The 144,179-nt window shown below is 34.6% G+C and overlaps 2 long non-coding RNA genes across 3 annotated transcripts; one reads left to right on the top strand and one right to left on the bottom strand.

Annotated features, from left to right (window-relative positions):
* Positions 1 to 27,126: 27,126 nt before the first annotated feature.
* LOC144290050 (uncharacterized) lies at positions 27,127 to 125,935 on the bottom strand. Of its 2 annotated transcripts, XR_013357918.1 has the most exons (8): positions 125,739 to 125,935; positions 119,449 to 119,550; positions 100,597 to 100,641; positions 99,625 to 99,730; positions 91,722 to 91,845; positions 89,131 to 89,259; positions 33,466 to 33,513; positions 27,127 to 27,679 (listed from the first exon to the last, which is right to left on the bottom strand). It is a non-coding gene; the product is annotated as an uncharacterized LOC144290050 (long non-coding RNA). The 2 variants fall into 2 exon arrangements; XR_013357920.1 differs by lacking the exon at positions 100,597 to 100,641.
* Positions 105,765 to 128,077, top strand: LOC144290054 (uncharacterized). The gene is made up of 3 exons (XR_013357921.1): positions 105,765 to 105,982; positions 121,557 to 121,872; positions 127,613 to 128,077. It is a non-coding gene; the product is annotated as an uncharacterized LOC144290054 (long non-coding RNA).
* The last annotated feature ends 16,102 nt before the right edge of the window (positions 128,078 to 144,179 follow it).

The following is a 144,179-nucleotide window of genomic DNA, read 5'->3' as shown; positions in this document are numbered from 1 at the left end:
AACTGTGACCTATTGTGTTTACCTGGAAACTAAGAGCAAGTATATTCTTTAAGGGTTACTGAGATTAGAAAGCTAACAGAACGAATATGAGCACAGTTTGGGGAGAGTAGAACAATGTTGATTTATTCAACATTCAACCTATATTTATTAAGCACCTTGTATGAGTCTAACACTATCCTTGGCATTTGTAATACATTAAGGATCTAACAGTTCTTACTTTCTACCCAGGAAAAGCTAGATTCCAGTGACAGGAGGCAGACAGCAAGTAATAAATAAACATAATAACTAAGCAAATTACATATTTTAGAGGATGCTAGGTACTACACAAACGTATAGTAGATTAGTGGTGAGTACAATTAAGGATGTGTGTAACAGGGGGTACCTGGGAGGCTCAGTCAGTTGAGCATTGGACTCTTGGTTTGGCTCACGTCATGATCTCAGGGTCATGAGATCAAGCCCAACATCGGGCTCCAAGTTTCGATGAGGAATCTGCTTGAAATTCTCTCTCTCTCTCTCTCTCTCTCTCTCTCTCCCCTCCCTTGCCAAACCATGTGCAGTCTTTCTCTCTCTCTGAAATAAATAAATCTTAAAAAGGATGCATAGAACATTGTAAATAGTTTGATCAAGGCAACTCATTAGAAGATGAGATTTGACCACAGATCCCCAGATAGAGAATTAGTCATACCTGAAGCAAAGGAACACAAGGTAATACGTTACAAAGAGGCCAGCACTGCTGGGACAGGGGAAAAAGTAGCAGGTGACATGATCACAGAGGTTCCTGGGCACAGACACACAATGCACGGCTATACAGGCCAAGGTACACACGCTGGTATTTCTAGGTGAGGCTGAGAGTCCTCAGAAAGGGACACAGAGCAGTGACAATGTCTTAATTTCACATTGTCCAGCCATCGCCACCATCCATCGCCAGAACATTTTTCACTTCCCAAACCGAAACTCTATTTCCAATAAACAATAACTCCCCATTCTCTTCTTCCCTCCAGCTCCCACTAATCACCATCCTACTTTCTGTCTCTATGAATTTGACTCTTCTATGCACTTCTTGTAAGAGGAATCACAAGAGATTTGTGTTCTGTAACTGGTTCATTGCACTCAGCGGAATGTCTTCAAGGTTCATCCATGCTGTAGCATGCGTTGGAATTTTTTTTTTTTTTAATATGCTGACTGAGAGTGTTGCTGAACATTTTAAAAGAACTGCTCAGTCTGCTGTGTTGGAAATAAAACGCTGAGGTGTAAGTAAGAAGTGAGGAGACTTGTTTGTTAGGAATTTATTGCAATAATTCAAGACAAAGATAGTATTGGCTTGGATATTAGCAGCACAGATCAAGAGAAGTGGCCAGATGTTGGCATGTTTTGTGGATAAGAAAAACAGGACTTGCTGACAGATTGGATGTGGGTTTGGGAGAGGGGTGGTGGAGGGTGTGGATGGGCTGGTTAGTGGGCTGTGGCATGGGTCATTTCTTCAAATAAGCATTTTTTTTTTTTTTCAAATCGTGCTTGCATCAGTCTTGGTTCCCAGGTGAGGGCCTAGCAGGAAGGAGACTCCAGGCAACCTGGAGGTGACTGGCATTGTTGACACACGGGGCAGGTTTTAGAAGACTCTTCGGAATGGATATATACACGTAGTGGTAGGAGGAACTGGCAAGAAAGAAATAGGAAATATTGGTATTAACTTCTTCTGTGAAGAAGTATGTTGCAAAGGAGAGCAGAGAAACAGGGAGGAACCGGCCATGGAAGTAGGATCATCGTAAGGTTTTGTTTTCAGAGAAAAAAAAAAATGGCATGATATGCTGGGTGAGAATGATTCAAGAAAGAGGAAAAAATGAATGATACAGGAAGGAAAGCACAGAATCGTATCGGGAGGGTTTTGAGTTGTCAAAACAGAAGTGAAAGTGCTGTCTCTGGACACCTACGAGGCTAGAGCTAGGTGGCTGCAAGGGCTGGTGGGTGGTGGGTATGGGAGGACTTCCCTCTGGTTTTAACTTTCTTAGTCCAGAAAAAAGCCAGGTCATCAGCTTGGTGGAATCAGGGGAGCCAGTAAGACATCATGAGTCCCAGAGTCCAGGCTCGCACAGATCCCAAACCTCGATTTTCCAGCAAGATTGCTTAAGAGCTAAAGGCGTGACTGAAGACTACCTTGAAATAAATGGAACAAGCTTCATTTCAATTTTTGATCAAGGCTTAAACCGCCATTTGATCATATGTGCTAACCCCTGAGAAAAAATATTCAGAGTATGCTGTAAAGAGGCACAGAAGCTGTAGTCACGAGGAGTCTCCACCTCTGGCAGGCCTGTGGCGATTGTCCAATCAATGGGCCCTTTGCTCTTCATTTCTGAAAATTCAGAGGTTTCAACCAGGTTGGTGGTTCTTCTTTATAGAATTTCTGGAAACAAAGGGCTTGGAAATAGAGGATACTAAAGATCAATTCCATTGTTAGTATTAATAACTATAAAAACGTGTGGGTAATAAATCTCTCGGTAAAAGGAAATGCTGTTTAGGGGTCTGGGTTGCTCAGTTGGTTAAGCGTCTGACTGGAGTCAGCTCAGCTCGTGACCTCAGGGTCCTCAATTGAGCCCAGCAAGTGACTCTTCGCTCAGTGGGGAGTCTATTCGAGGATCCCCTCCTCCCACTTCCTCTCTCCCCTTGCTTGCTCACCGGCTCTCTCAAATAAATAAGTAGATCTTTAAAAATAAATAAATAGATAGATAAATACATACATACATACAATGAAATGCTTACATCAATTTTAAAGTTATAAAGATCATATGCATGCAATGATTACTTTTTAAATAAAAAATTTCCAAGGCTTTATTTTCTATTTCTCTAATTCATAGTCATTTTCAGATTATATCTATGCTCTGGATTTTTCTAAATAAATGAGATGGTATTACCAAGTTGTCAGAACTCCTTTAAACCTCACCCGATAACTTCTCAGAAGTTGCAAGTGAGCATTTCAGTTTGCAGCCAAAGTCGATAGAAGCATAAGAGACCTCAGGACACTTTCCTGATGGAACTCAGGAAGAACTACATGACAGCTCAGGGTAGTAATTTATTTTAGAATTTAAGAACATCTCCTATCTTTTGTTGGATCATTCTGTTCTCTACAGAGTAAACCACCCCTATTCTATCTGACACTCAGAAGTTCACTGGAGAATCCACTCGTCCCTATTTTCCTCTGAGGAAATAAGTGTAGCAAAATACATCATTGCCCGGTTGGTTTTCTAAAAAAGCCCTAAATTAAAGATGCTCTTTTATTTGGGGTTAAAGCACTATTTTAGTTGCATTTAAAAGGAAATCTCAAGAAACCAAGAAAGCTGAGTCTATGATAGGGTTCACACTCATGTTAAATTCAAACTAGAATCAATATTAGTAACGGGCCCAGCCAGCCTCCGCCGAAAGGTTAGAAATATGGAGCATCCAGGTGGTTCTGGCCACTGCGGGCACCACTGCTCCTGCTGGTGACCCATGAGAAGATTAGTGTCTGCAATTTCCAGGCAAACTGTTCATGTCACCCAGGAAGGGGGGTTTCCTGATTCAGATGAGGATCATCTCTGAGGTGAGAGGCTTGGGCTGTGAAACGATGAGAAAAATCTAATCAGGGTTGCCCACCCCTGCCCACCCCCCTCACCTCAGTCCCATTCAGCTAGGTAGCTTGCTTGCTTGCTTCCTTCCTTCCTTCCTTCCTTTCCTTCCTTCCTTTTTCTTTCCTTCCTTCCTTCCCCGCCTTCCTCTCTCCCTCCCTTTCCTTCCTTCCTTCTTTCCTTCCTTCCTTTCTTCTCTTCTGTTCATTTAATATTAAAAATGCAAATTATTTGTTATTTTAAAACTTATTTAAAAAACTGTCTAAAGACCTGAATAGTCCTACCAGGCCAACCTAAAATATCCAAAAGATGAAAGAAATCTCACTGAAGCAGATGTTCTACAAATATTTACTCCCGTTTTCCTTGATGCCATGCCCCCAGATCAAAGTATTTTGGTGCTTTCTCCATATAAATAGGTAAAAATAAAATTCATCATTTCACCTATCTTCTATCCCAAAGTGATTAAAAAAGAGAGAGAAAGAAACATCACTCTTTAACATTCAAGTCCCTTTTTTTTTTCTCCAATTTCTTACATAGGTCCTTTTCCACCTCTGGTTTTGCTCAGTTTCCCATTCTTCCTATCTAGGCTGTGTGTCTCAACCATTTTTTCCTCCTCCTTTTTCCTTTTTTTCTTTTCTCACTCTCTGCCTCTATCATGTATCTGGTCTACGTGTAGAACAGACCTCTTAACCATTTTTTTAATGAATGAAGTTATTATCTATTAATTTTGATTACAGAAATTAACAGGAGGGCACTGGTTGAGGGCGCCCCTAGAGACCAGAGTCTCCTAGGTAACCATGAAGCCTTGGAAGAGCGTTCCTGGGGACAGACACAGCGGGAGGAGGCAGTGCCTTCCTTTGTGCTGACGACCACTGGTTGCTCCCTACCTTATACCCAATGACAGGGATTTGGCGACTGCCCTTGAGATGCCTGTACCAGTCTTGTTCCAGCCCCAGGCCATATGAGTGCCCACCCAAGGGTGCCCACCACTCCCCCTCACTCCTGCAACCTTGGCTTGCCACTGGTGTGAATAGATGGCATGCTTGCCAACCTGGGAGGGTCCCTTCTTCCTTCATGCCAAGCTTCCTGCTCAGGAGGAGTCTCCAGCTGAGTCTGGAGTTTTCCCAGACACAGTGTCTGGCCCGTGGGGAATAGGATCTGGGTGACTCATGGGTGGACATTTTTTTGGACATTTTTTAAAATTTCAATAATCTTGTATTTATTTCTACATTTTAAAAATAGATCAGCTCATCAAAAAAAAAAGGAAATTGAGTATTTGCATTCTCTCTTAATTTATATTAACTTGGCTTGGTTTATATATGCTCACACCCCTCTCTCATTCCTTAGCTGTGTTGCTAAAAAGGTAAACGCTCAGGTAAGAAGATGGGCAATGTTTTTGCTTCATCTGAGTGAAGTCCTAAACCAAGCAATCATTTCAGTTCTTAAGAAGAGACAGCCCATCTCTAAAGAGGTTAAGGAGATAATCATTTGTGTGCAACCATAGCAACCTCCTATTAGCCTGTAAACACTGAGATTTATATTATATTATGAATACACAGAGATATATCTGGAATTTGAATGATTATATAACTATTAACTTATAATATCCCATTTACAAATATCTGTTTCCTCCATTTTTCTCTGGCTTTCACCATCTTTCCACAAAGTGACTTGTCGTGTTCTCTAAAAATAAACACTAACTTTCAACTACTTAATATTTTCTAGTGTGAAGCCATGCTCTGTTTTTCTTATATGATGTTTCATGATAGATCTGTTGAAGTATAACTGATGTTTAATAAACTACATAGGTGTAAAGCATGCAAATTTTTAACCTGTAACTTATGTGTTGAACAATGAAATTATCAATTATCAAGATAATAGACACAAACATCACCCTCAAAACGTTTTCTTGACTCCCTTTAAAATGTCTTTTTCCCACTAATCCACACCTAGTCCCAGCCCCAGATAACCAATGATCTGTTTTCTGTCATGTTGTCATTTTCTAGAAATAGAAATATGTGGAATCATATAAATGTATGTACATTTTATTTTTTTCTGCACGGCATCATTATTTTGATATTTTTTCATGTTGTGTATATTAATATTTCATTGTATAGTATTCTTTTGTGTGGATATACCATGATTTGTTTATTCATTCACCTGTTTCTGAACAATTGATGTTTCTCGGTTTTGCTAAATTCAAATAGAACTTCTATAAATATATGTATAAGATTTTGTATTAACATCTGCTTCTATTTCTCTTCACTAAGTTCCTAAGAGCAGAATGGTTAATTTATATAATAAAGATTTTTTTATTTATGGGGGGGGGCAGAGGGAGAGGGTGAGAAGCAGACTCCTCGCTGAGTGGGGAACCCAAGGCAGGGCTCCATCCATGACTCTGAGATCATGACCTGAGCAGAAGTCAAGAACTGGCCACTTAACTGACTGAGCCATGCCGGCACCCCATATATAATATATGTATATTTGACATCATCAAAAATAGCTAAACTGAAATCCAAAATGAATGCATACATTTTTACATTTGCAGTGTCTTAAGAGTTTGTTTTTCTAGAGTCACACTAACCCTTCAGCTAATTTAATATAAAGTAGGCCCATAATCACTTTCTCTAGTAGTTGCAATTTACCAGTTTGGAAAAACTGGGGTATGAGGCAGCATGTTAGTCCATTAAAAGACAGAAGTATACTGTTTCTAACATCACAGGTTACAAGATGCAGCAAGATCAGTGAGATCTGAAAGACAAAGTCAAAGAAGTTGGGGTGAGAGGTGGACCAAACTTGTAGAATGGACATAAACGTGAGATTGTTCCATCAATAACTACATTAAAATGGCAAATGATGAGATAAGCTTAGATAGAATAAGGAATTTCATCCAAATGAGGAAAGGGAGAAAATGTTGGCTAAATATTTTACAAAAACTTTTTTGAAAAGACAGAACTGGAGGTTACCAGAAAATTTAGGTCTGGAGAGTAGCTCTGAGTCGTGGAGGACCTTGGTTAGCCAAGGAGACAGTCTACAAGCCCTGGATGACTGCATAACAAGAGTACCAAAAAACAAAAACAAAAACAAAAAAACAACAACAACAACAAAAAAAAAACAAAACAAAAAAACCCCACAAAGACAATCTTGTCTCTGGAGGAATACAGAGCTAAATCCATTGGTTTCTTAGCAGAAGAAAAATGCTCTCTAAAAAGGCAGGTTGTTTTTGAAAGTTACAGTAATGAGCCTAGCAGTTCAAATTCAACAAATTTAGAATTTTGGGGTTTACATGCAACTGTGTCACTAAGACTGAGTCAGGATTAGTTGGAAGCTCACTAATTCCATACCCAGAGAAATTCTATTCCTGAGAAAACACTAGAAGAAAGTCTCTCTCTTCTGTTTTTGTATCAACTTAAAAAAACCAAATCACCCGAGCAAAAAACAAAACAAAGCAACAACAACAAAAAACAGTTTTGAATACTTAAGTGGCAAAAAGAACACCTAGAAAGTGATCAACAGTGAGCAAAGCATGGGCTCAGTGGGATTGAGGTTGCTGTTTATGCTTTTATTCGTTCATTATTCCAGGTACCTGATAGAAGGTGGGAACTCTGACACTGCAACAAGAGGTCATTTTTCTGCTCAGAGCACCTCCTCATTAAGTTTCAATTACTTTGCCAGTTTGTAAAAACTGCACAGTTTTTTCCATGTTTCTTACATTCCTAACACATATAGGTGGTTAATGTCTCTTCACATATGTTTCACAGCAGGATCTGAACTATTAGAACACTTTCAGCTAAAGTTCTTTTTCAACAGAGCATGTAAACGCGACCCCTGATGGGTGGTGTCTCTTCAGACATGATAAGAATCACTGACTCAACCACCATCCCAAGCAAGGACCGTAGTGGGGACTTGCTGATTAAGGTTCCATTGGCAGTGGCTGATAAGAAAGAGACCACACATACTGCTCCATGATGTGTGCTAGGATTCCATGAATAACCCAGACAGAGGAAGGGAGGAAAGAGGGAGGGAGGGATCAAAACGCCTTCTAGACGTGTAGTCGCATGAAACAGTGAGCAGCCCTAAACAGTATCTGAGTGACTTCTATAATAGCTACTGATGGGAATCACCTGGATTTGGCAAAATATGACATTGCAGAACTTAGATGCATTTAGTGAAATTATAAAGTTAAGAAACTGTATATTGTATTGGATTTTCCCTCAAGTGAAGTCCACGAATTTACCTGGAAATTCATCCTCATTTTTAATAGTAAAAAAACAAAACAAAACAAAAAACCAACAACAACAAAAAAACCAACTCTATATATTTAAAAGGGGACTCCAACAAGTACAAGTTTGTAAGCTTTATACATTTAGTTAAATGGAGCTGAAAGTCACATAAAAATAGAATATTCCCGAATATTTAACAAAAACTGGTTTTTATAATTTTATAGTTCTCTGTGTATCTTTACTTGCTATTTCATTTGATCCCCTCAAGAATCCTGAAGATAAACAGAACAAGTAGTCATATGGTTTATTTTGAAATGAGGACGCTGAGGCTTAGGTCCCCAACAAGATTACGTAGTCCGAAGACAGCTCAGCCTTGCATTTCCTCCATTATGAGCTTGACACCACAAGGTTTGTTTTCTCTACTGTGGGTCACAAGCATCAGACCATCCGACCAATAGCCAGGCAGTTCTAATCTACCCATGCCCTCAGACACACATTTATAGTTCCCATAAAAAGTTGGTTGTTTAATAAAAAGGAAAATTGTGTGGACTGTAATTAAAGAGTTCACCAGCCATTGGTGAAACAGAGGGTAAATTCAACACAAGATAATTATAATTCTAGGAGGCAATTTATTCACAATAATTTACAAAGGTAAGGATGAAAGAGAAACAAGGGATGGTGCAGCAACCAGGAGTTCACCCCGATGTCCTAAGGGATGTAGGTGAGGGTGTGTGACCAGAGCCCAGGATCAGAGAAAAGTAGAATCAAGTCTTCTGTCTTGTGAAAAGAGTGACCTTTGGCACCCCAAGGAAATCTTGCAGGGAGCGTGTGGTGGATAAGTACCCTTATTTCAGGTTTCCCACCTGGGCTCCCCTATCCGCTAACACCTCAAGGCACTGGATGTATAAACGTAGTTAGGACAGGTTGGCCTCTGGTTGTAGAGAGAAACATGGGGACACGAAGAGTGGATTTAGAAGAGGGAAAGAAGGAATAGAAAAGACTTCAATGAGAGTTTCTTTAGGATGAAGAGACCACTTGGAATGCCTCTACCTAATGGTAGGAAATTCTATCCCTTGTCTACCTCCTGCCTCTTGGTGAGGCTTAGTTCATACTAATTTGTAAAATTGAGCATAACTCGAGCCTGCACAGATATACACAGCATCTGACGCCAAGGCTATAAGAAGGAGAAAGCTCTAGGCAATTATCCTACTACTTCACCTGCTGTGCACACATAAGCGATTTCATATGTAAATGCACACGCGGTGGGCACTCCATGCTAGTTCCCAGGTACACAATAAAAACATCCAGATGTCTTTACAATCGAGGCAATTATCACGAGTGAGTGAATTATGCCAGGCTTAAAAAAATATGCATTTCATTCCGTGTTTAAAATGATGAGTTCTGTATTTTCTTGCCTACTCCCTCAAATTTGGTAGGGATGGGACTATAATTCTACTCCCTGATTTCATTTGTTTTGGAAAAGTAGAAAAGGAAGACAACAGCAGGAAACACAGTGAAAGCAAACAAGCAAACAAAACTCCAGCAATCCAGTGGTGATTAATTCATGCTCAGGGGGCCCTGTAGTGTCTCTTGGCTACCCGCTAACTTCGGGTGGACCCCTGAAAGCACTGGGCGGGCAAGAGAAACAGGTCTCCGGGGTACAGCAGTTGAGGCCCGACAGAAAAATCCAGTGTTTGCTTAACCAAGCTACCTGGAGGAAGTCACTGAAGAGTGTTACCTTTTGTGGATGTAAAAAGCTTCTATCTTTGGCCATAAAGTGAGTTACCAGTTTATCTGTGATTATTCATCTATTGACAGGGTAATATTGCCTGACACCCCACCCATAACTCAGAGGCATGTGACAACAGACATTTAAGCCTGGCGTCCCTTAAGGCTTCTGGTGATCTAGTCATGGCTTGGCTGGTATTGCTCATGCCTCTGTGCAGTAGTTTGCTCTTGACAGTGCCTGCCAGTTGACTCTGCTAATCTTGACAGGGCTCACTCACATACCTGGGGTCTGACTGGCTATCTGCTCATCTGAGGGGGTCTCTGCTGGATTGACTGGGGCAAGTCAGCTCGGCTTCACATCTCTTATCTTTCAACAGATGACAATGGGCAGATCCTCCCGGTAAAGGGAAAAGCAATTGGTAAGAACCAGCCTTTCTGCAAGTCTCTTCATGTTTCTGCTCCTGTTGACATTTACGATCGCCTTATGAGCCAAAGCAACCTAGATTTTTCCTTTTTTAAAAAAACAAAAACAAACTCTTTTTTGCACTTGGTAACAATCTTATGTTTTACAAAGGGATCTGGTAAAAGAGATATTTTCTAGGTTACTTTGGGAAGTCGGGGGAAGCAATGAAATAAGTATTCATAAAATACCTGGGAAAACTCATCTAGCCAGCTGTGGAAGGAAGAATAGATTTAAGAGAAGAGGAAGGGATTTTTTCCCCTTTTTTGATCAAGACAAGACTTTTACATGATACAACTTCCCATCCATTTTAGAGGGATGATAAAATACTGTTCCACAAAGCCTTATAACCAGCCTGAAGCAGCAGTTCTGCATTCTCAACATTTACCTTAGAAAGAGGCATTGGGTCTGTCAAGCTTGATAGTTCAGGATTTATTTGACTAACTTCATGATCTGACTCTGGGGCATGACTGTTCTTCTGAATTCCCTCTGTTTTCTTAAATCCTACTCATTCTTTAATGCTCACTTCATTCCCTCCCCTCACTCACTCATTTGTTTCTTCCAGACAGCTCCAGCTCTTTTTGATTTCCCCATTTCCGAAATCTCCATGTATATTTTAAAATCTAAACCATAAAATTTATTTCTCAAATACCAGTGTTTCTAGTACCTAGACAGGCATCTAATATGTGGCAGGCACTGGAATCATACCCGCTTTAAAAAAGAGGAATATTATACAGGGTTTGTTGTATGTGTCATATGTCTTATTTCCAAAGATTATTTGAAAGATGAAGATACCATCAAACTGAAGCTATTTTTTTTATAGCTCTAAAGAAAGAGAGAAGCTGTGCCACTGTTGAAATTTCTTAACGATGGCAAGAACTGAATCCAGAGAATGTAAGTACACTGGACACTAGAATTGACTTGAACTTGGGGATTCTGGGAATGTTTTCTTGTCAGAGAGAGACCATATATCAATTTTGGCAACAACGAACAGAAAACTTTTACAACTTCTTTGGAACTCTGATTTGCCTCCTTCCAAATATAATTTTATAAGAATTAAGTAGCCTTAAGAGCATATAAATCATTTTTTAAATTTTAACTTTTACTAAGAAAATCCACCCTTGATTTGGGGCAGAAGAAATGGAACAGGAGTTGCAGGACATGAAGTGGGATAAAATTTGGGAAAATCAATAATTTCTTCCCACATGGTTATTTCTGAAGCTCATTATTTTAGTCTAAGGATATGGAGAGGAGTGAGGCTGTCAAAAGAGGCCTCAGCCTGATGCTTTATGGAGGACAGATGGGACCCATAACGGGTTTTTCTTCCCAAGGTTCTCATAGGCAGTGAAGTATCATAATAAAGAATAGGTGAAAATCATGAATGTTTCACAAAGGAATAAAGAAATTCTGAAAGAGGTATGAGAGGAAAAGTATTCTCATTTGGGAAGTTATTGAAAACAAACAGAAGCAGTTGTGTAAATTTGCAGCTGTTCAATACAGTGGATAACAGTTGAAGCAGAGACTAGGCTCACTGAAAAATCTTCCAATGAAAACTTGGGGAATGAGATGTCCATAGAGGTTTTGAAAAGTTCTGATATTGATGGGATGAGCACTGGGTGTTATTCTATATGTTGGCAAATTGAACACCAATAAAAAAATAAATTAAAAAAAAAGAAAAGTTCTGATGTATCCTTGGGACCCCCTAAGACCACACACATGCATATGGCTGTGTACACACCCAGGGTTATGTGCATGCTCAAGAAAGAGAATGGGACTTGAGAAGGCCCTATGCCCTTATGCCAGGCTACTCTTAAAGCTCTCAGATGATGGAAACAAAGGCAAAGTCAAAGATGTCAACTGACGAGGGGAAGTCAAAGATGTGCCTCCAACATGAACAAAGAACTGCAGATACAGAGAGATGTATGTTCCAACGATGTTAGGGAATCGTTGCACAGTCCTAAACTGGATTAACAGAGACTCTGGAGCTACAAGTGACAAAGAACACAAATTTAGAGAATACAGAATTAGTTCATAAAACCCATTAAACAAACAACAAAAACCACAAGCATCTGCAACCAGCCTAAGTAGAGGTGTAGGGAGGCGTTTTGGTGAGAATGTGGGGAAACTGGCACCCTCTTACTTTGCTGCTGAGACTGTAGAATGGTAGAGCCATCGTGGGAACAGTGTGATAGTCCCTCAAAAGTTAAACATAACTACCATGAGCACCAGGAATTCCATTCCTAGGGGCTACACGCAAGAACTGACAACATATGTTCACAAAAACCCCAACATTAACACACAAAGGTTCGTAACAGCTGTAGTAATAGCCGAAGAGTGGAAACAACTCAAATGTCCATCAGCTGATGAGTAGATAAACAAAACTGTGATATATCCACATAATAGAATATTATTTCACTATGAAGGGAATAAAATCCTTACCTATGCTAAAACATAGATGAATATCGAAAATACTATGCTACGTGAAAGCAGCCAGATGCAAAAGCCAGCACGATTCCATGCAAATGGAATATCCAGAACAGGCAAATCTTGAGACAGAAAGTTAATTATTTGATGCCAGGGGTTAGAGTGAGGGGAGCAGGAAACTGACTGCTAATAGGCTGTGATTTCATTTTAAGGTGGTGAAAATATTTGTGAATTAGAAAATTATGATGGCTTCACAACATTGCTTACTATTCTAAAACCCACCAATTCGCACCTGAAAAGGGTAATGTTTAAAGTATATGAATTATATCTCAACAAAAAATATCTATCATTTAAAAAAAATATCTATCATTTTGAGGTATAATTACTTATATTTACTCAGATGTCAACCTTTGCAGAATATGTGAATACAGTATATCTCTCCATTATTTAGCTCTGCAATCTCTCAGCAATATTTTGTGATTTTTTACTGTGTAGATCTTGCACACCTATTATTCAATTTATCCCTAATTATTTCATATTTTGATGGCAATATTGTACTTAGCACTTTACTTTCAAGTTGTTCAATACTAATACGCAAAAATAGAAGTTTTTTGTACATTTAAATAGTGTTCAGTGGCTTTGCTAGCTCAATTACTAGTTTTTGTTTTTTTCCTGTTGTTATAGTAGATTCCCTCTGATTTTATATATATATATATATATATATATATATATATATATATGGAGAGAGAGAGAGAGATAAAATAGAATCTTTAAGTAAAGAGAGTTTCATTTCCTTTCCAATCCATATGCATTTTTTCCTTTACTTTCTTTTTTCTTTTCTTTTCTTTCTTTCTTTTTTTTTTTTTTTTTTTTAAGAAAGAGAGTGTGTGTGTGTGGGTGGTGTGGGCAAAGGGAGAGAGCGAGAGAGAATCTGAAGGAGACTCCACGTCCAGCCCTGAGCCCTGACCTGAGGTTTGATTCCAGGACCCTGAGATCATGACCTGAACCAAAATCAAAAGTCAGATGCTTAACCAACCAAGTCACTCAGGCATTTTATTTCTTTTAAATCTATGGAGACATGCTTTTTCCTTTGTCTTGTTTTGTTTGTGTTCCAGAATAATGTATATCTTGGTATATAATCCATGTATGCTCAAAAAGAACTACTGTTGGGTGAAGTTTTCTATAAATGTCAGTTAAGTCTGGGTGCTTTGTAGTGTTTTTGTTTTTGGTTTTCCAAGTTGCTTTCTGTTAGTTGTCCTATCACTTCTTGAGAGGGGAGGTACTGAAATCTTTAATTGTGAATTTATCTATTTCTCCTTTTAGCTTTATTTACTGCTTGCTTCATGTATTTTGAAGTTCTCTCTTTAAGATTATTAGGATTATAGTAGCTCTCTTCACAAAATTATTACGGACTCTTGGCCAATTAACTTCTTTATCATTATGAAATAACTAGCTTCATTTCTGATATTTCTTGCCTTAAATTCAACTTTGTCTGTAATTAATACAGCTGCTCGAGCTGTTTTTATTAGTGCTAGCATGGTATCTATTTTACTTCTTCTCTTTATATTTAGTGTCTTGTAGATAGCGTATAGCTAGATGTAGTGGCTTTAAGTTTTTTTTTTTGTTGTTGTTGTTGTTTTTTTTTTTTTTTTATTTACGATAGTCAGAGAGAGAGAGAGAGAGGGGCAGAGACATAGGCAGAGGGAGAAGCAGGCTCCATGCACTGGGAGCCCGATGTGGGACTCAATCCCGGGTCTCCAGGATCGCGCCCTGGGCCAAAGGCAGGCACCAAACCGCTGCACCACCCAGGGATCCCTGTAGTGGCTTTAAAATACGGCCATAAATTAGTTGATATTCCTTCCTCCGACAGTTGAAGTCTAATTCTCTTCCCCTTTAGTGCAGGTTAGACTCAGGGATTCACTTTTAACAAATTGAATAAAGCAGACACAGTAGTGTACGACTTGAAAAACAAGGTCATAAAAGGTACTGCAGTTTCCTCCTTGCTCTCTCTTCTAAATAACTCATTCTGGGAAAGCTATTTGTTTCATCACAAGGACTCTCAGTCAGCATTGTGAAAAGGTCCACATCATGAGGAACTGAGTTATCCTGCCAACAAGTAGATCTTCCAGCCCACAGGAAGCCTTTCAGGTGCTGGACAACAATCTGACGGCCACCCCACAAAACACCATGAGCCAGAATGTCTCAGTAAAGCTGACACTAGGGTCTTAATATTTATCCAATCAAATAATCTTTGCCTTGACTTGGTCTGTTTGGGCCATTGACATGTAGTGTGATTATCAACATGATAAGGCTTAAATCTTTCATATTGCTCTTTGTATTGCTCCTCCCTTTTGTTCCAATCCATAAACATGATATACTTCTCCATTTATTTATTTATTTATTTATTTTTTAAGTAAGCTCTATGCCCAACGTGGGGCTTGAACTCATAACCATGAGATCAAAAATCACATCCTCTTCCAACTGAGCCAGCCAGGCCCCCCTACAACGCTATATCTTAATTTGATGAATCATGGCAATGAAGGTTACAGGAAATTTTTATATTAATTTTTTTTATTTTCTAAATTTGTACAAAAAGCTGTGAGATTCAGAACCACTATTGTATGACATAAAATTAACTCAGAAAGCCAGAAAACCTGTAATATTGTTCAATATTAGTAACAAGAAAAATACTTAATCCTTTATTGTGAGATTTAAGAGTTTCTTAAAAGTTTAGTGATCATTAAAATTCAACTCCTTGGAGCTATAAAATAAAATTATTGCTTTTGCTCTATGTGAATTGGTGCATATATTATTTAAACTACTGTTAATTTGTGTGCCACATTGAAATAATTGCTCTGGAGTCCATAATATCATTTGTTGAAGAATCAACGTACCATTGCTTGATTAGATTTAAATTTAATCTTAAAAATTAACCTGAAAATTTCTTCATTTGATTAGACACATGTCTAAATTATAACTAGGAAATGCAAATAATATTTCCATATATTTACTGATAGACTAGAATTCTAAATTATTACAACATTGAGAAAGGTTTCCTTAGAGTATGTATTTTCACTTCTAATCAATATATCTGTTGTAAACATAAAATAGAACAAGTACAGTTAAAACATTAGAGGATGGAAACAGTAAATTAAAAAAATCTCTCAAATAAATGCTATCCACTTATTCATTACAAATTATACAAGCTGACAATGTTATTTTGAGGTAACATAATATGTACTTTATTGAAAAAATACCTGGTTATTTAAAATACACTTTAAGGGCAGCCCGGGTGGCTCAGGGGTTTAGCGCCTGCCTTCAGCCCAGGATACGATCCTGGAGAACTGGGATCGAGTCCCACGTCGAGCTCCCTGCATGGAGCTTCTCCCTCTGCCTGTGTCTCTGCCTCTCTCTCTCTCTCTCTCTCTCTCTCTCTCTCTGTGTCTCTCATGAATAAATAAATAAAATCTTTAAAAATAAGATAAAATACACTTTAAGAGATAATGCATTCGAAAGTATAATGAACTTGGTGGTAATGAATTAATGCCACAAACATATCAAATAACCAACTGTGTTATATGGAAATAATTGTAATTGCTTTACAAAGTAAAACTTTTTTTTTTTTTTTTTTTAAGTAGGCTCCATGCTCAGTGTGCAGCCCTACACCAGGCTTGAACTTAGGACCCTGAGATCAAGACCTTAGCTAAGATTGAGAGACACTTAACCGACTGAGCTGCCCAGGTGCCTCTAAAAATATTTTATGATAAAAAATTAACATGCAATTTGACAAAACTTGCTTGTATATCTGTGATATTCTCTAGTATGCAAAATTTATATTATTTTGGAATAGTCTATAATAAATGATCTTATAAGATCACCAGTGATACACAGGCATTTTTCTCTCTTTTTAAAAAAATTTATTATTTATTTGAGACAAGAGCATGAGCAAGGGAGACGGAGGGAGGAGTCCAAGCAGACCTCCCACTGAGCAGGGAGCCCCATACAGGACTTGATCCCAGGACCCTGGGATCATGACCTGGGCTAAAAGCAGACACTTAACCAAAAGAGCCACTCAGGCACCTCCAGGCATTTTTCTTTTAATATACATACTCTAATAATTTGATAAATACAGAGCTTTGGTTGTGTTAAAACTGTTTGGGAGCAAACATGTTCCTGTCTCCCTTGGTGCTTGCTATATTGTTAAGGACAGAGAATGATTCAGGATTTACCTGGAACGTATATGAATATAAATTAGCTCAAGAGATAGATCTGATGGCCCAATTACAAAATATTAATGATAACAAGATGTTAATCTTACTGTATCCCAATTACTTGTTCTAAACACTTTACTATGTTGGCTCATTTAATATTCACAGCAACCTAGAGGGCACATACTATTATACCCATTTTACAGTTGGAAAAACCAAATCCCAGATATAAGGGAAGACTTTTTTGACCACATGCTCCAATCATATATCTTAGTTACCCTTGTCTCAGAAGCAACCACTAGTATGAGTTTGGTGTATATTCATCTAGTCCATTTTTATCTTTTACATTCCTAGACCTAGCCCTAAGCACAATTTAATATGGTGTTCTGTGTTTAGATGCATATACATAGCATCAGACTGTATGGGTGTTCTGAATTTTTTTTTTTCAAGATTGAGACATGTTGTCATATGTTGTTTATTCCTTTTAACTGTTAAATTTTAGTCCAACCATCTTAATTTTATAACTATGAAGTGAAAGGTGAGCTAAGTTATTTTATTTGATAAGGTTCATTTCATAAATTAACATTCAGTTCTCTTTAGGGTCAAGCCAGGACCTCTTCCACAACATAGCAGACACTACCATCCGCGTCTTGCGTGATCATGCCTAACACCCCTAGATTTCAGCATTTCCATTAGTAAACATGGTAAAGATGATAGAGCTGAATAAGATGATCTCTACTTTCAAAAGGCCACAACTCCGAAGACCTGTTTCATAGGGACTATGTCATAGATTTCCTCATGAATCGGTTGACTTCTTGGGGATACATTTTGTGTGTTCTCCTGAAATCTCTCACAGTTCTGGACACATCGTTAGAGAGGCATCAAGATTTGTGAAGCTTATCTGGACTACTTCTGTACACTAATCTATCCACAATATTCTCTGAATGGCCTCCCAGCTAGAGCACCTCTACTGTGTACTCTGCTCATTCTCATTATTTTGCCCGCAGGACTAACTTAGTGATAGCAAAATAAGTAATACGACTAAAATCTTTTAAACCATCTTGCCTTTTTCCAAAGCTATTAAAACTGTCCTTTACACCTAATCTTGTGTGTGCGTGTGCAGTTTTTTTGAGCTTTAAAAAACATTTAAAGAGAAATCTACTAAATGATAGCTTTCGGTAATCTGTTTACTATAAATGACGAAGCCTCACATTTCCATTTTAATTCCAAATATATACTTTCCAAATGATTTTGTGTAATACGAAAATCCTTGAGTTCAAGAAGTACTACGACTTTCTTTATTCTCTGAGTATAATATTTCTGGGCTCCAACGTCCTTACAGTCTCTAGTCTCTGATAAATAGCCAGAGGATTAATGTTTTAGTGAAAGCTAGCTTGTCACCTTCAAAAGGAAACCTCTTCAAATCAAAGTCTCTTATGTGCCTTGACTACAAAGTGAATTTTAAATAAATACTGTAAAAAAAGAAAGAGGAATTATCTTTCCAACCATTTTTCTGCTTGTACCAATTTGTACCTATGTTATCCACACACACAAATAGATATGTAAGTGTATATACTCGCTTGCAGTATAGACGTTCTTATAAAGAAATTCTCTCTTAAGTAAAAGAATAATGCCATTGAAAGTAAACGACTGCACACTGCTTTATTTAAGTAATTTAATGATTATAGTTCCTATGATCTTTAGGTAAGAGTGTAAAAATACACTGTGAGCAGATCAAGAAAAAAAAAAAATCAACTCCCACTCTTTTAAGGTCGATGGATCCCAATGTTAAAAATTTGATTTCTCTAGCACAGTAAGTTGGTACAACCAAAAATAATATTAGATCCCCCACATGCTGGAAACATAGGGCAATCTAAACAGCAAAGAAATATGACAAAATTGTTTCATGTCAATAAAACACTGGAATAATTTGGAAAGATGTGATCTGAACTAGTAATTATCCTTTTCTTCTTTTCTCCCAGTTACTGGCTCATTACTTTCCTACCAAGGTCCAATGTAAAAGTAAAAGGATACAGTAAGCAGATGATGAAAGGAGGAATTTCGAAAAGAATAAATAAATCAAACTATTTAAAATTATCTATCCTGATTCTTCTCACCTGACCTTACTAGGGAAAAATGTGGCGATTTCATAGCTTTACAGTTTTATTTGTTTGCCCTTTATGGTATTATTCTGAGACCCTCTTTGTTTCCTCTTTTTCTAAGCTGTAGGGTGGTTAATGGTGATTCAGTTTGCTTCAGGTAAGAAATCGTATTGATCTAGAAATCATCAGTTCGCCCTACAGCTTCAGTAGCTTAGAGACATTTAGATGCTTAGAGCATTTGTCATCACAAAATCATGTTACAGAATTTAAGTGTTATTTAATAACATATCTGACAAAGTAATTGTTTTTTTTTTTTTTTTTTAATACTAGTTCATTTTAATTTGACTACTTCAATAATAGCATCCAGGGAGGCAACTTGAATATTTTTAAATCCATTTTAGGCAAGCTTCTTCTGGGAAGTTTTCATGCTGTTAGCTAATCTCATTCCTAGTGATTTAATTATTATTTAACCAAAGAAAGTATTATTTTTCTGAGATTTTCTGTTTCACCTTCTTTTCTAATTCTTAGTGCCAATCCTTACAATGAACCTACTGGAGATATAAAGTCTCTGTAGAATGAACTCTCGTAAAACATGGAATACTTTTACATATTTGACTTTTAAAAAAGCCATGACCAAATAATTTATGGAACAGATAGCGTTTGACACCATTTTAACTTCTTTTATATATCTGACCTAAATTCTTCACACTGCAGAGTACTGGATTAAACCTTTCCTAAAATATAATGAAAATATTATTTCAATATATATTTATAGCCTCATATTTTCAAAAACCATTCTCATAACCAATGACATGTTATAATTTTAGCTTCATGGCTTAGTAAAAGCATTATGTGTAATGAGTAAGGGTACACTAAAAGGTATGTTTGATCAAAAACACAAAGTGGGAAGCTCATAAAAACTGTCTCAATAATGAATTCCACTAAAATGTATAAGAAAAGAATAGTACACATAGGATAATATGTGAATTATTAACAGATGCCAATTCTGTTAATTTCCGTCCCAACTTCCATATTAACTTTATGCTATTTCCTTATTTTGGTTTATGAGATATGAGTCCGGCATTGCCTCAGGGAGGGGAGTGGTCCTAGAGTAACTTTTGGACCAAAATGTATAACTCACAACTACATATTTAAAAAAATAAACTTCCCCCTGAAAGATATAATCAAGTAAAATAAAATAAAATGAAACATGCCGAAGACAAGACCAGGCATAAGCAACCACCCTGTGACCCTCTAAGTATCACCACTGCTCTGTGAAGAAGACATGTGAAAGGAACACAGAAAGAGTGGTAGATGCCAATGGCATGGACTTGCTTCTTTCTCTGTCCTGTGTTCCAGATTTGAGACTATAGGATCTCCAAATAAATTTAATACTCTAGCAGGAAAGACCTGCACCCTCTGTGTGGAATTCTGAGAGTTGGCGATTCGAAAATAATCCCTCTAGTTACCAATAGTGTGAGGACAATAGAGGTAAAATGGCTGTGTGGGGCGTTAGGAACAGATTGGGCTTGGTGATAGATTCAAGGGAGCAAAGAGAGTATATGAACATTTCCAGAGTCAAGAACATTGTGAAATTGAGGTAAAGCTATAGAACAGCAGGTGACCTAGAGGGTTTTTGCTGGAGTAATGAGAGACTGAGGCCATGGTTGCAGAAGGCTGAGTGAAATATAGGGCATTTCCATACATGTATTTGGCAGTGAACATATTATCTGACATCAGATGAAATGCTACTTTTACAGCGTGGCTGAAATGTTCCTTATAGTGAGGAGAAAATCAATCTATAATTAAAGCCAAACTGTCAATACTAAATCTCACAAACAGAAATGATTTCTCTTGATAAAGGCATTTTAAAATATATAATTTAGAAGTACATTAAATATATGAAGTTACCATATGTTTGAATGAAACAACTATTGGAAATAGTTCATATTGCAGAGTCAAAAAACCTATTACTTAATCATCTTTAAATAATAACTGCTTTGGCAAAATATCATGGTCAATAACAGACTGTTTACAATAATGAATATTCTGATAATTGATTACAGTTGTCATTACATGAACCAAATCTCTATAATTTTTTTTTATATTAAAAGACCTAAAATACTTGTTTTTCATTAATCTTTCAATGTAGATCAGCAATGATCTTTCTCCAGACATATTGGATTAAAATTCAGCTTCAGCTCAGTTCTATTCAAATATTTCAGATTGCTTAATAGTTTTTGTCCCCTAGATACCTTGAATTCTAAACATTAAGAGTGCTTAACTCTGAAGATTATTGTTTGAATACAAAAGTAGTGTCGGGTTCATTGGTTACGTGTAGTAAATTCAGCTCAAATATGCAGGGACAATAGTCTACTTGATTTGGAAGCTGTAGATACAAAAGAATTGCAGAGGAGCATGGAACAGACAGTTGGCACCTGAAGAGCCCGAAGGTCCATACGAGGTCTGGGAGGTTCTGCTGCCCACCTCTGTCCCCCTAAGCTTGTCAGGCACAGGTGTATTCAACAAGTTTACCAACTTCATCAAACACTTTCAATTTAAGAGTTGACTGTCCAGTATACACATGCAATCCAATTTCTAACAGATTTGGGAGTTAGATGTCCAAAATTATTGCTTATGTGTCTCCATAGTGAATACTTTTAAGGAGTAGTGGGAAAGGGATTATTTTCAAGGGTGTGGTGGGGAATGCCTGGGTGGCTCAGCAGTTCAGCATCTGCCTTTAACTCAGGGCATGATCCTGGAGTCCCGGAATCGAGTCCCACATTGGGCTCCCTGCACTGATCCTGCTTCTCCCTCTGCCTATGTCTCTGCCTCTCTCTGTCTCTCATGAATAAATAAAATCTAAAAAAGAAAAGGGATATAGGGAAATATTTTATTTTTGATTTCTATCATTTTGTTTACTTAATTTTTAGCAAATATGTCAGTGTGAATAAGATCAGGAAAATGCATTTCTTTGAGCTGTCTATGCTTGAATTTAGGAAGATAAAACTGTTTTCTACCTCTGTACAGAAAAATTTATTCCGATTTAAGCAAATGTCACATTTATGTTCAAGACAAAAATTTTAAAAATCCCTTAATCAAGCTAATTATATAAGAAGCAGATTGCTGGGTGCCCAGGTGGCTCAGTCAGTTAAATGCCTGCCTTCTGCTCAGGTCATGATCCCAGAGTCCTGGGATCAAGTCCCGCATCAGGCTCCCTGCTCAGTAGGTAGCCTGCTTCTCCCTCTGCTGTTCTCCTGATTGTTCTCTATTAAACAAATAAATATTAAAAAAAAAAAAAGAGGAAGCAGATTGCTGGGACAAAGCATTCAACCTCTGCTATAGACTCTGTCCCTAATACTTGCAAACTTTCCTTAGGATTATCCCGTGATACATATGACTTCTCCATCTCCAAAGAGACCCTATTTATTATTTCTAAGGCTCACTAAAGTATAATTTATTTTTCTAAAGATTTGTTTGTTTGAGAGAGGGAGGGGCAGGAGAGAATCCTCAAGCAGACTCCGCTAAGCGTGGAGCCCGAGGTGGGACTTTACCCCAGAACCCTGAGACCATGACCTGAGCCAACACCAAGAATCAGACCCGTAACTTACTGAGCCACCCAGGCAGCCCTGAGGTTTAATATATATACAACAAATTGCTGTGTGCTACAATTTGTTTTGATTAATTTATACAGTTGTGTAAACACCACCCTAATTGAGATATGCAACATTTTCATCACCCCAAATATTCCTTACGTCAGTTTGTAATCAACTCCCCCTCTCATTGCCAAAGCCAGGCAATCACTGCCCTGATTTCTGTCCTTGTAATTTCCCGTCTCCAAAAATCACGTAACTATGCAGTGTGTAGACTTTTTTGTTCAGCTTATTTCACTTAGCATGTTTTTGATATCTCACCCTGTTGCTCATGCTAGTGATTCAATATTATTATTTATTTCTAAGATGTAATAAGCGATATTTTTTAGACAATACCACATTGATAACTACTTGGCCTGTTTTCAGTCTTAGGATTATTGTGAATAAAACTGTTACAGACATTCACTTGCAAGCTTTTATGTAAACATATGTTTTCCTTTTTCTTGAGTAATGATTAGAAGGGGGTTTCAGGATCTTCTGGTATGTACAACTTGATGAGACAATGCCATGCTCTTTCGCAGAATGGTGGCACATTTTGATTCCTACCAGCCATGTACAGTATTTCTGGTTGACCTGATTCCTTGTCAGCTTTTTAAACTTTGTTTTTTGCATATTAGCCACCCTAGTGTGTCCCAATATCTCATATTGGTTTTTACCTCGTATTAGTTTGCATTTCTCAAATAACTGGTGATGTGAACAGACTCATGTTCTTACTCGCCAATCATCTCTTCTTTGATGAGATATGTGTTCAAATCTATTACTTCATTTTAATTGAATTCTTAATTAAGTTGTAAATTTTCTGCATATATTCTGGATCCAAGTTCTTTACCAAAAAATGTATTTGGAGATTATTTGCTCCCAGTCTGTGACTAGCCTTTTCATTTTCTTAATGATATTTTTATAAGAGCATAAGTATTAAATTTTGACAGAGTCCAATGGTTAGGTTTCTTTTTTTTTTCTCATACTTTTTGTCCAATATGGAGGAAAACACTTTGTAATCCAAAGTCACAAAATTTTCTCCCACTCTTTTTTTTTTTTTTTTTTTTTATGATAGTCATACAGAGAGAGAGAGAGGCAGAGACACAGGCAGAGGGAGAAGCAGGCTCCATGCACCGGGAGCCCGATGTGGGATTCGATTCCGGGTCTCCAGGATCGCGCCCTGGGCCAAAGGCAGGCGCCAAACCGCTGCGCCACCCAGGGATCCCTGAATGTATTTTATTAATGCTATGATCAGTGATATTTTTTTCTACTGCTTTTAAATTATTCCTGCTAATGTCTAGATAGGTATTTAAGTTTGTATTGATCTTTTCTCTTGAAACCTACAAAAATTCACTTATTAGTATTCAGTTGGGTTTTTTTTCCCCAGACTATTTAGGGTTTTCTATTTAATTGTTTATGTTACCCCTATCCCCAACCCCCACACACACACTCTCAGTGTTATTTATTGTTTTTAGGACTTTATGACTTTTGTTTTTCTTACATTATTTCACTGGCTAGGGCTTTCAGTACAATGTTAAATAGAAGTTGTAAAAGTGAACATCATCGCCTTGATATTTTAAAGGAGAACTATTCAGTCTCTTACCATTAAATACAAGGGAAGTATATTTCCCATAGAATACTTTTATTTTTCTTAAAGATTTATTCATGAGAGAGAGAGAGAGAGAGGGGGGCAGAGAGACACAGGCAGAGGGAGAAGAAGGCTCCATACCAAGAGCCTGATGTGGGACTCGATCCTGACACTCCAGGATCACACCCAGGCCTGAAGGTGACACTAAACCACTGAGCCACCCAGGCTGCCCTAGAATATTTTCATTAAGTTGAAAAAGTTTCCTTCTCTTCCTAGATGCTGACAGTTTATATGTATGTTGAAGTTTGTCAAACATTTGACTGAATCTATCAAGATAATAATTTATATTTTAACCTGTTGATAGGGTGATTTACATTGATTGGTTTTTAAGTGCCCCCCTGTTCTTCATTCCTGACATTTGTAATTTGGGTCTTCTAATATTTACGTAATTTATGTTTTCTCATATTACCATGTATGTATGTATGTATGTATGTATGTATGTATGTATATAATATCTAAACCATTAATTTATAGGCTAGAGGTGTGGCTTAGATATTTATTAATTTCACTGATTTTTTTTCCAAAGCAAACATTGTTTCATTGATTTTCTCTATTTCTTGTTTTCAATTTATTTGATTTCTTCTTTTACATTTCTACCTTGTGTTTGTTTAAATTTAATGTGTTCTTTTTATAGTTTCTTAAGAGGGGGGATTAGATTATTGCTTTCAGATAACTCCTCCTTTTTAAAATATCAACATTAATGCTATAAACTGTCCTGTTTACATTGCTTTTTGTTGAGCTTTAGAAATGGTCGTATATTGTGTTTTCATTTTCACTTAATTTCCAATATTACCAAATTTCCCATGTAATTTATTTTTTGAACCAAGGGTTAGTAAGAAACATATTGTTTGGCTGTCAAATTGTATTAGTTTCTTATTCCTATTAATAAATTGGGCAGCTCGGGTGGCTCAGTGGTTTAGCGCCACCTTTGGCCCAGGGTGTGATCCTGGAGACCTGGGATCTAGTCCCACATTGGGCTCCCTGCATGGAGCCTGCTTCTCCCTCTGCCTGTGTCTCTGTCTTTCTGTGTCTCTCATGAATAAATAAATCTTAAAATATATTACCACCAATTTAGTGATTTAAAATATGAAATTATCATAGTTATGGAGTTCAGAAGCTTATTATGAACCTCATAGGGCTAAAATTAAAGTGTCTGTAGCTTCACATCCATTCTGGAGGCTCCAAGCGAGAATTTGTTTCCTTGCTTCAGCTGGCTCCTATAGGCCATTATTCCTTGGCCCCTTCCTCCATTTTCAGAGTGCATCACTTCAGCCACTGCTTTCATACTCCTATCTCTTTTCTTTAAACCTCCCACTTCTCTAAGGATCCCTGTCATTACATTAGGCCAACTCCCATAATCTAAGACTAATCTTGCTATCTCAAGATCTTTAATTTGGTCCTTAATTTAATTATATCTCCAAGTCTTTTTACCATGTAAAGGAACATATTTCTAGTTTTAGGAGATTTTGGGAGGCCATTTGTATGTCTACCAAAAATATTTGAGAATTTTTCTAGATCTATTTATTTCATTGAATTTCAGTTAATACTCTGGTCAGAGAAGGCGTTTGGTCTACTGTAAATTATTTTAGTTTTTTGGCATATCTTATGATCCATGATACGGTCCATGTTAGTGAACTGTCTACATGTTAGCATACAATGTACATTCCAGTTTTATTGGGCAGAGTGTTTTTTTTTTTTTTTTAATTTATTTAAGAAAGAGAGTGAACACATGAGTGGGGAGAGGGGCTGAGAGGGAGAATCTCAAGCAGATACCCTGCTAAGCATGGAGACCAGTGTGGGGTTAGATCCCATGACCCTTGAAATCATGATCTGAGCCAAAACCAAGAGTTGCACACTCAACGGGCTGAGACACCCAGGCATCCCTGGGTGAAGCGTTTTATAACTTTACTGGTTAATCTGGTTGATGGTGTTATTCAGGTATTGTATTGTAGATCTTTACTGACCGTATATTAGTCCTATCAGTTACTGAGAGGGGAGTGTAGAAGTCTCCAATTATTTCTCCTTTCAGTTATGTCAGTATTTCACTCATATAATTGAAGCCATATTGTTATTTGCATATACTTTGATCAGGCTGCTATAATAAAAACACCATAGAATGGGCAACCTACACAACAACTTATTTCTCATATTTCTGGAGGCTGAGAAGTCCAAGATCAAGGTGCTGCCAGGGTAAGTATCTGATAAGGGCCTGTCTTCTTACTGTGTCCTTACACAACAGAAGAAACAAGGGAGCTCAGTGCGGTCTCTTTTATGAGGACATTAATCTACTCGTAAGGGCTCCGCTCTCATGGCCTTATCACCCCCCAAAGCCTGTACCTCCAAATAGCATCACACTAGGAATTCAACATGTGAATCTGGGAACATAAATATTCAACCCATAGCACCTACTTATTTAGAATCGTATTGTATGATTTACTGAATGCCTTGGCATTATGAAATACCTCATCCTCATTGGCAAATTTCTTAATTACTTTGTATTTTAATTTGTAAAATAATCTATTTTATAGAGTAGTAAAATGATATTTACTTTTATTTTTTATTATTTTACTTTTAACCTAAAAATGTCTTCACATTTAAAAAAGAAATGGTGTAGATGGCATAGTGTTGTCTTATTTATTTAGTGTGACAATGTCTGCATTTTAATGCAGATATTTTTATATATATATATATATATATATATATATATATATATATATATATATATATATATTTTAGGTTTTGTTTATTTATCAGAGAGAGAGAGAGAGAGAGAGGCAGAGACGCAGGCAGAGGGAAAAGCAGGCTCCATGCAGGGAGCCCCATGTGGGACCCCATCCCGGGTCTCCAGGATCACATCCTGGGCTGAATGAAGGTGGCGCTAAACTGCTGAGCCACCGGGGCTGCCCTAGACTTTATATTTAAAGCATTTTTTACTCTATTTTTTTTCTTCATTCTGGTCTTAATCAATTATAACCCTTTTACAAATATTTTAGTGCTTCTTTGAGCTTTGAACTTACACGTTATCAGTTTACTTTCAAATAACAGTACTTCAAAAATTCTTTAAGAACCTGAGGACAATAAACTCTCATTTATTTAGCCCCATCCCTTGTGCTATTGTATATATTTCCTTCCATGTTATAAATTCCACATGTAGGCCTCAGGGTTGATGCCATTTCAACATTTCTCCCCCTAAACCCATCACATGGCATCTAAACTCTACATTCTCTCTCTGGCAGATCTTAGGCAATAAAGGATTTCTTGCCCTGCACGTAGCCATAGAAGTTCTCAGTTTTGCTTTCGTGTAGCATGCTTAGTACACGTTTTCCTACCCTACTACTAGAGACACAAGACCCTTGTCTTCTACACTGGATCTTTGCTTGTGTCCTGAAGGCAGGATAAAAGCATTTCCTAAGTCTTTTTGTTTCTCTTTCACCCATGGTTGTTCTGGTGGGGGAAAAGGGTTTGTTGTTCATCCCACAGTGGCTTAAAGCTTTTCCTTCATCTGAGAGGTAAGCCAGGCAACAATGGACAGCGTTTCTTGTTTGTCATCAATGCCAGTTGATTACTTCCCACAGGCTTTGATACGACTGAGGGTGGCTCTTTCTGATTTCTTGTTCTGCCCTCCAATCTTTTTCATGAACACCCAGTGAAGATCCTTGGAGAAAAAAAAAATTATAAGCATGTACCTGCTTGAAGATAGTTTGCATAGTCCCCTCATGTCTTGGGTTTTCAGTTATTCTAAATCAATGATTCTCAACATAGGACATTTTTTCCCTTATTCCAGGTGCATTTAGGCAACATCTGGAGACATTTTTGATTGTCAAAAGGTGAGGGTTGGCATCTAACAGGTAGAGGCCAAGGAAAATTATAAACGTACTACAATGTGCAGGACAGTCCATAACATAGCATTATCCAGTGTAAAATGTCAATAGTACTTAGTTGAGAAATACTGTTCTAAACTCATATGCTTTTCAAAATCTGGCCTATGGTCATTCATTGCAATTTTAGTTGATTTTTTGTGATTAGCATTTAGAACAGCGAGCTCTTCCTCCCATGCTGTGCTAACGGTGAAACAATCCATATAAACAATCTCTCTTCAGAGAAGCTTGTCACTCTTTGGGTATCGGTTTCCTTGTTTGCTTTGCAATTTCAGCTCTTTGACAGGAAAATTTATGATTTTGTAGGTTATTTCATTTTTCTCATTATTAAGATAAGAGAAACATTCTCCTTCAGGTTTCTACATGCTAAATGGAGATAGAATTCTATTCACCTTTTTTTTTTTTTTTCTTTTTTTCTATGGTACTTTGGAGTTCTTCTGGGAGTAAAATACCTCTAAGTAAAGACAATGAAAATCTCTCCAATCTATACACTTCTGCCTTCTAAATAGAAATAATCTCTTTTATACGAAAGCATGCTTCACACAGGCATGAAATGCAGATTCAGATTTCTCTTAGTTTATGTATAATCATCAATTAACCCTTGAAATACTTGAAAAGTTATAAAATCATGACATGCTCCTCTGCATCAAATATTCCAATGTGCTTATCCACCAGCTTCTCCCAGGAATTCGTTGAAAGGAACATGCTGTGTGCAGCAGAGACAGAGAATCCAAACTAGAAATGTAAGAAAGATAGAATTCCTGCTGCTAGTGCAGGGCTGCAATGCCTTGGCTATTACTACGGGAGGCATGGGTCTGCCCATGTGTGTATGGGGGTGCTAGTGCATTTCCGGAGCAGAGAAAAAGATAAAATGATGTGCAGATTTTAACGGCTTACTAGCTTAGTCGTTAACTAATTTATGGGCCTGCCAAGCTAAACTACTTGATGTTCAATGAGTAGATCTGTGGCTCTACCCTCAAATAGTCTCATTCACTAACTCTGTGGTTAGCCCAAAGAACCTTAATTTTTACTGAATTCCTCTTTGATAAGACTGACACTTCAGGTGCCTGAAGGTTACACTGTATGAAATTTGGATTCCTCACTAGACTGTAGGCTCTGGAGACTAGGAATTGACTCAAATTAATTTTGGTCCCTGGCAGCTGGAAGGATATATGTAATGTGCAGTAGATGTACAGTAAATCCACAATATATAAGTTATTGAGTTGATCTAAAACTGTATACAATGTCTGCTGGACCAAAGGCTCTACAAGTCAGGTATTTACATTTCAAATAACAGAATGGAATTTCAGAGCTCTCTGAATTAATATTCAAACTTGTTTTCTGATAACTGTCACACCTGTTTTATAACATGCCAATGATCTACTGCATAGAACAAAAGTAGACGGCAAGGGGAAAGCAGGAGAGATACATTTTACACTATGGACTTTATATAGAAAAGTATGTATTTTTGTTTGTGGATTAAACACTATATTTGTTCTATTAGTTAAAATATTTTTCTTTGCTTTTTCAGAGTTCCTTTAGGACAAAACCGATACATTTTTTTTGTTATTTTACTATTATAAAAGACGGATAATAAAGATTTCATAATTTAACTACATGAAATAGCTGTAGAAATGTAGACACCACCAGCTTTGTAAGAGTTAGAGTGTTGTAATTTTTTTGAAAAAATTCCACTGAAAATAAATATTTTCATTCATAAATATCAAGATCATATTTTAGTTATAATGCTGTCCTAATGGGAGTAAGAAGAAATATGATTTAAACATGGAACAAGTACATCATCTGGAATACATATGGCTAGAAAAAGCTTTATCCAAAAAGCACAACATAGTTCAGTTTCTTTGAACGGCAAATGGCCAATCTCAATGATCACCCACTGTGCCAGGGGAAAATTAAATTGAATTTAGTTTTGCTTCAATTTATTTGCAACTGAGGGGAGAAACCCTGTGCACACCCATAACATTTTATCTTTGAACCAATAACTAAAAAAGTCTAAAGTTGTTAAGACATCTTGTAAAAGTTGAGAGGTCACTGACGGGTTTGAACCTGAATAACACAGCACTCTTTCAATCTTTTAGTTCAAAACAAACACAGAAGACACAGTAAGCTCACTGATAGAAAAGCTGTTTTATTTCTCTGGTGTAGATAATTCACATGACCTGTTTGGTTCACCTCTCTCTTTTTATATAAATAGCGTACTCCTTTCACCTTCAGATCCTTCTGTGCAGATCCTCTGTGCCTATAAGATTGTCTTGTCTGTTATTGCCCTACCACAGTGTTTCTGGTTCCATGAGCAGTTTTTCCTACTGCAACAGCCAACAATCTCTCTAACACTGCCATTCTACACATATGCACGCAGAGGAGATAGGACTGCATTTGTCAAAACTATGCCACGAAATCCCCATAAACATAAGTCAGTGATTAAACAAATGTGCATTGACAACCTATCATGTGTCAGTCAATATTCTAGACACTAGGTATACAGTGGGTCTCACACACAGCTCCCCCCTCAACATACACACGTGATCCATGGGTATCTAACACTAGACGCCAAGACCCTGGTGGCTTACAATAAAATTTGTTACAAAGTGAGTTTCATATTCAGATTTAGCCTGTGTGTGTGTGTGTGTGTGTACGTGCCCATGTGTATGTGCTTGTGTGTGTGTGTGTTTATAGTCACTTACCTTTTGGAAAGTTAATAACTTTATAAGCACTACATTTCTAGACTCCTTGACATTAGAAACTGTGGCATATATTCAATTTTCCTACTCCAAATGCTATTCAAATTGAGCTAGAAGAAAGGTGCCGTACTCTACTACACTACATTTCATTTGCCCCATACAATTATTTCAAAACATAGTTACCTCCTTAACTTCATAATTAATTTTCTGTTCCCTTAGGGTCCAAAGAGGATAGGGTTTCTGACTATGCTAAAAGCTGATGAATGTGAAAGTCTTTAGGATAAAATGCAGTTATAAAAGCAAGTGTCTGGTAATGGCTCAATCCAGTATTATCTCAATAAAAGGTAAGACAAGTCATTAGAAAAGAAAAAAAAAAGACAAGTCATTAGATAAGCTTTAAAGAATACTTCTTTTAATCTTAATGAAATGAAATGATATTTTCTAAGGAATTAATGTAAACACTAATTAAAATCAAAGGACTAAAATATTTCTGTTAAGCTCCCCATTCTACGTCACTGGATGAAAAAAACTCTTAGAACTATGAAACTATGAAATGGTAAAACAGGCAAAAAAATAAATTTATTGTTCTCTACGGGCCATATTTGGCCAGATTTATTTTGTTTGCTCACATAGTTAAAATCACTTGCTCACATTTTAAAATTAGATATTTTATATAAAATTTAGATTTATGGATTCTGTAAGGAACTGCACACCAGCAGCATAAGACCCACCCCTTCTCACATAGCAATAATCAATTAAATCTGTACAGTGTCTGCCCATTTTTGAAGAAACATGCGCTCGGTATGGAGCTCAACAAAGTCCATCATACCCTTACTGTTTCATAGTCTTCCTGCCCAACTCATTTACAGTATGCTTCTGCTCACGGTAGGTTTTCTAACTTGCTAGAGGACCTATTGTCCTCATTTGCTAAAATATAACTAATACTATATAATCATTTATTTTACTTCTGTACTTAAGTTGCTTGTATTTTTAGGTTAGAAGATAACCTAAGATTTCTAAGAGACAATTTTAAAACTTAAGAATGTAAAATAATTTATTGTTTAGAATCTCACAGTTTGAACTTGGTGCAAACCTGTAGCTCAGAGAACTTAATGACTCACCAACTGTTTCATAACCACTTACTGGCATTGTTGGAACTAAAATAAAGGTTTCTCACAATGAACACAGCTTAGGAAATATTTCTAAAATATCTGTGATGTTCAAGCAAAAATTTGCACCTCACATGTAAATATTTCTGTGAACATTATATTCTCTACAGAACAAAGTAATCCACATACACTGTACAAATTCTTTAATAATCTGAGACATTTTTATGATGCAATATTATTTCATATTTTAAAATCTTGCTTAAAACATATTCCACCATTTATATTGTTATTAAAATTGTTAATCAAAACTAAAATATACCTACCTTTCAAAAATATATTAAATATGTTTATATTGTACAGTAATGCTGACTATAGCACACTGACATGTTATTATACTATATTAATAACCCTAAAATAATATGTGGTTAATTTAAATGCCTAGAATATGTGGTTCTCATTTGTTCTCACTAGTTTAAAAAAAATCACTCCCAATACTAAATATTTCCAAAGAGTAAATAAAAATTTAAAAGATCATAAGTATGAGAATACATAAAACTACTTTCCCCAAATGTCTAACATGTTTTGTCAACTTTATATATTTAGAAGTACAGTCTTAACTAGCCTCTAAATATGTCACTTAAATTATTTTTCACAAAAAAAATAAAAAAATAAAAAAAAAAATTATTTTTCACTTCTTTCAAAAATCTTCTAATGGAATGCAGGATGGGATTTAATTCAATATAGCAGACAATCCACAGGTTCTCACTTATGTCAGTTTTCTCCTAATAACCATGATATTCTGTGAACTACTTAACTGAAAATATTACCGAAGACTATCAATGGTTATATATTTTATAATTTTTGTTTTAGTGAAATTTGGTAACAGATTAGAGACCATCTTACCGATGACTTTAAGTCAGAACCAGTAATTGTATAATTACTATTTTAATAAAGAATTTATAATCCAATCCAAATTATTAATATATAAATATGATTTAGGAATTAAAAGAATATAAAGAGAAAGTATTTTACCATTTCCTGGGGTATGCTTATCAACAGATATCTCGAAGTAGCTTTCCTTCTTTTTGGTGGCTAATTTTATATCTCTAAATAATATACTATGCTTTTCTTTCTTAAAGTATATAGTTTATATATCACCTATTATATGCATATCATAGCAGAATTTGTCTTAACTGTACACTTGAACTATCCTTTTCATTTATACATTTTTATTTTATTTTATTACATAAATAAAATTTCTTACTTAGAATAATAATCTAAACTTTCATTTCCTTCTCTGTCAGAATAGGCAGCACATCTTTGTAAAAGCAGAATATCTATACATTTTCTGTTCCCTAAACATTTTCTCCTTACCATCTCCTAATCTCTATCAAATAAGCTTTACATTGTCATGGCTGATACACTTTACATTCTGTTCTTTAATCATAATTAAATTTGTTGCAAAAATTTAATCTATTAATGAACAAAAAAATATTGATGGATTAATTCTAAATGTGAAAATACATTTAATGTTTGTATTATGATTCTAAAGTCTTTCTTCATAGCACAGTCTCATAATTCACAACGATTAAGGTTATTTTCTTTAAGATCCTAATAATGCAAACTTCTGCTCTTAAAAACATTTTTTATGTTAATTAATGAAACTGTACACATAGCTAAATTTGGTTTTCAAATGTATAGTTTCAATTTGATGTTATTGTTAAGTTAAACAATCCGGGTTTGGATTTTTACCTTTTATCGTTGATGGAATGTCTTCTACTTTATTCTCTTGTCGCCTCCCTAAAAAAATAAAAATAAAAATAAAAAAATAAAAATAATTGTCGAATAAAAAGAATTTGATTTAATGTATAGTGATCACAGTGAGTTTCTTTTCACTACTTGGATTTATTTTCTACTTTCTTGATGTTTTTGTAAACTGCCTTCACATGAAGAATTTTGAATCAACCTCCATTTCATTCAGCTGCAAACACAATGGGGCATATTTCTAAGTTATATTATTAAATTTATCTACTTAAAATACTTAGAGGTTGTTTTGATTTTCTATGTTTGTATTTCATCAAAGTTGATTCATGCAGCTTACAGTTTTGAAATTAACTCCTCAAAGTTCCTTGCTGTGTAAACAAGGATAAGGTAAACATCTTTCCTAAAAGGCACCTTTTAAGCTGTGTCATATTTGACTTGTCGAATCAATGTACCCTTGTGATCAAGTGATTAAGCTATTTACTGCTTTTCACAGAAAGCTATTAAATAGATCATAAGCACAATATTATGAAGTGAGTGTCAGGATCTCTAAATTCTACTTACCAGTTAGTTGTGTGACCTTGAACAAGTCACTTAATCTTTTTGACCTCAACTTCTTTACATACATAACAAGGATAGCAATTATCTCTACAGGCCTTTTTGCTTGTAAAGCTCTCTGATTTTATTCCACAATTATCTTTGGAATGGATTTAGTGTGAGGGAGGAAAGCTTCATTGCAGTGGTTATGCAAATAATCTCATATGAATTATGGAGTTAATTTAATAAGCCTCTTAGCTTTTTTGGGTAATTTTCAGAAAAAGCAAATATTCATTTAAGAAGACGTGTACTAAAGATTACTTTTAGCAGAAAAGTTGTAAAATATTTCCTCTTATAACTGAGTCTTTCTGGCAGCTGCTTATCAATCAGGAGTTTCAAACAGTTGGCAACCATGACTCAGAAATTTCCACCTTACTGGTACCAAGAGCTAAAAAATTTAGCAATATAACTTAGAGCATTATCAACTTGCTTTACTTCCTTAAATGTTCTTTAAATAATTTCTTAACAATAATTTATCAATATAAATTCTGAGGAAAAAGTACATTTTTGATATATAAATATTTTTGTACAAGATAGGTAAAAAGAGAGTCAAAATGCCTGAGGTCTTGCACTTATTTGACTGCTCTTGACTTGCTGGGTGGCCCTAAGTCAAGCTGATCAAGTTACTATTTTCTAAAGCTTGCCAAATATTGTCAGGGCTTTGGAGAAGGTAATGAAACCATAAGTGTAAAATACTCTACAAATAGAAAGGTCAAAGACCAGCATATGTGAAACACATTTTCATTCTTAATGAGCAGTTGGACACTTAGTAGGGAACGCTAAAACATCTAATTTTAAAGAGCCACTTCATTTTGGAGCAATTCATCAAGAAGCGGCATTATTTATTGAGGTCATTGCATCGTTATTTGAAACATCTGTATTTACAAGCGTACCATAGCGATAATAATGTCCAGAGTAATATTAATCTAATAGCTAACAATAAATGTTATTAATGGTACATCGGAAAAAGCAGAGACTGAGTTGTTCAATAGAGCTAGGTTCAAATTACAAAGTTACTACTTATTGGTTCTGTGGGTCAAGCTCGCCTGCCCTTACTATCCATTTGACAGTGTGGTGAAGTTGTTTTAAAATAATTTTCTAAGAGGAAACATGGCCTTGCCAGCACTTCAGTTCAGGGCAGACTGAGAAGGAGTTCTCTTCAAGCACAAGTCATCATTAGCCTCTGAACCTCCTCAAAAGGACCTTCACTCTTCTCCCACTGTGACTGTAGCACATCTATATCTGCGAGTCTCTTCTCAACTGGCAATGTGCAATATTGGCAAATGAGGCATTTGACAGAGTAAAATCTCATACTTAGTATAGTTTAAGAGTTACCTAGAATCCAGTTGAATGAATTTCACTTATTCTAAAATATTCTCCTGGATGATAACATTGCATTCTACTATGTCTTCTTTTACACTCAATCTTCCCCTCAGAATTTCTGTATTTGTATATGAATTACACTTGTATGTAAATTGTCCAGTCTTATATTGATAGTTTTGTTATAAACAAGGCAAAACACCTACCTAAAACAAACCAAAACTATAACCAAAATCATATTAAGTCTGTAATTATATTAAATGATTTGTTAAATGGTTTCCTGACATTACAAAGATTTTTAATGATCTTGGAGAGAATATATCTATTGGTATCTCATCCTATGAGCACTTGAATTTCTTTAAGCAGTATTCTTTCCATTTAGACACAATCAACTGCAAATGGGTAAAAATTTTCTTAATTTTTTGGACAAATTCATGACTCCTCAAAATTGTACAGGTAGAGGTCATCATTATATGCACTTTAGCTTAGCCCCATCATCCATCACTTTTCCCTCACTCTAACACAATCTTTTCTTTCATTACTACTTTTCTATTTCAGGTCATTTTGTGATTTTTCGATGTTTCTTAAGTAAACAATCTGATAATTCTGAGGAGGGGAGTAGGATATAAACCAATCAATTAATTATTGTATGATATTGAAAGACTCAGGATCTTTTGTAGTCATCTTATATATTGCCAATGTTTTGCTGAACTTAGACTCTAGAAGCGGAAAGAATAAGGAAGCAGCCTATTGCCACCGGCAGTGCTAAGAGTTTCTTTCTTAGTTCTTGTTAGCATTTGTTAAGAGCAAACTAAATCCAGAGGGCAAGAGAATTTAGAGAGTTCCATACAGGTCAGTCTTAAGGAACAAAAAGTAAAGAAAAGTATAAGGAGTGAATCTGGAAGGTCAAACGGATGGTATGTAGGACAGTGGTCATTTGAGAAAAAAAAAAAAAAAAGGTCATCATTCATTCTTTCTTATTATTTTTTTTTTAATTTTTTTTTTATTTATTTATTAGTCACAGAGAGAGAGAGAGAGAGGCAGAGAGAGAAGCAGGCTCCATGCACCGGGAGCCCGACGTGGGATTCGATCCCGGGTCTCCAGGATCGCGCCCTGGGCCAAAGGCAGGCGCCAAACCGCTGCGCCACCCAGGGATCCCCATTCTTTCTTATTAAAGTACTGATTAAAAGTGTCACGCTGCAGAGCCTCTTTGGGGATGCTATAAGAATTTATCAGTGTTATTTACAATCCTATGTTAGCTGTATGCAGTGTACTGAGTAATATGTCATTTGATAGATATATGTTTCAATTAGAGCTCCATATATTAATCATCTACCATCTGCAACATACTGGGTTTAACTGGGTGGATTTGACTCAGTCACTTCCTAAATGCAACACAACTGAATGCAGTCACTGTTCTCAACACCTTGTCTAATAGAAGAGGTGGACAAACTAGTAATGCCAGAAGATACAATTCATCTATTTAGTCAGTAGGTTCCCCACCAAACCATAAGCTCTTCAATATTAGGTATGTCAAAATACTATTTTTTTAAAAAAAGTTTAAAGATATGATTTACATATAAACATAGAATAAACATGGGCCAAAGTGCTATTGAGTGCATTAATAAAAGAAAAGACAAGACAAAGTTGTTTCAAAGAACTTGAGAGGGCTTTGAAAGAAACAGTGATATTTATGATGTCTAGGTCAAACATAAAACTACATACTCTCGTAGGACAATAATGACATAGAATTTAGGATTTTCTTTTTATAAAACAGAAATTATTATCATTTCTATAAGAAATCATCTACAAGTTAACATAAAATTTCATAGATTCAGGGTTCTTATTCAAGTGTAAACAGGAAGTCAAACAAGGTACTTTCCTATATAGAATTACATCGCCATTGGGTATGCCTATTTTAAGTAACACTTCTGGATGGCACTGGAACGACAGCCAATCATTTTGTCTCATTTCTACATGTTAGAAATGTTCTACTATATGGGACATAACTTTTTATGTAAGCAAAAATATGGGTGGGTATGGATGTGAGATTTATGCATCTGCATAGTGTGTATATAAAGCACAAATCTGGCCCTTGGTTGATATGTAAGCAAAATGAACTATTAGTGATCCATGAACAATTACTTTAACAAATTTAAAATAGTATGATGCCTTAAGATTCATATATATATATATATTCTACTGAGCTCAGATCAAATTGTCAAATAAGACTTATGAATCTGAGATATTACCCTGTATCAAGCTTACCAGGGATGTTGAGTATGAGTATTTCCAAGGCAAGGACACAGAAGACAATAAATGCTACCTCTCCTGGGATATCCCAACTGTTTCTCCAGATTAAGGATTTCAGATAAAATATGGGATTAAATTAAATTGTAAAGACATAACACATTTTTTTTTTTACTGTGGGTCAATACCAAATATTACATGGGACATACTTAACAGACATACAAATTTCATTCTTTCTCTCCAATTCAAATTTAACTGGGCATCTGTATTTATATTTGTTAAATCTGGCAACCCTGCAAGTTCCTCTCTCCCAGTATCAGTCATGCATCCTCTTGCCCAGAATAACAGGTGAGGTTTTGAAAGGAGGTTTTGTGGCTTTACCTATCACAATGGGAGGCATTTAAGTTATATAACATCTCTATTTTATATCCACAGAGTTCTATGGCTTACATGACATTCTCCGGGGAGCCATGCCTCATAAATCTGGTGACTGCAATTTTATTTACTATAAGTAATCCTTTAGCCAGGGACATCTTGCTAAGAAGTTCTATAGATAAGGTCTCTTCCTCCTAGAAAATATCATTAGTCTATGTACCCAGAGGCCCAGTTGACAAGAAGATTAGGCCAGGTCACTTGCCCTCTTTTCTCCCCCCTGGGGTTGTACCCTGCTAGCGAGAATGAATGGATCACGGGGCCAGGTACAGCTAACTTTTTGCTCACCAACTACATTCATGACTTTAATATTTAAGGAAAAGGATACCTCCATTTATACCAGAAATAAAAACAAAGGCTGATGAAAAAAAAATATGAACCTGACATGTTTATGTTAGATACAATGTACAGACACACAATGGATGTGTCTAAACTTTGGAAAAGGCTTTTTTTCCCCCTTATTTTATCATAATCTTGACCCTTAGCAAAAATTCTGTTGTTATTTCATAAATAAAGCTTTGAGAAGGAGTTAGAGTCGCTATTTGAGGGGAAATATTTAACAGTAGTCTTTTAGTTCCATCAAATAGATCTTCTATTTCTCCAAAATTGTGTTTAATCAAATATGTGACATCTAGTAAGTATCTCAGAAGGAGTATGACAGAAATGAAAAAGAACAGTTTGATGACTAGCCAGCCATGGAGACCAAGATATTATACTCAAACCAGTGAATATAGATGTATTAGGTTTTTAAAATTCTGACAGATTACAAATCTAAGATTTAACTGGACTACATAAGTTTTGTATCCAAGAGTAAAACGGAAGTCTGTCACATGCACATTTAGAAATATAACAATTCAATCAGTGAATCAAAGTCCTTAAAAAAATATACAATTAAAAAGTATATATATACAATTGCATGATTTACATGAGAGACCCTAAATCTTTTAATATTTCCTTTTCATTCAAATGGAAGATTTTATACTTATTATCACTACTATGAAGAATCCTAAAACTCTTAAAAAGAATAAAGTGGGGGTGGCAGATTTCTAGCAAGAGAGAAAAAAATGATGTCACAGGCAGGCTGACATATTGTCCCCACGAGTATGCAAAATGCATGGATTAACCTCGGATATTTGAAAATTGTAAAATGGAGAAGGACAAACATTATACGGTCTCATTCATTTGGGGAATATAGAAAATAGTGAAAGGGAATAAAGGGGAAAGGAGAGAAAAGGAGTGGGAAATATCAGAGAGGGAGACAGAACAGGAGAGACCCTTAACTCTGGGAAACAAACAAGGGGTGGCAGAAAGGGAGGTGGGCGGGAGTTGGGGTGACTGGGTGACGAGCACTGAGGGGGGCACCTGATGGGATGAGCACTGGGTGTTATGCTATATGTTGGCAAATTGAACTCCAATAAAAAATAAAAATAAAAAAAATAAAAAGGCTTTCCTCAAAATAGGTCATTTTTAGCATGACACTTATCTCCCGTTGAAATTTAATACTAAATTTTTATTTTTAATGCTATTTAAAGGGAACATTTTTGTTAATTTTATAAAGATAATTATTTGTTAGTGTGTGGAATCATAGCTGTATTTGTTGATTTTATATCCTGAATATTCCCTAAAATCATTCATTAATTCCTAGAGTTTTTGGAGTTCATAGAGTTTGCCCCTGTAGCAGATCATGTCATATGGAAACAAATAATTTCCTTTCTCTCTCCTGAAAAAAAAAAGAAAATTGTAAAATGGTAATATTTTTATGAATTAGTAGGAAGGAATGGTGACAATTGAATAAAATGGTGAAGGAACAGCATTGGTCCCCTTCTTCTGTACTGATACAAAACAAAAACATAAAACCTCTCTTTTCCCACTCATTCCAAACCCAATGCTGTGTTCAAGATTAAAGGAAAATGGTCAAAAATCTGAAATTAGAAAGAGAAAAACGCTTTCTCTTTTTTGGAGGGAGAAGGGTTCTTATTAACATATGAAACAGTTTAATATAAATATTTCCACAGCAAAACTTTAGCACTTGATTAATAAAATGAGAGAAGGGGAGATATCTGGATTTAGAAAATACTAAATGATAACTGAAAGATACAGTTAAATATCCAAGCATTTCCAAGCCTATTTTTGTTGCCATTTATTTTGTTAGAGTCAACTTTACCAAAAGTATTTGGTATCATTTTCTCTAAAAGGTCTTGGAATTGATTCACTTTGAAGAACAAGTAAATTATTTTAAAAATTAATTGAAATATAACATTTTTTTCATAAAGCATACTTTTAGCCTATAAAATTGTTAGCTTGAATTTCTATTCAAGTATAAAAGTATAATAATACAATTCATTACACTTTCCCAACCATTTTAACTACTTTAAATCTTTTATGTTTTATAGGTAAAACAGATTACATTTACTAAATAAGCATTCTGACTAATTTCTAGGACTTCTACCTACATGAAAATATAATGAGGATTGGCTATGACCTGATAAAATTGCCCCTATTGTTATAGGAGTTTTATATTTTTGAATATTAAAATAATGAGTTGTATTTTAATTCAGTTAAAAAAGCACATTGTATTACATATTGTGGTTTCCTTTTATTCATTAATACCAAGTAGTTTTATTTTTCTTGTTTTAGTAAAAACTGGTGAAATAAATCCTTATATTTTTATATAGCTTCCACTGATTTTGAAAATGTGTTCTCATATTTAAACACATTTTAATCTTATAAGTCTTTATGGAAGTTAAAAAATATTTTCTGGATTTTAAATATGAAAAAATTGAGGATTAGATAGGCCATTATTTGTCCAAGGTAGGCCATTATTTGTCCTAATGAGTATGACCCAGGGCTATATTATAGAACCCTGGCCACATTGTTCAGTACTCCTTCCATCGTACAGAATTATATCTCCCTTAACAGCCAACAGTATTTTTGATCATCATAGGACTAATACGCAATGGTATTGAATGACCCTAACTTGAAAAAAAAAAAAATAGCATGTAAAGCAATTCACTTGAACCTATCTATCTCTCAGTTTCTCTTTTCGTATCTTTACAGAGTAGAAAAAAAAAATCTCCAAGTAATTTAATGCACTCAGTATTTTGTATTCTTACTTTCTACTTACCAATTAACCCACTCTTATCAACTGCCATCCTGATGCCTTCACTAAAATGAATCATATTAATTTTGCCAGTAACAATCGCATTGTCATATACAGCAGACACCTCTCTGTCATAAGAGACATCGTCACAACAGCATATGAAAAACTACCTTGTTGTCTTCCATGACACAGTCTCTGACTGTGGAAGCTTCCACTATGCTAGTATTTTTTTCCTCTTCCTTGAATACTTCATGTTTTCTTACCTCATTTTTTTTTTATTTTCTTTGCATTGATGGTGGCTTATCTTCAAGTCTCATTTTCATTAGCTGAGAGCCTTCCCTTAATACATCCATCCCCATCCATATATTCATTTATTTCCTTTCTCTTAATAAATGTAATTTCCCTGTAGCACATATGATTATTAAATGAGAAATTGTGAAGGATCTGAGATTTTTACCCTATTTGCTAATTAACTAGTTAGCCAGCAGAGCACTACAGATGCACACACATGCGTGCACCCACCCAGAGGATACATACAGATAAATATGTTTATATAGAATAGAGAGATATATCAATAAAAGATTGAGACTGTTGATTCAAAAATAGACCACAGGAAAAGATCAAAAGCAGTAGTCAGATCAGCTTCTTATGTTTCCCATACCCCAAGAGCAACTTGATGAGGGACAGATGCTTACCTACATGAGTGGTGGGTTGCACCAAAGAAGAGGAGACTTGAATTTTTATAGGGCTGCTGATGAATCTACCCACACTCCTCTCTGAAGAGAGATTTCTCATTTATTTTGAATATAGGAAAATCTCCTGGATGGACAAGAAAATCTCTCTAGGCAAATATTTGTGGAAGTGGGCAGAGCGGGCTTTATCTTTACAACCACAGGCATATCCAGGCAAATATACATCTAAATCTGTCGAGAGGGAAAACCTTCTCTCTAGCTTCTGAAAGGCTGTTTGGTCTTCCAACATATCTTCTGCTCAGAAGCCCAACCTGTACAGAAAGCTGAGAGATCCATGGAGATGTTTCTCCTAACTATGATAATTTATAAATATCTTACTCACTTCTTTATTTTCTTTTTATCCCCAGAAATATTTCCACATGAATGCCCAGGTTCTATGGTTCTTAATCACTGCTGTATCCTTAATGCTTAATATATTTCCTGATATTATGTACTAGGTAGTAAATGGTAGGCAGTCAAAAAAAAATCCCTCCAATATATCTATTTATATATCTCATCTATCTTGAATGAATTGTATATATCTGAATATATATGCATCTTGAATAAATTAGCAAATGAATGTATGTATGAAGATATAGTTGATTAATAAACTTTTAAAATGCTGGCTAAGGACTCCTGAGTGGCTCAGTGGTTGAGCATCTGCCTCCAGCTCTGGGTATGATCCCGGGGTCCTGGGATCCAGTCAGTGTCAGGTTCCCCATAAGGAGCCTGCTTCTCCCTCTGTGTCTCTGCCTCTCTCTGTGTGTCTCTCATGAATAAATAGATAAAATCTGTTTTAAAATGCTGGATAATTTTGTTTTTATTTGTTGCTGTTTTTAAGCATGCCTTTCCTCTTTGGATATATTTAAAATGTTTTAGTGATTTTCCCCTATTGATAACATTATTCTCAGTAACATTCTGAGGAATGTGTGACTGCATATAAATAACTCAATATATTTCTTAAACTTTATTTAAGTGTGAATTCTGAAAATATTTGAGGAAAAATATATATTAAAGTGCTAAGTATATATATTTTTTCTTACTTCAAACATTTTAAGGGATGCCTGAGAGGCTCAGCGGTTGAGCATCTGCTTTTGGCTCAGAGTGTGATCCCAGAGTCCCGGGATCAAATCCCACATCGGGCTCCCTGCATGGAATCTGCTTCTCTCTCTGCCTGTGTCTCTGCCTCTCTCATGAATAAATAAATAAAATCTTTAAAAAAAAAACATTTTAAGATATAACAATATAAGACAGTCTTGCTGGTGTCAGAAACAGTGGTCAGAGCTGTCACATGAAGGAGGAAATTGATGTCATTGTAACAAGAAAATGAAATAATTGTAGATATATGCAAATTGGGGCAAATAAATAGATCTATTTGGCAAGAAATCTTCACATTGCAGCACCAACATGGTGATAATCATAGTACTTTTATATAAGCATGAAAAACATTCAAAATCTACCACCACCCACTTGCTAGAATCTGAAAAGAGATGAAGGAAAATTTTCAAATTTTCATTCTTTTCAATGTATACTTTGGGAGGAAGACAACAAATTTTATATAAAAAATCTATACATAAGAATCAGTTAGTTTAGTTGAAGGAAAGAAAGATATAGGAAGTTCGGGAAACAGGGCTGGAAGTCCTCGTGTCAGCTCTATAATCTATGTACATCCAAAATCCTGCCTCTGCTTCTTAGAGACAATATGACCTAGGACAAAACCCCTCTTGCCTCAGGCTTCTTACTGAGCAAAAGAGGAAGTTTTTTAAAATATAAGATAATATTGGTAGCACCTCATACACAGAACTTTTGTTAGCATTAACTTAATACAGACAATGTGCTTAGAATAGTATTTAGAAGTACATGTATTCTAAAATACTAACTCTAATTTAAAAAGTAAAATGTATCTAATTTAGAAAAGAGGCAGAAGATATGAACAGACATTTCTCCGAAGAAGATATACAGATGGTCAACAGACGCATGAAAAGATGCTGAACATCACTCATCCTCAAGGAAATGCAAATCAAAACCACAATGAGATACCGCCTCACACCTATCAGAATGGCTAAAATCAAAACACAAGAAACAACAAGTGTTGGTGAGGATGTCAAGAAAAAGGCACCCTCTTCCCCTGTTGGTAGGAATACAAACTGGTGTAGCCACTGTGGAAAACAGTATGGAAGTTCCTAAAAAAATTAAAAATTGAATTACCATATGATCCAGTAATCACACTACTGGGAATTTACGAAATCACTCTTTTGAAAAGATATATGCACCCCTACGCTTATTGCAGCATTATCTAATAGCTAAAATATGGAAGCAGCCCATGTCCATCAATAGATAAATGTTCAAAGAATTTTATACAATTTTTTGTATATATGTATATACAGATATAATTTAGCTATAAACAACAATGAATTTTGCCATTTACAACAATATTAATGGATGTAGAGGGTATAATGCTAAGTGACATAAGTCAGTCAAAGAAAGACAAATACCATATGACTGCACTCATATCTGGAACTTAAGAGACAAAACAAATAACCAAAGAGAGGCAAAAAAAAAAAAAAAAAGCCTAACCAGACTCTTAAATATAGAGAACATACAGGTGGTTTACCAGAGGGGAGGTGAGCAGGAGGGGTGAAATAGGGGAGGAGATTAAATGTACACTTATCATGATGAGCACTGAGTAATGTATAGAACCACTGAAAAACTATATTGTATACCTGAAACTTATGTAAGACTGTATGTTAATTATATTGGAATTCAGAAAAAAAATTGTGCAGAAATGCACAATAGTGTGCTATGCTGAAAAAGATGGGTCTTTTGTACCCCCCTTCCCCAAATGTGTGTGTGTGTATATATAGAGAGAAACAGAGACAGAGAGACAGAAGAGGAGGAAAAGAAGAAGATGGAGAAGGTGAAAAAGAAAACAGATCTGAAGAGACAGAAGGAGAAAGCCTCCAGTTCCAAAAACATAATGTTTTTCAAACCAGAAAGACACCAACCAATTCAAAACTGTCACCTAGCAACATCTTCATCGACCAGAGCACACTGGACCTCAACAGAGAGGAAACATAATACAGCATTAACCATCCAACAAAAGTTACTTTGAGTGAGAGTCAACAGATTTAACAAAAAGGTTAATTGATACACTGCAGACTGGAAAAATAGATTTTGCAAGTACATAATTATTTAAGACATAAAATCAGAAAGATGAACCATATTGAAGCGACAGAGTTGTATAATTAAAACAAGCATCTTGCATAATAAAGCCAATTAGAATTTCTACCAAAAATTACCCATGAACAGAGATTTACATGTAATTTTGGACTCTGAGAAATTTTAATATAAAAAAGTTGACTTAATATTTTTGGACCTATATACATAATAGTATTTGAGGAGTAACTTTTATTTTTTATGAGCTTCCTTATAAATATGGAATCAAGGTTATGCTAGTCTCTAAAAAAGCAAATTGGATAATATTCCATTTTTTTATATTTGGAAGAGTTGAAGATGGGTGTTATCTGTATTACATGTTAGGAAGCTTTCACTAGGAATGCTGTTATGTCTAGAGGTTTCTTTATAAAAAAATTTTTGTTTTTAGTGATACACATGGTTCCTGGATGAAGACGGTTAGATTTAAGAATTTTTGACTGTATGATGGTGTGAAAGCAGTGTGCATTCAGTAGAAATCATTCTTTGAATTTTTAATTTTGATCATTTCCCGGGCAACTGATAGGTGATATCAAACTCTCTCATGATTCTGGGCAGTAGCAGCCAGCTCAGCTGCCAGTCAGCCATGCAATCACGAGAGGAAACCACTAATACACTGACAACCATTCTGGGTCCACACAGCCATTCTGTTTTTCATGTTCAGCATTCAGTGCACACTACTCAATAAACTACATGAGAGAGTTCACACCTTATTTTAAAATAGACTTTGTGTTGGATGATTTTGCCCAACTGTAGGCTAATGTAAGTGTCCTGAGCACGTTTCAGGTAGGCTGGGCTAAGCTATGATGTCGGGTAGGTTAGGTATATTGAATGTATTCCGGACTTAACAATATCTTCAACTTAGGATGGGTTTATCAGGGTATATCCCCATTCTAAGGCAAAGGATATCTGCACATATATTCCTTTTAATACATTTAGGACTACCTAGTTTTTCAACTTCTTTTCACAGTTTCAGTTTCTTGTATGTTTCAAAAAATCTGTCAATTTTATATAAAATCTATTTTAGGGCAGCCCAGGTGGCTCAGCAGTTTAGCGTCGCCTTCAGCTCAGGGCGTAATCCTGGAGTCCCAGGATCAAGTCCCACATCGGGCTCCCTGCATGGAGCCTGCTTCTCCCTCTGCCTGTGTCTCTGCCTCTCTCTCTCTGTCTCTCATGAATAAATAAATAACACCTTTAAAAAAACTATTTTCAATAGGATGATGGATAAATGAGTAAATAAAGATGTATAAGTATATATGTTTTTATGTGTGCATGTATTTACTAGAGGTAATAGAAGCACACATGCCTATGTGTAAAAAAGATATGCCTATCCTGCATTATGCCTATATGTAGGCATACCGAGCATTCATATCTCAGTTTCAAAATATCATTCCTAAAAAAAAACAAAAAAAAAAACAAAAACAAAAACAAAATATCATTCCTTACTAAAAGGAACTAAAATGTCTTTCATAAATGGTTTCTTCTGGCTTTGGCAGTTAACGTACAAGACTGGAATGTATTTTTGTGATAGTAAAGAAGTGGTAAAAAAAAAAAAAAAAAAAAAAAAAAAGATTAGATACATCTAAAGGACACCTAGCCATTTTGATAGGGTCTTACACTACACATTGATAATAAAGGTAAATAATAATAAACAATTTTGATGTTTAGACTAAAATGAGAATCAAAAGTCCATGCAGATTAAATCATATACATACAAAAAAGGAGAAAGCTCTTTCTTGTAATATGCCTGTAACTATTGAATGTACAATGAATGATTGCATTAGAAAATCACTATTTGGCAACCACCATAGTAGTAATAGTTATAGGCAAGGATCATCAATAGATGCTAAGAGTAATGAGTGGAAGTTTAGTGAGAAATAGGAATCTCACTATCTCTCTCCACGAAATGGTTACTAAAACACAGGAAAAATTATAATTCTGTATTAGATACATGTGTCAGACACTACCTTAACCAAATGATCCAAGTTAAGGTCTCCAGCAATAGGACCAGTAGACATCATTTGCCTCCTTCTGTGGTACACTGAGAAACCTGTATCACTTATGTTATATTCCTGCAGAAATGCATACTTGATGGTAATAATGAGATAATATTAGGCAAACTTAATTTGAGAGACATTCAATGAGGTAATTGGACTTTATTTCTTAAAAATATCAAATTGAGGAAAAAGGCAGCTGTAGAAGACTTCTAGTTTAAAGGAAACAAGAGATGAGATAACTCAATGCACCATGTAATACTGGGCCAGGAAACCAATCAAGACAAAACAAGACTATTCTTTGTTTTGGTATAACAAAAATTGTGTTACAAGGGAAACATTGTTGAACAAATCTGTAAATGTGGAGATAGTAATATGGTAGAACCAGTAATATTCTCATTTTGATAAATGTGCTAAGGTTATTAATAAGATATTTCTCTTTGGGGAAATGAATTATTTAAGGGCAAATGGTATCATTTTGTATTATTGCAAGAACTTATACTCAAAGGGTTCTGAAAACAATATACAGAGAAAAAGAGAATGGTATAACAAATATCACACGGTAAAATGTTTACATTTGGGAAATGTAGGTGAAAGGTTAATGGGAAGGATTTTTATTATTTTTGTAACTTCTGTAAAAAAAGTTTAAAAAGAATTTTTACCACACAATGTCATATTTTCTCCTTTTGAGCAGAATTATTTGCACTTTCTCCGTGCATGTGACAATATATGAGGCATGGGGAAGTTTGAATCCAGTTTCCTGAAATGGCCACCTAAATCAGCAAGTATTTCACAGTATTATGGACATTACATATTTGCTATGTTTATTGTAAATTGCCTGCAGGAATTGGGAGTATACAATTTCTGGACCGTCAAAGACCTTATTCAGGCAGAAGAATCAGAGAAGCCTAGGGCAAAGTAGGAAAGAAAAACACACACACACAAGTTCCCCTATTTTCAAATTTAGCGTCTGAAGTATTTTGGTTTCAAAAGTAAAATGAGCAGGGGGGTTTGAACCGACAAAAGTAAAAGACTTAAGGAGTCAGGGAAGTGATTGGAATCCCTCCATGAAGATTAGAAGTTAAAACGATCAATTGAGATAATGAAATACAGTGTGTGTTCTTTGATGTGTGTAGAGAAAGAATTGTGTTCAGGCAAGTTTAAAGAACCCATGAATTGTAAAAATCAATCAAAATGCCTATAGGACATGGAAAACAGCTATCAGTTGAAGCCAGCTTAGTACAGCTATTATTCAAAACAGAGCTGTATCTAGCAAATACACATACATCTATTCAATTCAGTAAAAAAAAAAAAAAAAAACAAAGGAAAAAAGTCCAATTTAAATTTAAAAAGATAATCTCTTACTAAATTGCCATTTAAACAATTAACTGAGATGAACAATGTAGGGTTGTGCAATCAAAACTCTCTTACTGAGTGACTACTAAAGCATGCTACCTGGTACTAAATTAAAACCAAAACAAACATGCCAAGGTCTTTACATGCTTGCTTTCTTAATTGAAAATATATTTAAAAATACTTCCAGTTAGTGTGAAGGCCGAAAATTAAGGCTACGTTAATGTATCATGCTAATGCATCCAAGGCAATGGCTACAACGCCTCGGAAGTGATAGAAGAGGCCTCCATGAACTAAGACTTTAGAGCTGGTTCCCATGTTTCACTCATTCATGGAACTAATTAGAGATGAAGGGAGTCTCTAGTATTCTCTTCTCCAGGATCCAGCATATATTTTTCAGTTTCAAATTTTATTTCATTACCATCAACAGTGAACAAAATATGTATTTTGAATCTTATTACTTTCATTTATCTGAAACATGTGTTTACATTGAGGACAAAAGATCTAGGATTTCAAGCAATTTATGGGATAGTCCACTTTTCCACACCGTGCACTGAGCTAGTCTTGGAAAACTAGTCACCATGCTGGCTGCTGAAGCTACAGGTGTCTCCCAGAAATTGCTTCACAGGACACATACACACACACACAAAAAAAAAAACACTGCAGCCAAAGAGCTCAATTCCTCACTGCCTCGGACTGAGGAAAGACAATCTACTTCAAAAAGAACTTAAATTTAAATATATAGAAAAGTATTACCCTAAGTCATTTATTCCTACATTGGTAATAACATGCTCATCTTTCTTCGCTCAAAGTAGAGCCAACTTCCCGGGAACTTGTAAGCCTTCCTGAAAGCCCTTAGCAATTTTCAAAACTCCCATGTTAATTATTATTATTTTGCTTATTAATCAATTAATCATGTATGTCTTGTGACATCTACTAGAATACTTTGAAGTTTTCAAAAGAGTATTATTTAGAACTTTATACACACTTATATCCAGTTTCTCCAACTTTATATTAAGCCCCAAGAGAGAAGAAACAGTTATGAATTTCTTCATTATATTTTTTAGTTGATATTGAATAAATGCTTATTGATGGGCTGGCTTAAATAAATCTCCCCATAAAAGTGGCAAGGGTCTATACTAAGTCAATAGCCACATGAAAATAAAGTAAGGGTTCAAGAGAAATATAAAGTAGGATTGGCCAGACTTGATGACTGGTTCAGTTACTTGATGGAGGACAGAGAAGGCTGACAAGAATTTGATTCTGTAGCTTGAGTAACTGGATAAAGAAGGCCATGTTTAGCATATCCAGGGAATACAGAAGAAGAACGTCTGGTTTGTGGTGGAAGTACATGTGTTCTCAGTGCATATTTAAAGCCAGGCACAAAGAACTGATAGCCTCCTAATAAATATAATTTTCACTCTAGAAACATGGCAAAAATGGGACTCAGAACCTAAAATCACTGCAGCGGTGACTGGGATTCCAACCATGACACTTTGGCTACAGAGCCCTGGCTCTTCCCCTTCTTTGCCGCAGATGTTTCCTTAGTATCATGCAAATTAAATATAAATATAAAATTTCTATATGATCTCATCTAACCATTTTCTATACATTAATTTTCATAAAATTTGCGAGTAACTGAGAATGAAAAAAAAAAAAGTCAAAAAAATTTTGAAGAACTACTTGATGTACTATCACACCTGGGCCATCTTCACATTGTCAAACACACATCTCCACTCTATCTTAGGATAAACATCTGCATGGTTCAGATTTCCAGGCTTACACTTAGCATAATAGCTGGCACATAGTAAATACTCAAATAGTTTTTATTGAACAAATGATGAATGAGTGAATGAATAAATGAAAACAAGGACATAAAAAGGAGTGCAGAGAAAGGGTTATTGCTACTTAATGTTTAAGTTCTCTTTTAAAAATGGAAATAATGCACATAAGAATTAAAATGGTTTATATGATTAATGGTCTGCTAATAATAATGCATACATATTTGGATTTGTATTGCTTTTTTATTTTACTTAAATTCAATTAACCAACATATAGCACATCAGTCATTTCAGATGTAGTGTTCAATAATTTATCAGTTGTGTATAACACCCAGTGCTGGTCACGTCACGTGCTCTCCTTAATGCGCATCATCTAATTACCCTATCCCCTCACCCACCTTCCCTCTAGAAACCCTCAGATTCTTTCCTACAGTTGAGAGTCTCGTGGTTTTTCTCCCTGATGACTTCCTATCAGTTTTCCCTCCCTTCCCCTAGGATCGTCTGCACTATTTCTTATATTGTATGTATCAGTGAAACTATATAATCGTCTTTCTCTGATTGACTTATTTTACCCAACATAATACCCTACAGTTCTATCCATATAAATGTAAATGGTAAGTATCACCTTTTCTAATGACTAAGTAGTATTCCATCATATATGTGGATATATACACCCCAGATCTTCTTTATCCATTCATCTGTCAATGGACATCTCAGTTCTTTTCATAGTTCGTCTATTGTGGACATTGCTGTTATGAACACTGGGGTGCAGGTGCCTCTTCAGATCACTACACTAGTATCTTTGGGGTAAATCCCCAGCAGGGCAATTGCTGGGTCATAGGGCAGGTCTATTTTTAACTCTTTGAGGAACCTCCACACAGTTTTCCAGAGTGGCTGCACCAGTTCACATTCTCACCAACAGTGCAGGACGGTTCCCCTTTCTCCGCATCCTCTCCAGCATTTGTGGTTTCCTGCCTTGTTAATTTTCCCCATTCTCACTGGTGTGAGGTGGGATCTCATTGTGCTTTGGGTTTGTATTTCCCTGATGGCACGTGATGCGGAGCATTTTCTCATGTGCTTGTTGGCCATGTGTAGGTCTTCTTTAGAGAAATGCCTTTTCAGGCCCACACAAATCCTCCCAAGGGAAGGTGGAGGGTCTCAGCATTTCTGTCCTTTGCAGGGACCCTGCATGAAGAACTGTCCCCTGAGGGCACCACAGTTCAAGCTTTACGGTGATGTGAGCTGAGAGCCCCCTTCCTGGGCTTGCTGACCAGAACTGGCTTCCCACTCTGATGCCTGGAAATCCTGCCAGCTCAGGCATCCCTGTTCTTTCTGTGACCCCAGGGGAACTTGAGATCACACTGTCCCACCTAGGGTTCTGCTTTGCTTCACCATCTGAGCACTTTTCAGGCAGGGATATCTCTCACTGGAGCAGATTTCTAAAGTTTCTGATTTTGCACTCTGGGCTACCTCACTGCCTGGGAGCCAGATTATGAAGGTGCCCTCCCCTGCCCTTTATCTACTGATGTATCCCTTCAGATTCACTTCTCTGCACCTCCTACACCTTGCAAACAGTGGTCACTTTTCTGTGTGTAGAGTTCCAGCAATTCTTTTCTTCCATCTCAGGTTGAATTCATAGGGGTTTAGAATGATTTGATAGTTATCTAGCTCCATTCAGGAGACCAGATGAAACGAGGTCCCCTACTCTTCCACCACCTTGCCCTATCTCTGGATTTGTATGGTTATTTCAATAATGGAGGTAAAGCCAGTAGGATGCTTTTTATAAGTATATTAGACTACAAGCTAGAAGATATAAAAGCATTGGATTAAGGATGATTGATTTCCCCATGAAATGTTTCTTTTTACTGTTATGATTTCACCATTAACTACAGGAGAACTGGGATCCCTGGGTGGCGCAGTGGTTTAGCGCCTGCCTTTGGCCCAGGGCGCGATCCTGGAGACCCGGGATCGAATCCCACGTCAGGCTCCCGGTGTATGGAGCCTGCTTCTCCCTCTGCCTATGTCTCTGCCTCTCTCGCTCTCTCTGTGTGTGACTATCATAAATAAATAAAAATTAAAAAAAAAAAACTACAGGAGAACTGTGAATCATAAGACATGATACAATTATTATATATTAATTTTAACCGGAGCACTTGTGACTGTACAAATGTGTATTTGCATAAAAGGAAAATTTTGCAATAAATAGCTTTTGCATTCTGTAAAATCCCCAAAGGAAATTCTAAATGTCATTTAATATAGTAAAAATAGGATTTCTTTTTCAAATTTCAAAGAAAAATGTATAACAAAAATAAAATTAATTATCAAATAGTATGTGCAATATATTTCTTATCAAGTAGTAGATAATTTTTACAGTCTACAAAGACTAAAAAAATTTAAAATGCACAGGCAAATGATAAAAATAATAGATAAAATTCAGAATAACTTTGAAATGAAATGGATACACAATGGTAAATTTAATATCTCACTAATGAAGAGAAATATGGTGACAGTGATGTTTGGATCTTTGCTTTCACTAACTCCTACTGTTATTTTTGAAAACTGGACAATCACAAAGTCCACTTCATAACAATAAAGATGAGGGAGAGGCCTACCATACAATCACTTTTAACAAGCTTATGCTCTTTGTTGTGGGAATAGTGAAGAGTTTACCACTATAACAAAAGATATATAGAGAAGTAAAGGTTTATTTTATATTCAGAATTGCCATTTCTTTAAGATACTGGAAGTCCTGAGGGACAGTCATTTGAGCCTCTCTCATTTTGTTTTTGTTTTTTTTGCTTCAATTGATCCAATTTTTATGCCTTTTAAAACATACTTCTTTTTAGAACATATAAATTTCCATATTCAACTTTTTTGTATTCCTCTTTAAAGTTGGCAGTGCAAGTTGAAAATTCAACTGTTTTGCCACTTCAGAGAGTAGCTTATTTTTATGTTCATGCTAGTAGAAGCCTAATGACTCATTCCTGCTTTTTTTTTTTTTTTTTTTTAAGGCACAGCCTCTATATGGTGAATGATGACATCTGAGCTCTGACCTAAGAGAAATACATTTGAGTCACTTACAGGAGATGAAAATGACAGGTCATGTCTGTTACATTTGACTCTTTCTTCCAATTTTTAAGCCTATACCAGACTTTCATGAAAATAATTTTAACGGAGAGTTTCAAACAAAGAATTCTTGCTTGATTTGCAACGTACAATATAAAACCCATTCTCAAATTGGAGTAAGTTGGGCCAAAGTTCATATAGCTTTTGAATAAACCTACTTGAGGTTACAATACAACCTGGGAATTTTTCAAAACTGTTTTGTGTTTAGGTGTGAAAAACAATCTTTGTGGTTTGGGTTAGAATAATAATAAAACCAAATTATTGTCAGAAGATAGACATTTGGATTTCATTTGGCTCCAAATTTAAAGAAAATTTTGTTATGCAAATCAACAAAATATAAAACTTTTAAAATTATTTTTTATCATAGTAGGTAAATTATAGCTAGGATGTTACACTTTAAGTTTTTATCTATTTTATTTCTTAACTATATCATTATATTTTGTTGATTCTTCATCACATATAGGTGCTAAATTATCCATCTTCTACTTATTTTGTTAATATATGCTGTAATGCCTTCATAATCACATTTAAGTATCACATCCTCCCTTAAAATTCAGTAGATATTTTCTGATAATATTTTCTGATTATACAGGTTGAGTGTATCATTTTTCATCTCATCAGCATTCTAGCATGACCAAACATATCTGATCCTGGCCTCCTCCAGGACTATTTCCAGAGTTCTACTTCAAAAGTTTCAAATTATTCTCAATAATTCATTAAGTCTACTACAATAATTCATAATTTTCTTTGTTTATCTAATTACTTCAGTATCTCAATATAAAAATAATAGCAATTACAAAATGTTAAAGACCACTGTTTGATGTTCTGTATTGATCCACGGTAGTGTGGTTGTCCTAGTGAACATGAATTTGACTTGTTGCAGTATTATATGTTGTGTTCAGCATTTTGTACATTTCAATAGAAAAAAATATGATTTTAGTTTAATAAATACTATTTTAATTAGTATTATGCACAATAATTTTTTCACTATTTAGACAAATACTGGAATTAGTTTAAACCACACATAGTTGACCATCCACAAATATAAATATTTCAATTTAATTGGTTTATAAGTTTGTTAGGGATGTCATAAATGGATGGCTTAAACAATAGAAATTTATTATCTCATAGTTTCAGACTTCAGACACTCAAGATCAAAGTGTTGGTAGGATCATAGGATTTTTAGGTGATCCCTATTGAAATACTATTAGCCTATCTAGGCCCCCCCCCCCATACACACACCACCTTATTTTCCATTTCCTATCAATTTTAGGACTTAGAAATATTTTTATCAATTAAAATATATTTATATTTTTAAATTCTCTGTAACTTGAACAAATGTTAAAAATGTCATAAGTCTGGTTTATAAGAATTTGGATAAATATTCAGAAATAAAATTGCTGGATCATATGATAGTTCTTTGATTTTGAATTTTGAGGAAACTCCTTACTATTTGCTATAGTGGCTACAGTAATTTACATTCTCACCAACAGTACAGAAGACTTTCCTTTTTTTCTGCATCCTCACCAACACTTGTTATTTATGGTCTTTTTGATAATAGTCATTCTAACTGTGAGGTGATCTTTATGGTTTTGATTTGCATTTCCTTGATGATTAACAATGTTGAGCATCTTTTCATGTACCTGTTGTACACGTGTTTGTCTTTTTTTTTTTTTTAAAGAAAAATGTCTGTTCAGGTCTTAGGCCCATTTTTAAAATTGGATTGTAAAAAGAAAATAAAAAATAAAAACATAAAAAATTTAAAAAAATAAAATTGGATTATATTTTTTGGTTATTGAATTGTACACGAGTTCTTTATATATTTTGGATGTTAGCCTCTAATCAGATATATGAGTTGTGAATATTTTCTCCCATTCAGTAGGTTGATGATATCTTTTGCTGCACAGAAACCTTTTAGGTTGATTTAATCCTACTTGTCAGGTTTTGGTGTCAGATTTAAAAACCACTATCAGGACCTATGTCAAGAAACATACCACTTATGTTTCATTCTAGGAGTTTTATCATTCAGGTCTTACGTTCAAGCCTTTTATCTATTTTGAATTAATTTTTTTTTATGACTTAAGATAGTGGTCCAGTTTCATTCTTTTGGATGAAAACTAGCTGTCCAGTTTTTCCAAAACCATTTATTAAAGAAACTATCCCTTGCCCATTGCATATTCTTAGCTCTTGTGTCATAAATTAATTGACCATAAATGTGTGGGTTTTCATCTGTTCTCTCTCATTTATTCCATTTTATATGCATTTGTGTTTATGCCAGACTACGGTCTTCATATTATAATTAAAACAAAAACCATAAATAATGGTAATAGCTATTGTGTAAAATACATATTTACTTTTCCAGTACTTTATGTGTATTAACTCTTTGATCTCTTAATCCTATGAGGTAAGTATTACTATTCACATTTTATTTGTGGAATAAATAAGGCACAGATATGTTAGGTAATTTGCTGAAGGTCACATAAATAGTAAGCGGCAAAGCTAGAAATTGGAATCCAAAGAGTTTGGGTCAAAGCTCCTGCTCTTCACCACTTCCCTCTGAACGCTCTATTAACTGACTCTGTGACTGACATAATGTAATGGGGTATTCTTGTAGCTGACAAGAGACTAGAGAGCAAAAGCAAATATATTACAAATTATCAAAAAAAGAAAGAAGAAAATTTCAGAATAATAAGAGAAAAAAAAACTACCCAGGAGCAATAATTTTATGGCTTCTATAAAATAAGTGAAACTACTTCAAAAATATGCCAATTATATTAAACACTTTTTCAGACTGGAATATGCATTCCTGTTATTGCAGCATTATTTACAATAGGCAAGATATGAAAGCAACCCAGTGTCTATTCGTTCATAGGTAAATGGATAAAAAGATGTGGTGTGTATGTGTGTGTGTATAATGAAATATTACTCAACTATTTAAAAAAGAATGAAATCCTGTGATTTGCAACAACATGGATGCATCTAGAGAGTATAATGCTGAGTGAAATAAGTCAGAGAAAGACAAACACCACGTGATTTCACTCATATTTGGTATTTAAATAAACAAGCAAATCAAAAAGGAGACCTACAACAACAATAAAAAAGACTCTTAAATATAGAGAGCAAACTGGTGTTTGCCAAAGGGGAGGTTGGTGAGAGAATGGTTGAAATACGTAAAGGGAATAAAGAATCCATTTACCACAAGGAGCATTGAGTAATGTGTAGAATTGTTGAATCACTATACTGTACACCTGAAACTAATATAGCACTGTATGACAATTATATTTGAATAAAAAAGTAAAAAATATGCCAATTTCATCAAAAAGCTGTGAAATATTGTATTCGTGTTCTACTTGCATAGGTGCCACTAGTATTTTTCTCATTTTGCATTACAAAATAAGATAAAAGCTTTAGAAAAATTAAACATAATATAGAAAGAAAATACTTAAAGATAACAATTACATATTTGGGGTAATGGGATTCATTTCACTGTTTTTTTTTTTAATGATTGTGAAATATTCTAAAATATCTATTTAAAATTTTAAAAATTAGAAAATAAAATTATAATACATTATAATTACAAATGAATAAATAAAAAATGCTTTCTAGATTAAGCTTTTTTTCCAGATGAAACACTTAGGGATGCATGAGTGACTCAGTGGCTGAGCATCTGCCTTTGGCTGAGGCCATGACCCCAGAGACCTGGGATTGAGTCCCACATCAGGCTCCTCATAAGGAACCTGCTTTTCCCTCTGCCTATGTCTCTGCCTCTCTCTCTGTGTCTCTCATGAATAAAGGAATAAATTTTAAAAACAAGATTACAGAAACTTCTAAAAAAAAAAAAAAAGCAAGGTTAAACTTTTTAAAAAGAATATAAAGTCCTAGAAAGCAAATTTAAGAAGAGCAAAAGGAAAAAAAAAATATATATATATATAAATTACTGTAGTAACAATAGACAAAAAAAAATCGGTTTGATAAATAAAATGGAGAACTAATTCCTTAGGAAAATACTCAAACTTCTGGCACATCTTATAAAAAAAAGAGAGAAGAGAGAGAAAGATTATACTAATGCATAAACTCGGAATAATAATAGAAGGGAAAATTTCAAGATGATTGAGATAAAAATTTTAAATGCAAAGTATTTAGGAATGAATTTAATGAAATATGAATATAATCTCTATATCAAAGATATAAAATGTTTAGCAAAATTACAGAGGACTCAGATAAATGAAAAGAAATATTATGTGCATGGATCAGACACAATGCAACTTCAATGGAAATCTCAGGAGGTTCTTTTCTATAAAATTGATGAGCTGCTTCCAAATTTTTTATGATAAAACAAAGACTCTCAGGGAGCCAAAACAACTTTGAAATGGAACAAAGATAGATGGTTCATACTCTCTGATTTTAAGATTTACTATAAAACTACAAAAATTTAGAAAGTGTGTTATTGTGTAAGATCATTGGAGTAGATTAGGATGTCTAGATATAGACCAACATAAACATGGTTAATCGAATTTTTAGAAAATTCCCTAGGTAATTCAATGGGTAAAATATAGTCTTTTTCAACAAATTGTGCTAGAATTTTTAAAGGTCTATCTATACACAAGCTCTATACACGAAGCTCACAATTTCGTTTGTATACGTGAGCTTCAACACTTCTAACTGAAATAAAAAAATAACTTGAAGTGCATATAAACCTGAATGTAAGCATTGTGTCTAAAATATATAGAATTTGCGTACAGATAGAATTTTAAAAATAAGTATGAGGACTTCTAGCACAATTTGTTGAAAAAGATTATATTTTACCTATTGAATTACCTAGGGAATTTTCTCTGTGATCTTTGTGATCTTTAATTAGAAACAAAATTTCAGGGAATCCCTGGGTGGCTCAGCAGTTAAACGTCTGCCTTCAGTCCAGGGTGTGATCCTGGAGACCTGGGATCGAGTCCCACATCGGGCTCCCTGCATGGAGCCTGCTTCTCTCTCTGCCTGTGTCTCTGCCTCTCTCTCTCTCTCTCTCTCTCTCTCTCTTATTACACACTGATGAATTTTAAACAAAAAAGTAGGCATGTACTTTCATTAATAAATGTTCTAATTTATTAACAATGTCCAGATGCTGAGTTATTTACTTTTTCCTTTTACGGAAATAAAATAAAAATACCTTTGTATTCTAATCCCGCAGCTATTTGGGAAATCATCCCAGGATGATGAAACACTAACTAGTTCCCTTCATTATAATTTGTGTACACATGTGGTACTAGGTCTTTCTCCTTGATTCCATTAAATGTCCAATTTATGAATTTCAGCTTCTAATTCATGTTTCATGTGCTATTTTAAAGTGTTCATAATATAAACTGTTTATGCAAACAATTTTATTTTTCCTAAAGAACTATACTTGCTTGATTTAATAACAATCAGGACCTTGTGTGTGTTTTAAAAATATATATTTTGATACAGCAATTGTTTCATGAATGCTATGGTGGCATGGAAAAGTTAAGATAAACTTTTAAGATGTAGTTAAATTTACTGTTCTTCTAGAGAAACCACAAAGATGGATAAATGACTACTTATACCTGTGAAGTTCCATGAATTGTACCAGAGCCTCTAAATTTTTTTATAATAGCCGAAATATGTTTCTTCTTGAAGATCTCAGTTATTTAACATGAGTTAACAAAAATTCATTATTGTAACTGAGTTAATTGGGCAGTAATTGTACTAAACACATTCCTAAACTCTAAAAGGCACGTAACATGTAACATTTATATCCTCATATTCCAAAAAAACAATTTCTAAAATTTTGAACACAAATGGTTTGATTCATGAATTAAATATACACATATGCATGTAACCATATTTTCTTTCAGGCATCTATCTTTAAATTGTTAACAAGGGTTTATAAAGATAAACAGTTCCACAAGATGTTTTGTGCAAAATAGAATGTTAGAACACATCTTTGTATTTTTTTAATAAGAGAATAAGAAGGTAACAACAAAGGTCTTTACTTTGAGCCAGTTTCAATTAGGCAACTTAGCTGCTTAGAGTCTGGCGCTAATGGGGTCAAGGCTAAGGGTCTAATCCCCACACGTCCAATTAGTATTGTTTTGCTTCCCGATCTCACACTATATCTTGCAAAATGCCCCACTTACAAAAAGGGAAGCCAGGTGATAAAGTGTTGGCGGATCAGTAAAATTCAGAAAATCTCAGTTGGCCACTCTCAGGCTACATCACTGTCCACTGTGGCACTTATAATGTTTCAGGTTATAGAACGAGCATACATATATGATGATCACATATGATCGCTCTTGGTTCAAAAATCATATTCTGTGATTTTAAGCCTTTATGCATTTTTTAATTTAATCCTCTGTATTATTCACATTTTGGGGAATTAAAATTCTTATCTCCTAAATCCTAGGATATTGGGTACCTCTTCCACAAATCATCATCACTTCATTATCTCAAATTACAACAATCTTCTTTATGCTAATCATTTGATGCTGGCCTGCTAATTTACATATGTCCATATGACCCAAATGCTCTAAGGAAATAAATCCTTGAATTGGATATACTGTGTGGTTATTCATCTTTATAACTCAGTATGTCTTGAACATCATCTATTTCCATAAATACCTGCTGAAAGAATGAATAAATGCAAGAGATACTGAATAAGTAGAAGAATGAATGTAGTTCCAGAGTTATCATTAATTACTTGGTCACTAATTCAGAGCATGTACTATATACTTCACAGCATTAAGTTTTATTATGAAAGGAGAACAGTTGCTATCCCCAATTACGCTGTGTCTCTGATATTAATAGCTAAAGTTCAAATATCAGCCATGGTTAGTATTTTTTTTTCCCTTTTATCCATACCATTTTTTTGGTGTATTGATTAGGAATGCATCAGCCTCAAGAAACATTATCAAACTTTATCCTTCCCCTCAAATGTAATTATTATATTGTTTGGAAGGATATCAGGCTCAAGGAAGCAATGAAAAGGGGGAAAAACCAAGATTTGAAAACTAGGCTTTAATTAAATAAGGCAGCTTCAAAGTAGGCAGCCACAAAACCATCTTTTATGTGGAAAAGTCAAACCAGAAAGCCAGCATATTATAAGAATCACCACAGCTAATGCTTTAATACAACTTAATAGCTACTTTTCTTTGTGTTTACTCACTCAACATTCAAAGTCCCAAGAAGCACAGACCTACTGAAGGGTCTTGGCTGTTAGGAGGTAGAAAGAGGAAAGATCTAGATTTGTACTTTCAATACGATGGGCACTAAGCATGGATGTCTATTGAGCCCTTGAAACATAGCCGGTCAGAGAGGTGCTGTGAGTGTAAGACACTGGGTTTTGAAGACATAGTCAAAATTAAAAGAATATAAAAATCTCAATACTGTATATTGTTTACATGTTGAAATTGGTTAAAGAAAACCTACCATAAAAATTAGCTTTACCTTTGTTAAAAAATTATAGCTATTAGAAAATCTAAAAATACATAGACATTACAATTTGGATTTATAATATCAATTGGAGAGTCCTGTTGATCTAGATCTTTTAGGCATTTTTAGTCAGAAATGGGATGGTACTGACCACTTTTGTCACCTCGGGTCTCCAACCAAGCCTCCCATCAACAGCCTACAGGGCGGGGGTAATTCTATAGTGTGTACTTGTGTCTCACCCGCATGGTTTGTGAGAGATCTATTTTGTGGAGACTGACGACTTGATAGTGAAGCTTTGATACTGCTGGGATCATTCATGGAATGGGCCCCACAGAGTCACAGAGGGCTTTAAATATTGGCTTTTGACTTTTGGTACAACTGAGGTAATAGATAACCACAAAGAGATACACCGTTAAGACATGAAGATACTCGTGAACTTTTTTTTTTTTTTTTTTAAGATGTTATTTATTTATTTGACAGAGAGAGCAAGCACAAGCAGGTAGAGAGGCAGAGAGAAAGGAAGAAGCAGAGCCTCTGCTGAGCGGGGTGCCTGATGTTTTAGTGCATACTTAAACAAATTTTGTGAATGTAAAAATTATATTGCATTATATCTATATGCATGTATATTAAATGGTTAGTTTGTTCCATGTAGGTATTTAATTTTCTCAAGATATGTATTTTAAGTAAAAGATGAATATTCAATTCTGAGAAGTTCAACATATATATCTGGGTTTCATGTGGAAAACCAAAACCACAGTGTAAAACTTCAATATTTCATGTTAAAATTACATGAATTCAAGTCTTCCCTAACACCGATCTCCTTCTATTTCCCATTAGTGTTTATTAGTATTCCAAATAATTCTTTAATTGCCTCTTTATTGTATAATGCCGAGAATAATTTATTATGAATATAAATATTCTTTTCTGAATGTTTTATGAACTTTTTGAAGGGACTTTAAAAATGTATGTCATAGTTTTATCCCCCACCTCTGCAGAGAACATAAAATATTCTATTGGACTATCCTCAAAAAAGGAAATGTGCAAGCTGCTAGAAAAAGAGAAAAAAGGGGGGGGGAAAGAAAAAAAAGAAAGGCTAAAAATTTCATTCCAAGTCAATTTTAGGCATGAAGGCTGATCTCATATTTAGGATTTGGAGGGTGGAGGAAAAGGCTCTGCCTATTTTGTTACAACAAACATGTCTCAAAATTACATTATTTCATCAAGATGAAATTTCTAGATGAGACTTGGATGAGTGTTACCGTGTCACTTGCTTAATGGAATGTTGACTCTTCATTATTAAATATATTGGAATCTATTAAGTGAATGTTTGGAAACAGGATTAACACATACTTCAGGTTAAATACAACATGACAAGAGATTTCTATATGTGGCTTTATTTTGAAATAGAATATTTTGAGTTTGGAGTTTCAATGGATATATCTTATCTTTATTAATGCTCATTAAAATGTTAAGATGACTGTGTTTGAAATAAATATGAATCCCCTTTACAATTTTATGGATTTTTTTCTTATTTGTCGAGTCTGCTGGTATTATGGTTGCATAATTCTGTGCTTTTAATTTATAAATGAAAATAATTCCGTTGGGCATTTCTTAAGAGGGAAAAAGATGAATAAAGATTATCATAGCAAGTGGAGCTCTTTATTTACAATATGCTCCAGACTTATTTCTAAGACAAAAAGACAGTTAAGAGGAGATAACTAGAAGTAAAAGACTCTACAATTTATCGTGTTGAAAGAAGTTATCATCTCAATGTACTGTAGATATCTTAGTTAAAAGATAAATTTAGCATTGAGTTTTGTATCACTGCAGGCCAGGAAATCTAATGAAAATTATAAATTTAATCATATGATAAAATAGAAGTAGAGAAAATTTAAATCTATTTGTGTTTTTAATACTTAGAAATATCCCTATTTTTTTAATAGAAAGGGAAACCATTTGTATTTTAAAAATCCAAAGAAGGGATGCCTGGGTGGCTCAGTAGTTGAGCATCTGCCTTTGGCTGAAGGTGCAATCCTGGGGTCCTGGGATCAAGTCCTACCTATGTCTCTGCCTCTGTCTGTGTGTCTCTCATGAATAAATAAATATAATTTGAAAAATAAATAAATAGATAAAAATCCAAAGAATATTTTAAGTTTGAGAAAAATAGAGTAAAATTCTATCATAAAGAAGTAACAGCTATTACTTCTGTTTCCATATTTTTAACTTTTCTGGACATATGCATGCATATATCATATTTACATATGTAAAAAGGATGCTATTATCTGCATATTCCTATTACAGGTAAGTTGTTATTACATTCTATGTAATAAAGTATTATGCTATATAAATTTATATATAAATATAACATATGCCATATAAGTATTATCATTTATATTTAATATAAATATTAGTTACCATTATTTATATGTTTATCTTATATATTATTATATAATTTTTATTATTTTATTTATTTATTCATGAAAGACACAGAGAAGTAGAGACACAGGGAGAGAGAGAAGTAGGCTCCTCGCAGGCAGTTGATGCGGGACTCGATCCCCAGACCCAGGATCACGACCTGAGCTGAAGGCAGATGCTCAACCACTGAGCCACCCAGGCATCTCAGTTATTATTATATTTTGAAATAGATATAACATAATTTCATATAATCTTTCTCTCACCCTTTACAATCTCATAACTGTATATTTGATGTCATCAATCTGGCTGCATTCTTCAATTTTCTCTATATTTACACAAAATAAAAGATACTTTATACATAACTGTTTATATAACAATTTTATTAAAATAATTCATACACCATTATTTATTGTTTGGTTGACATCTTACTAGACCTTTACCTGTATTTGAAAATGATCCTTTTAATAACTAAAATATTATGTAGAATTGATATTATTTTAATATTTATTATTTTATCATTTATTATTTTATTTTGGGGTTTTGGAGGGGTTTTTGTCCCCACAAAGTTTTTTCTACTAATTTTTTTACTGCTATAAGCAAGGCTCTTCAGATAGGAAATTTTTAGACAAATGTATGACTAAACTTTAATTATGAAAATTAAAATACTTAAGAAGTCAGAATTTTTCCTTAGGTGGTTTTACCATATCAAATTCTCATGTCAATTAGAGAATCTCCTCTAACTCTTATAAGCTGGATATCATGGTTTACTTTCTTAATTTGTAAGACTCTAATAAGTCATAATGGTATTTTTTTATTCTTTCAATTTATAGTGCTCTAACTTCTAAAGAAGTAAAGCATTTTAAGTTTGGATAATAAATATTCTTTTATTTAGTTGACATAGTTAAAAACTAATTATATTAGTAAGTCAAAAGGAGTGTTTGCATGAGCTACAGCTACTCCTTCAAACTGTAAATGAAACAGTATAAACAACAATATTAAAATGTTAAATTTTATATTGCCATTACCATATTTTAGTTTCTGAACTAATCTTATTTCACAAGCAAGATTATATATTCATCCTACCTCAGGAATGTACAAATTTAATTATTTCAGGTTTTATTATAATAGCCTAACTCTGATATTATCTATACAGTAAGGATTTAATTTATCTCTCTTCATATCAGTAGCCTAAAATTAGAAAATACAAAATTTTGCTTAATTTTGAGTATCTTTGTATGTGAATATTGGTTATATGGATTTCTTTTTCTGGATACTGTCTTTCTAAATTCTTTTCCCACTTTCTTTTCTTTTCCTCATCTATTTAAGAGCATTGTACATAATCAGAATGTTATTACTATCTTAGATGTATAACCTATATTATAATTATTTTATTTGCCACTGACGCTTTCTGCTCAGATAACTCTGAACAAAAGTAAACTTAAAAAAAGTAACATGAACTATGCATGACTTATATTTTGGAAATGAATATTTTGTCAAAAGTTGTCACTTTCTCAGAGTCAAATATAGGCAAATCTTCTAACTGCTAATAAAGTACATTAATGAAAAAGGACATAGCAAGGTTAATGTTTTGTAGAAATTCCAATAATGCTTTCAAAAGGCTTGAATGAATAGAAATGTACATATTCTCATACGATTACTGCTACCCTGTAATCCTCCAGGGTCAGTATTTACCAACTACTTGACATGATTTTTAAGTGACCCTTGCTGCTTGTCCAGAGTCATCAAGTAAATACTTATCTAACTGAAATTCGAAGAAAATTACTACGGATCTATATGTGGACTGGAGATGGTGTCTTTGAATTATTGGTGTGGCCTCCTTTCCCCTCCTTGCAAAGTGGTCCACCAGAGCTCCTCACATAGGAAGTCTGTAGTGCTTGGGGTGACAGTGGCTGGTTGGTGGATTCTCGAAGCTGAGTACAGGATTCTCAGTAGAAGTAGAACGGTTGGTGAGATTAGGCCTGATGTGTATAAAGAAATTGGCACATCTGACCCGTCCCTGCAAATGAGAGAATCTAATAATTTGATGGGGCAATATGTTCTACGTGGTTACACTTTCAAGGAAATCACTGTGTCCAGTTGGTTATGGGTCCTATGTCACTGTACCAGACCCCATAAGAGTATAGTTTAGATGAAAGGTTATTTTAAAAAGGTAAGTGAATGAATAATTCAGTAGATATCACTGAATTTTTGCTCTACTCGAGGAATGTAAAACACATGCATAAGAACAGATCTTTCAGTTTTAGGGATGCGTGGCCACAGCTAAACAAATATAGTAGAACAGAGTATTGGGATAACACAACAGTGTATTCAAATACTTCAGCACCTTTAGTAATGTGCTTACCATTTAGACACACAAAAATACACTTTATCCTTTCCTATGTTTCTTTAAACCAAGCATTTGGAGAAATAACTGAAAGCTTTCCGAACACGGCAGTATTATGATACTTCTTCCCTAGTTCTTTTATATATACTCATTCATCCTGTGGTTCGGCAGATAGATAGGTGTTACTTACCAGTTTACAAAAATTATTGGATTTTTGTCCCCTGTTTTACAATTTAAAAGAATTGTAAAGGTTTTTTTGTTTTGTTTTGTTATGTGTCGTTAGAGAGTGCAAGCATAGGGAAGGGGAGAAGGAGAGAAAGCAAGAGCCTGATGCAGGACCTGATATTAGGACACTGAGATCATGACCTGCACCAAAATCAAAGGTCTCAGGCTTAACCAACTGAGCCACCCAGGTGCCCCCCAAAAATATTTCATAGTTTTTTAGCTTTTGAATCCCACCATTTCATTTTCTTGTCTATTATGTCTTCATTGTTTTTACATTTTGCCAACTTCTTGAATTGTATTTAAAATTGAATACATATTGAGGCTTATTTTATTCTTTTTTTTTTTTTGCTTTCAGAGTAAGACATAAAGTTAATAAACACACAAACATATACATGTACATAAAAAGAAAGAATTATGTAGATAAGCTCCATGAAGTCTAGAAGTTTTAGAGAAGGGCAGGACTCTGAAGGTCATCTATAATTGTTTTTCCTCACATCTTAATCAAAACAATTATTTTCATTTGTGGATTAAGTGAAAATGAAAAAAGAAAAAGAAAAAAATACTCCTAAGTTCTATTCTCAGATCCCCAACCACCCTACAATATGATTTTGAGCCAGGTCTTCAATGCATTGTGTTTCTGTGTCTTGTCAAATAAACTCTTTACTAGACACTGCTTTGAAGAATGTGTCAGTTTAAAATATAATATTTGTATTCAAACTTCAAGATTTCCACTTGGAAATCGGAAAGGCTAGATCCGTCTGAAAAGCCACAGGGATGATAATCAAGATCTGAAGTAATTTGGAATGAAAAAGTGAAAAGAAACATCATACAAAGGTTAAACTAAACCAATCAAGATACTTTAAGAAAATTTTGGTCCTGATGGTGTTTCAACAAAAAGGATTTTGATGCTGTTTACATAAGCATAAATGCATTCAGTAATTGGAAATAAAATAAAGCCCATTGGGGAAATAAATCTGCATTATTTTTGGTGCAATTGGATGGGAAAAATTTTTAACAGTAAGTTGTTGTACACAAAAACAAAAGAATCAAATTTATCCACTTGCAGGAGAAAATATTATCTATCTAGAAGTGGCAAGAGGGTTTTGCTGAGGCATCTACCTATTCCTGCCAGAATGTGAAATTGGTGGCTTTAACGTGCATGTGTGGTCCACATGCATAGGTGTCTGCAGAAAAAGCAAAGAATTGAAATCTAGTTATTATTGAAGATCCAGCATTGTAGAAAAATTCTAAAATTTATTTGAGAATAGGTAAAATTTATTGGGAAATATGTGAATAATCACCTATTTCTCTATATATTTATAAACTATAATTAAAGAATTTGAAGTTTGAAGAGTCAATTTCCAGAGCAAAATTATAGTGCTTGAATAAAAATAAAAATAAAGCACAATAGAACCAAGAATAATGTCAAAATAGGATAGGCTTATAAGGTCAAATGTTAAAATACTGGCACATAGGTGATAAACACTTCAGAGTCACTATTCATAACCTTAAAATGCAGCTCTAAGTTTCTCAAGAGCTGGAAGAAAAAAATCCCACTGCCCTAAATTGGGTTTATGATAATCATGAATGTAATTTACTAGAGAACAGGAACTGATTCAAAGACATATAGGTAAATTCCCAATGAGATATCACCTCACAGCTGTCAGAATGGCTAAAGTCAACAACATAGGAAACATTAGATATTTGGCAAAGAGGTGGAGAAAAAGGAACATCCATGTTCTGTTGGTGGGAATGCAAACTGGTGTAGCCCCTCTGGAAAACAGTATGGAGGTTCCTCAAAAAGTTAAAAATAGAGCTACTCTAAGATCCGGCAATTGCATTACTGGGTATTTACCCAAAGAGTACAAAAACATTACTTCAAAGGGATACACACACCCCTGTGTTTATAGCAGCATTTACAATAGCCAAGATATGGAAACAGGACAAATGTGTCCACTGGTTGATGAATGCATAAAGATGAGTATGTATATATATTTTTATTTTTATTTTTATATTATATATAAAATAAATGGAATATCATTCAACCATAAAAAGAGTGAAATCTTGCCATTTGCAATGATGTGGATGGAGCTAGAGAATATAATGCTAAGCAGAATAAATCAGAGAAAAACAAATATTGTATGATTTCACTCATATGTAAAATTTAAGAAACAAATGAGCAAAAAGGAAAAAAGGAGAGAGGGGAAAAAAACCTAAAAAATCAGATTCTAAACTATAAAAAACAAACTGATGGTTACCAAAGAGGAGCTGGGTGGAGGGTTGGGTTAAATAGTTAGTGGGGATTAAGGAGGGCACTTATGCATCACCCATGTCACTGGGTGACATATGGGAGTGTTGAATCACTAAATTGTACACCTAAAACTAATATAACACTGCATGTTAAGTAAGTGGAATTAAAATAAAAACTTGAACATTTTTTATTTAATTTAATTTAAAAAACTCCAAAGATATATAGGTAAATCCCTCCAGCTATCCCCATCTCTCTGGAAAACACCTACAGCCCTTCTGTAAAAACTAGGTGAACACTGAAGAAGTCTTATGTGAATGGAACAGAAAGTAGTCCAAATTAATGTGGATATTTTTTAAGCCAATGTCAATGAAGATAGAAAACATGATGGCTTTATCTAGAAAAGAAAGGGGCTTTGTCACAGGATCCTCATGGCTGATAACAGATGGTGTCAACCATGAAGATCTCACCACCCAGCTTGGCACTGAGTAAACTGAAAACATCCAAATGTATCAGATTGATCCACAAGCGACTACCCCGTACCCCAAATCATGCCCCTTGATCCCTCCTCTCTGGTTTCCCTTGACCTCAGCTGTTTCAAGGAGAATAATGACCAGTGGTACAGCTCAATCTCCTGATCTCTAAGGGGAACCAAAAGGCCATACACACGTATCTGAATATATATACTAAAGAACTTTGAGGAAGGGAGGGACCCAAGCTGTAGAGTTGTGTTGAATACAGACCCCTAAGTCACTACTCTATCTGCTTTTGTTTGGCAGGGGAACTTCAAACCTAACTAATGGATTTGGGCTGAGATTCAGCAAGGAAAGGAAACTGAAGTTACCGTGTGGGTAGGGCCCTTGGGAATGATGTGATACTGTTGTGACTTCTGTGGCCTGATTGTGATCGATGCTTTACACGCTTGTAATACAAATGTTCATAAAGTTTGGAGGGGTTTCTCCTGATTGGGAATAGCTACATACAAAAGAAGGACCGGTGGGAGGTGTAAATCACTTTCCAACTACTTCCTTGTCTCCAGTCTGTTGGTCCAACAGAAACCGCGTAGAATTCCAGAGGGAGGAAAGGAAAACACGGCTTTGATTAGGACTTAAAAGCAGCAGGAGTAAAAAGAGATGAAGTATTTCAATACAACAGCTATGCATGCCAGTAAAAAAGGCTCATGGGATCTTGAGACTTATAGTGGATTATTGTTAACTGAATTTCGTTGTTTTCCCATAGCCCTGACGGTTCCAGAAATTGTGACTGCAGTTGAATCCACTGTCCACACTCATGGCACTGACATGCTGTCTCTGACATTGCTAACAACCTCCTTTATATCCTACTGTCACCTGAGGGCCAAGACCAATTCCCAGTCATGTGACAAGTCTTCTAATGATGTTTGTGATTGTTTTCAAGGTATATATAAACTCTTCATTTCTTCCAGGAGGCAGTCAGGATTTCATGTGACTGACTTTATTCTGAGATTAAAAAAAAAAAAAAAAAAAAAAAAAAAAAAAAGGTCTCATTGTGTAGAGGATGTTCTGTTGGTCGGAAGTCTTAGACTCAATATTCTATCATATATATGCCAATAGTTAAAAATGTATTCAGGGGCCTGCTCAGCAACAAAAGTTACTTGAGCTAAATAGGGAGATTTACATGAAGAAAAATCTGGATTCTTATCTCCTTGGCTATCATCACCAAAAAAGAAAGACACAAGACCTTGTTCAGTCCTTTGAAGATTGCCTGTGCCTCACTTGTTTGTTTATAGTTGAATGTTTATATCAACTAGCGCACAAGCCAGCATGCTGGGAGTGGGACCCAAACCAATAGCTTGTGTTGGAAAATTCTTAGCAAACTGAGCCATGCTCTCTACCTTCCAGACAATAATCTGACAATTTAAGCAACAAGTCTCAGGGGCGGATGATTTCACTTATTGGAGCCTCAGCAAATGTTTTAAATTCAACCTCTCCTTGGCATGGACATTATGCATTTAGGAAAAAAAAAAAAGTCATTTGTTTTCTAGGAGGCTCTTGTCAAAACTGAATTTTTATACTAGAGAAATCTAAAACTCTCTGGTCTGATATTGCTATTTTGAGGTAGACTGACTTGGATATGGTGACTGATATAGTGGGAAGGGTCTATTACGCATTGCCTGTCAAATAGAAATGCTGTATCCAAAAACAATGGCCTCAATGGTAGCTCAACTTTATGCAAAAAGATTTGAGCTATTCTTCTTGGGGAACGTCCTCCCACAAATCACGACCCCCCAAAAGCTTCTAACTTAAAACTTCTAACCTAAAAGGAACCTTGATTTATTCATTTAAGGAAACTCCAGATTATGTTTCTCTCACATCACTTGGTGATCCCTCCAAAACGAGGCTAACCTCAGTTCTGTGAGGGAGCTTCCTGTAGGGATAACTGACACTATTTCTATGTTAGTCATTAGTCAGCTATCCCTATAGCTGGAGTCACCCCATTAGAAAAGTTGGTACAAAATCTGGTCCAGAATTTAAGTGAAATTATCAAGGACACCACCTGATCCCTGGAAGGCATTCAAGTCAGGTGCCACTCACTGGCCAGAGTTATAAATGATAAAATTAGCCCAGAGTTCCTCCTCACAAGCCAAGATGTAGTCTAAAATCCCTAACAAACCTTTTACTGTCCAATTTCAGCAGTGGGCCAGCCACATAGAAAGACATTTACAGAAAGTTAAAAAAGAAAGCCATCTGGCTTTTTAAAGTATGCCCTGCCAGTTGACGGAATTGCTCAGCTGGCTGGATCCAGGTCCCTAGTGGACATGGTTGAGGTCAGGACCGCAAGTTTGCCTCCAGTGACTCCTGGAGTCTAGCTGGCCGTGTCCTTAACTGCATGTTGAATTGGACAAATGGAATGGATGTGGTGAGCTTCTGTGAGTCAGCTTAATCAGAGACCAACCAAATGACATACTTGTGGGAAAATTTTGCCAGAAAGCAAGACAGTTAGAAATGAGATGTGACCTTGTTGGGAGAGAATTCTCCATAGTGATACTATGGCTATTACTGTGAAAATTAAGGTCTTTTATCTTTGACCAAGCAGTTTCATGCCTTCTACTAGCATTTATGAAATTGGTTGCTAACCTGTTGGCTTGGCTTACAACCATGGTAAAGCATCGGACTCTACAGTACCTCATATAACTTTAAGTATGTATGGTTTATATAAATGTTACTAGAATATTTGTGGACATTTTTATAAATTTTATAGAGACTTAATCATGTCATCATTGAGCTTTTTAGAGAAACGTCTGGATGAGTAAACATTACAAACTCAGTCAACATATTGCCACAAATTAGTAAATAAAGAAACACAGGCAATGGTGACCCCAATAATTCTGTGACAGCACTCAACATTCCTGAAGGCAAAAAAAAGTTACCAAGTCAAGTCTAAAAGAGAGTCCTCTACCTGACAAAAGTAACATCTCAGCTGATAGTCAATCGTACTTCATTGTAAATCACGGAAATCAAAATGGTCATTGCAGAGATAGATTATCCAATAAAGCAAAGTAAAATAAATACATAAATGAATGAGTCAAAGGATGAATAAATCAGCATGTATATACATGACCTAATTTTTTTGTATTAAGACTATAGTTTTGGAACTCAATGTATAATTGCATGTATCATTGTAGTATTATGATAAGTTGTTTTTACTGACCTAAAATTCTTTTGCTTTGCCTATTTATCCATTCTCCCTGGCAACCCCTGGCAATCACTGGTCTTTTTATGGTCTCCATAGGTTGGCCTTTTCAAGAATGTCACATGTTTGGAATCACACAGGTCTCCATGTCTTTTCATGGCTTGATGGCTCATTGCTTTTCAGCTCTGAATAATATTCCATTGTCTACCTGTGCTATAAAATATTTATCATTCACCTATTTGATTGCTTTCCAGTTTTGACAGTTATAAATAAAGCCACTGTCACCATCTATGTGCTCGTTTTTGCATGTGTAAGTTTCCAGATCCTAAAGGTGCAGTTGCTGGACCCTATGGTAAGAGGATATTTAGTTTGATAAGAAAGTACCAAACTGTTTTCCAAAATGGCTATACAATTTTGAATTCCTACCAGCAATGAATGTGAGTTCTTGTTGCTTGACATCTTTGACAGCATTTGGTATTATCAGGGTCAGATTTTGGTCATACTAATAGGAGCATAATGGTATCTCATTAATGTTATAATCAGCCCTTCTCTGATAACAAATGAAGTAGAGCATCTTCTCGTATGCTTATTTGCTATCTGTAGGTTTACTTCAGTGAACTGATCCTTAAGGACTTTGACCCATTTTTAATCAGGGTATTTATTTTCTTTTTGTTGAGATTTAAGAGCTCTTTGTATATTTTGGATAGCAGTACTTCTTCAGATATGTGTTTTGTAAATATTTTCTACCTGTCTGTGGTTTGGCTTCTCCTTTACTTGACATTGTCTTCTGCAGAGCAGAGGTTTTTAACTTTAATGAAATTTCGCTTATTAATTATTTCTTTCATGGATCTCAACTTTGGTGTTGTATCTAAAATGTCATCTCCATGACTAAGGTCATCTAAGTGTTCTCCTATTTTCTTCTAGGAGTTTTGTAGTTTTGTGTTTTATATTCAGGTCTCTGCTCCATTTTGAGTTAATATTTATGAAGGGTATAGTGTCTGTGTCAGATTTTTTTTTTTTACATACTAATTTGTTAAAAGACCTTGCATTGTCTTTGTTCCTTTGTTAAAGATCAGTTGACTGTATTTATGTATGACCATCTACTTCTGGGCTCTCTATTCTGTTCCATTGATCTATACATCCACTCTTTCACCAATACCACATCATCTACATTACTGTAGTAAGTCATGAAGTCAAGTAGTGTCAGTCCTCCAACTCTAGTCTCCTTTAATATTGTGATGACTATTCTGGGTCTTTTGCCTCACCAAATAGATATTAATATCAGTTTGTCATTATCTACAAAATACTTTGCTGGGATTTTGGTTTGGATTGTATTGAATTTATAAGTCACATTGGGAAGAACTGACGTCTTTAAGTGTTGTGTCATCCTATCCAGGAACATGAAAGATCTCTCCACTTACTTAGTTTCTTTATTTAATTCATCAGAGTTTTGTAGTTGTCCTCATATAGAACTTGTATTTATTTTATTAGATTTATACCTAAGTTATTTTATATTAGTAGGTACTAATATAAATAATACTGTATTTTTAATTTGAAATTGTGCCTGTTCATTGATGATATGTAGGAACGTCATTGGCTTTTGCATATCAATCTTGTATCCTACAATCTGACCATAGAATTCCTTATTAGTTCCAGGATTTTTTTTTTTTTTTTGGTTGATTCTTTCAGATTTCTAAAGATCTGATTACATCATCTACAAACAAGGACAGCTTTATTTTTTCCTTCTCAATCTGAATACTTTGTATGTCATCTTGTCTTATTGCATTAGCTAGAGTTTCTTCCATGATGTTGAAAAGTAGCAGTGAAAGGGCCATCCTTGCTTTGTCTGATCTTAGTGAGACAACTGATAAATTCCACATGATTACAATTCTTCTGTATGTTGTTGGATTATATTTGCTAATATTTTGTTGAGAACTTTTGCATCTATGTTCATGAGATATTTTGATCTACAGTTTTCTTGTAATGATTTTATCTAGTTTTGGTATTAGGGTAATGCTGATCTATAGAATGACTTAGGAAATATTTTCTGTGCTTCTATTCTCTGAAATATATTGTATAGAATTAGTATAATTTCTTTTTTAAATGTTTGATAGAATTCACCAGGGAACACACCTGGGCCTGGTATTATGTTTTAGAATTACTAATTATTGATTCAATTTCTTCAGTAGATGTAAGCCTAGTCAGTTTTTTTTTTTTTTTTTTTTTGTGAGATTTGGCAGATCATGTCTTTCAAGTAATTTGTCCATTTCATCTAGGTTATCAATTTGTGGGCATAGAATTGCTAATAGTGTTCCTTAATGTCCTTTTAAAATCTATAGATCTAAAAAAATATCTATAGATCTGTAGTAATATCTCCACTTTCATTTCTGATATTAGTATTTTGTATCCTCCCTTTTTTTCCTTAGGCTGGCTATAGAAATATCTATATTTTTAACATTTTCAAAGAATCAGCTTTGGGTTTCACTGATTTTTCTCTACTGACCTCTTGTTCAGTTCATCAACTTATGCTGTCATTTTATTACATGTTTTGTTTTGCTATTTTAGATTTAATTTGCTTCTTTCAGAGTTTTTCTAATATATGCATTCAATATTATAATTTCCCTCTAAGCACTGTTTTTGCTACATTTCACAAAATTTTTAGGGTGTGTTTTTATGGTCATTTGATTCAAAATTATTTTTAAAAATATTTTATTTATTCACGAGAGACAGAGAGAGAGGGGGGCAGAGACATAGGCAGAGGGAGAAGCAGGCTCTGGTGAAGCTGATGTGGGACTCGATCCCAGGACCCCGGGATTATGACCTGAGCTAAAGGCAGACATTCAATTGCTAAGCCACTGAGATGCCCCCAGTTCAAAATAATTTCTATTTTATCTAAGATTTCTTCTTTGATCCATGTGTTATTTGAAGCATGTTGTCAATCCCCATGCATTTTGAAATTTTCAAATTAGCTTTCTGGTGTGATAGAAGACATATTATTTTTATTCTTTTAAGTTTGTTAAGATGTGTTTTAGGGCCCTGAATCACCTGTCTTGGTGATTGTTCCATGTGAGTTTGAGAAGACTGTATTCTGCTGTTGCTGAATGAAATAGTCTCCAAATGTCAATTGTATCCAGTTAATTTATATTGTTGAGTTCAACTATGTCCTTACAAATTTTTTGCCTGCTGTATCTGTCCATTTCTGATAGAGAGATCTAGAAGTCTCCAATTAGGATAGTGGATTGATCTCTCTCTTTCTCTCTCTCTCTCTCTCTCTCTCTCTCTCAGCAATTCTATTAGTTTTTGCTTGACATAGTTTGACACTCTTGTTAGGTGCATACACATTAAGGATTGATATGTCTTCTTGGAATTGACCCCCTTATGATTATGTAATACCTTTCTTTATCCCTGATAACCTCTTTCTTTGAAGTGTGCTTTGTCTGAAATTAATAAAGCTACTCTTGCTTTCTTTTGATTCATGTTAGCATAGTATATATTTCACCATCCAGTCACTTTTAATCTGTGTTTGTATTTATATTTAAAGAGGTTTTACTGTAGACAAAATACATCTGGGTCATGTTTTTGATCCACTCTGTCTGTCCTATCCAGTCTCGTCCTGTCTGATAACTGATGTATAGAGACCATGGACATTTAAAGAGATTAATGATAGAGTTGGATTAATATCATATCTATTAGTGTTTCCTATTTATTGCCCTTGTCCTTTGTTTCTATCCTTGTGTTCCACTTGTTTCTGCATTTCATCATTTTCACTGAGCATTATATATGATTCCATTTTAGATTCCTTTCTAAGTATATCAATTATACTTTTTCTTTTCTTAGTAGTTTCTCTTCAGTATGCAATATACATTTATGGCTAATCTAAGTCCACTTTCAAATAACACTATAAACTTCACAGGTATGTGAATGCCTTATAGTAACAAAGTAATCCTATTTCTTCTCTCCTCCCTTGTAGCTCAGCCTTTTAAGGAGTGTATGGGTCTGGAGCATGGACTTCACAAGTGTTTTTCTTGGTTGTTTTTGTTGTTTTTTGTTTGTTTATTTCAAGTTTTTCTTTAAATTCTAGTTAATATACAGAATAATATTAGCTTTAGGAGTAGGATTTACTGATTCATCACTTACATATAACACCCAATGGTCATCACGATAAGTGACCTCCTTCATACTCATCACCCATTTAGCCCATCCTCTGCCCACCTCCCTCCATCAACCCTCAATTTGTTGTCTATTGTCAAAAGTCTCTCATAGTTTCCTTTCCTTTTTCTTCCCCTATGTTCATCTGTTTTGTTCCTTAAATTTCACATGAGTGAAATCATAGTATTTGTCTTTCTCTCAATGATTTATTTTGTTTAGCATAATATACTCTAGTTCCATTCATGTCATTGAAAATGGCAAGATTTAATTCTTTCCAATGGCTGAGTAAAACTCCATTATATATATATATATATATATATATATATATATATATATATATATATATAGGATTATATTATAATTATATATATATAGGATTATATTATAATTATATATATATATACACACACACACACAGGAACATATAAATAATATAATGAATAAAATATAATGAAGAAATAAAATCGTTTAAGATTTTACTTGACAGAGAGAGAGAGAGAGAGCACATGAACAGAGAGAGGAAGACGCAGACTCCTAGTTGCGCAGGGAGTCCTACATGGGCTTGATCCCAGGAACCTGAAATCATGACCTGAGCCAAAGGCAGATGCTCAACCAACTGTCTTCTTTATTCATCAGTCAATGGTTATGGACTCTTCCCATAATTTGGTTATTGTGAATAATGTTGCTGTAAACATCAGGGTGCAATACTCCTTCAAATCAGTATTTTTGTATCTTTTGGGTGAATACCTAGTAGTGCTATTGCTGGGTTGTAGGATAGTTCCATCTTTAACTTTTTGAGGAAACTCCATACTGTTTTTCAGAGTAGCTGCACCAGTTTACAGTGTAAAAAGTTTCCTCTTTCTCCAATCCATACCAACATTTATTGTTTCCTGTGATAATTTTAACCATTCTGACAGGTATGAGGTAGCATCTCATCATGGTTTTGATTTGTATTTCCCTGATGGTGATATCAAACATCTTTTCATATGTCTGTTAGGCATCTGGATGTCTTCTGCACATTTTTTTAAAGATTTTATTTATTTATTCATGAGAGACATAGAGAGAGAGACAGAGACACAGGCAGAGGGAGAAGCAGGCTCCTCACAGGGATCCTGATGTGGGACTTGATCCCTAAACTGGGATCATACCCTGAGCGGAAGGCAGACGCTCAACCACTGAGCCACCCAGGCATCCCATCTTCTGCACATTTCTTAACTGGATTGTTTATTTTTGGGGTGTTGAGCTTGATAAGTTCTTTATAGATTTTTGTACTAACTTTTTATCAGATACATCATTTGCAAATATCTTCTCCCATTCTGTAGGTTGCCTTTTAGTTTTTTTGATTGTTTCCTTTGCTATGCAGAAGTATTTTGTTTGTTTATCTTATTGAAGTCCTAATAGTTCATTTTTGCTTTTGTCTCCCTTGCCTCCAGAGACGTGTCAACAAAGTAGAGATAGAGAGAACATGCCTCAACATCATAAAGGCCTTATGTGAAAGACCCACAGCTCATATCATCCTCTATGGGGAAAAAATTAAGAGCTTTTCCTCTATGGTCAGGAATAAGACAGGGATGTCCACTCTCACCATTGTTTTTTAACATAGTAGTGGAAGTCCTAGCCTCAGCAATCAGACAATAAAATGAAATAAAAGGCACCCAAATTGACAGGGAAGAAGTCAAACTTTCACTATCTGCAGACAACATGATAATGCTATATTAAAAAAAAAAACAGAAGACTCCACCAAAAAATTGCTAGAATACACAAATTCAGCAAAGTCACAGAATATAAAATCAATGTACAGTTGCATTTCTATAAACCAATAATGAAGCAGCAGAAAGAGAAATCAAGAAATTGATCCCATTTACAACTGCACCAAAAACTGTAAGATACCTAGGAATAAACCTAAGGGAAGACATAAAAGACCTGTACTTTGAAAACTATAGAACACTAATGAAAGAAATTAAGGAAGACACAAAGAAATGGAAAACATTCCATGTTCATGGATTAGAAGAACAAATATTAAAATATCTGTACCACCTAAAGCAGTCTACACATTTAATGTACTCTCTATCAAAATACCACCTTCATTTTTCACAAAGCTAGAACCAACCATCCTGAAATTTGTATGGAAACACACAAGACGCCAAATAACCAAAGAGATCTCAAAAACAAAACAAAACAAAACAAAACAAAGCTGGAGGCATCACAATGACAGACTTCAAGCTATTTTATAAAACTCTAGTGATCAATACAGTCTGGTACTGGCACAAAAACAGACAGATCAGTGGAACCCAGAAATGGATCCTGAACTCTAGGGTCAACTAGCCTTTGAACAACGCAGGAAAGAATAGCCAATGGAAAAAAGACATTCTCTTCAACCAATGGTGTTGGGAAATTTGGACAGCCACATGCAGAAGAATGAAACTGGATCACTTTCTTACACCATACACAGAAATGGACTCAAAATAGATGAAAAGCCTAAGTGAGACAAGAATCCTAGAGGAGAGCACAGACAGCAACTTCTTTGACCTGGGCAATAGCAACTTCTTAGTAGACACAAAGTATTTCTCTGTTTATATGTTTGATTTTTCTTCCTCTTTAGGTGGAACAAATCGTGGAGTAGGCTAGAGCTTGGTATTTCCTTTCCCCCACATCTGTTAGTCTCTATTAATACCCTGGCAGGTTAGATTCTGGTTTACTACTTTCCCAAAAGGCAGGCCTTATTAAGAAGAACAGTGCTCTCTGGTCTATTTCTTTTTCTTTCCCCCCGATGAAAGTATTTTTCTTTGATATTTACTGTGAAGAACTGGTTGAGCTCTGGATGTACATCTTACAATACTACAGGGCCCCACCTCGATCAGGTCTCTGTGTGTTATTAACTCTCAGAGTTGCCCACACTAAGTCTCCAATAATTTGCCAACTACAGTTCAGGCTTTCCTACCCCTACACTGTTTCCTGGTATAATCTGCTTCAGTAACCTGTGACTCCCTGTATTTGCCTATCTGTATCTACAGTTTCAGGGGCAGAAGTTTGCCCTGTGTCCTCCTCTCTCTTACAGATGTAAGAAGAGTTGTTGGTTTTTCATTCTACTCAGCTTTTGACTTTTTATGAGGATGGAATAGTCAATTCCAAGCTCCTTACATGTGAAACCATCAATGATTTTTGAGTAAAATTATAAGGATTATTATTTGCACATGACATGATTGCCTATGTTATACTCCATATGTTTAATAAATAAAATCTTTTTAGAAATCTATTATTTAAAAAAATAAAAATCTTTTATTCATGAGAGACAGAGAAAAAGGCAGAGACATAGGCAGAGAGAGAAGCAGGCTCCCCACAGGGGACTTGATCCCAGGACCCTGGGATCACAACCTGAGCCGAAGGCAGATGCTCAACCACTGATGCTAAGCCACCCAGGTGCCCCTTAATAAGAGATTATAACCATTTAGGGAAAAATGTAGCAGAATATATCTCAAATATTTATAAAGGAAAGTTTTTTTTAAAGGAATGTTTTTTTAACTAAGAAGTACACACTTGAACTTTAAAAAATATATATAAACTAGGCTACACTAAATAGTTTTAGTTTATCTAAAAATACCATAAGTCAAGAAAATTAGCACAATGCTGAAATACAACTGAAACATGTAAGATCAACAAGGAATTGGTATCTAGAATATTAAAAAAAATCTAAAAGTCAAAAATACATAATTACCTAAAGTAAAATATTGGTGGATGTAAGTAAAACATGAAAATGCAATTAACACAAAGGAAATACAAATGAAAAATAAGCATGTTAAGGATGCTTAAATTCACTAATATAAGGGAAGTTCAAACTAAAGACACAATTATTTGTACTTCAGACTGCAAAATTTCAAGAAGTATGACCATAATAAAGATTAACAATACTCATTCTATACTGTCAGGCTATGAAACTGGAATCATGACTCTGGAGAATAAATGAACACAGTCTGATAAATATATAGACACGAGACTTTCCCAGTAATTACTGCCCTATTTTCAGTAAATAACAGTAACTTCTGCAACTGTATACATAATTCAATATGAACATGAATATCCAAAGTAGCTTTGCTTAGAATATAAAAAAAAACTGAAGAAAATGAAATACATATTAACAATGGATAAGTAGAATATAAGCAATAAAAATGAATGAAAGCTATCAGCATCAACATAATTCCCAACAAACAATAACTGAGCTAAAAAATGAGCTTATAAATATGTAATATCATTTGAGTATCTATTAAAAATGAAAATAGAACCTTATCATTAAAGGAGAGATCAGCCTATGTTTACTACTTCAGATTGTACTGACTGCACATGTGCATGTTATACTGATGTATATACGTGTCCTTAAAATTATGAAAAAAATAATTTAAATAAAAATCACCAAATTTTAGTTAGTGAATACCAGTTGAAAGGGAGAAGAATAAAAGCATGGAGGGGCTCTCCTACAGCCTAAATTTTTGTGTCTCCCCCCATTCACATTGAACCCTAGTCCCCAATGTAATAATATTAGGAGCTGAGTCCTGTAAGAGGTCATGAGGGTGGAGCCCTCATGAATGGAATTAGTGCTTTCATGACAGAGATCCCAGAGAACTTCCTCATCCCTCCCACCATGTGAAGAAACAGTAAAGAGACTTCGGTCTTATGAACCAGGAACTGGTTCTCATCATACACTGAATCTGCTGGTACCTTGACCTTTGTCTTTCTAGCTCCAGAACTGTGAGAAATAAATGTTTGTTGTTTATAACCCACCCAGTTTGTGATACTTTGTCATAGCAGCCTGGAAAACCTAAGATAGGTTCATATATTCTTCAACTGTAGTAATATTTTGTTTTTCAAAGAGAGTGTAAAGACACCGGGGTTTTTTATATCATTTACTATATTTTTCAATACAGGACAGCAAGGGTTGAGGAATGTTTAAATGGGGTTAAAAGACACACTAGCATTAAACCAAGAATTTCTCATTGAAGGTTTGTAAGGAATTGAAATGGGAATGACTTTTTCAGTGTATGATTTACTGCTATCTAATGCTGTTGCCATGTAACAGCTAAAATCACCTTGAGAATTGTAACTCATCAAATATCCCCATAATCTGGGAAACAATAGTGTGGATACAAGACTCGGAAGACCTAGGTCCTCTGCTCAATTCTATCATTACTAGATGTGTGATTGTGAGGCACATCCTTTCTCTGCTCCATCTCATTTTTTCCATCTATAAAATGAACTCTTATAGGCCCTTCACACTCTACAATAATAGAACTTTCTGATATTAAATTTAAGTCATTTACAGCCTTCAGAAATTACCCTTTCAGAGATATGCTTTTAATGGGAAGAAATGTATAGATTTGGGGGAGAGGAAGGTATAGACTCCAGGCCTGGATTCTCAGTCTTTTATCCTCTCTGGTGGGGCTTATGAATGAAAGAAACATGGTGAGGTCTTAAGGAAGAAAGGCAGAGAAGAGCAACAAAGAGAAGCCCAGCAGGGCAGAGATGGGTCCTGTGGGGATATTAGTGGAGGACAGGTTCTGAAATCAGCCAAACTGGGTTTGAATTCCGGATCTTTATATGCATAAGTACATGGTCTTTTACTTTTACGCAAGTTACTTAATTCTCAATGGATCCATTTCCTCATACAGTAGAGATTCTAATAGTGTACAAGATTGTTGTGAAGATTACGTAAATCCAAAGATTAGCTAGGTTGAGAAAAGTCTTTTTTTGGTCCCTGTAAGGGAAATATAATAATGGGATGCTCCAAACTGAGAAAGTTTTATCTTTTTTGTACTGTCAGCCCTAGCAACTTGATTCTTCATCTTGTTTCTTGTGAGTGCCAAGTTTATTAGAGTAGGCAATGAGAACATTCCTCTTATTAATATTATTTTTAATAACTGAAAATAGAAGAGTGATACTAGTTAATAAGGTTGAGCAGAAAAATAGAGCCTAGAATATGGTGAGTTTTGTGGGGCAAAATAAATGTTGAAGGAAAACAAATTAGGCTTTTAAATTTATATAAAACCAGGATGATAAAGAGCAAAAATGAGAGGGTAGTTTGGACTGGTTTTTAAGAGTAATGTTAAAATATTATTAAATGAATTAGAGGCAATTCAGCTACTTTATAAGTTGGTTATTTTTGAGAAGGATAATAGTTGTTACACTGCGAATTACAGAACTAATATCTGAAAGAAAAGATTGACATTCTAAGCAGTTGAGACTCTATGAGAAGATACTATACTTCACATGTCCATATATTTTATATGCTCTGTTGCTGGAAGAAATTAAAAATAATCAACTGTGATACTGATACTACCTAAATCATGTGTTTCTTTTGATATTCAAACATATCTAAGTGAATTATCATACATTACGCTTTGAAAAGAGTTTTAACATTCATATTAGTTACACAATAACAGAGAAACTAGAAATTCTCCAGAATCTCAGAAACCACAGTAAGATCTAAAAAGTTAAGAGAACAATAGTACACACTTCCTGAAGTTCTAGTGAGGCTAAATGATAGAATATATGCCAAGTATTGAGAATAGCACTGACATAATCAGAACTCACTGGTATTATTTTCTAGTACTTTTAAATAGGACAATGAATCATTATCTATAATTTCTGAGTTGTCATGAAGAATGAGGTGAGGTATTTTTAGGTAAAATGTGGGTTAACCTTGTGATTTTTTTTAAGGGGAAGAGATAAATTTTTAAAATATAACACCAACGAATCTCACATTACTATCCAGACCAAATTATGGACATGTTTAGGTAAATGAGGATTTGTGGACTCTGTATAATTGGTATTAGGAGAGTTATGTAACTCTCAATTTTCACATGCTTAGGTTTCCATTAGCCTGTGGAAGGCATGACATAGTCGTTCTTCTGAGTACCTACCAGTGGTTCAGTCTCTGAAGTCAGACCATGTGATTCAAGTCCAGGCTCCACTGCTCTCTAAAAACATTACCTCTAGCAAACAATGAAACTAATAGTTTCATCATCTGTAATGTGAACATAATAAAGGCATTGACTACATTTTTTGGGTGATATTTAGTATAGTCCCTAATATGCAATAAGTACTCGCTTGCTATTAGTCTGTATCATTCCTTTTTATAATTATTATAAAATGCTTAGACAAAGTTCCTCTAGTTTTCCCATGGATGGACTGGGTGTAATACTCACTTTTTTAACTTTGGTATTCTTTTTTTTTTTTTTTTAAAGATTTTTATTTATTTTTTCATGAGAGACACAGAGAGAGAGAGAGAGAGAGAGAGGCAGAAACACAGGCAAAGAGAGAAGCAGGCTCCAGGCAAGGAATGCGATGCGGGACTCGATCCCAGGACCCTGGGATCATGCCCTGAGCCAAAGGTAGATACTCAACCACTGAGCCCCCCAGGCCTTCCTACTTTGGTATTCTTAATTCTACTTTTTTTGCTTATAATGAACTACAAATTACTCTAAGGTAGAGCTCTTATCTTCCTTCCTGTCCATTTCATGTATCCATCACAAACATATATGAATAGATCTTCAAAAACCTCGGTTTAAACAGCGATGGTCGGGTGGCCAGCAAAGGTAACTAGACAGATTTGATGCTAAAGACAAATTTCATTTCATTCATTAACCACTTAAATTTATGATTAGATCAAAAGTCTAATTATTCAACTATGATCACAGAACTCCAAGGTCCTAAATACCATTTGGAAACTCATCTCTACAAAATTCAAATGCAATTCTATAGGATTTAAATTTGCTGGTGTTTTCTCCAAGTTCACCAGTGGGTAAACACCTTTGAATAAAGGGGCGATAGTCCAGCTCCAACCACCTAAGGCTGTTATTGGACTGCAGCTAAGACCGCAGTTTCTAATATGTGAGATGACAATATAAATGATCATCCCCCTGGATAATTTGGGAAATGGGAGAATTACACTGAGATAACATATGTAAACTAAGGCAATCTCAAGAAAAATATGCTAACCTGACTTTGTGTATTCAACAATAACAACCAGAAGAAGTTTATGACACAATTCTTTAAGCAGCTCAGGGGTAGCAGCTGCTTTCAATTCTTTCCATACAATTATGATAAACTCCCAAACAGAATACTTTTATATTTTTCCCACTCTTGCATTTACCTTTCGGTAGCCTGCTGGGTGTCTAAATCAAGAACTTTTTCTCAGAAGCAAATCAAAATTGCTATGTGTGAATTTTTAATTTTCCAGTTCCAAAGCTTAGAAGAACCAATAAGCATACAATCAATTTTAATTTAAATTGAAACCCACTGCTGTATTTACTGTAGATGGTCTTCCAGGGAACTGAATCTAATATAATTCCTTCACTTATCTAATCATATTGAAGGGATGTTTTGGCCAACCTGTTACAAGGAGAATATTTAATGAAATAGGAAGAGATGATGTGATGTTTTATGATGTTTCATATTGTTCTGTTATTCTTCGATTGTGAGACATAGTGAGTCATTTGGATTAAACACATCACAGTATATAAGGACTGCCGATAGTGCAAAAAAACAAAACCCCAAACTCCAACATTGTGGCTATGATTGTAGACACAGAGAAGTGTGGTAGGGTTGTTACATCCACCCATACATGCACTGTACTGGCCAACTCTTGGGGACATTATCAAATAAAGTATAATGGGAAGCCCCCCACCCCACCCCACCATGAAGGATGTATGTGACTCAGTGTCTCTATATCCAGGCTCTTAGAAACAGTTTCAATAGGAAGCCAGAAAAAAAAAAAAAAAAAAAAAAAAAAAAAAAAGGTTATCCTAGATTGTCCTAGAGCCTTTCAGCAATAAAGTACTATATAATACTTAAAATACTATGAAGAGAGGATCAATCTCGAAACTTCAAAAACTTTCCAACATTTCTAATGGAATGAATAGGTAACCTATCATTTAGAACGAAATGATAGATCAATCAACAGATAGAGACCTAGAATAAAGGACGGTGGTTCTCAGCACTTGCCATTCCTGTTTCCTTCCCTGATCTGCTATGTAATTGTCCACAAGTGACTTAACCTGTAAATTTGATCACGTTCTCAACAGGCTTAGCTGGTTTACACAAGCAATGGTTTTCTAAAAAAAAGCAAAGCTGTATTCATAAAAATACGTCAAGCATTTCTTTGAACATTTATCTGTGCATTTGTGTACTTTTATACAAGAGCAAAATTCTACAGAAACATTTAACTTCTTTGAAAAATAAACTTTGATTTTAAAAAAAGGGGCAGTAGGTTTTAATTTCCAATGGGGAGAACTCTGATGCTACTCATTGAGCCAGGTATTAGGCTAGTTGTTTCACCCAAAAATAATTTAAGTTGAAAACAAGCTTGATTCAGGAGTTTGTACAGAGCTCTCTCAGGAGTATCTACTCCAACTCTGAAGTTCATCCAGAAATTTTCTGCTATCCCCATTTCACTTTGCCACAGTTTTAGCATTCCGTATCAGAGTTTTTCCTTACCAAACATCTAAGGAAGTGTTTGGGAGAGTTAGGGGAGTTAAGGTACAGTGTTTGGAGACCAGACTTAGGGCACGAAGGAGAAAAGATCTGGGAAGGGAAAGCGAGTCAGGGAAAACTAGGGTAGATACGGGCTTTATGTAGGTTTTGAACAGTTTTCCTGCAAGTATCCTGTGTCCTGGGTGCACTTTATCTTGTGTGTGTGTGTGTATATATATATATACACACACTCTGATTTTTATATATATATATTTTTTATTGGAGTTCAATTTGCCAACATATATTTTCAGGTAGGGCTTGTCTTAAGAGATTCTGGGAACTCTCTCTCACTCTATTCACCTCTCCAAGTCCCATTAGGGAACTGGTTTCCAGATGGAGTGGAGTTTTGAAGTGGAAGCTAGGGACTTTTTTACCCCCATAAAGGATGTAAGGTGAGGGAAAACTAATGCTATAATTCAGCCTCTGTTTTATTATTTTTGTAGATACTGATGAAAAATGGCTTTGTAGCAAACGCAACTTCCTTTCTTCCGTCTATGCTCTGCAACATAGGGAGGATGGGAGAATGAATTGGAAGGGGCTCCAAGAGAGCTGTGGATACATGTTCTGATGTGGTTGAAGCTCCAAATAATTAAGCTGAATTTTAAAAACAGATAAGACATAAGTCCTGGATGATTCTACTGATGTAAAATTATAGGGAATGCATTTAACCTAGAGTATCAGAAAGCAATCTGTGTTTTCCTAGGGACAGGGAGGAGTGTTAGGGAAAGAGAGAGAAAGAGGGATTACCAAGGGGCAGGAGAGATTTTGAGGGAAGGGGAGTATGTTAATTATAGTGATTGTTTTGCCAATTTCATAGGCTAATACATATATCAAAACTAATCAAATTGTGCATTTTAAATATATCTCATTTATTGTAGTTTTATCAGTTTTATCCCAGTTAGGATAAGATAAAAATATTAGATAGGAAGTTGAGAGTAATTTAAATAAATAATAAATAATTTAAATGATAGTAGAAATAACAAATACTTTGTATGCTTGACTTTCGAAATGTACGAAACAGCCCAAACCAGAAAACACAACAGATGATCTTCTGTTATACAAGCATTGTTTCAAGACCTTTCAGTCCGTTTCTGACACCTTCAAGATTGTGCTTTTATGTTAACATAAAAATACAGGTTATTTAAAATGTTATGAATACAGTGGTTTAACTATGCTTTTAAAATAGCTTTTATATTTCATTTTAATTTTTTTTAAGAGAATGTACGTGCAAGTCAGGTGGTGGGAGAAGGGACAGAGGGAGAGGGGGAGAGAGAATCTTATTATTATTATTTTTTTTTTTTTAGAGAGAGGATCTCTCTAAAAAATCTCTTCAGCATGGAGATGGATGTTGGGCGTCAACCCACCACCCCCTAGGACCTTTGCCGAAATCAAGAGTCCAATGCTTAACCAGCTGAGCCACCCAGATGCTCCTCATTTTATATCTTAATGGCTGGTTTAATTAGTTTAAATTTCTTATATATAATAATTGTGGATCTCTTGTTATTCCACAACTTTGCCTTTGTTTCTCTAACTCGTAAGCCTCCAAATTATATTCATGTAGAAAACCTATATCTATACTTTTTTTCTATCTCACTTTCCCTAATCAGATCTGAAAAGTATTTATGTCTGGATTATCAGTCAAATTTTGGCAACTTGAAAAATAAAGGTAACTCGGAGTAGAAAAATCAGACTTGCCTTAGTGTCCTTTCAAATTAGGCTCTTGGTTTCAAGTTTCCTTCTATTGTTGTGCTTTTTGCTTTCTTTTGCATGGTTTTTGAAGTAACATTTTGGAGCACCATAGAACAATCTTTTGCCATTTCAATCTATGTCATATCAGAAATAAATGTTTAACCAATCATCCAAATACATAAACTTTTCATAGAAGAGGAAGGTGTGTGTGTGTGTTTGTATGTATTTATTTATTTTTTTTGTTTGTATGTATTTAATATAAAATTTCGGACTCCTGAATTTTGAATTTATGAGTAATTAATGGCTGGTGTTGTACTTCCCTTAGCTGCCATCATGTCTAAAAGAGCTTTCAAACATATTCTAAAAAACATGAGAAGTATTGATTTACGAAACTTAGGACCCATGAAAGTCAAATGCCTCTTTGCTTAGGGCAATTTGATCCTGTACCAGCAAAGTTAGCATTACGCAGAAATTTATTAGAAATGCAAATTTTGGGGGCTACCCTAGATCTACAAAACCTCTGTGCTTTAACCAGCTATCCAGGTGACTCTGATTTGCAATTTGAGAGTCACTCTGGAGGAACACCTTCACTTTTCACAGATTTTAATTCTATTTTATTTTATTAAAAAAAACAGACAAGAAAATGGTAGCAATCTGTGGCAAAAAATTAAGACTCTGGTATCAGTGGAGAACCAGCACACGTGTATACACCCACAAAGACCTTCACAATTACTGAATACAAAGTAAGAATCTTTTTAACGCTTGTTGCTACGGGCAGGGACAATTAGTTTCTCATTCAGGACTGGAACATAATCACTGTGTGCCCGTGACATTTTTATAGATTAAACCTGAATCAGAATCTCTAAGCAGCAAGTCCAAGAGCTCCAGCCTAAAAGAACGCGTCTCCCTGGGAAGACACCTGAGCAGCACAAAGTTGGTCTCAGGTGAAATACACAAAAAAGAAAACTTCAACTACTTCCAATTTCGACAGTTCCTTTTCAACAAAGCATGGTAAAAATGCAGAACACGGAGGTGAAACAATTGGAACTCATATCAGAATAGATCAGCATGTTGCAGAGACTGAGAAAATGCTACAAGCTCCCAGCTGGGAAAACTTGTAATTGCAACCAGCCAGAACATTGATATAGAGATAGCGAAATTACTAACAAGGGAAAAAGAAAATTTAGGAGACAAATAGAGGAAGCGTTTTCCTATGTATGACAAGAACCCTAGTAAATATGACAAAGTGCTCGTCAAGAGCAGAATGTTGAACTGGCGTGAAGAAAATATAAAATTGATTACTACAATGACAAGCCACATAAAATGCCATAATAAGAGCACAGGAACTCATTTCAAATAAAAGTGAAATAAAAACACTCTCCCAAATTAAGGGGGAAAATGTGAACAAACTCAACTTCTTGCTTTGGGCAATTCAGTAACCATTGTCAAAAGCAATCAAGACTAATGGTGACATTATCATAACAGAGGAATACTTAGGGCTCTAGGGATTGCTCCAATGTATACATTTACAGCCCCAGCTCTGGTAACATCAGGAAAGCAGCAATCTGGGAGCTAATACCCCATTACAGTAGAATTTGAACAAAGCTATGCCATGAATTCATTTCTAAGCCGAGAAGTAACTCTTCCTTGATTCAGGCATGCCAAAATACAGGCAGACAGAAATATGCTTGGGTTAACACATCCGGGACACTATGTATATATATATAATGACGTCAACTCCAAAATCTATCATTGTACTTGACTCTTATTAATGAAGTTTGCTCTCAAGTTGGAGAAGGAAAGGGATGAGCAAGACGCTGCAATCTCCTTTACCCTGGTTAGCCCAGAAAAATTGCACAGCTGTAAAAAAGTCACATTCTCAGCGATTGCTAAATAAATAAATATCTGGTGAATATGAGGACTCACGTTGTACTTAGAACGGCTTGGCTCCAACCGGTCAGACTGTTGTTAGAGGAAGAGCATGATTCAGTTTTCCAGCAATGGATATATACAGGCCTTTCAAAGTCACTAGCAGTGGTTGCAGGGAGTAGGACTCACCTGTAACAGGTAGGGCGGCTCTGGTTGGTGGAGGCTGTGCTGGGCTTCCCGATTCTCCATGACCCGCAAGCCAAGACGTTGGGCGAAATCCAGGGAATGAGTAAGCACACCTGGGTGGGACCTGGGGCTCTGTGGAGAGAAGGGTTCGATCTATCAAACTCTGTTCTCCACACTCACCTTTTAAGCTATTATCCATGCTGCACTCCACCCACGTTTCTCCCTCACCTGTGGCGCCTGGCTCTTTTGTTTTATTTTTTTGTTCATTTTGTTTTGGTGAGGCTGTTTATCCCCCTTCCACAAGCATGAGAAAATAATCCACCACACCGAGTAGGCTTGTTGATATTTAGAGACAAAATTCTACATACAGGTTATCTACAGGCAGTTGGATTTTGGAAGGGTGCAAAAAAATCATCCTGTTATTGCTCACTACGTATCATTTTGTACCTTTTTTTTTTTTTTCAAACCATGCCCCTATCTATGTTTGCAACTGAAATAAAATACTTAAAGGTCACATTAAGCATTCAACATTTCTCCTCAACTTTTTAAAAATATTTTATTTATTTATTCATGAGAGACACAGAGAGAGGCGGAGACACAGGCAGAGGGAGAAGCAGGCTCCATGTAGGGAGCCTGATGTGGGACTCGATCCCAGGACCTCAGGATCACTCGCTGAGCCAAAGGCAGATGCTCAACCACTGAGCCACACAGGTGTCCCCCTTCTCAACTTTATGAATCTAGGTGATTAAAAAAAAATCCCCTTGGTAAAGACTACCGAAAAACTTTTTTTTAGAAAAGATTTTTTTCTCTCTCTCTTTTTCTTTCTTTGAGAGAGAGAGAGAGAGAGCACAGGAGTGCAAGCTGGTGAAGGAGGAGAGGAGGAGAAAGAGAGAGAAGAGGAGAGAATCTCAAGCAGGCTCCACACTGAGATCACGACCTTGGCTGAAACCAAGAGTCGGACACTTAACTGACTGAGCCACCTAGATGCCCCTCAAAAAACATTTTTCTATAAAAAGCATAAAAGAAACAAAGTAAAAAAGAATCCTTGTCAATATAATTTCGTTAAAACAAAGTACACACACACAAAAAAAATCTATTGGTGATAAGGTGTCCTGGGTGATTCAATCTATTTTTATTCATTACTGTTACTTTTGACCATCCATATTGGCTTCTAAAATAAGGATACTTAGGGATCTTAGAAGATAATTTAAATGCCACAGACTACTCCCCCACGCCCCTCAGTGTTCAATGTTTTTTTTTGTTGTTGTTTGTTTGTTTGTTTTTCTGGATTGTAATTTACTCCTCCAGTATGTTACCATTTTCCTAAACACAGAGGAAGGAGAATATATATGAAAAACCAGGGCTCTATCCTGTTTTCTTTTTCTTTCATACTTTCACTGCTTTGGAAGAGCTCACTTCTTTCCCTGTTGACATTCATATGGATATAGAACCGATGTTATGGAATACTTGAGTTTTTTTCATGCAACCTGAGGCTATATTGAATATATTTTCCTCCCTCTTCCATCCACTTTAAATGTTTTCTGTATTGTTTATTTTTGAGTCCTCCTCCCCCCAAATTCTATAAATTTGCTATGTTACACAGCTTCGGAGTCAAGAGTCTAGTCCCTATTATCTCAAACATAACCAGTGTTCACTTCAAAAAGTTCAAACTAGGTGAGCCACAGTTACCCATTTCCATTCATAGATTAGGGTTAATAATAAAATAACAATTTGTGAGAATTACAGATGCTTTATTCCATACAGAGAAAATGGAGGATGCATTATTTTTAAATGTCTGGGAAGTGTTACCAAAACGGATAGTGTATTAGGTTCAATGATACTTAAATATACTAAAAAGAAAAAGTGGGAAAAGTGGATTAAGGGGGTATACATTTGTTAAAAAAAAATTTAAAAAGGCTTTTTAATAAGGGAATATTACACATGATATTATCTGACCACAATGAATTACATTAGACGTTAATACAAAGGGATAAAAAAAAAAAAAAACTTAAGGGAAATCTTTGAGAACAACTCATTTAATTGCCTGGGTCAAGGAAAAAAAAATCAAATGGTAGCTAAAAGTATATTTAGGAAATGATGAAAATAAGAAAATTAATTATAAAATTAATAGAATAGGGGAAATTTTATAATGAAGGCACCTTCACTGAGTAAGTTATGTTAAAAAGATAATCTATTAGGAAAAAAAGCTAGAAAAAATTATAGTAAAATAATTCCAAAAGAATAACATGCAGGGGGTAGTTAGAATGAATTTAGTAATTGCTAGATTAAACAATTAAACATTTACAATTAAAGACTTTTTTTTTTTCCACAAATGACTATGGACAAAGTTACTTAATAAAATGGTTTACCGGGATCCCTGGGTGGCGCAGTGGTTTAGCGCCTGCCTTTGGCCCAGGGCACAATCCTGGAGACCCGGGATTGAATCCCATGTCGGGCTCCTGGTGCATGGAGCCTGCTTCTCCCTCTGCCTCTCTCTCTCTCTCTCTCTCTCTCTCTCTCTCTCTCTCTATGTGACTATCATAAATAAATAAAAAAATAAAAATAAAAAATAAAATGGTTTACCAAAGACTCACCGAGACTTCCCAAGAGTAGAGACTTTTAAACACTAAATTCAAGGAGGAACGATGTTCTGATCCATCAGCTTCAGATTATTGGTGAAAATAAAGCCCGATCCAAGAACATTCCTGAGGTCCCTCTCTGTAAAACCAGACTAGCAATTAGTTTCTTATATATCTCTAGGAGAATGCCAACAGGTCCACCAATGAGCCATAGAGTGTATCCCACAAAATATATAGTTTACGTATTGAAAAAAATATTTAAAATGCTGTTTCACATACTCAAACAGGAAGGATATCACGAAATCACAAGAATAAGAAAGAGGAAAACGGAAATCCAAAAAGACAGAGAAAAATATTTTTGTTTGAACTGTTTAAAACATTACAGAAGGTATACTCTATAAAATCATAAATTCAAACAGCAAGACATATAGAATAAAAACCAATGCAAACATAGTCCTTCACCCACACTCTACCCACATCCCTACTCCAAATCTAAAAATTTATTCCAATTAAGTAATTATGAGAATGTGCAAAAATAAATCAAAAGAACCACAGTGCTAAAAAAATAACTAAAGTGCATATAATAGAGAACATACAAAATTTTACTATATACCTTTATTTATAGTCATATATATGTGTCTCTACATATACAACCTTATATAACTATATATAATAATATAAGTATGGTTATATATAACTATATATGGTTTATTTTTGTGTATAGTTTATATGTATATTTTGTGTATAGGTTATATATGGTCATCATTTCAGGTCATCACAGAGATGTCCTGCTGCCACTGACCACCTTCTTCAGATCCTTTTAAAAAGCATAGATGGTGTGTGGAGGCCAGGGGAGTAGTGGGTATTTATTCGTATTCATCAGACTATTCGGAAGTCTCTGGATATGTTTGTGCCACCTATTGAACCAAGTAAGGGGTGTCAAAACCAACACATTCCTAAGTTTATGTGAGGATAAGATAGAGGTCAGTCACTTAGGGTAAATCTTCCTGGTGTTTCAGCCCCTAAGAACTTGGGCTTAGCTTCAAGCTTTCCAGAATTATATGCCTACATACATTAAATGTCAAATATCTAGGCATTTGTCATAAACGATGAGGAATTCATACAGTAAAATTCCACACAGAATTAAATGATATATTACAAAGTGATCTACAAGTCAGTTTAGAAAAAGATGCAATTAAAGTCATAATATGTTTTTGAAAATCAAGAGGCATCATATCACCTCCTCTAAGTCTTAAAGTAATATGCTTCTTGATCACTGTTATGTAAGATACATCTGTCAGCTCTAATTACTGCCACCATCGAAAGGTGGCTCTCAACTATACTGAGAAATTATTTATGAGTCTCAGATTTGATGATTCAGATTTTGGATTAGTGTTTTTTTTTTTCTATCCATATCACTTTAGTTTTCACTTTACATCAAAGGAGTACTATAAAAATTAAATGTTAATTTTTGTGATTCACTTTATACAACAATCATGATTCTGTATCAGTGAAGAATCCATAGTCTGCCCAGAGGAAATTGCACTATTTGCTACTTCTTATACACACTTTTCATTTGTCTGACCAGATAGATATTTTTGAGGAAACAATTCTGCAATTGTAACGTCTTCACCTGTGATTTAGCCGCAAAATAAAACGTCTCTAAATCCTGTGGATTTTCTGAAGAAGGGTTCTTAAACATGCAAACCGGAGTGGAACAATGCTTTCTGATGTAGTTTTCAGTGGATCGCTACCCTAGCTAATTGACATAATCTTACATTAAACACCTACTAAGTCTAGGATGCCTCGTTTCATATTAGGAGCAGTGAATGCAATGTGATCTTTATCCTCAAGGAGCTTAGAGTCTAGTTGACCTGAAGAGTGGTACAAACCTATCTGTAATACAAAACAGAATGTGCGAAGGATTTTGAGGGCTTTACAAATTGCTGTTACAGCCTAGACGGTGCCCTTTGCCAATTACTTCCAGCTGGGAGGATTAGGGAACGCTTTAAGGAAAGAGGAGTACCAACCTGGATAGCTGAACATGCTTTGGGCAAGTGAAAACAAGGGAGAAGAACTCTACTCTGAGCAGAAAGTGTAAAGTGGGGATCCGGAGCAGAAATCATTTATATGCAATTAAAGAGCAGGTGATAGAAGAAGAATTTCTGGGAGACAGGGTTGAAAAATGTAAGTTGAGACATGACTCAAAGGAAGCTCTCTTGCGCTGAGTCTTGCAAAATTGCTTCAGAAAACACTTGGTCTCTCATTCTTTTATTACTTGAGATGAGTTGCATTTATGGGAAACGTTTCCGGGAATAGGCTTCATTGACATCGTTAGGGTTGCACTGTCTTGTTAGGTCCTGATAAATAGGCCCCGACTAAAAAATATTAAAATAAGATTTTCAACTCCAGACTGAAGATTTCTAATGAGTAACATCTAGCAGCTAATTTTAAAACTACTTTCTTCAGACTAGCTCTGACAAAAAAAAAAAAAAAAATTACTGGTGCAAAATTCTGAACTCGATGGCACCCAGTATTTCATTTACTCTTCTTTTTCTGAAAGCAAACTTGCGGACCTGGACTACCGACGTAGTCAACGCAACACTACCATCACCTGAGGTGTCTCATATGATGCACAAGCTGCTTCTAAGCCCTTCAGTCGCCGAGACCAACATTTGCAACCTGGTGACTCTTCTGATCCCACTGAATTCGACTCTATTTTCCCTGTGAAGAACTGGAAATGTCTTAGGTCTTATTACCTCATCAATTGTCCTCCTAACCCCATAAAATAACAAAAAACAAAACAGCTTTTCATTGGCCTTCATTATAATTGATTCTCCAGGGTATCTTTGCCTTGCTCCATTAAAATGGTGTTGTTGCTACGATGGTATTTCTCAGCAGGGATGTTCTAAATAGCTGATTAATATGTAAAGCAGTAAAAAATGTAATTTTTTGCTGTGAAATTAGCCAGTGCATGGGACTCCAAAGCTGCTGAAACAAAACAAAAGAAACCAAAATGTTCCAGCTGTTCTTTTTGATGGAATATCATCTGAGGTGCTCACAGCTAGGGAGCTTACCTGCATCCATAGCATTCTGGACATAACCTATCAATATATACATCGCTGTTAAATTCTTTATGTCGCTTTTCATTTGGGGGTTCAGCAAAGTGCTTTAGAATTAGGGGCAAAGGTCTGAAAGTTGTGTTACTTCTTTAAATCGAGGGTTGAAAGCTATCTGTAATAAATCTTATTCTCTGGACTCCTTTTATTGGTAGCACCCTTTTTAATCTTGCTGCACCTATTAAGCATTAGCGGGGTCTGTTTTCAAATGTCTTCTTAATGTCTTATCTATACTTTTAGAAGAAAAAAAGAAAAGCAGAAACCAGATGGTTTTGTTATTACCCTGACCCACCAAACAAAATCAAACATAACTCTATAAGAGTTATACAAACAGAATAAGGCAAAAACACATAATATCAACCTTCCCAATCGATGTGTTCTGGACATCCTAGTTTTGCCAGAGGTTTCTAACAATATAGCATAGGCCGAGAAAGCGCTTTCAGAAGAGAAGCCAATGTGACCCCCCCACCCCCAGCCGCTTGGCTCCCCCAGTGGCTTCGGCACATGCACACAGGCTCTTCTGTGAATTCTTCACATATGCTTTCTGGTTTGCAAACTGAACAAGCACCAAATCACTGGAGATTTTATGCCCAGTGACTTCTCACCGGGCAGATTCTAATTTGGCAATGAGTTTAGGGTCCTCCTGGTGAGAAATCTGCTTCTGGCAGAAGCTCCCTCACTGATGGAGGGAGGTGTTTCCGCCCATGGCTGTGTTCTCTTTAGACCAGGCATGAGATCACATCTGTTCCTAGGGCTCTAAGCCCAAGGGACCTCTGAGCAAAGAATTACCACCGAGAACTCTGCATTTTCTGGTTAAATGCAATCCTCTCCCCTGTGTCAGAATGAATGTTCCTCATTGCCTAATGACCCTGACATTTTTTTTTTCCCTAGCATGGAATTTCACCTGAGATGTATAAAATGACATTGTGTGTAGGAGAAAGCAGTATAAATTAGGCTGTGGCACTAAGATTGTGGGCAAACTTCTCCTGGGGTAATGTGACTCCGAAATAAGCCAGAGGAGGTGCTTTGGAAATCAAATGATATCAAGGGGGAAAAAATAAGAATGAATAAAAAAAAAATCTTTCTTGTCTATGAAATTTTTTCCCCCGTGTGATGAATTATTTTAACCATGAAAGTATTCTTGAGCCAACTTTTGAGACTTGGGATGTGAGCAGTTATTTCTCATGAGTGCAGCCGATTCCTTTGACAATCACCCCACGCAAGAACCCTTTATTTCTCCCTGTCTATGTTGAAAACCTAACAGAAATTTCTGGCTTCGTTTGAACAAAAGTAGTTAGACGGTAACATCTGTGTTGCAAGTTAAGCCAGCCTGTAATCTTTAGGGATGTTCCAGAAGAGAAAATCAGAAAGAGGACGCTCATTGCTTTGTCAACCGTTAGGCCAAATACTATCTCCAACAGCTGGTACCAAGGTGTTCCTGATCAAACTATTGCAAATATTTCCAATTCTGCATTCATGATTGTGCATGAGATACATGAATAATCCTTCCTATTTCATTCCATTAAAGATACTTTGAATTTCCACCATCCTAGGCACGGGGCTAACTTTCCTTCGAGACCTCTTTATGAATTAGTACCCACTTGAAACACACTCTTCTCGAAAAGGCTGGAGACAATAGTTTGTGCTGTGTCTTTGTATGCTGCATTTAAATAGTCCCGTAAGTGTGTGAAAGAAGGCTAGAAATATTTCCGAGAGAAATGGCAGACAAAGAATCAGCTGTGTGGCATGTGCGTGCAGCCTGTGGCTATTTTACAAGGAAATCTAGCAGCTCTCAATAATGTGAAAGTCTTCTTGAGAGGCGCCGTGGCACAGCAAGTCACTGAACCAGAGAAATTCAATTTGCCTACTGTAAAGTATGTTTTGTCTGTCTCAGAAAGCTCTAATTCAATCCAAAATTGCTTTCTAGAAGCAGTCACTCTGGCCAAGGAAGGGTGTTCAGGGTCCGGAATAGGACAGACTGCACTGGGCTAAGCTGTCAAAAAGCATTCAGTGCTGTTTCTCACTCTTGGGACGTGAACCACAGACCCCCCTGGAGGTCACTGACCTCTCCGTGTCGTAGATCTACGTGTATTTGTGATTGAATAACCTTTAGGTAACTTTTATCTGTGATCTAATTTTACTCAACAAATGCCGAGGGAAGAAGGGGAAACAGGGAAGATGGTTGGATGAATAGTATGTGGATGGGTGAGGAAATAAATTTCTGCTTGAATTCTGTGCATCATACATCATTTGCAGGGGGCTTTGAACAAGCCTGGAAGGTTGTGAAATAGCCCTCTGACACATCACCTCGTGGTTTACCATTGGGTAACTGAACTAATGGGTCATATAAACTAACTAAAACTTACCTTTTCCCATAAATTTCATAGTTGGATTTATGTTACCAATACTTGGCCGAGTGTCAAACCTCACGTCTTTCCTCTGCTTTGTCTAGGAATCACGACACTAGCTTGCCTACATTCTACATTGTAACATTCTCAACTTGATCATACTTTCAATGGTAGGAATTATGAGATATTCCTATTTTTTTTTAATTTCTGAGTTTTGAAGCCTTTATGTTAAGTAAATATCCATCAACTCCTGAAAGAATGAACTAAGATAATGTAATTGTTTGGTTCCATATCAAAATCCATAAGTGATAAAGAGTCTTAGGTAACTTAGGCTTTCTGGCATCTCATGGGCTATTGTAAAGTAAGTTAAAGATATCAACGTCCTCAAACTTATCTTTAAGATTTAAAAAACTGTTTCCACTAAATAAGGGGTTTAGGACTGAAACAATATGATAACAAATATCATAAACAATATGATATACAGTATGATAAATCACTATTCAAGGCTTTTTGCCAAGAGACAAAATTATCTGCCAAATAGACCTATATAATATACAAAGATGGGGGCTTGGCAAATATCTTTAGCACTCTGCTAAGGTGTTTTTTTTTTTTTTTTTTTTTTTACTAAAATCACTTTCACTTTTTAATATTTGTAGTCAAATGTAAGAAATCATTAAATAATTATTTTTAAGTATTTACTGATAAAATGCCTCAAGTTTATAGTTTTTATGATGGTTCATAAACTTTAGTATGCAAAAGGATTCCCTGCATTCTATTTTTAAAAGTGTAAATCCATGGGACTGACTCTCAAAAATTCTAGTTCCCTGGGTTGGAAGCAGATCTTGGCACCAGCAGTTTAATAAGCAATTTAGCAATTATGATGCAGGGGATTATTTGAGTATTTTTTGAAGGAAAAAATCCTGCCACACAAGTATCTAAAAGCTATCTGAATTATTTAATGCCTAAAATATATACATGATGACATTTTTATTATGCTGATATTTCTTACAATGGTATGAAATATTTTATAATTTACTTTTGGGGAGGTGAGACTAGTCAGTGAAGAGAAAGGCTGTAGCTTAAAAAATAATCTATCCTTAAAAACATAGGATTTAGTTTTTTGTTTTTTTTTTTTAACAGTGGTTCATTCCTTTGCTTTTTAATAGGAAACTTTTGGATTTGTAATGGTAGAGACAATTCTTGTTACATAGAGATCTGATTGCATGATTCATTTTTCTACAACCAAAATCTCAACAGGGGATCCTGGCGGGCTCAATCAGTAGAGCATGGGACTCTGATCTCAGTCAGGGTCGTGGGTTCGAGCCTGGCTTTGCAGGTGGAGATTACTTAAAAAAATATCTCAACACAATCAATACTTTTGAGTTGGAGTTTTGGTGAATATTATGTTTCAGCACTCGGAGGAAAATTCTGATCATACTTTCAGGTTTGAGCAGCATGACACTGTCAAGTATTCTAGATTTCTTTTTAAACAGAAGCAGGCATTCTTTATTTTATTCAGCGAAGGACTCTGAGATGAGCCTGTATATCTAAGGAGAAAAATAATCGTTAAGTTTCTACTTACTTTAAAAATGAAAAGGAAGTATATGCACCAGAATATTATCAGCACAATTGTGTATATTTTCCTGACAAAAATCTAAGAAAACAAGTACATTAGCATTTCTTAATTTTTTAAAAATTCAAATTAATTGCTATTTCAAATACTTTCTATAGTGAAAAGCATGTGAGAGTTAATAAAGCTATTTAGGCTCTCTGGTGTCTCACAGGGCTGTTATAAAATGAATAAATTTGAGAACACTAATGAGTATAAGATTAAAAAGAATACTTCCATTAAATTAAGGGGTTCAAGCACAAGAAACAGTATGATAAAATATACTTACAATCTGTGGCACTTTGCCAAAGAACAAAATAATCAGCCAGATAGAAGTGGGTTTACTAAGGAGCTCATGGAATTAAACTTTGTGACATCTTCCTTTCATGATCCCTTTCCAAGGCTTCTTTTTCCCCATTCTATATAAATATTGTTTCCTTTGCAATTACGTACGTTTAATTATTTTTTTGTCTCTGTTTCTAACAGAAAGTTGCCAAGTTTTATGCTCTTCAGGATCCAAAACTGGGTGCACCCTTATATATAAACATATATTCTTATAGTTTAAAGAAAAGAACAAAGTACACTCCTCTTCTGTGTGCATTTTGATAGCTCATGTTCTACAGAAGCCATTAAAATTTTCGTTCTTCGAAATGGATAAACAGTATTATGTATTTGCATATGACCAAATCAGAAGAGGGAGAAACGTTCTTTAAGAAAGGGATGAATGTGTCATTATTTTAACCATGCACCATCGTTTCAGCACTGCCAAACTGCGGTTATCACGATACCAGTGTGGGTTAAATAAGGGAGGTATCAGCTGGGCCGAGGTCATGTTAGCCAACCTGCCATGAGATGCTCTTCTCGGTGGGACTCCTGTCTCTGTGCTTCTTCAAGTTCCACTAGATCCTGTCTGTGGTGTCACGTAATATGCATTTTTTCAACCTATTTCTAAAGATTGGGTTTAAAAAAATAAAAAAAAAAATAACGTTGGGTTAGCAACTGTAAAAATATGCTACTTGCTTTTAGGGTCTCTAACTGAACTAGGATCTGGGAATGGAGAAGGTGTTAGCGGTGTCCTTACTAAGTCACACTGACCCTCCATTCTAGCAAATGTCTATTATGCTCCTGCCCTGACTGCTTACTTATTTTCAATCTTAGAAAAACATGCAAATTGAAATATATTAAGAATGTGCCTTATGAGAAAGAGAGTTGCAAAGAAACTAGGTGAAGTAGAGGTGACCTACGTGGAAAGTAAAAACAAAACCAAAAACTACTGCTGAAAATAAAAGTGGGTAAATGCTTTTAGTTTAGCTTTTTGGTTTTTGTTTGTTTGTTTTGAACAGGAAAGCAGCCACCACAAACATTCCTCTAAACAGGAATGTATAAAGCAACACGATTAGCCTTGGGATTAGATTTTTAAATTGTCTAAAACATAAAGTTGATTAAGTTCAGTAAATGTTTTCATCTCAATCCATGTTTACAATCCATGAGATTAGTGAGAAAGAACTGCTTGCAGCTCAAAGAGAAACAAAATTTATGGGATCATGTGAATATTTTGCTTCTACAATTCCAAATGCCTTAAAACTGTAATTTCAATTATTGAGCTATTTGAATTTTTTTATGCATTGCCATATAGAGACACAAAAACTTAAATATTTAACTAAATGTTTAGTTAGCAGAATTTGGGTATTCTAATGTTCTATTCTGGATTTGCAACCTGCCAGGCATTCATGGGCTTGCTTCCTTGCTTCCTATATCTTCCCTAATAAAGATCTTGACTTCTACAACTAAATTTTTGAAGCACTAGGACTCACTTTGATACTGAGAAAGTCACATTTTCGGAGCCTCTCTTTTCTCATCTGTAAAATGAAAGGCTTATGTTACTTCTGGTATTCAATGTAGTTTTAAAAATCTGTTCTTCTGTGATTTTGTGTAATACCAGGAAAAAAGAAATCTTCAACTCCAGCCGGCATAGAAAAGCAACCATTTAGTAGTTGTGGAAAAGATTATCTCTGTAATAGCAATTTTAGGTCATCTACCTTTTCGTAGAGAATTAACTCTCCAAGTTTTCAACACTTTGTTTGTCCTTTTTATATACACTTTGTCACTTTGGAGGGAAAAGAAGGAGAAGAAGAAGTGGAGAGGAAGGAGAATGAGAAGAAGGAAAAAAATAAATATAATGGAATTAGGAAGTGGAGGAAAAAGAGAGAAACATTCTTGCCATTTAAGTGTTATTCAATTTAACCAATCATTAGAAAAATCAAACAGGAACATAATGTTGATAGAACTTCAAAATGCCATTGAAAAAAACATACAAAATTATCCAATTGCAATGAAGTTTATGTTCTGGAGAAACAGTCTCTAGAATTGATTTTAATAATAGATGATCTCATTTATATTTTTCTCCTGCTCTTCTTGCTGAAACTCCTGTTTAGATGAGAAAATTAGCATTTAGACAAATTGATTAAAAGTAATCCCTTTGATTTTAGGTGGCAGCAAAAGAACAAACTCAGAAAGTTATCAGTATTTATTCTTATATGTCCCCTCTTTCTTATAAATACATAATTACCATAGTAATTGTCAACTCAAAATAATAGTTTTTTGTCTTTCGCTCTAGTTGATAAATTTTTCAAAATAAGAGACCATATGTTACCTAGTGTCTCGGCTAGTAGGCATAATTTGTTTTCTTTTTTTTCTTTTTTCTTTGCATGATTTGTTTTCAATGATTATTGAATAAATGAATTAATAGACTAATAGCCATTTTGATATAACAATACAAATTGCTAGTCTTTAGTTTAGATTATTAGATAAGTGAGATTAATAAAATTGTATGTTTGGTAATATATAATCTCCATTCAAAATTATTTTACTTCTCCACAAATTTGCTAGTGGAAGTAAAAGCATATTTGAAGTGTTACATATTTTGTTAGAGTTATTTTTAAAGTGAAACTATGTATACTTAATTCTTACTAATAATTTTTCAGGTGTTATCCCTAACTTTGTAGAGAATGGTAAGAATCTAAGCAAATGTATAGAAGTAGAACATGATTTCCTTATAGTCTTGTCATTAATAAGTAAAAAAGTACAGAAATCATCTTTAAAAGATTATTTTCCCATGAAAAAGAGAAAATAGGTATAGTTTACAGTGTGTACATAGCTTTATAGTACTATAAAATCAGAACTCAAATATGTAACTACACAAAATTCTTTCTTCTGTGTTCATTTATATTATTTACATTATTATGCAAATATCCCTTATTGCTTCAGTGTACTGAATATAGCACTTTGACATGCACTTCAGAGAGGAGAGATGCTGAGAAAATAGCAAATCTAATGGCTGAAATAGAAATCAAATTATTAAGGAGTATGTTCTTACTCGTTTATTCCTTTTAAGAGAATACATACAATGGTTATAGAATACAAATGCTCTTCAAATTGTGCTATTTATAGGTTCTCAGTTGGACACTGACATGGAATTCCAGAGTCTGATTTTTGAAAAATTAAGGGATGTTTCACCCCACTTCATTAAATTCACCTTGTCCTCTTACTTTTATCTCTCATTCACTCATTTGCCTTTTAAAGTTCTGTAAAGGAAAAAAAAATCTCTGCTTATAGTTTCTTGAAAAAAAAATTATAACCTTAGGTTCTCAATGTATGTATTGCCAGCTAACTTTTAGGGTATCTTCAATAGAAACTGGGTTTAATTTCAAAGGAGAACTTTGTCCATGGGGCACCTGGGTGACCTAGTGGTTGAGTATCTACCTTTGGCTCAGGTTGTGATCCTGGGGTCCTGGGGTCAAGTCCCGGATCAGATACTTCAGGAAAGATGGAGTTCCATTTATTAGTATCAATGATACCATCTCTGTGGTTTGCTCCATATTACTCTATGCTGATTTGCATCACACAGATTCCTCGTCTCAGAATCTATTTCCTGCCTCACAGCTTGCCAGGATTTCCACTGCCTTTGTCTTAAAGGACGAAGGGATTTCGTTCCTCAGAGAGGACTATTTATTTATTAGACTATGGTTGGTTGCTGCCCTGTCATTTGAAGCCTGGATATTAGAAGTTATTTTGTCTACTAAGATGTTCACATCCAAGTTCAAGGGAAAAATATCTTTAATAGGAAGAAACATCTAGCCCTTCAAAAAGATTTAGACATACTATCTAAGACTATTCTCTCTCTTTCAATGATCCTCAAAACACATTATTTTCTGATCTCTCTATTCCTGGGATTGTACTCAATAAGTCTATCAGGACTTTTTTTTTCTATTTGTTTTTTATGGCACTTCATAGTTTTTGTTTGTTTGTTTTTTTATGTCCTTTATTGGAAAATATCCTCTTTGCCAGAGTGTTTTGCTAGACCTTTTGCCTATTTTCTCATTCTGGAAGTACTATGGAAAATATTGAATTTTGTAAATTGACTCTGTCTTCATATTTATCTTCATATTTATTTTATTATATTATCTTCCTCCTTTCACTTTGTGAAAATTTAATTTTACTTTATCTTCTAAACTTTGATTTTTGTCAAACTTAAACTACATTATTTTAAATTTCCACGAGCTTATCTCTTTCTAGTTATTCCGTAATAAAAATAATATTTATACCTTCATGGATATAGGATCTTGTTTTATCTTTATGAGTAGTATATTAATTATAGTTTTTAGGTTGTCCTTATTACATTTGATCTCCTTTCTTTCCTAATGTCCTTTTGCCTTAAATATTTATTAAAATAACTAGAGATTCTTGGGGACCTATTCTTTTTTAATTAATAAATGTTATTTTAAGACCAGTTTTGGACTCACAACAAAATTGTACATAGAGAGTTTCCATATGCTACCTGTCCGCACACATGCACAGCTCTCCCTCACTATAACATGCTATACCAGAGCGCTACATTTGTTACATCAATGTACCTATTCATTTTTAAAAATAGAGTTCTAAAATATTAGAAGCTCTGTGTTGGTTGAAGGGTTGGGTTTTTCATTGGAGAATCAAGGTGCTAGTTCTGTACATCTTTTCTATAGCATGGTTCAGTTTTTCTAGAACAGTATCCTTCCTGGGTATAAACACAAGCAGTTGTATTTTGTGACTGGATGGGAAAGATGTCTCCCAGGGCTTCTCTCCATTTGCTATGTAGACAAAGGGAGCAAACCTGAAAGCCATAAATCCAGTGTCATCCCAATCCTGCTGAATCCAGATGGAATTAACTGGAACACAGTAGCTGAGGTCAGTTCTGTATGTTTTGCAGCATTTTCATTATAATAATTGATGACTATAAGTGCATGCAGTGGGCAGAATAATGACTCCCAAAGATATTAATTCTTAATCCCTGGAATCTATAAATGTTACTTTATATTGAGAAGGGGTTTAGGCAGACAGGATAAGTTAAAAATCTTGAGATGGGGAGATGATCCAAGTGAGGGCAAATGCCATCACATGCGTCCTTATAAGAGAGGGGTAGAGGAAGATTATATATAAAACAAAAGGATAAGGTTATTTTGGGAGGGAAGACAGAGGTTTCAATGATAAGGCCCCAAACCAAGGAATATTAGCAGTCATCAGATTCTGGGAGAGCCAAGAAATAGATTCTTCCCTAGAGCCTCTGGAGGGAGCCTGGTCCAGCTAATCCTTGATTTCAGCCTACTGATACTGATTTTACACTTCTGGCCTCCAGAGCTATAATAGAATAAATTCATGGTTTGTTTTTAAGTCAGCAGATCAGTGATTGTTTGCTACAGCAGCCATAGTTGAGTGATATTTGATTAATTTGCCTTGAATTTCTGCTTCATATTTGACTTGATTTCTCTTTTTCCCATTTCCATTATACTTGGTAATTACTTGTGATATCCCAATGTAATGTTCTACCTTGGATATGCTCTGGGTTCTGAATAATTCTTAAATCTCTTTAGTTCTGTCGTCCCCCTCAAAAGTTAATTCTTCTTATGTTATATTGTTTCAGGTCCTTGGTGTGGATCCCTAAGGTTTTGATAAAGCTATCCATACTGCTTATAGTTGCTAAGATCTCCACATGTAAACATAGTATTTCCTTTTTTACTATAGCCTAAAAATCCTCCAAAATGTATGGACTTAAAACAATATTTTATTTCATTTTATCTCTCACCATATCTGTAGGTCAGAAATTTGGAAGAGTTTGTTGAGAGAGAGTTCTCCATGTCTCTTGCATTTCTGCCCATCTATTGAACAAGAACCACTGATATTTGTTTCATACTATTTTCTCAAGGGTGTTTGTGTTTCTCGTTGCTAATGAGCCTTGACGTACAGACAGAGTATCTCCCTTTGAGACAGAAGGCACACGTGTCTCGTGATTGGGGCAATAAAGATAATGCCTCCCTCTGGGCAGTTTGGGCAGGTTTGTTAGCAGTCCCTTCAGAAGATTAGGGAAGGGGGTAGTTGCCCTCCCTAGTTTGGGCTACTCAGCTATGACTCAAAACCACAGTATGTGCAACATCTGTCTGGACAACTTCATCTCATTCATTTACACCTTGGGTAAATAAGATGAACTGATGCCAACATGAAGTTCATGCTTCTACTGCTTACTATGCCAAGGGTAATAAAGTCCTTAGGCTTTTTCTTTGAAATGTTGTTTTCTTCCAGCCTCCATGAAATTTAGCAGAGACTAACTTGTTAGCTTTAAAGTAGAATAAGATTTCAGACTCTTCATAGTTTGTGACAGAACTCATTTTGGTGGTTCTGGTGCCCAGTATCTCAGCTCTGTGTAGTCAGTTAGTGACTTAAAGCTTAGGGGTGCTGGCTGAAAATCTTCCTCTACTTTCATGCTGCCCCAAGATTTCTCCATATACATCTTGCAAGTGATAGGTTGGACTTATTCACAGCATCACAGTGTCAGGGCAGTCTGATTGCTTATAGGGCAGCTGTTGCCTTTTATGACTCCACCTATGAAGTCATGCAGCCTTATTTCAGCAGAGTTGTTAGTTATAAGCAGATCACAAGCCCTTCTGGATTCAAAGGAAGAGGAAAGAAAACCTGCCCCAATATTCACGAAGAGCATGTGGGACTAGACCTATTATTACAACTATTATTATTTTTTGGAAAATACCATCTACCACAGTGGGAGAAGCATGGGTGGAACCTAGAAATATCACAGTAGCATTTTTGCACAAGTTACATAAGCTTTCTAAGTCTTAGTTCCATAAATACTATCATACAGCCCACCATATGGTAAGAATTCAAGAAGTCAGCTGATATTAATATTTCCAAATAGTTAATTATACTTTGCATGTTTTTCTATGTACAGCTTTCTTCTCTTTGGTTCTCTTTCCTTCAAATACCAATTGTCTTAGTCTTCTTGGACTCTAAGCTCTGTCTCCTCTAGAAATACTTTCTAACTTAAATTTGTTATTGTATTTAACCAAGTCATTTAAAAAAATGTACAGTCTATATTTCTAACTACTTCTTAAGTCTTAAAATTCTTTTTTAAAGAAAAAATTTTAAAAAAGTTTCAAACTTACAATAAGGGCTCATTTTTTAAAAAAGATGATATGGTAACTGCCTTGCCAGACCTCTCCCTCTCTTAAAGAATCTCCAGAAATGACTATGGCTGTACAAGGAATGGTAGCATGATTCTTATGTGTCAGTTTGGCTTGACCATAACACCAATTATTTAATCAAACACCAATCTAAATGTTGAAGGTATTTTGTAGACATGCTTAATAATTACAATCAATCAGTTGTCTAAGTAAAAGAGATCATCAGCCTTTCTAATGTGGGTATGCCTCATTCAATCAGATGAATTCATTTAATTGTCTTAAGAGTAAAACCTGAGAGGTTTCCTGGAAAGAAGGAAATTTGTCTCAAGACTACCAAAAACAAACAAACAAAAACAAAAAAACAAAGCCTGGATTTCCAGCCTGCCATACAGATTTCAGATTTTACTGACTAGTCTTCATAATCAAGTGAACCAGTTCTTTATCATAAATCTCTCGCTCATTCTCTCTCTCTTCCTCTCTCTATAACAACCAGTTGTATATATATATAATATATACACATATTATATATATACATAATATATATAATGTGTATATAAACTTTTATATTCACATATATCCGTGTATGTGTATAAACGCATACATATATACAAACAATTGGTGTTTTTCTCTGAAAACTCTGTTACAAATGGTATAAAAAATATTGACTCAAGCAAATGACAGAGACAATTTGAACCCTTTAATAATAATGATATCTAATACGTATTGAGAATATTCTCTAAATTATATGATTGTTATATTAGCTTATTCCATACCATAATTAGAATGTAGAGTTCTTATATGTACAAATGAGAAAGCAATGGTTGAGTAAAGCTAAGCAACTTGTTCTGGTCACTTAGGAGGTAAAAGCCAGGACTAAGACCTGATGTTATGCCTTTCAACTCTAGAGCATGTTGCTGTAACCCATTCATGTAACAAGTAGCCTTAGTATTTCTTATAAAACATCAATAGATTATTTGATTCATATCTGAAAAATTTTCTCAGTTTTTGGCAACTCAAAGTATAAAGCATTTTTAAGTGAAGAGTGGAAAATTAGTTGCCTCTTTAAGGGCAACTTTTCATCTTTTCATTTATATAAAATATAAATTTATCAGAGTAAAAGCATCTTACTAAGATATCCCTGTGATGGAGTTTTATTATCAAATCAAATATGATGTCAGAATATTTTCACTAAGAACACTGATGTTCTCCTATTTTTAACTGACATAAAATTTAACTTTCACTTCCCTATTATAAAAACTATATCTGAATTAGTGAAATATTACAAGATAGAAAATATAATGAAGAAAAAACAAACCATAACCTGATCATTCAGATATAATTACAAAATATTTTAGTATCCAACCTCCTAAAAATTCAAGGCATATTATGACAAATTTTACTGTATTAAAATATGTAATTTGGTTTTTGCTTTCTGCATAAAAAGCAGAAATTACATGTAATTTAATATGATTTTCAATGGATAAAGTGTATGAGTCATAATTTATTTACAGAGGCTCCTACATTAGACACTTAGTGACCTGTAGAAACACTATATTACAAACAACACTTGATACTCTCACACATATATGTCTTTATTAATTTTTGGTGACTTCTTTAGTAAAGTATCCTGAAATTAGAATTTCTTGCTCAGCAATTATGAACATTTTAAACTTATATATTTTTTGCCCTCCAGTTTTATTAAATTTACTAGCCTCCTAGCACAGTTTTTTTTAAAATACTAATTTTTTGAGATCATCAAATGTTTAAATGATTACAATTATTCTCAAAATTTCTTAATTCTTTTAGACTTCTACTCTATTAAATCTTATATAAAGGAAATGATAACACTTTTTACAAATTCCTGATATAATTAAATAATAAAAGCAAGTATTGAGACTATACTTGAGCTTATTCTATTTCCTATGTAACACAGATAATATAGGATATTCTTTGCATTGTTTCATAATATCTGTGAAACAGACACTAACATTTTCCTGAAAGAGAGGGTATGACTTCCACAAAGTCACATTAAGGTATTAAGAGTGAAGAAGGACTTCTGCTTCAAGAAATGGAATAACAGAGACTGCGTTTATCTCCCCCCTGAGACAACCCAACCTGAAAAAAAACAGACAAAATACATGAAATGATGGTTTTCAAGGCATTGGACATCAGGGAAAAACAGTGATCTCTGAAAGATGGAAATCAAAGGATGTGACCGCTAAAATTGCACCAGATTATGGCTTTGATAGACTACACCAAATGTGATACAGATAGGACAGCCCAGGCAAAGTACAGAATTCCAGGAAGAGAAGAGAGAGAGAGAGACAAAGCTGAATCCAGGGAGACCAAGACAACTGGTGTTTGAAGGACAGAACCAGGATGAAGAAAACTGCACATAGAGATAACTAAAGATCTGCAAAAGGTCTCCAAAAAGTGCTGGTCAGTGCATACAGGAAAGCCATCGAATGGATTATAGGGAATTATACTTGATGTTGTTTTCCAGTGAGAGTAAAAACCTCATAACTCAAGGAATATTACTTAGAAGTACTTTGCATAAGTAGAGAGAATAACTGCTGCTTTGACGCCACTAAACAAATATTAAAATCAAGATCCAAGAGTATCACTGATTTTAAGTAACTTAACTACATCCCTTAAGAAAACTCAAAAATTTTTATAGGAATACAAAAATATCCAGGACCCAGCTAGGTAAAATTCATAATGCCTCTCAGTCAATAAAATATTACCAGGCATGTGAAAAAGCAGGAAAAAAATGACCCATTACAAGAATGAAAATCAATCAATTATAGTGGATCCAGAACTAGCACAAATATAAAATTAGAAAATATGGACATAAAATGTTACTATAATTATATTAAACATGTTTACACAGTTAAGTAAAGATAAGGAAGATATAAAAAGGTCCAGTTGAACTTTTAAAAATAAAAAGTACAATGTCTGAGATGAACCATACATTGAATATAACTAATAGCAGATTAGGCATGACAGAAGAAAGATACTTGAACACATAATCAGATAAATGATCAAATATGGAACACAGAGGGGAAAAATAACTTTTAAGAAATGAACAGAGTACCAGTGAACAGGAAAATATGCATGTAATTGGAGTTCCCAAAGGAGAAGAGAGAGTGGTGAGAAAGAAAAATATTGGAAGAGTAATAGTTGAAATTTGCCAAATTTACTTACTGACAAAAATAGACCTATAGAGTCAAGAAGGTCAATGAACCCAACCCAAGAAATATGAAAACACTAAACCAAAGCATACCCTATTCAAAAACTGCTCAAAATCAGAAATAAGGACATAACCTTAAAAATATCCAAAGGGAGAGAAAAGTTACATTCACAGTAACAAACATAATGATGACAGCAGATTTTTCATCAGAAATAATGCAAACAAAAAGATTGTCTAGTAACATCCTCAAACTACTGAAAACAAACAACAAAACAAAAAATATCAGCCCAGAATTCATTATCAATACTAAATATTTCTCAAGAAATAAGAAAGCTAGACAAAGATAGTACAAGGGAAAAAAACCCCAAAACAAAAAACCTTCCAGGCTAATATCTCTCACAAACTTATATACAAAAATGCTTAACAAAATATTAGTAAATCAAATCTAAACATGTATAAAAATAATTAATTTTACAACAAGGATAAGCAGAATTTACTCCAGGTATAGAAAACTGGTTCAACATTCAGCAATCTAAAATATCAATGTAATCCACAATAGCAATAGGCTAAAAAAGAAGTTGATCAATTGACATAATAATATGATCAATTAACACTTCAAATGCATTTTACAAAATCCAATACCATTTATGAGAATAAAAATTCAGCACGCTAGGAATAGAGTACCTTTTCAATCTAATAAAGAATATCTCCAAAAAAATCTCTATAGCTAATATTGTACTTAATGATGAAAGGCTGAATGTTTTCTCTTAAGGTTGGAAATAAGACAAAGGAGTCCTTTCTTATCACTTTTTTCAACAAGTGTATTGAAATTTCTAACGTGAACAATAAGGCGAGACAAAATATAAGGTATCCAATTAGGAAAAAAAAAGGACTTAATTTGAGGTTGTGTATATAGAAAATCCCCAGAATACGCACACACACACACACACACATATTTATATATTCCAAGAATTAACAAGTGAGTTAAACAAGGTCACAGGATCCAAGAGCATTACAGAAAAACAAATTGTATTAATGCATACTAATGAGAATCATAGGGATACTGAAGTTTGAAACATAATACTATCTAAAATTTCTTCAAAACAAATGACCTTGAGAATACTAGACCAGCCTGAAACTATTGATTACAAGTAGATCTGCCCTATAAGAAAATTTAAAGGGAGCTTCTCAGGTAGAAAGAAGATAATACAAGATGGAATTTAAGTATACACAAAGCCATGAAGAATAAAAAAAAAACATATTCTAAATAGGACTTTTAAAAAATCATATAAATCTTATAAACAGATAACTATTTAAATAAAAATACCATTTTACTGTGAGAGTTTATAACATATGGGTAAAATATATAAGAGTAATACTTGAAAGACGGATAGTGGAGAAATGAAAGTATATTTTAAGGTTTCTATACTTTACATGAAGTGGTATATATCACTTGGAGGTAAACAGTGATGTTTAGGATGAATAACATAAGCCCTAAAGTAACCACTAAAATAATAAAACAAAGAGTTACAGTTAGTAAGGCATAAAAAAAGAAAACCATGCTCGATATATAAGGTGGCGGGAAAAGAGAGGAACATAACATAATAGAGAAGGGATAAATAAAAAACCAGTAACAACATGGTAGCTTCAAGACCACCCAGATGAATCACACAATAAAAATGAATGATCAAAACGTTCCAATTAGAAGGCAGAGTGGGTCAGAGTAGATAAAAAAAAAAAAAAGACTCAGCTATCTGCTGCTTATAAGAAACCAACATTAAAATGAAAAACACAAGTAAGTTTAAAGGAAAAGGATGGAAATGATATACAATACAAGATAAAGGAAAATTGAGTATATTAATACATAAACACAAATATAAAATAAATACTATACAGAGTAAATTTTAGAGAAAAGAACATTATAAGGGATAAAGAAGGTCGTGTTCTGATTACAAAGAGATCATCAATAAAACATACAATTTTAAATAAGTATGTTCAGTCAGTAAGGATATAGATGATTTGAGCAACACTATTGACCAGCTTGATCTAATTTAAAATTTAATTTTAAAACATTCCACACACCAGAATACATATTCTTTCAAGCATGCATGGAACATCTATGAAGGTAGACCATAATCTACAGTATATCAAATATGTGGAGTGCTATCAAGTGCTACTAGAGTAGCACTTAAGAAGAATAATATATCAATAAGTACCTTTATTAGAAATAAATTCAGCTGCTACATTAAGAAACCAGAAAAGTAACAAAAAATCAAATTGAAAATAACTGAAAAAGGAAAATATGAAAGATCAGAGTCGATATCAATGAACTGGAAAAGACAGAAAAATCAATAAACTAAAAGGTGGTGCTTTGAGAAAATCAACAAATTAATAAAATTGAACCTATAGGGGCACCTGGGTGGCTCAGTTGGTTAAGGGTTTGCCTTCGGCTCAGGTCATTGATCCCAGAAACCCAAAGTTGGGCTCCCTGCTCAGTGGAGAGTCTGCTTCTCCCTCTATTTCTCCCTTTGCCTCTCCCTGCCCCCAACTCATGCTTGCTCTCTCTCTCTTTCTGTCTCTGTCTCAAATAAATAAATACAATCTTAAAAAAACAAACAAACAAACAAATAAAAAACAAAACAGAAAACAAAACTTTGAGCCCATGAATTAGCAAATATTGGCTGTGGCCAAATTTGGCCCTCAGTTTATTTTTGAATGGCCTTTGTGCTACAAAAATACACACACACACACACACACACACAAACTTTAATGGTTGTTAATAAACAAAAACAAGAATTTCTTTCTTTTCAAAGGCTGAATAATAGTCTATTATGTGTATGTACTACAACGTATCCATTTGTCCATTGATAGACATTTAGGTTGTTTCGACCGCTTGGCTATCGTGGACAATACTGCAATGAACCGGGAAGTGCTAATACCTCTTTCAAGATCCTGTTTTTAATTATTTTGAACGATACTCAGATGAGGAATTGCTAGATCACATGGTAGTTTAATTTTTAATTTTTGAAGAACCTCCATACTGTTTTCCATAATGGCTGGATTTTATATTCCTACCAATTATATATTCCTACCAATAGTGTCTAAGTGTTTCAATTTCTCCATACGTTGGAAAACATCTGTTATTTTCTATTTTTTAAATAATGGCTATCTTAACAGGAGGAAAGTGGTATCATGATTTTTACTTGCATTTTCCTGAGATTTAGTAATGTTCAGTTTCTATTCCTAAACCTGTTGAGCATTTGTATGTCTTCTTTGCAGAAATGTCTATTCAAGTCCTTTGCCCATTTTTTAATTGAGTTTTTTTGTTTTCTTGTTAATCAGTTCCTGCTGTATGCTACAACATGGATGAGTCATGAGAATATTATGCTAAGTGAAATAAATAAACCATCACAGAAAGACTAACACTGCATGATTCCATTTATATGAAGTGGCTAACTTAGTCAAACTTACAAAAGCAGAAATAAAATGGCAGTTCCCATGGACCGAGGGAGAGGAAACAGCTGCTATTCAGTGGATATAGAAATTTAGTCAGGAAAGATGAATAAGTACTGGATGTCTGCTGTACAAAAATGTGCATATATTAATAATACTGTATTGCACACTTAAAAGTTTTTAAAAGGGTAGATTTTGTTAGGCAATTCTTTTACCACGATAAAAAAAAAAAAAAAAAGGAAGAGAAAAGAGAAACAGGTAACAGTAAACTGATGTGGGCCACAGCCTAACATAGTTACTTTCTGATTTTTTAAAAAAGATTTCATTTATTTATTTGAGAGATAAGATAAGAAAGAGAGATTTAGAGAGAGAGCAAAAGCAGGGGGAGCAGCAGGCAGACAGAGAGGGAGAAGCAGGCTTCCTGCTGAGCAAAGAGCCTGATGCTTTGCAGTTCCATCCCAGGGCCCAGGGTCATGACCTGAGCTGAAGGTAGATGTTTAATTCACTGAGCCACACACGCACCCCAAGTATCTGATTTTATATAGAAAAATATTTAAATTTGTAGTTAGAAACCATCCTACAAAATGAACCCCAGACTCAAATGGATTTACTGGTAACTTCTAACAGATATTTAAGAAAAAAAAATACTAATTCTGCCCAAACTCTTTGAAAAAATTAAAGAATTCTAAGGATCCAACATTATCCTGATACTAAAGTCATGTAAACATATTGTAGAAGAAAAAATATTACAAACTAATATCCTTCATGAACTTAGATGCAAAAATCTTAAACAAATGTTAGTACCAAAATCCAACAATATATAACAAGGGTGAATATATTAGCTAGTGGAATTTATGCCAGGATTTGAAAGTTGGTTTAACACAAGTACAATAAATTAATGTAACTCACCAAATTAATAAACTAAAATGCAAAACAATAACAGCAAAAATAGATCATCCTAATCTGCAGAAATAATTTCACAAAATTCAATAATCATTCCTGATAAAACTCTCAGCAAACCAGGAATAGAAGGAAACTTTGTTAATCTGATAAAGACATCTGTGAAGAAAGTACAGCTGATATTGTACTTAGTTGTAGAAAACTGAATACTTTCTTTCTAAAATTAGGAATAAGATATGAGTGCCCTCTCGCACTGCTTCTATTTAACACTGTCTTAGGAATTCAAGACATTCCAAAAAAAAAAAAAAAAAAAGACAGTGCAAAACTTTTTTAAAGTAAGAAAAATAAAGAAAAGTTATGTGTATTGGAAAGGAAAAAGTGAAATTATCTTTATGCACAGATGATATGATCATCTATGTAGAAAATCTGATGGAGTCTACAAAAATGCTACCAGAATGAATAAGTGAGTGTAGCAAGATTTCTGAAAACAAAATTTGATTTCTACATACTAGCAAGAAAAGTCAGATATAATTTTTTTTTAAATCAATACCATTTAATAGCAACAAAAGTCAAAATACTGAGGGATCTGATCTGAGTAGGGTATATAATCCCTACTCATAGAAAACTATAAAATATTGCTGAGAAATTGGAGAAGTAGTTAAATGGAAAGATAATAAATATTCAGGTCTGCAGATCAATATCTTTAAGATTTTAATTTCTCCCAAAGTTGGTTTTAGATTCTACACAATCCCAATCCCAATCCCAGCAGTTTTTTGTTGTTGTTGTTTGTTTGTTTGTTTTAGGAAATTTACATTGAAATGCAAAAGCCCTAAAGAAGTCAAAACAACTTTAAAAAAATAAGAATTGGGGGACAAATAATAACTAACTTTAAAACTTAGTATGAAGCTACGTTATAAACTTTACTCGCTATACAATTTATTCTGAAGTATTATATTTCATAGAGTCAAATTATATCTGTGTCCCTGAACGTAGACTTCCGAGAAAACTCATACATATATGACATGTGTTGGCAATTGTCAGAATATGATTTTCAACCAAGTTTATTTTTTCCAAAGATTTTATTTATTTGTTTGACAGAGAAATAAGAGAGGGCACAAGTGGCGGGAAGGGTGGGCAGAGGGAGAAGGAGAAGCAGAGCTTGATCCCAGGGCCCCAGGATCATGACCTGAGCCACAGGCAGACACTTAACCTACAGAGTCACCCAGGAGCCCCTCTACCAACTTTCTAAGGGTATTCAGTGGAGAGTGTATAATCTTTCAAATTGCCTCGAAACAAGTGCATATTCATATGCAATACTTAAATCAATCCTGGTGACATCTACAAACATTACTTAAATCAAGACATAAATGTAAACCTAAATGTATAATATTCTATAAGTTTGGGTTAGGCAACCCCTCCTTACATATGATTTTATTTTTATTTTTATTTTTATTTTTTTATTTTTATTTATTTTTTAATTTTTATTTATTTATGAGAGTCACACACAGAGAGAGAGAAAGAGGGGCAGAGACACAGGCAGAGGGAGAACCAGGCTCCATGCACCGGGAGCCCGACGTGGGATTTGATCCCGGGAAGGATCGCACCCTGGGCCAAAGGCAGGCGCCAGACTGCTGTGCCACCCAGGGATCCCTATTTTTATTTTTTTACATATGATTTTAAAACCAGAATCCATAAAAAAAATGAATTGTAATCTATCAAAAAGTTTAAAAATCTCTTTGAAAGACACTCAGGACTGTAAGAATGTGGATCCATAAAAAATGCTAAATGGCATGTATGAAAATATTAAAATTCCTAAAACACACTGTTAAATAATGAATAAAAAGCCAATACATAAACTGGGAGAAAAATATTTGCTAAGCATATATCCGGTAATGGGCTTATATGTAGAATACATAATATTAAAACCTAATATGAGTAGCAAAAATCTAACAAAAATGGGCAAAATTCAGAACAGACGTTTCACTAAAATCCTGGGAAATGCACATTAATAACACAATGGGATTCCATTTTACACGTGTCAGAATGACTACAATTAAATAGCTCACGATACAAGTGCTGGCAAGGATGTGGAGAAACTAGAACTTTCACACTTCTCTGGTGGGAAAGTAAAATATTATAATCACTTTGGACAACAAGTTAGCAGCTTCTAAAAACATCAAGCATACACATACCATATAATCCAGCCACTCTAATCCTAGAAGTGTAACCAACATTTTTTTTTAAGTATGTTGTTGGAAAGGTTTGTACAGGAATGTTTATACTCACTTTATTAGTAATAGAGCTAAAAAGTTGAAACAACCCAAATGTTCATCAACAGGGGATCTAGATAAATTGTGGCTTGACCACAGAACGGAATCCTATTCAGGAATAAAAGGAACAAACAATCCATAAAACGACCTGAATAACTCTTGAAATAATTATGTTTTGTAAAAGAAGCTAGGGCCCTCCAAATACATACATTTGTATCTTTTATATATGTTTTGGCTCTTGTCTAATTCCATTTATACAGAATTTCAGAAAATCAAAAAAAAAACATATTAATAGAAAACAGGTCAGTGATTGCCTACAATAGGAGTGCAGCAGAGAGGAGCATAAAGCAGCATAAGGAAAGCTTCGGGGGTGATGAATATGTTCACTATATTGCTAGTGATGGAATTCACTGGTGTCCAAATATGTCAAAGCAGGAGAAACTGTAATGCTTTAAATATATGCAGTTATCATAGGTCAGTTACGTCAACACAACATTAAATTAGGGCTCAAGTCACCCCTCCCTGCAAGTCCCACAAAGATGAAAAAGCAGTAAATGTGGATTTTGCAATTTTGCATTCTAATTCTAGATCCTTCACCTTGTAACCACTGAACTATATCATTATACTCCACTAGTCGTGGGAAACAATAACGAGTACTTTTTGGCACCCCAAACGCCATGGGGTCCTAGCAAATCACTCTTGAAAGGTGGAAACCTCAGATCTGAAGTGAACACTTGCTTTTTACAGCCCTTTTCATTTATCACTGTCCACTCACGCAGGGCAGTGCGGGGAGGGGTGTAGCATCATGTTGACGGCTACAAGGTCTTTCCCCTTAAAGCATATCCCTATGGTTCTGGGACTGAAACAAAATGAAAAGACAATTGCTGTGACACTTATTTTTCTCTCTCAGGATATCCAGGCAAGAAAACGGGTTCTGTCCACTTTGGAGATCGTCTAGACACTTGTGTTGTAGCTCACTCTAAAGGTTCAAAAAAATAAATAAATAGAAGTTTCATGTTTGTCACTGTTTCTACTGCTTCCAAGATTTCAGCATGTCAGTCGGGCAGCCTGCAGGCTTATGAGATTTATTGAAGTACGGAGGACATGGCATTATCTGTCCTTTGAAACTATAATGAGGATACTTTAGTAGATGGAATCTAATTTATAACAAGGACCTATACCCCAGATAATGAAACATAGCCTATTAAGAACTTACATAAACAAGGGCTATGATGCAATGCCAAAACAAATCATTTTGACGTGTTTTAGAAGTACGGGGGGCTTCTTCAAATATCATCAGGAATAAGTCATTTGGTGTTTCAGGTTCATACCTCAATGCGGTTGCTGTCACGATGAAAAATTAGACTTTTTGTTTACTTAAAATTTGAAATGCCATGATTTGGTACTTGAAAAATGATGTGGGAAAAATGAATGTCCTCCTGTTTGTGAAAAATGGGTATTTTATTAGAGCAAAGTAGGAAGGAGGAGGGAGTGCTCATCTGTACTGGTAAAATAGTGTTTACACAGGAAGAAATATAACAATGGGGAGATCACTGGGGACGAGGGGAGCAGAATCACTTAGGGAGCTGATGACAACAGGAGCCAAGAATACAGCCTGCGCCCAGCACTGAACCACCTCTTGGTCCCTATACACGCGTAATGAAGAAATGCATCTCGAAGTAAGACTCATATTTCACAGCAGCATGAAGCTCCCCAGTTAGAATGCATCTGTTAATAATAAAAATTTCCCTTCTGGAATGAGAGTTTAATAGTTCTTGTTCATGCTTTAAATAGAAGATCACAGCAATAAATCAGCATTATGATTTTAGTAGGTAGTAACATATGAAATGTAATATATTGTTTCTGGCATCTCATTTGGTCAAAATTAAGTTAAAATATTCACCCAAAGGGACAGATTGATAAAATAATAATTATAAACATACATCCTGAGATATTTTGTACTTTGTGCTTACTAAAAGTACCATTAGATTTAACATGCATATTATCTTTATTGTCTTGGTAAGAAAATATTGAATCATTTTATTGAACTTTAGAAGCTAAGGGTTTGTTTCCAATAACATTTATCAAAATAAGTTGACACACCTTACTGGGTTTTTCAACATGTTTTCATATATTCACTTAATGAATTTCATTAGTTACAAACATATGAAGGTAATTATTCAGAAATTTTTTAAAGAATAAACACTTATATTAGTGGCTTTAAATGGGACATTTTAATTTTAGATTTGTATGTCAATTCAGTTGCATTATTTCCATTGCCCCCATCTACCTGTACACACACACACACACACACACACACACGTGCTAGTATCAAAATTATCAGATAATTTTCCTGGTAAAAATACATATGAATACAGATACCATAGATACAAATATGCACTTATGAAATACAAAGATATACATAATATAATTTTAAAGGGTATTACTAGCAAGCAAGTTCTATATCTTATTCATCTTTTTATCTGTACCTATACTTAATGCAATATATTGCAAAAAGTAGGTTCTCAATAAGTATTCACTGAACTAATAAGAATAAAATAGTAAAAGAATAAATAAAAAACTGGACAATATTAAGGGTAACATTGGCAGAGAATCTAAAATGCGAGGCTCTCATTGATGCTTCTAGTCCAGCAGGTGTAGAACACCCTCTTTGGAGAAAGGAATGTGCAATTAATACTGAGAGACACAGATTATGTACACCTCACTCTATGGGTCCTTGTGAACTCTAGGTGTTTAAGAAGTACTTTTTACTAGGTTGAAAAATTGTATTTATATTTCAATACTGTTGCAGTTTTTGTGGGTTTTGTGTGTGTGTGTGTGTGTGTTTTACATTGTTGGCTATGGAATTTTACTAATGCTTTCAAGAACGTATACTGATGCTTCATAGTGTTTTTCACTCGTCAACTTAACTGATATATCAACAGTTTATTTGCTGAGGAATCATTACATTCCCTGATGCATATTCCTTACTCATGGTATCTTAGTTGTTCACCATATATTTATTTCATCACTAACTTGTTTTGCAGAATTTGACTTATAATTATTTTATTTTCAAGCGGAATGTCTGATGAAACAAAGCACGTATAGTTTTATAAAACTGCCCCAAGATCAATATTTAAGACAGTTAAAGCATATCACTAAAATATTTTCTCATTTGCCAAGAATAGTATGCATAAACTTTATTTTAAAGAGTAAGTCATTCAATGCCTTTAATGTTTTGTGCCAATCTATTTACATGCTCTTGTTTATGGAATATTAATATGATTCATTTTATTGAATATTAAATCAAAGCCACATTAGAATTTATTGTATTTTATGTCTTACTATATGGTGTTGTGAGTCCTCCAGCTTTGTTCTTATGGATTCTCTTGCTCATTTTGTAGACTTTTCATGGCCATGTGAAGTTAATAATCTGATAAACAATTACTACAAAATAAAAAGAAAGATTATGTTGAAATTACAAACTATATAAACACATAAATGTGAGAATGGTCATCTTTATAATACGGAGTCTAACAGTTCATGAATGTGATAGATTCCTCCATTTATTTAAGGTCTTCTTTAATTTCCCTGAGCAATGCTTTTTCAGTTTCCACGTGGAAGTCTTACTATTTTTATTTATTCCAAGATATTTGATATTTTCCCGTACAATTTTAAACAATAGTGTCTACCAGGCCAGCACTAAAGAAGAGTTGGTGTAGACATACTAATAGCAGACAAAGCAGATTTCAAATGTAGAAGAATTATTAAGATGAAAGACATTTGATAGTGATACTAGGTAAAACCAAAGTATACAAATCTGAAAATTGTGAACACTTAACATATGCCTAAATAATTAATAAACTGAAGAAGAGAGAGGGAGAGAGAGAGAAACTAGAATTTATTTGATTTCAGTAGTTACCAAAAAGCTAAAACTGGTTTGAATCTCTTTCCTTTCTTTCTTCCTTCCTCCCTCCTTCCCTTTCTTCCTCTCATTCTCTTTCTCTCAACTTTTTCTTTTTTTTTTAAGTTTTATTTAAAAATATTGATTTAAAGGGGCATATGCACCCTGATGGTTCTAGCAGCATTATCAACAATGGCCAAATTATGGAAATAGCCCAAATGTCCATCAACTGATGAATGGATAAAGAAGTAATGGCATATGTATTTGGCTATTGTTGATAATGCTGCTAGAATCATCAGGGTGCTTGTGCCCCTTCGAATCTGTATTTTTGTATCTTTGGATGAACACCAATTGCTGGGTCATAGGATAGTTCTATTTTTAACTTTTTGAGGAACTTCCATACTGTTTCCCAGAGTGGTTGCATCAGTTTGCATTCTCAACAACAGTGTAGGAGGGTAAGAGGGTTTCTTTGACCCTACAACCCAGTAATTGGACCAGCTGGGCTTAAGGGATATATTCAGAACATTCTATCTTAAAACAGCAGAATGCAATTTATTTTCAAGTGCACATGGAACATTCTTCAGAATAGACCACATATAAAGTCACAAAACGGGCCTCAGCAAATGCAAAAAAATATTTTTCTCTTTCCTTACCACAATGCATGAAACTAGAAGTCAACCACAAGAAAAAATTTGGAAACACTGCAAATACATTGAGGTTAAACAACATGCTATAGTTGAACAAGTGAATGGGTCTACTGGGAAATCAAAGAAGAAATAAAAAAAAATAAGTTAATGGAAATAAATGAAAATGAAAACACAATGCCCTAGAATTTTTGGGATGTAGCAAAAGTGGCCCAAAGAGGGAAGTATATAGCAATATAGGCCCATCTCTTCTCAACTATGAATTGATTCTTGGCTTTTGAGGTTTTCTTAACTTCTTGTCCAGTCAACAATTCATTTAGATTTATCTTTTTATTATTTTTTATCCTATATTTTACTCAGTTTTGGGAGGAGAATTTCCTACGTGTAACTGTACATAAGGACAGAAGACAAAAGTGGAATTTTCCTTTTCATGTCAGTGAAATATGAACATAAGCTGGACGAGTGTAGGTCCTTTGCTTACACGATAACTGCAGAGAGTGCTGGGAAAGTGGGTTTCTGGATTTTCCTCATGAATTTGCTACTTATAAGGTCAAATTTTTCTAAACAATAGGAATGGTAATAATAATAATGATAATGATAATGATAATGATAATAATAAATAATGTTCCTTCTAAACCAGAAATGTTAAATAGGTCATAAATTGCCAAGCATCAATAAAAAAATACAGCTCAATATTAACATACAACTTTGTCACTTTAATTGTTCATATTATGCATAATCTAGATTTTTCTTTTTCATTTTTAAGCAAATATCACAAGCCCATTTCTAGGCCAGAATCCATTTCTTTTTCTTCTCACATGACTTTTTCTTTTTTTTAATATATATATTCGATTTACCAACATATAGTATAACACCCAGTGCTCATCCTATGTGCACTCTTTCAGGCTGAGCTACAAGCAATACCAGACCAGCCTTGTGACGGAAAGTGGCCCTCACCTCCCTGGCCTTGTTGTACAATCAATATATGTGGTTTTCCAGGTGGAGCTGCAGCCAGGGGTTTAGCAATCCCAGGCTAGCACTACTCATCTGAATTTCTATCCAGGCACCTGCTCTGGGCCTAATTGGCTGAGACTTTGCAGAGACTTATTTTGGGGTGAGCCCTGAAAAATAGACCTCATTTGTCCTCCATTTACACTGCATGTCACCTGATCCCTGGGAAACTGGCATTTTTCTCTTTTACCTCTTGCCTACACTGTCAAGGTAAGTAAACAAAATCTTGATTATCACTTTGAGTTAGACTCATGGTTCTCTTGGCCACTCATACAACAGACAACTTGCAATATTTTTATCAAAGGATTGTTAACACATTTTTCAATGATAATACGGCTTACTAATGCTTAATCTAGGTTTATGTGAAATCAGTACCTTAATATAAATTCTTCAGTAGCATAAAAGTACACAGAAAACAGAAAACGTTGCTAAAGGTTTGATTTGAGCTAATATGTTGTACACTTAATATATTACATTCTCCACTGTTCTGTGGAAATGTTGCTGAAAGAATGAATTTGGTCATAGGTAGAAATAAGAATGATCTTAGCATCCAAATGTATGCTAAAATATAAATAAAAATTATTAAAATTGATAATATATTGGGGGTGGATGAAATAGGTGCAAGAACAGGTTTGTAGTTATAAGATAAATAAGTAAAAAAAAAGATAATGTGTTGATGTTTTACTCTGAAACTGTTAAACAAGATCATTGACCAATTACTGAGGAAAAAGGATGAAATAATTATTATTTTTTCATCTGTTGCTGAGGAAGTGGCAGGGATACAATATAGGGTGTTTATACAGTTTTATATTTGTATGCACCATTTGCTTACTCTAGAATTGTACCCTTCAGTACTCAATAAAATTTTTAATTAACCAAACACGCTCCTTAGCCATATATCCAGTGAAAAATGGTTTATCATAACATGAGTGCAAATATAAACTTAAGCACATATTTAAGGAGGGCATCATGTTTTGAAAACAAATTCAAAAAGCCAGGTTTCTAGCAGAGGATTACATGTCATTACTCTAATACTGATTTGATAGGATCTGTTTCTTGCTAATGAGAAATGTGCTTGTGGTAGAGTTGGTAATTAAAAACAAATGCCCAATGGTTATATTTCAGGTGTGAGAAATCATAGACTTAGTAGAAAATTCTCAAGCTCTTTTTATTCAAATTGAAGAGCAGTAAATTATTTAAATGATGAACATCTTTGTTTTTCATATGCTGTTATGTGAAATGTGCCACAACTGATGAAAAATATTTGTGGGAAGTGACAGGATAACTCAAAGAAATGTACTTTCTGTGCCGTTGCAGAGACCTTCCCTGCAATTATTCTATAGTGTTCCTTTGTTCCAGGAAGTACCATTACCTTAGGGCTTATGTCATTGGCTTCTTGTTAACTTAGTTTGTGTTGCAAATCTCATGTTAGTTGTGAATCCAGGTACATTTTTTCCCCTAAGCACTATAAGCTTTACAAATGAGTTATAATTCAGATTGCTTAACATATTTTGAATGCTTTCCCTTTTAGACTTTCAAAAGACCCAGAAATATATCTCATCTGTTTACACTTGTTTTATGAAAATAAATAAGCCTGTAGCCTTTAAATAATATTCTCAAATTTAGACAATGTGTCATCTGAATTTGTACTATTACCATCAGTACAATAGAGTTGTGTTTAGAAAAGATGGCTTTCTCAGCTATCAGATAATACCCCAACCAAAGTATCTACTTCACCCCCATTCTAAATAGCCAAACTGCCTGATTAAGCCAATAGTGTTCATTTAGTCTATATCGATAATTCTTGTTTATTCCTTTAGCATGCTGAAAATTAAGCATTTGGGGACTTGCTAATACAGCAGCATACATCTGCTTGCATCTTGTTGTTCTTTTACAAAAAAGACAATTTGAAATGTTCAGTTCATTTATTTATTTTTGAAATGTTCGGGTTAAAATATAACTTTGAATTGGAGAGGAGTATCAAATAAATAATATTTTCTTTAATCATTGTTTTCTATGCAGAGTTTACTTTGGACTCCTTAGTTCTATAAAATGTACAGATTGCCATTTTGTCATTAATTATCTTCATATAGCATTAGCCTATTTCATAAAATATTTAGTCAATAAGGTACTTCAAGGCATGTTTGGAAAGTGCATTAAAACATCTCTCAGTTGAGGAGAAATTATATGAATTGAAAAGCAACTTAAAAATACTTTTTAAAAAAGCAATTTAAAAATACAATTTTATCAGTTTTGAAGAATTACTACATCTTATTATGGTTATATTTATTAAGGTTATTAAATGACTTGAAGTTTGAAAGATTCTTACACAGCAGGGGTGCCTGGGTGGCTCCGTTGGTTAAGCCTCTGACTCTTGATTTGGACTCAGGTAATGATCTCAGGGGCATGAGATAAGCCCCAGTCACGCCCCCCACTACTCCCCGTTCGGGATTGGGCCCCATGTCAGGTCCTACATTGATGAGATCCACCCTCAGTGGGGACTCTGATAGAAATTCTCTCTCTTTCTGCCCTGCCCCCTGCTCTCTCTCTCTCTATCTCTCTCTCAAATAAATAAATCTTTTTATAAAAAGAAAGATTCTTACATAGCAAGTGGATGTTTGGGGATTAAGTAATCTAAGATAATATTTGAAATTTAATGTAGACAAATTCTTAGATTTAGTATTTTTTAGTGCAAACTTATTTTTGTAGAGTTTGCTTAAATAAGTAGGGTATTCAAATACATATGAGTGCAGTTATGGTTTAATTTTCCTTTAAGATTCTACAGAAATATAAATGAATAATATCAATTAACATCCAGAAAGCCATTTGTTTTGTCCTATAGAGATTTAGCCTGAATTTGTCATCCTTTTCTTCCCCAGTCTATGTGAAGACTTTTAAATAATCTGAATTATTTACTAATACTTATATTTAGCAAGTTTAAATTCCTTTTCTGATGTGTCGAATTTCTTTGCAACAAAAGTAGCTTACCAAATTAGTGTTTTGCTTCAATGGTGTGTTTTGTCCTTACCTCTTGAGCTTTGAAATTATTTCACAGAAATCCTTAGGCCACAGATATTCTTTTTAAGGAAACTAAAATTGGATCTCACTAAGATCTTAGAAAGTGTGACTCTGGCTAGAAAAATTTGGTTCAAAATACTAGAAGACTGTCACATAATTCTCAAACAATTCTCTTTCTTATGTTTCATGTGCCCTCTACATATTAAAGTTTGGATTTCCATGAAGAAGAGGAAGGAAGCCCAATTAGGATCCCCAAATATGCCCTTTCCAAACTTAAGTATAAATATTATATAAATAATAAATATATAAAATATATGCATACAAATATGAACTAAGCTACATATATACAACACCATGGATAAATTTAAAGAAAAATTTAAGTCTGGAAGAAGTCAAAGTAAAATAGAAGTATTAATTATCATAATTTCAATGATATGGCTTTGCCATTTCTGAAATTTATATGAATGATTAGTTGGTATACAACATCGAAACTAAATTAATTATTCTACTAACTCTCTTTGCTATTTCTTTACTCTCATTTTCTATGCAAAAAAATAATTACCTTCCAAATAAACTTTATTTTATATTTAAAACTATTTCTTACCCATAAATTTCACCATTTTGAATAAAAAGTACTTTTTTTCCCTGAGACTATAAAGAAAACTAATTTACTTTTTATAAAAGCAGAGTTGAGAGATTTTCTTCATTCAAAATTTCTGATTTCCAATGGTTAGGCTTATTATGAAATCTAATATTACTTTAATCTTGAAATGTCAAAGAGCTCAGAAATATCTTATTAGCCAAGTATACAACTATTCTACGAGGTAGACCATTAATTAAGTAACTAGTTAATTCTCTAGTTAAATAAACATTTGCACCATAAAGTAAATAAAGGTGTCACCCAGATATTGTTACATGTATGGCTAGTGCTACACTTTTGTACAAATGCCCAGGTTAATGAATTGATCCTAAATTATAAATTTTTATTCAAGTGTGAATAAACAAGTCTGCTTTTGTTTCAAATGCTTCTATGGCCCTTCCATTTCTTTTGGCCTAACCTGTCTCCAGTTTTGGCCACTTTTTCTGCATCAGTAACCACTGTAAGGACCAACTCTGCATGGGTTCTTCTAACTTCAGGCAGGCCTCCCAGAATTGCTCCTTATCTGGCTGCCAGGGTGCACGCCTCCATTGACTCTTGTCCCAAAGCTTTCTTCTTGCCACAGAAGCTTGTGACTTCTCAGCACCTGGTTAGAGTCTGTGCCTGTGGAGAAGAAAATAAAAATAAAAAGTGCTGTTGAGTTATCACCCTGTGGGAGCAAATATTCCCCTGTTTAGATCAAGAAAGTCAGGGGAGGAATGCTTTGTCTTCCATCCTCCTCTGGCTTATCATGGACTTCCTTGGGACCAGAATTCTTTAATCTTTCAGAACAGTCTCCTGAGAACAGCACTTGGTTCCAAGTGGTAGTAACTTACTACCACACCTTCTTGTTAACTCCTTCCTTGCATCACCCTTTCTGTCTTATTTCTGCCTCCCTGCTATTATACTCCCTAGTAAAGTAACAGCACCTAAGTCTATGCTTCCAGTCTGATTTAATAAATTAGGTTTTCCAACTCTTCTTTCTATTCAAGCATTGTCTTTCTACAGATAGTCTTCCCAGGGCAGAAAATTTAAAGTTCAAAGGTTTGCTGAGATGTTACATCTAAGCAACATTAACGATAGGGAACTAATATAACCAGGATCTCAGAATCATTTACTGTTGAGAATTAAGACTTTAATTGCAAACAGGTCTCTGTTTCTATTTATTCAGAATTCTGATGAGTATTCACTCTGGCATCACTTTAAAGCTTGACATTTAATTATGCATTTGGAACAAAAAAAATCCCTCTATCTTATTAAACAGAAGACTTAAATATTTTTAAACCAGAACTACATGAAGTCTTCAATAGAAATGAAAATTATTTGGAAATCATATTTTTGAAATAACAGTGATATGAAATAAGTTTAAAGAAGCTTCTCAGGATTAAATTAGTAAATACACTCAGCATTATGATACATAATGACATTTAATCTTTAAAACCGCTAATATTTGGGCAAGTAAACTTTAAAAAATAGTGTTAGTCATCATCGGTAAATTTTGTAATAAATCACTTATATGTAAAATATTCAGCATATGTTGGGCTGGGCAAACTGGCAACTGCTCAAAGTTAAAATTGCCAAATGTTTTAGGGTTATTTCCTCTAATTAATACCAATATTGGTATTTGATGTTTATGTATGCCTAGGAACCTGCAGAAGTAAGTGCAAACTCATTTCATTTCAATGAAATGTTCTGTTGTGTCTGTAGAGTTCTGGAATTTAAATGCAAACCTTTGAGGTTAAACAACTGTGTTTCTGATTACAGAACTTTACCATATCATGTGTGTATACATTTAAAAAAAATAATCAATATGAAACTCTTTCTTTGTTGTCAAATAAGAAACAGCAAATTAATTTTGCCTTTGAATTATGTGGAATTGAATTATACAAGGAAATCTTGGCAATGCTCCTTCTTTTAATTAACATTTTGTCAGATCATCAATCTTACTTTCTCCCTGCGTGCTAATACCCAATTTGTTTAGTATTTACTTAAGCCCATATCTGTTTCCTAAAGAATTCTTATCTAGTTAGTTAAGATGTCTCTAAGCATCAGACCAAAAGCAATGGTGATAATTTCCCACCATATTTAACCACAAAATGAAGAGTCCAGTACTTCATCCTGAAATCCATAGTGCTTTCTTAATGAATTAGGTTGGAAGCCTACACACAAATTTTATAGGTAAATACAATCTGTAGCACAATAAAGCCAGTTTAGAAGAAGAGTAATCTTAATATGATCAAAAGTGTGTTTAGTAGTAACTTTATATCTCTGAAGCAATATTATTTTTTCTTTCAGAAATCCAAGCTGAGCTGATTATTTCTCAATTTGATCGCAAAATTGAAAAAACAATGCGTTTTATCCTCTGGTCATTGGCTCTGCCCATTTCAGAAGCTTTATGCTGAAGATATTAGAAGGTGCAATTACCTCATGGATCAGTGACTACTAAGCTGATATGTCATTGATTTTTTAAACCATGAGGTGAAGTGAGCTCAGCTGAAGTGGATCAAAATGTCTCAACCCTGTGAGAAGGTCTTTTTCCCCATGTCTTTGTTGCAGCTATGCAGGGGAGAATCAACTTGGTAGGAAGGATTTTGGTAATATTTAGTCTACACCAAGCAGAGAAAAGAAATTTCATTTTAAGAGTGACTTCCTATATAAAAGTGTATTATAATTCTTTTTACCTCAATTGCCTAGACCATTAGTAAATGATATTGACAAAGACTTAGGCATGAGCTTGGCTGCAAATAAAAATGATGAACTGAGCAGAACATACATTCTTGGTCTCTTAATTAAAAATCAGGAATTCAATGACTCAAATATCATACATTCCAAACTGACTTAGTATTTGAATAGTCACGTTCTGTACAGTAATCTTTAGAGGAGATTTAATCCCTCAATTTTAAATACTAATCCAGAAACACACACACACACACACACACACACACACACACACACACACAAGAAGAACAGCAAAATGAGGCTAAGTTAGAAGAGAAATAAATTTAGACTCGATCTTTAAATAGAATAAAGACAGGAATTACGGCAAATATCATGAAAAAAATAATCAATATGGGCTCAATCCAGAACTCAATAAACTAAACTTCATCTTTCAAGCAAACTGAAGTAGTTTCAGATCTCTGCTTTTCTGGCTTTGAGAGTTTATTGGTAAACTATTCAGAATTTTAAATCTATTGCACACATAAAAGCCTTTTTGGAGGCATCCGGTAGTAATAAATTTAATGAATGACTATACCATTGACACATTTTATCTCATCTTGTTAATATGACTTAATAGTTAAAACCAAAAGCAAAGCTTATCCAAAGAAGAAAGAAAAAAAAGGAGGGAAAGAAGGAAAGAAGAATGGAAAAAAGAAAAACACTATCATAAATATATATCCATATTTATCTCATGAAAATAGATTTCGAGAGATTTTTCCTAACAAAGATTGTAGCTATCAAACAAATCCTTCATAATGTCAGTATGGCTAACCTTAAATTAACTTAGCACTTTCGATAGAGGGAACATCATTAAGTTGAGGCCATCTCGCCTTAACAGGAGGAAAAGATAATATTTTATTAAATATTTGAGAAGTGTTATGTCACAGTGGGAAAGAGAAAAGACTAGCCCGACTAAGTGGGTTCAAATCCTAGTTCAATCATTTGCTAATCATGGGAATTTTGCAAGTTACCCAGTCCTTTTGCGTAACTACCCCTGCCATAAAACGGGGATACACTGTGCATGTGAGTTGCAGCTCTCTTAGAATAGTATGGTAGACAGTGGGCAATATGTAAGTATTAGCAATTATTTTTATGATTTTTAATGAAAGAACACAAATTGAAACTCTCTAACCTAGATGCTGTCTACTTGAAGAATTCTCCTTCCCACAGATTCTGATACTCAAGCAAATCTCTTGTGTTGGTCTTCATTCTCCTACCTACTGCTTCTCCCTCTCCAGCCTGCCCCCAAACCTGCCTATAAGCCTCCTCTTGGTTTTGGCCATTTCTGAGCTTACCTTTCCTCAGTCACAAAACTTTCCTCCAAAGGGTCTCCGTGTACTTTATAGCACGATGCCAGGTCTTCTTCTGCAGCCAGCAAAGGCACCCTCTCTGGCTGTGCACCCTTCTTGATAGACTGCTGAGAGTCACCCTAGAGGCATGTGGTGGGATTCCACATTCTGGGCTGGGAAAAGTCCCTAGTCTACCCCCAGCTCTTCCCCAAGACAGTAGGTACTTAATAAACACTTTTAAACAAATTAGGAGGAATAAGGTAGAGATTATGTTTTATATCTTATCTTTGAATCTTAAATATGGAGATAAGACTATTTTAGGATAATTTTAATTCAAAGTTACACGAAAACTGATAAAATTTTAAATAACAAAGTAGATTTATTTTAATATCTGGAAAACCTTGCTCTAAATGATTTTTCAAGGATTTTTGTGACCAAATATACTATTCATAATACAACTTATGTTATCATTTTTTCTGATTTAGAAAAGCAATGATTTCTGTATTTCTCCACACATGGCTGAAACTAAATTAATAAAATAAGTGAATTTCATAATATTTTCCTTTCCATTTTTGAGACTCTGAGGAACTATTTTTGTGTCAGAGTTGAATGATCAGTGAATTATCGTCTGTTATTTTAGCAGTTTTAAGAGAATTGGCAATGGTGCTTAAAATATATTGGAGTACAAAAATAATGGAGCAAAATATTATGACACAAAACCCAAATCTTTATTCTTAGAACTGGTCACTAATTTCTGCCATTTCATCTTGTATATTTGAGAAGCTGTGCCTTTCTCCCAGTACATTCATTTTGTTATATACCCTTATCTGTGAGAAAACTACAACTTCAACCAAATACAAATATGGCTAAAAAATAGATTTTATTTTATTTTTTTAAGTAGGCTCCACACTCAATGTGAAACTTTAACTCATGACCCTGACATCAAGAGTCGCATGCTCTACTGACATCAAGAGTCGCATGCTCTACTGACTGACCTCTGAAAACTAGATTTTAAAGCTAGTATCTTATCAGCAAGTAAAATAAATGTGCTATAAAGACACTGTCCAAGTGGGGAGTTTTCACTAATTTATGTCTCGCCTAGAAGAGTCCCAACAACTATTCTTTCTTAGGAGCCAGTATAAAATTGACCTTTCATAACAAAACGAGCAAAAAAATCAATAAAACATGTCAGCATCTATCTGGATATTAGTATATAATACTTAAATATATGTGTCTACTGCATTTTTAATTTAATATCACCCATTCCTTCCATTTTCATTTATTCTGTAAAAATGTAATAGATTATTCACACGCTTTCTAAGATAGCCTTTATAATGTAATGCTAATTCACTGCAGTCATTCAATATGGCTTAGTAGTGCAATTATAATAATGGCAGTAATTTATACATCTATACTCCATTGTCCTTGAGCGGCTAAAGGTATGCTCATTTGTCCACACTTTTCCATGGAATGAGCATGGCAGTTCACTTAAATTCTTCAGGGCATATCTGCTCTAGCTTGGTAGCTAAGTCAGCATGTGGAGAGGAGTCATACAAGGAGATACTTGAGGCCCATTTTCCTCTGCTGCAAAATCCATAAGGGAGAGATTGCACTTAATATCAAGACGTGTAACACATAAGAATGCAATTTGTTTTACACGAAACGCTAGCCCTAAAAATAACGTGTATTATTTGAAAACAGCAAAACAAACAACAGAAAAAAACACTTTTATTTTCCTACACATTTAATGAGTGCTTTCTGATTGTTTTGAAGTCATAATACCGAAAGCAAATTAACTTCACTCACCAGATAAAATGTTCCATTAGGATGTTTTAAGGATGTGTACATTTCTTTCTTATTGGAGTAAGGATTAAGTTCTGAAACTGTTAAGTGTATACTACAATTGAACAACTAAGTAAGTACATCTTAGATCTTGAGAGGTTTCTTAGAGAAAGAAGTGACAAGGAAAGAGGGAAAGCTAGAATGAATGCTATAATGTTGCATATAATGGTAGTATCAATGCGAACTTATGGTTTTAAAATATATACCCAGATAGACTCAGGAATAAGTAGATATATGTGTATATAAAGAGCTAGTATTACATACATATATTCCCAACCACTGTTTACTAACAGAGCCTATAAATAATAGCCAAAGCTGGAAAACTATAACCAACAAAATAACAATACTGGACTATATCCCATAGAATAAAATATAAACCCATCAGCCCATACTGGTATAAATAAATTCCTGAATGAAATGGGGAGAAGAGAAACAGCTCTTCCTTGGTAATGATTCCTACAAGCAAGACCCAATAATGGATACTAAAAGTACTGAGTAAAAGTAAAAGAGGATATTTTGCATAGTCTCAAAGTATCTCCCCTAATATATTTATAAATGATAAAGGGGGAAAATACTAATTTTATAGCTGCTGGCTGATACCACCTTATCCAAGTTAAGAAGGTTAACATTTCTAGTAGTAAGATACATTAAAATCATACACCCCCAGAAATGATGCAAGGAGAAAGGCACATCATTTCTCTTGGCAGTCTTGTTAAAGAATGCATAATCTTATTCTAGTCATAAGAAAACATTAGACAACTCCACAATCCTCTCCTTCCAGCCCCATAACCACCATTCTATTCTCTATTTCTACAAGTTTGGCTTTTTTGTTTTGTTTTTTTTTTTTTTTTGGCTTTTTTGGATTCTACATATAAGTGATTATCTTGCAGAGCATAGATATTAAAAGAGAAATTATCAATGATATGACATGATAGAGCTGTTAGCTAATGCTATGCTGGTGATCATATTGCAATATACAACTGTATCAAATCAACATGCTGTATACCTTAAACTTATTCAGTATTATATGTCAGTTATATCTAAATAAACAGAGAGAATATTAGACAAATTCCAATCAAGAGATATTCTAAAAAAGAACAACATAATACTCATCACAGGTGTCAAGGCTATTAAAGAGAAGGAAAGACTGAGAAACCGCTACAGATTGGGGGAGGCTAAGAATAGCAATTAAGTGTAGTGCGGGTTCATGGAATGGCTTCTGGAAGAACAACAAAAGACATTAGTGATACATCTGGGGAAATTCTAATTACATCTTTAATTTAGATAATAGAATTATATGAATGTTAATTTCTTAGTCTGAATAATTGTAGCATGGTTTTTCCACATGCTAACATAAGGGAAATCTGGTGAAGTAAATGTGGGAAGACTGTGCTATTCATGCAATTTTCTTTAAGTATAAAAATATATTAAGAAAAGAGATTAAAAACAGTGGAGCCTGATAATAAGTCTTCCTTCAATATTTATTCTCTTGCCACTATCAAAGTTGATTGCAATAACGTAAAAGAACAATCTGAGACCTCATTTGCAATGGTGGCTTTTCATTTAGGCCAGAGTTCAATTTTGGGAAGTCATGAGTTAACACTATAATAAAAGGTAAACTGGAAAGAATAAAGGAGAAGAGATTCAAAAAGAGGGATTTTTAAATTTTTTTTTTTTACCATGTTACCATTAAAAGAAGGGAACTCTGAATACATCACATATAATCATATTATTTGTAAGGTTAAGAGTTTAAGCAAAGTATAATAAGTAATGGTATCTTTGTTACTATCAGAAACAATGTGAAAACCTGCTTTTCCTCTTGAGTATATAATTTCATTTTTACTAGTTAAGTTAATTTATTATAAACTGTGACTGGGATTTTTAATAGCAAATCTAAAGTATCCATGATAACTTTTTGGAAAGTAAAGTAATATTAGCTAGCATTTATATACCATTCTTCATATAAATTCTTTTTCAACATTAAATTTATATATATATATATATATATCCCTAAAGAGCAAAAAATAAAAACACTAAGGCAGAAATCATAAAATATCTGCAGTCACAGAAAAGATAGCATTCTAGTTCTGAAAGAGAATAAAATTCCCCTTTGCTCTTGAGCTTCTTCTACTTCCTCCTTAGTGTGTTATTTTTCAATAGAGAATTATGTGATAACATATTTCATGATGTATTCCCATTATTTTGAAATATTGGTAATTAATAACAATTATTACCAGAAAGCAGACAGTTCTTTAGTGATGAGTCTAATGCAATATGTCTGTGAAATGTGGAATTATAACCAAATTATTTTCTTCAGGTATGCATTTTTAGATATGAAGGTAGAGAGATTTCGCTATGGAAAAATGAATGTGAAATATTTCATCTCCATAAAAGTAACATTCAATTACTGTAGTTCTCTACTAAATGCCTCTTATTCATAATGAAAGAAAAAGTGGGTCCATATAATACTCAAATAAGATGAATGGATAGGTGACTTTAAAGTACTTTGAAAATATAAATAGCTCTTCAAATATCAAATATTAGAACATATATTACACTTTTCTCCATGTAGAATTTTACAACAAAAGTATACTGCTATTTAGAAAGAATAAGAGAAATTGTTTCAATGTCAAGAAGTCTTATGGTGAAGATGTTGAAGGAAAGAACTAGACTTAAAAAAAAATGATAGCCTGCACACAAAATAATCCTAATTTAATATTAAAAGTTCATGATCATAAAATAGCCCTAATTCAACATTAAATAAACATCACATTTTGTGATGCTTAAGAAAATTCTGAAAATTATTTGGTCAAACCTGGTGATTTAAGACCTGTTTGCAAACATAATAAAAAATCCTGTATGATGTGGCACCTACTTTAGGAAATTTCACTCACCATTCATTCAACTCTATGTCCCAATGTACGCCACTGTAGACGTTGGAAGCGTGCTACCAGCATTTCCCAACCTGCACTTCAGTTAGGAATGATCATGAGGCATAGACCATGACAAGTGGAAAGAAGTTGGTATCCTACTCTCCTCCCTCCCATCTGGGAAATGGGTGTGATGCCTCAATGTTCACCAGCCATTTTGTGACCACGAGGACAAAGACCTTATCTTATGAGAATACAGACAGAATTAGGAAGGGGTTCAGCCTGTAAAAGCATCATTAAGTTGGCACAAATCCTTAACTGTGACATTATCGATGTTTAAGAGAAAAAAACTCCTTGATTGTTTAAGTCAATGGAATATGTTTTTCCATTCCTTACTCCTGCCTGTAATTCTCCCTGACATACACAGCCTTGGGTGAGAGGATGCCTATGTGTGATTTATCTTTGTTTCCCAGTCCCAGGCACAGAGAAGCCATGAAACCCTTGCTAAGTGACTGGCAATGTAGGACGTTGGCAAAAGAGGGGCAATGGGATTTCTTATCATATAGGCAGAGGATGAACAGCAACAACAACAGCAACAGGGTTTGTGGAGGAGAAAACACTCAAGCAACAGATATAAGGAAAACTAAAAGTACACCAAGTCCTCCTCTGAGGCTCCAAACAAGACATCAGTCATTAGTGGAACAGGATATTATAGTACAGGGCTGGCCCAGTGGGGACAGGCACTTTACCCATTTAGAATTCAAGCACAGGAATAAATCAGGGAACACGTCACTCAGCATTTATTTGGCACTATATTATTACCACCATGCTCTAGCAGGCGTCAGCAACCCAAGGCCCAGGAAACCTGTTTCAGTAAGTAAAGTTGTATTGGAATATAACCATGTTCATTCATTTACTTATTGCTTATGACTGCTTCAAATCTACAACAGTGGGTCTGAGTAGTGGTGATAGAGATCCTGTGGGCCTCAAAGCCTAAAAGCAAAGGAAAATTCGCCAGCCACTGAGCTACAGAACAGGAGTAAAAGAAAAAAAAAAAAAAAAAGGAAAAGAAAAAAGAAATGGAGAAGGAATGTTACATACTAGGAGATAGAGGAACGACTGTGGAAGTAGGAGAGTTCCTGGCTGAATTTTGTTTCTTATTTATCTTCTTTTTCACCTTCTGATTCATCTTGGTATCCTAAACAACCAACACTGCATTGCACCCATTTGGATCAAAGTACTTTTTGTTTAATTGAATTTTCAAAGAAACAAGATTGTCAACAAGAAGCATGGAGAAAAGTAGTTTTAAATTTTTTGTTTAGCAGAAAATAGCGCAAATTGAAGGAAAAAAGTGGGACTGAATATCAGAAAAAAAAAGAAAGTTCAACTTTTAAGCATGATTCTTGGCAACAGTGGTAATCTGATTACTCGTAAGTGGTACTTCCCCATCAGAGTCTGAAATATAATGTAATAATTGTAATGATAGTCCTGTTAAAAAGTTCATTATCCTCAAAGTCTATAATAGGAAATATTGATATAACGTGAAGTGAGTCATTTTTTTTTTCCAAGTCATACATATAGAAGTGGAGACCAGGAATGTGAGCTCTGATTTGCTACTCGAATATCTGAATCATACTTCTTAGTATTTAGTGAAGCAAACTGCTTGTAAGGAAAAATCAGCTAAAATAGCATCATATCCTTGGAAGATTTACGTTTTTGACATAAAACAAATAAAGTGAAAAGGAAAAGGAACAAAAGGAGCTTAACCAACATTGTTTATTGAGGAGACTGTCTTTTCCTCATTGTGTGTTCTTGACATCTTTGTCAAAGATCCACTGACCATAAATGTATGAATTTATTTCTGGGCTTTCTATTCTGTTCTATTGGTCTGTATGTCTGTTTTTATGCTGTTTGTTTCGATTACTAACAGCTTTGTAGTATATTTTGAAATCAGATAATGTGATGCCTCCAACTGTGTGTGTGTGTGTGTGTATTTCAGTGCTGCCTTGGCTATTTGAGATATTTTGTAGTTCCATATGAATTTTCATACTTTTTTTCTGTTTCTGTGAAAAATGCCAACGGAATTTTGGTCAGGATTACATTGAATCTGTATATGGCTTTGGATAGTATGGACGTTTTAAAAATAAGTCTTTCAATTCACGAACATGAGATATCTTTTTATTTATCTTTTTCAATTTATTTTATCATTGTTTTATAGTTTTCTATGTACAGATCTTTTACACCTTTTGTGAAATTTAAGTATTTTATTTATTTTTGATGCTATTGTAAATAGGATTTTTTCTTTTTGCTGTTAGTGTATAGAACCACAATTGATTTTTGTATGTTGTTTTTATATACTACAACTTAACTGAATTTATTAGTCCTAACAGTTTTTTGATGGGTCTGTTAGGTTTTTCTATATATAATATCATGTCTCTTCAAGCAGAGACAATTTTATTTCTTCCTTTTCTATTTCTCTGCCTTTTTAGTGCCTAAAGATATCTATATATCAATGGAATATTATTTAGACATGAGAAAGAAAAAACTACCATTTGCAAAAACATCTAAGTCATTATTCTGTGAAAAAATGAAAAAAACATAATCTCAATTATATGTGAATGCAAAAAAAAGGTCAAATTCATAGAAATAGTTGCTAGAAAATGGGAATGTAAAAGTAATCGGTCAAAGTGTACAAACTAGTAGTTATGGGGGATAAATAAGTCTAGAGATCTAGCGTACAGGTCTGTTGAACACTGGAAATATTCCTTGGGGGATATATTTCAAGTGCATTCATCACACACAAAAAACTGGTAACTGTGTGAGGAGATGAAATACTAATTATCTTGATCCCCCAGTAATAATTTCACTGTATATATCTATGATTTATATATGACCTATATATATAGATCATAATCAATATTACAATCATATTGATTATATATATATCAATATATATATATAATCAATATGATGTACACTTTATATCTATAATTTTTATTTCAAGTGCACTCATCACACAAAAAAACTGTTAACTATGTAAGGAGATGAAATGCTAACTATCTAGACCATGGTAATAATTTCACTATATGTATATATTTATAATATATAATCAATTATATATATCAATATTATACTCATATTGATATATATAATCAATATGTTGTACAACTTATATCAATACAATTTTTATTTAAAAAGAAAAAAAGAGCTCTTCTAATTGAAAAATGAGTTCATTGTACTTGAACATTTTATTTTATTTATTTTTATTTAAAAATTTTATATTTGAGTATAGTTGACATACAGTGTTACAATAGTCTCAGGTGTACAATATAGTGATTTAACAAGTCTATGTGTTTTGTTATGCTCACCACAGATGTAGCTACCATCTGTCACCATACAATGCTATCACAATACCTCTGACTATATTCCCTATGCTGTATCTTTTTTTTAATAAAGTTATTTTTTATTGGCGTTCAATTTACCAACATATAGAATAACACCCAGTGCTCATCCCGTCAAGTGCCCCCTCAGTGCCCGTCACCCATTCACCCCCACCCCCTGCCCTCCTCCCCTTCCACCACACCTAGTTCGTTTCCCCGAGTTAGGAGTCTTTATGTTCTGTCTCCATTTCTGATATTTCCCACACATTTCTTCTCCCTTCCCTTCTATTCCCTTTCACTATTATTTATATTCCCCAAATGAATGAGAACATATAATGTTTGTCCTTCTCCGATTGACTTACTTCACTCAGCATAATACCCTCCAGTTCCATCCACGTTGAAGCAAATGGTGGGTATTTGTGATTTCTAATGGCTGAGGAATATTCCATTGTATACATAAACCACATCTTCTTTATCCATTCATCTTTCGATGGACACCGAGGCTCCTTCCACAGTTTGGCTATTGTGGACGTTGCTGCTAGAAACATCGGGTGCAGTTGTCCCGGCGTTTCATTGCATCTAAATCTTTGGGGTAAATCCCCAACAGTGCAATTGCTGGATCATAGGGCAGGTCTATTTTAAATATACTTGCCCCAAGTCCTGATTTCACCCTACTAAAAAAATAAATGGACAAATTATAAAGCTGGACTTGAAGACCTGTCATAAGCTAGCAAAACTGGCTTTCTGATACTACAGTTTTTCCACACTATAGATTTTCAAATAAATGCAAATTGTGTAAGAATCAAATACTGGAGTGATGAAAGAGGAAGTTCTAAGAAGAAAGAGTGGCTTTCGTGTCTAGACAGCTTAGTATTACGGGTAATATGTAGGAGGAAAATGGTAAACAACGGAAGTGTGTGAAAGCACAAGTTACAAATGCAAATAAATGTGTCAAGGCCTCAGGAAAATGACACTATAAAATCACTATTCAACATGTAAACTAAGAGAAAGATTACTTATTCATATTTCCAAATGTCAGTTCCCTAGACAAGAAGGGACACTAATAATTTGTCCAGTCTCCTGTCTATTCATAAGTCTTTTGATCAAAATGGAATATTCATTTTGGTCCCCTGGATTGATACTTTGATATGGAAGCTAAAGAAATAGAAAATTAAGTTGGGCTAGGCAAAGAATTGAGGATGGCTATATAAAAAATTTTCCAACAATAATCTTGGTTAAAAGAATTGTATTAAATTATTCAAATTTTAGAATTAATTATTGGTATAGCACTAAAGTGATACAGATAACTGACCCAACAAATACAATACATCTGGGTGTGGAATTTCTATATATAGATTCTTTCAAGTCTGTGATGCTTTGTTAAGCCTGATAAAAATCACAGGAGTCTGGGCATCAGAAAAAAAAAAAAAAAACACTTTTACAAATATTATTTTGTATTCTATTCTTAAAACAGGTTTCAATGGAGTTAATAGTGCAGAACTAATTAGAGACATAGAGTCTAGGTAATTGATGTTTTATACCTGTATTCGGGAATATTTAGTGAAAGTACAGTTCTTCTCATAATTTTAAGATATTTTTTCACATTCATTTTCTGTTGGAGGACTTTATGATTCATTTTAAGTGTTTTAAGAAATGTTCTAAGTTTCGTTGTGACAGAAATGTTATCTTTTTTTTTTTTTTTTTTTTTTTTTACAAAGCAAGCAACAACAGAAGCTGATTCAGTTCTTTATTGTGACTGTATATTGGGAAATAAAGAATACTGTGATCCCCAGAAATTGCCCTATCACATTTAGAAATCCAGTCCTTTTTTTTTTTTTTTTCAGTTTATCATACTATTTTTCTTTATGTAGAGGTACCTACACTCATCTAAAAAAAACTGAAAGTCATTTGTCAAATCTTTAAATGGCTCTTTTTCTGTCTCAATAAATCTGCCTAGCCTCAAAAATAACAACAACAATAACAAAATTAAAAGCCTGAAATCAAATGAGGAGGAAAAAATGGGAGAGGAAATTTAGGTAGGGGGAAGAAGGAGAACCAAGACAAAGTTTGTCTCCAGTGGCTTACTCAGACCTCAGTTTCTATTCTTATCTCTGAACCCGTGCCTCCATCAATTCTTCCCATATGCCTCTGCTATTCTACTGTGTCTTAAACTCCTCTGTAGCGAAGGCTGTCTTGCATAATTATTTTCCACAGACTATTCAAATAAATGACAAATAAATAAATTGGAGAATAATCCTTTTAACATTATATGTAATAGCTTGAAGGAAGGAACAAAGGGAGGAAAGAAGGGACGGGGGAGTTGTGGATGGAAGGGAGGGAGGAAGGGAAGAGGGAGGAAATGAAAGGAGGAGGAAGGGAAGGAAGGAGAGAAAGAAGGAAGGGAGGAAAGAGGGAGGGTATAAAAGAAGGAAAGGAAGGAAGGATGGTTGGGGGCTCAGCCAGGTGACTTTCCTTTTATGTCACTTAGGCTTCTAAGCTTATCTTCAAGTTAAATTTTGGAATGGTCATACTAAAAAAATGAATGACTACTAATTTGTATATTAAAAAAGGAAAGGAGGGGGGGAGGAAAAACTGAAGGAAAGAGAGAGAGAGAGAGAAAAGCAATGAGGGAGATCAGGAGATGAAGAGAAGGTAAAACAATGTGACTTACCAAGTTTTTATTTCTAGGTAATTTGACCATTGTTGGTGTATAGTAATGTATGATGCTGTCAAGCAATTGATTGGTACTTACAGAAGAAAACTAGTCACTTCAAAATTAGTTATATGTAAATATTGTTACTACAGAATTCACATGCACACATGTACACAACATGGTGTGTGATTCCAATTTTGAATCACACACCACATCACACTTTTATTTTTTTTTGATAAAAATAAAGTGCTATTAGGAAGTGATACCTATTCATGTTAACGTTTATTTCTGATGTGACTATGAGTGATTTTTATATTACTATTTGTATTACTTCTATTTTTTACATTATGCAATTAATATACATATTAGTTATTTTAACAATAAACATTCAAATTTACAAAAAAAGAGGGACATTTAAAAATTGTATGCTCTTCTACAGCTCTACAGTTTCCTTCCACTCCTTCCAGACCTCTACCTTCCTTACAACAGAAATTCAGACCGAAAGTAACCTGGCAACACTTCAAGATTATTCCTTCATCTGTATCTTTGTAGACGTGAAATCCGTAGAATTCCCCATTTCTTTGCAAATTTTACCCATTTTTCTATTCTGTCCTTCTTTATATGACTTCATTGACTACTACAGCCTTTCATAATGTTTCTATCCTCTGTTTTCTTTCAATATCGATATTAGACTATAAAATTCCTAAATCCTTTCCAATGACTTTGAGCCAAGAAAGAGACTGGAGTATGTGTTTCAGTTTCCTCTAGTGCAGAGTGGTCACTTAAATCTATAATTAATGTGTTATTTTATTCTTCTCATTCTTTCTTGAGGAGCAAATCACCTAGGTCTCCATTACGTTCAATGGTTTAAATATTAATAATTGAAGATCTAAAAAAATAAAAAAAATAATTGAAGATCTAGGGACCTAGAGCCACAATTATTAACAAAACTGCTATACTGGGTGTTCTTCAATTGTCACTCCCTTTGATGTAAGTGATTTGCTCTTAGAACTAAGTACAAGCAGTAATCTCAGACCAAGATCTTACATAGGCCACCACCTCAGTCATATTAATACCCAGGGAAATTTGCCCTTTGCAATATTAAAAAAAAGTAAACTTTATATTGATAAATCCCACCTAAGTCTGTATTTTTCAGATCACCTACTGTTGATAGCTCTGTCAAGTGATTGTGTCAGAAGTTTGAAGGCCATTATTTTGTTTAAATATCATAGTGGTGGGTCTTAAATCCTCAGAGATAAATCTGCCAGTCTAACTGCTTTACTTCTACTTCTGTCTCCACAATAGACTCAGAGAGGTGCCTGAAATTATTTAGCTCATCTATATGCAAATATACATGGGTCATTTTCTTACTCTATTATGATGGAGAAAGCAGCTGAAATGATACAAAGTGATTTTACTTATTCAAAACTTTGGTTTATAAGAAATAGCTCGCTCTCACTCATTTCACGTATTGATTTTTTTATATAAAGAAATCTTTCTATTTCTGAATTTTAGTCTAATGAAAATTTCTAAACACCGACAGAGAACTGGTAGTTTATGTAAAATAAATCACATAAGTGCATTCTGTTAATCAATAATCAAATATGTTATATTTTATCAAGATCAGCTACATTGAATATTGGGCAAAAATATTTATTATATCTTTAATGGCTTTGTCCTTGCTCTGGCACCAAAAACCTCACAGAATATTATTAACACTGATAGAGTAGACACATTGTGGTTACAAGTCTTGTATTTGAGGACCACTGTGTCATGTTCTGTGTGAAAAGGGGTTTAAGGGAGAAATGAGTCTGACGCTTAACCAAGTAGTCTCAGCAATTATAGGTAGTCACTCTTATAGCAGTAAACTCTTAATTATTCACGTTCCAACATCTCAGTAGAGGGTTGCTGCTGAGAAGACACTGGCCATCTGGGGACTGCATTTTCCAGTTAGTCCTGCCTCATCCCCATCTTCTTTGAATGTAGGTAGGATGATGTACTAGTTCTCTTGAAAAGCATGGGAGCTGAAGTGACCTGCAGCAACACAGCACTCTTGCAGTTAAAGGAGGCCCTAATGAACGGTGAAAGCATATGGTTCAAGGATCCTGGACCCCTCATTCACAGGTGGAGAAAAACTGCTTGCTGAACAAGGAGAATGATACGGGACTACCACAAGGGTAAAAATATAAACATTGCATAAATCAACTGAAATGCTGGGCTTTGTTTATTGAGCAGCTAGCATATTCAAAAAAAAAAAACATACATACTTACGCCACTGCAATTTCCATAAAGTTCAATAAAGCACAAAATTAATTTAGAACAGTCTCGAAAGTTATTGAATAAACTCCTGCACAGAGCACTGATAAACTGAGAAAAGAAGTATGTCCATCACAAATCACAACTAAATGGCGAAACGTTAGAGGCATGTACATAATCATCGAGCATTGTAATTCATATTATCTCAATATTACACGACATTATTCTGGAACTACAGACAATTTGTTAATAAGGAAATAGAATTACAGCATTCAATCATTATAAAGAGACAAATTTATTCTACCTTGGTGATGCAATTAAATAATAATTAAAAAAAGAAATGATTAAATTACAATGATCATAGGGCGTATTTAATGTTCAGCAAATTGACCAGACACAGCAAATATCACAAAGTTAATGGTATTAATGTTCAAGCAATAATAAAAACAATGAAAATAAAATCAATACTGTTTTATGGAATATTATTAGCAATGAATTGCAGATGAGCCAGGTGAAAATAATCATAAAATCACATTTCATTTTTTTCCATGTTCTTTTTTTTTAAAACCTTTATTTTAATTCCTGTCAGTGAATACAGGGTCATATCAGCTCCAGGTGGACAATACGGTGCCTCAACACTTCCATACATCACCCGTGCTCATCACCACACCTGCCCTCCTTAATCCTCATCACCTATTTAACCCATCCTCCACACCTCTACCCTCAGTTTGTTCTCATAATTAAGAGTCTGTCTCATGCTTAGTCTCTCTCTCTTTTTTCCCCTTTGCTTGTTTGTTTTGGTTCTTAAATTCCACGAGTGAGATCATGTGGTATTTGTCTTTGACTCATGGTTTCACACAGCATTATGCCCTCTAGCTCCACCTAGTCCTTGTAAATGACAATATTTTTTTTTATGACTCAATAATATTCATACATAAAATCCTAAATCTTTCTTATCCATTCACCAACCAATAGATATTTGGGCTGCTTCTACACCTAATCTATTGTAAATAGTGCTCCTATAAACCTAAGGGTACATGTATTTTTTGAACTATTGTTTTTGTATTTTGGGGGTAAACATCCAGTAGCATGATTGCTGGATGATACGATAGTTCTATTTTTAACTTTCTGAGGAACTTCCACACTGTTTTCCACAGCAGCTGTACCAGTTTGCATTCCCACCAACAGTGCAAGAGGGTTTCTTTTTCTCCACATCCTCACCAACACTTGTTGTTTCTTGTGTTACTGATTTTAGCCATTCTACAGGTGTGAGGGGGTCTCTCTCATTGTAGTTCTGATTTATATTTCCCTGATGATCAGTGATGATGAGCATCTTTTCTTGTGTCTGTTGGCCACCTGTATTTCTTCTTTGGAGAAATGTTTATTTATGTCTTCTGCCAATTATTTCATTGGATTATTTGGTTTTGGGGTGTTGAGTTGTATCAGGTTTTTTTTTAAGATTTTATTTATCCATTCATGATTCATGGTAGACAGAGAGAGAGAGAGAGAGAGAGAGAGAGGCAGAGACACAGACAGAGTGAGAAGCAGGCTCCATGCAGGGAGCCTGATGTGGGACTTGATCCCGGGACTCCAGGATCATGCCCTGGGTCCAAGGCAGGCGCCAAACCACTGAGCCACTCAGGGATCCCTCAGTATCAGTTTTTATATATTTTGAATACTAACCCTTTATTGAATATCAATAGGCAAATATCTTTTCCCATTTTGTAGGTTACCTTTAAGTTTTATTGAATGTTTCCTTCACTCTACATAAGTCTTTTATTTTGATGTAATCCTGAAAGTTTATATTTGCTTTTGCTTCCCTTGCCTCAGGAAACATATCTAGAAAGAAGTTGC

This window comes from Canis aureus, chromosome 2 (genome assembly GCF_053574225.1).
Source record: "Canis aureus isolate CA01 chromosome 2, VMU_Caureus_v.1.0, whole genome shotgun sequence".
Classification (NCBI taxonomy): Eukaryota; Metazoa; Chordata; class Mammalia; order Carnivora; family Canidae; genus Canis; species Canis aureus.
This window is presented reverse-complemented; position numbering and strand designations above follow the sequence as displayed.